The sequence below is a fragment of the Vipera berus genome (assembly GCF_964194415.1).
Source record: "Vipera berus genome assembly, chromosome: 2".
NCBI lineage: Eukaryota > Metazoa > Chordata > Lepidosauria > Squamata > Viperidae > Vipera > Vipera berus.
In genome coordinates, this window is record NC_138203.1 from 222874951 (window position 1) to 223019129 (window position 144179).

A 144179-nucleotide genomic window follows, 5' to 3' on the forward strand; every position below is an offset into this window, starting at 1 on the left:
CCACATGGTTAACACTGCAAGTAGTTTTCATTATCCATTGCATTTAATTTGCTGCAAATGAAAAGCAAGCTAGGAGTGATTGTTTCTTTCTTCATGCTAGTAACTTATCAAATCTTCCATAAGAATCAAGGTTTGGAGTTTGGGAGATGCACATTCCTGACTGAGCTATATGATGATGTAAATTTGGAAATTATGGGGGAGGCAGGGCATACTGTTTTGAATGCTGTATTTTCTAAAAATTAAAGTATTTTTAAAGCAACTCGTTTTGAGTATTTCTTTAATAGACTTGAGATATCTGTTCATACAACTGGCCATTCCCTTTATGGTATGCTTTGGTAAATTTTATGTCTCATGAATTCATAGAAACTATTGCTACAAAGTGGTTGAATTTAACTTGGGAGGCCAGGTGGTTTGTTGTTCATCAGGTAGTTGCAAATGAGATCATGTTGCAGATCTGCAATAAACCGATTTTCCTGTGTCTTGGTTTTCGCAGTTGTTTGTATGTAGATCTTTGGTCATTTGGGTTTTTTCCCACGTAGAATTGGAGGTATCAGGGCAACGTTTCGACGAAATCTCATCCGTCATCGGATGAGATTTCGTCGAAACGTTGCCCTGATACCTCCAATTCTACGTGGGGAAAAACCCGAATGACCAAAGATCTACATACGTACGTATATGTATATGTATATAGGTCTTGGCGTATTCGGGTCTTTTCCTGTGTAGGATTGAGGGTGTCTTGGCGACGTTTCGACGAGGTCCCACTCGTCATCTTCAGGCTGGTGTCTTCGGTTTCGTGCTTGTGCGAGTGAAGCCTGAAGATGACAAGTGGGACCTCGTCGAAACGTCGCCAAGACACCCTCAATCATACACGGGAAAAGACCCGAATACGCCAAGACCTACATACCTATATGTATATATAGTGTGTGTGTGTTCATATCTTTTCAGGGCCCTAACATGGTTTGGTTATTCAACTGCTTGCCGGGATACCAAGATCAATTTTACCACTGAGAGGCATTTCCAGGTGTTGATATGGGAGCCCCTCAAGCATTTTTCCTTTTTTTTTGCCAAAATACTCCTGAAATCAAACCTGCAAACATAATGTTGATTCTTAAATATCCAGCAGGGAGAGTTTATTGCTGGCATTCTTAGTGTATACAGACTAAAGACAAAGTTTATACAAAATAACAGACTTGGAAGGGACCTTGAAGGTTTGCTAGTCCAGCCCCCTGTTCAAGCAAGAGCCCCTATACCACGGGTGTCAAACTCACTGAGTCACAATGTATCGTGACTTTTTTTGCATTGCTGGAGCTGGGGTGGGCGCAGCCTCCACATTTATTTTATTTATTTATTTTTAATAATATTTCTATACCGCCCTTCTCCCGCAGGACTCAGGGCGGTGAACAGGGCAAGAATAAAAATACAAATTACAAAAGTTAAAACTAAATTAAATAAATGCCCACATACTAAAATAGATATTTAAAACCTAATAAATAGCCCCCGATCCCCCCATCAGGCCAGGCCAGCTTGTTCAAAAAAGTATGTTTTTAGCTCGCGGCGAAAGGAGCGAAGGTCGGGCGCCGTCCGGAGCTCAACCGGGAGCTGATTCCATAGCTCCGGGGCGCCCACAGAGAAGGATCTCCCCCTGGGGGCCACCAGTCGACATTCTCTGACCGGTGGCACCCTGAGGAGGCCCTCTCTGTGGGAACGCACAGGGCGGAGGGAAGTCGATGCCGGCAACTGGCCCATGGTAATGCAACTGGCCCATGGTAAGGCAGTTTGACACCTCTGCCCTATACCATTCTAGATAAATGGCTCTCTTCTTAAAAACCTCCAGTGAGGGGAGTACCCACAACTTCTGGAGGCAAACTGTTTCACTGATTAATTGTTCTCATTATCAGGATTTTTCTCAGTTCTTTGTTGGATCCCTCCTTGATAAATTTCTATCCATTGCTTCTTACTGTGTTTCAGATACTTTGGAAAGTAGGTTGATGCCCTCTCCTCTGGGACAGCCCCTCAAATGTTGGAAGACTGCTGTCATGTCCCCCCTAGTCCTTCGTTATCTAGACATAGCCAGTTTCTGCAATTGTTCATCATGTTTTAGCCTCTCCACACTCTTTCTAGGTCTCAGACCTTTCTTTGTATCATGGTGACAAGCTGCACACAATATTCCAAATGTGGTCTTACCAAAGCAATATAAAGCGGTAGTAACACTTCTCTTGACCTCGATACTATCTCTTTGAGGTGTTAATAACATGTTCAGTTACTCAGTTTCATTTGATTATGACTTGCAAATATAATTCAAGTACAGGTTTTAAAAATGTCTTGTGTGCCAAGAAAGATGTCTAATCTGTAGCTGAAACATAGTGAAGGCAGCGTGGTATGAATTCCCAAGTTTTGTAGGCTACCCTTTTAAAGCATGGCATTATCTGGTCCTAAACACTAAACAAACATTCTGATCCATTAATTTCTTCTTTCTGTGAATCAAATGTCATCACAATTCAATTTATGGATTCACTTACATTTTGGTGTAATAAGATGAACTGGAGCCTCAAGCTAGAACTCCCCCAAAGAATCATAAAAATACCTCTGTGAAAGCTATGGTCATGAGCTGTTTTTTGTCACAGATGCTCAATGCATTTGGAGTTATGAGGTGAGAGATATTAGATTAGATATTAGAGGAATTAGATTTGATTTGTATATTGGCATGGACAGGAAGAATATTCCAAATGTACTTGATGGACATAGCCTGAGTTTTTTCACTGTGGAACTGTATATTAAAGCTAGAACTTCTGTGTGGTAGGTAGGCACTATGCATTTCATAATAAGTTGGTCAATTTGTAATTTAAAAGCAAAGGAATGTTATTGTGCCATAGCTAAAGCTGAGTATTATACCTCCAAATTAGTAGGCCACGTGGCATAATTCCCTTGCCCAGGATTGAAGTTAAGTACTTAATACATTGCATAGATCCTCACACAAAGGTGCTACTAAGGAGCTTACTCAGTAGGCATCTCTGCCATCAGATGATGAGCCTAGATAAACATGATCTGCTAATAAACAATCCACCTTTATTTAACATCCAGGCTTAATAGTAAGCCAAGAGCTGCTATTCTCCAAGAGAAGAGGTTGGAATCAATTCTAATACATGTACAAGCTGCTCATTTCAGAATCCCTACAGCCTGCGCACTGTGCAATAAGTAGCATTGTGCTCCCATGGCACAACTGCAACTCTACTTCTTTGCTAATACTGTACTTCGGTTCATGTTCTGTGGACACCAGATTAGCATTAAGCTAATTCCATTTCTGCAGCATTGCACACAAGGGCTCAGTTCAGGCTGTTACAGTCATCCCAGCATGTGAGCATGGGTGCATCTGATAACCAAGAATTTGCAGCCAGTGGTTTGTTTTCTTCTATGGATACACCCCCCCCCCAATCTGTCTCTGATTAAAAACAGTATTACTGTACTCCACCCTATATGAACAAATGTATGCTTTTCTGCACTTTTTTCATTTCCTTGTTAACTTATATTTTGTACTTTAGTAATGTTTGTCATGGCATCTGCCTCCAGGTGGTTGTATACGAAGGAGGAGGGGAGATACAATTCTAACTTGGGTTAGAAATCCATTCCTATCCAATATGCTTTAGAGATGATAGAAAATATTTGTAGCTTGGGTGGCAGAAGGTGGTTGTTTGTTCTCCGAGCTTGCTGTTGAATAAAGATGCTTCAACCCAAGTTCCACTGATGATGTTGCCTATCCTGGTGATGAAACGGGAAGCCAAACAGCAAGTTCAAAGAACAAACCAGCTACAACAAGAATACACTTTATTGTGTTTAGATTGCAAATGCTGGTATGTATGACAGTAGTTATATAGGATATATAAAGTATGAATCAACACCAAAACATCTAGGTGAAGGCCACTGTGCTGCCATAACTAATCCCTTGAGGCTGCCATAACTAGCTTGCTAACACAAATACAACTTTTCCATCAGGAATGTGTGAGAAGGAAGTCAGAGCAAAGAAACAAACACCAACCCCAGAGAAAAAGAAATGTTTGTCAACCAGAGTTAAATGCTGTCTTAATGATTCCCATCTTAGCAGGAATGTGTAAGCATTAATCCCATCACCTTTACAAGAGGCAAAGGGAGGCAGTTACGTTCTACCAGGTTGCAGAAATTGTCTGGTATGCAACGGAGGGCCTTGGTTACCTGCAAAAGCCTCCTTGCATAAAGGCCTTGCACATAAATATTGCCTTGATCACATGGAGCAGTAGCAGAGAGTGAGCAGCCCTCCCCTCTGTTATGTTGGTGAAATCATGCTTTGACTTATTCATTGGTACAGGCCAGGGTAACTGCATTATGGATTGCACATTTCAAGGCTCCGACATGATCCAAACTCTGCAGTCTGAATGTGCATTGAATTTCTCATTGGACACATTCACCCTGCAAAGCCACTCTATCTGCATTTGTCTGTATCATCTGAATGTGGTCCTTAGAGCGACACTGGGTTGCTTTTAAAGCTGCAACCTATTCCTTGAGGACCCACATATGTGTCAAGCTGATTGGAAACAAATCCTGCTTTTCCCTGTGCAAGGATGCTGTTAAAGGTGAAGGCTGCACCTGCTGAATTTCTTCTTGTCAATGAAAGAGTTTTCCAGCCAATTTTTCCTCTAGATGCAGCACGTCAACCTTCTCTCTCCAATTTCAAATTTTAGATTATCGTGTGATGTAGGTTGAGCTGAATGAGAGTGCCTGGTCCAAAGTATTGCAATGCCTTTAGAGCAGACATGTCAAACTCAAGGCCCGAGGGCCAGATCCAGCCCATGATGTGTTTAGATCTGGCCCGCAAACAGACTAGTAGGAGAAGTGTGGCCATGCAGAGATGCCTGGGGGAGATTCAGCTGGAGCTGCGGTGTTGCTCAGGCTCTGTTGAGGCCCCAGGATCGGCGTGCACAGCTCCAGCTGATTGGGGCTTTCAGCGGCCTTGGGGATGGCTGGCAGCTGCATGCAATCTTTGGGGGAAGAGCCAGCTGGAGCTGCTGGGGCTTGGTGGGGACCCCAGAATCACCGCATGCAGCTCCAGTTGATGAGCACTGCATGAAAAGGCCAGCCAGGCAGTGAGTGAATGCATGGGAGAGGAGAGGAGAGGATATAAAAAAGAGAGAGTTTGCTGGGGTGAGGAGGAGGAATGAGGGGGGAGAAAAGACGATGGGGAGGAGAGGAGAGATGTCGGTGGGGGAAGCCTGTGGGAGAGAAGGGGATAGGATAGGAGAGGCTTCTGGGGGGCAAAGCCTGAGGGAGAGAAGGGGACAGCAATTGACCCTTTGAGGGCAACCATAATGCTGATGTGGCTGTCAATGAAATTGAGTTTGACAACTCTGCTTTAGACCAATGGCAGGGATGTAGCAACACCCTCAGTATACAGGACAAAGACAGGAGGAAGAAATTAAACATTTGAGGGTTTTCAGGTGACAAGACAAATGGTCATGAGAGTCAACTCATATAAATCAAAAATCTTCATGGCTGATCAAGATGAAAGATATTTCTGGCTTCCAGTATATAGCATTATAAAAGAATGAAGCATTAAGGCACTGAGGGTCACATGAAAAATATTTAATTTAAAAAATTAAGTTTTCTCTCCCCCATCCCTTGATAAGAGAGGTAGCCTGACAAGTACACATATTTACCTACATACATATTTCAATTAAACAGCACCAATCACGTTTTGGAGGACACCTAGTTGGTTCAAGTAGGAAAGGTTTGCTCTGCATATAAATAATGTGCTTAGATTAGTTTTGATTTAACAAAAGGTAATAGGAAATTACTGTCTTTGTCACAGTTTAGAAAAACGTGCACCTCAAATATTAAGGATGCCTGTATGCTGGTGAGAAGTTTAGAAAATAAAAAGAAACTTATTTGTGTATTGCTGGGGTAGAACAAAGTGTCTGCTGGAGAAGTAAAAAAAAAATATCAAAATGGTTCTTGTGATCATGCAGTTGTAACCACCATCTTGACTTTTTTTGAAATCACCCCAAGACACTCCCAGGTAGAAAATCTGTGCTCTTCCCCAAGTGCTAAGCTTTGGCTTCAGCAATCTTTCATTGCTGGCTGAGAGAGATATGTGAGCAACCTCTGGAGAGCCCAAGCAGCCCATCCCTGGTGTATTGGAAGTCCTGCATAGATAGTGAACGGTACTAGGACAAATCCATACATGCCAACTTTCTTAGTGAAACACCACAAGAGAAGGACATCCTGGGAAGTCAGGGAGAGTTACAGCAACTCGATAATGCCTCTATCACCCAACACCATGCCTGTACCTTTCTTCTCTGTCACACGGAAAGATACAGGATTCACTTTACAGCATTGGCTTCACAATATTCATATTTATAACAACTAGTCCAAGTGGCTCATAAATACCTTATCCAAAGTACAGACAAAACTGTGCCGTAAATGCACCAGCTGTCTGCCCACAGTCGCACACTGTGCCCCTTGAAAAGGCACCTTTTGCCACTCCACCCCTTGTAGCAATGACAGGCGAACTCCTGTTCCATCTTGACCTTTTGCTGTTGGCTTAAAGTCCTGTTTGCCAACTCAGGAGTGGAGATGCCATCCGCAGGATTAGGACCGAGGTGTAAATAAGCATCAGAGTCCATTCTCCGACGAATGCAGCGGCCATGATTATTGCAGATATGACGGCTGCAGAGCTCAGTGGCCCGAGTCACGTTGACAATATATGGGCCTAAAGTGCTTGTCAGATACTTGTGAACCTTTAAGCAATTGCTCTGTAAGAGAGGGGAAGGTATACATTAAGAAGCACAGCAATTAATTGATATAAATGCTGAGAAAAATCTGCTTGGCTGAGGCTGAATCCCTTTTAGACGTACAGCATTCTGCCAAGGGCCTAAGGAGAAAGTCTTTTCAGTGTCTGATTTTCTTCTCTCTGAGGTAGGACTAGTTCTCTAATCTTGGGGTAAATCATCTAAAAAAGTCAGGGGATTCCTGGAATGCCTTTCTTGGGCTACAGATCAAGGAAATCCATAGGATTACAATTTTAGAAAGTCCCAGCTAAGATCAGGATCCACTTACAGACTACATGGAAACAAGATTTTTATTTTTATTGATTACGTTTCTGCGCTGCCCATCTCACTTAAGTGATTCTGAGCAGTTTAGGGAAATTGCCAGTCTTCCCTCGTTATTCAACTAAAATGCCTCAGAGAGAATATTGTTTCTGTTGTGTTGTTGTTTTATTCATGCATTAATGTACTAAAAACTGCACTAATACAATATGTAACCTGTTACAAGAGATAGTCAGCCTAACATGTCAATCTTCTTTTAAAGGCCAAATTCAAGGCAAGCCTGCCCCCCCCCCCCCCGACGGCATTCTCATCAAGGCGAACAATGGGTCTTGGCTTTACCTTTTCAAACAGTTGGCAGAGCTCATATAATGGAATACCTCTCTAGATAAAACAGATCTTCCATACTTCTTTGTCAAGAAACAGAAGAACAGACCATAATTATTCCCTACAGTACCCTTCTATCTATGATGAATGTTCAATTTGTTGCAGAATAGCTACTAATGATGCAAGACTTGCCACTTGAACTCTTGAAATAGTATAGCCCAGATGCAGGATGTCACTTCAAAGCGAAGGATTACTCCAAAATGTTGCTGAACTACAATTACCAGATACTTGCAACATTGGCCAGGCTGTTAGGGGCTGCTGGAAGACGTAATTCAGCCACATCTGAAATGTGATACCTTGCCTATCTCTAGATACAGGTCAAAAATATTGATTTTTCTTTCTATTTCTCATTAACACTGGATTTTAAATCTCCGATGATCCCTTTATTTATTGCAGAAATAAACTGCATTGTATGCAAACTGATCTAAAAACTAATCTATTAGATAACAAGAGATACAGCCTCAGGTCTATCCTTTGTGCCCCAACACTGTGGCAAGTACTAAGCAAAAATGAATACAAAAAGAAAGAATAAGAAAAGAAGATGGAGGATTATGGAACTACGTTACCCGGTTCCGAGAATATTCTGCATCTCCCCAGAGCACAAGACCATGAGCACCCATGGCTGCAGCCTGCCCTATGGTGTACACCAGGTCTGTCTAGAACAGCAAGAGAAACCATCGCAAAGACATTAGCAGGGTTTAAGCATCCTTGCCCCCTTCTAAATTTTAAATTTTTACATGCTGTTTCTACATTTTAACATTTCATTGTATGCTGTCAAGAGCTCCTCTCTGAGGAAAATGGGTGGTTCAGAAATGTGAAAAAAGAAATAATAAACAAGGGAGAGGTTGAGACATTTCTGTGATCAGATTTTTTCCCCAAGTGTAACCATTTACAAATTATGATACTTGATACTGATGATTCCATGATACACTGTACATTTTAAAAACTGTTTTTCTGTCTGTTTTTTTTAGTTGATCTTATTCGGTAACCTCTTCCATGAGGAATAACATCTCTGTGTTAAAATTCTTGTTCCAGTGTACAGGACACAAAAAATGGATGCAAGTTGTAAGAAAGCATGTTCTGCTTCAATAAATGCTTGGTGGGGGGATATCCTAACACTACAAGCAATGAAGTCATTATCACTTCATGGGATTATATTAAATCAGAGACTGGGCAGGGATCAGTCAAAGATGCTTTAATTTTGACTCCTGCACTGAACTTGGCCTAAATAGAATGCAATAGAATATATATTTATATTTATATATTTATTAAATTTTTATACCGCCCTTCTCCCGAAGGACTCAGGGCGGTGTACAGGGCAATAAATATTAAAAACGAAGTACAAAAGTTAAAAAACAATTAAATATTATGCCCGATATAAACAGTAATTAAAACCATGTTAAAAAGAGCTGGAAGGGACCTTGGAGGTCTTCTAGTCCAGCCCCCTGTTCAAGCAGGAGAACCCATGCCATCTCAGACAAGTGACTGTCTAGCCCAGGGGTCAGCAACCTGAAACAGTGAAAGAGCCACTCGGAACCGGTTCCCTCACAAAAGGAAAAACTGGGAGCCGCAAAAAATGTGTGCGCATGCGCATACATGCGCACATGCGCAGAACAGGGTTTGACTGAAGAGTGGAGCTAAGGCGAGATATGCACCTACCCTGCATATTTGAATTGATTGATTGAACTTTTTTAGTTCCACTTTTTTTTTTTGGACTGCACATGGCAGAGTACTGGGAGCCGCAGGAGACAGCTGAAAGAGCTGCATGCGGCTCCGGAGCCGCGGGTTGCAGACCTGTGGTCTAGCCTCTTCTTAAAAGTCGCCAGTGATGGAGCACCCACGATTTCTGGAGGCAAGCAGTTCCACTTTGTTGATTGTCCTCACTGTCAGGAAGTTTCTCCTTAATTCCAGGATTCTTCTATCTTTGGTCAGTTTCCAGCCATTGTTTCTTGTCCTGCCCTCTGGTGCTTTTGGAGAATAACGTGACCCCCTCCTCCTTGTGGCAGCCCCTCAAATACTGGAATACTGCTATCATGTCTCCTCTATTTCTTCTTTTCTTTAGACTAGCCAAACCCTCCCAATTGTATGTTTCTTTACTTGTGATTCTCTCAATGAAGGTATGCATGAAATCAAGGCTTTGCCGTGTTGAAGCAAGAGTTGAAGAAGGGTTATTTCTAGCACGGTGAAATCATCCTACTGTGATTCTTTTTCACATGAATCTATGACAACAATCTTAAGCAAGGCATTTCCTCTTCTGTCAATCCATCTAGATGGGGGGGGGGTGGGGGAACCACAAAGGTCCCTTTCTTTTACTCCATTCCTCCCCAATAACTGGAGCTTCGTCTCCTCTGCCGGCTCTTCCTGGTCTACTTTCAACAAGAGGCCCCCATGGATCACTTCCAGCATGCCAATCTCCCAGTTTACAGAAGGTTTCTGCTACAATCCTTGGCACACGTGGGGCTGTGACATTCTTTAAGTGCTTCCCCTCTATCTAACCACCCATCTACTTACCATTTGAGCATCCACAATCGGACTGCCATCCCACTTGAGTTAAAAGGTACATCCAGTTTTTTAAAATGTTCCTCTTCTGATATTTCTTTCTCTTTTTTTTAAGGAGAGCCAGGCAACAAAGCCCTTCTTGGCTTCGCAGAGCTCCCTTAAGTTAGATCAAAGGAGCAATTTGATACAATGCGGTGCCTTGACTCAAAAACTATCAAGGAGACGGAGAGGCATCAAAGAAGCCAGACGAGAAGAGCGAAGCTGCTTTCACTTAGAAAGAGCACCTTGCCCCAGTTCAGCTTGAAGGGAAGGAAAAGCTCCACCAGCCAGGAAGGGGTGTTGCTGCTCTTTGGGAAGGGGACTGCAATACCACCGCCTGGGAGTAAAGGCCTCATTTACTAGAGCTACCAACAATCTTCCTTCAGCCCTGCACAAATGCAACCCCCTTCCAAAGGCTGAACTGCACATTGCTACGAAAGGCAATGTGATACATAACACCACACAATGAACAAATACAGAACTGTTCCCAAGATAACTGAAAATTTTTCTGTATCAGCAGAAGAATGTTTTTAAAATAGTGAGCATGGCCAATAGCACGATGTAAAACGTGAGTGCAGGTATTACAGGCTCTGCATTAGCTCCAGGTTGCTCAGGTTTTACGGCCGAGGTTAAGTTGTGATCTTACGACTAGAGGAAAAATATATATATATATATATATATATATATATATTTTAAAGGAGGGCTGGAAGCAATTATGTGCATCCTGCCCATTCAAGAGGAAGAGGGTTACACGATCATTTTAAAATACATCCATTTTAAGTACAGAGTACGTTTTAATCCAAGTGAAATGGCTCACTCACACCATCCTTTTCATCTCTCAGGTGATTCCCATTTGGAGACACTTTGGCATCTCTAGCTGAGAAACCTAGTGGGACAGCTCTTCTCCCATTCACAAATGAAGTCTGGAACTTGGGAATCAAATTAGTTTCTTTTTGCCCTACAAGATGACATTCACAGTCCAGTTTAATTATCAGACACTTCCAAAACCGGCACAGAATTCTTGATGCCCAAGAATTGCGCTGGGCTCAGAACTCAAGTCCATGGGGAAGCAGAGGTAAAGCAGTGAAAGAATCTCACCTGGCTCAGCTCCTTCAGGGTATAGGTATAGAATGGCCTGGCATACACAAAAACAGGGAGGGAGTGTTGAGTGGAGGGCAACTCAGCCACTCTCAAGGCTTCACCCACTTTGGCCCGCACAAACTTCTTCCCTTGCAGGGAACTTCTCAGCATCTCTTCCATGTAGATGGACGGGTAGAGGGCCCTGCTGTTCTCCCAGAGCCAAGATAGCTCATTATTGCGTTGCACTTCCACTGGGGGACAGTGCCCTGTGAAGCCCTCAAAATCATCCAAGTAATCATAGTTATAACAGTCGGGAAAGAGGTAGTAGCCCCACCAGCCGTTGGGTCGCAGAGATTGAGCTAAGCGGAGAGTATCTGTCATAAAATTCTGGGCAGCTGCCTCAAATTCCCATTTGGCCTCCAGCTCAGCTTCATAATCAGATAAATGGGGGTTTCTTTGCTTGACCAGGAGGAGGGACATGTCCCGGTAGATATTTTTTTTATCCCAGTTCCGAATCCACTGAGGCCTCCAGTTCTCCCAGTCAATCACAGCGAGACCTGCAAAAGAGTGTGAGGGCATGGCCATAGCAACGTCCTTTCTCATCTTCTCCAGGTGGTCTTTCAAGCTGACGTTTTGAGGGCAGCCACCATGAACAGCAGTGGGTGGCACTGTTGTGTTCACATAATATGGATATAAGCCTAGTTGATCATAGTAGAAGATGGTAATGTTCCCACCCACAAAGGCTTCCTGGGAATTCACCAGGATGCCGTAGGAGTCCAAACGGAGAGGGACATCGTAGACAGCTGCACAGCGAGCCGTTGGTGCATTCCAAGTCACTAGGAAAGGTTTGTCTTTTACAATTGGAGGCAGGGCTGGTTTCAAGTTATGAGCAGGAAGAGGAAGAGCAGCCAGCCTATCTGGGAAGAAGAGCAGCAGCAACAAGAACGTTTGATGACACAGAGACTGACAGAACCTCAGTCGTGTTGAAGTCCATTCTAGCACTCCGGCCAAGCATGATGTTCTTGAGTGGTGTGCAGTCCTGCAAGGATGACAGAAGACACTATCAATTTGGCACAAGCATTGCACTGCTCAATTATCAATTATCGGACATCACTCCTTTTAAAATAAATCCCCGGCTCTTGAATTGTAATCGCCCATTACAAACTGGTTTTCCCTGACAGACACCAAAGACTCCTGGATCATCAGAAGCACTCAACATTTTGAATATAGACCTTTCCAGCAAGCCATCCTTTTATTGGACTTGAGAGCAGCCCAGAGGCCCTCAGTCCTCCAGCAGAGTGCTATAAAAAGTACCATCAACCTCTGTCCCTGGGTCGGGGGTCAAGGGTCAGGAACACCCTTGGGGTTGAGTAAGGGGTTTGGAAATGAGGGCATGACAGTGAGAGTGCACTGAAAGCCTTCTTTTTCTTTTCATGTAAAGCAGCACTAGAAGGAGTCTGCATGTTTGCTAATTGCTGCTGCTGCCAGAGATTTTCCCCGGGCTAATTTAATTTGCTCTGTAATATCGGTGAACGGAGAAAACTAATGTTCTTTAATGTTCAAAACTGCTTCCTATGCTATTTATGAAGGGTGGGGGGGGCAGGGTGTTTCACTTTGCTGCTGCAATTGTGTTGTTTTCTCATTAGTATTTCTCTGTTGAGATTCCAATCCATTTGGAATTTTTGTTTTTTATAATGTCCACATGTTTATATTTAGTATTCATGGCCTCTGAAAGAGTATGGAGACAAAGTTCTGAATCCCAAACCCCAGAGGCTATGGTCCCTGGTACAAAACTGTGAAGAAATCTGGATGCTGCTTTCCATTCCTACCCTGATATCACAAGCTCCTCTTTCCCTATTTGTTTGGGCCAATTCCATCTGGAATTGAGCAATCACATTAACCTCACTCTACATAGGTCACAGAGCAGACATTCAGTGATTACAGTCCTCGATCATTGGTGACTTCTGTTGAACGCACTGTTCCCCTGTAGATAAAAGATTTCTCAGCCAAATGCATTATCCATTAATGTCTAGACCTCTCTTTTTTTTTAAAAGTAATCGTAATGCATGATGTAGTTTTTAACAGTAGCAAAGTCTTTGGCTCAGTTTCCACCAACTACTAAATCCACATAAATTTTAGTAACAGCTCACATCCCTAATAAATTAGACAACAGATGCTAATCACCTGTTTGTTTGCATTTCCTCTCACCTTAGCAGTACTGTGTTTCCCCGAAAATAAGACTGGGTCTTATTATTTTTGCCTCCAAAAGAGGCACCAGGTCTTATTTTTGGGGGATGTCTTACTCACCTCCAGCACCAACAGCCTCGCTCAGCTGGTCCACTTCTTGTGGGACCAAAGGAGCAGCTTCATTCTTCAGCTGCATTCCAGACTGCATTTTGCAGTCAGGCCTTTCCGGAAGGCCTATGCAGCCTATGCAGTACCGAGCTATAGATTCAATCCGTAGCTCAATCCATAGCTCGGTCCTCGGCTGCAGAGGTCTTGCAGAACCGAGCTATGGATTGAATCCATAGCTTGGTTCTCGGCTGCAGTGGCCTTCCGGAAAAGCCTGTGACTGAGAAATGCAGGCCTGGCTGCAGAAGACACCACAGAAGAAGTGGGCCAGCGAGGAAAGGCCTTGATGCAAGGTAAGTAGTTGCGGGACACGTGGGGCAACTCCACCCCCCCACCCCCACCCTAGCTTCATTTTTAGGTGTATGCCTCGTCCCAAAACTAAGGCTTATTTTTGGGTTAGGGCTTATATTAGGCCCAAACCCAAAAATCAAGCTAGGGCTTATTTTTTGGGTAGGCCTTACTTTCGGGGAAACGTGATAAGAGTAAGCCTTAATTTGGGGGTGAGTGTGGTGGGGGGGGGTGAAGCTGCCCCACATGCCACACACTCGCTTACCTTACTGGCAGGACTGCCGCAGCCAGGTCTCCCATTGCCCCAACACTTGTCAAGCCATGTGGCTTGTCATGCCAGTGCCACCACTCGCAGCAGGAGGTTGCACAGCGCTTCGGGCCATTGCTGTTGCTCATGGCAAGAAGCCGAGTAGCTCTTTGGGCCATTGCCATCGTTTGTGGCAGGATGCCACATGGTGCTTCAGGCCATTCCTGCTGCTTGCAAGCAGCAGAAATGGCTCAAAGCACCATGTGGTGTCCTGCCGCAAGCAACGGGAATGGCCCGAAGAACCATTGACAAGTGTCGGGGTGTGGGAGGCCTGGCTGTGGTGATCCTACTGGTAAGGTAAGTGGGTGTGGAGCATGTGGGGCAGCTTCACCCCCCACTCCTTAGACCGGCAATGGCACAGTGCACCACATTGCGTCCAACGGCAAGTGGCAGCAAATGGCTGCTGAAGAAGTAAGGCAGCGGCGCGATAGGTGTCGGGGTGTGGGAGACCTGGCTGTGGTGTCCTAAGGCAAGAGACCCCCTCCCCCCAAAAGACCCAGTGCCTCTTTTGAAGGCAAAACAAATATAAGACTGGGTCGTATTTTGGGGGAAACACAGTGTGTGTGTGTGTGTGTGTGTGTGTGTGTGTGTGTATATATATATATATATATATATATATATATATATATATATATATATATATATATATATATATATATATATATATATATATATACACACACACACGCATGCACACGTACATTCTTTTGAGAGTGGGCATCAAAATTTTGTTTTTAATGTGTGCCAGTGTGTTCACACGCACATAAAAATGACAATAAAGGTATCTTATCTTATTTTACAGTAGCAAGTCATCCGTGTACCTATTCAGCCATCCATGTTCAGTTTTTCCTCCACACGTTTCTCTATTCTAGCTCTTTATTATATAAACTGCCAGAGTCACCTAGAGTTGGGCATTGTTTAAATCGATGTGAATGAACACACAGATACATTTTGAGTGGATTACTTGTGGCCAAGGTTCTTGCAAAGAACAACAGATAGTATGGACTTAGGTTTCTTTCAGCAAGATATTTCTAAGCCAGAATTCATACTAAAGACAAAAGCACAAAAACAAGTAGCATCTCAATTGTAAAGTGATTTTAAGCTGGATTTCATATTTTGTAAATGAAGTAAAACCTGGTGGATCTCAGGAGCTTTGGTCATGACCTATGGTCTTCTCTCTTTATGTTCTTCCAGACCTGGTTCTGTTGCCGGGCCTGGGATTAGGGTATTTGTGGAAGCCCTGTCAAAATCTCTGAATGTTATTTCTCTCATTTATCCATAGTCTTTTGGGAGTCAGGTAGCCTCAAAATCCAATAAATCAAACAAGCAAACAAACAAGCCAAATTATATAAACTGATACTATATCAGGGGCCGGATGTGTCATCCAGAAGCCACGCCCACCCCATTGCCAGCAATGGCAAAACAGTTCCAATACGTCTTGCGACGTTTGCTGTAGATAACTATTGTGTAAGCTACTCCATCTTTTTTCTCTTACGTTTTTCTCTTACAAGCCTCATGTAATGCCATTAAAGCCTGAGAGAAAAGGAAAACACAGTCTGTTCTTGCAAAATACCCTAGTTTCTACCAGGTCCATTGGCTGATTCAAATATCACTTTTTGTGCTTTGCTCTTATTTCTTTCTGAGATAAATTCCACCCAACACAACATTCTCAACCTTCTCTTTCCCCTCAAGTTATTCATTTTGCTTTCATGTTGTTGGCTTTGCAATTTGATTTGCATTTATCCTCTCTATGTGACCAAATTATCTTTGGATATTTCTTTCATGCAGGTCAATCACCCTTATCCTTCACTAGCTACCTCAATTTTTCCTCATAAACTATCAAATCAGTTAAAAAAAAAGCATTCCTATTTCTCTATGTGGTTGCTAAGATTCAACAATAAGTTGTTGGCACATAGTCAATCAACACGTAAATATGTATGAATAGACTTAAGCTTAAAATATGTACCTGAAATACTGTAAACATAGTTATCAAAGGAAATATTTACCAATCACCATTCTGATTCATTCTTGGGTCTCCAACACTTATTTCTCATCTTATTCCCTCCTATCCATTCATGTCACCAAACAGGATAATTCCTCTCCACCATTAGAATCCATTCATCCAAAATAATAATATATTTCTTCTCCCCATTAATAGTTCTGCTGTTATTATCATTCATTGGATGTAACGTGCAATGATAAATTCATTACAGATTCCTAAATTTGTACACACTCAAATTAATTAGATACCATTAATACTTCCTGATATATGTTAAGAACATTCATTTATAATCATACTACTGTACACCCTCATTTCATTGCATGTACAGTACTAATTCCATTCCAAGGGATCACTTTATTTTCATTTCAAATTATGGGCCACCCCTTTCTTAGTTTCACATACACTCAACATATTTATTTTTTCTCCATTTCATTTGTTAATTCAAGTTCTTTTATATTTACTTCTCTTACACTTCAAGTTATATTCTTTTATGAACTAGGTGGATCTCTAATTTAGAGTACACCATGGAAGCCAACATACAGCATCCTGCCAACTAGACACTACAGCACATGAAATTGACAGGAACACATTAAAATGCAAAATGCCAGTCATAACTATGCTTCTGAGAAGATGCTCAAAATATATGTCCAAATAATATTCCATTCACTGTGAAGCCATTCTTTTATTTGAAGTGCCAGAAGCTGGTCCATGAACTTTTCCCCCTGCATGTGTTTGCTCTTTTAACCTGATATAAATCCTTTATAAATCCTCTATCTACTCAGTCTGGATATACTGTACAAGTAAAAACACAGTAGTAGGACATAGCTGATATGCTGATTTTGTTTAAAGCACTACTTAAATCAATCAGCCCAAAGTGGAACAATTACATACATCCACTAAGAGAATAGTAAAAGAAAAAAAAATAGTAGATTTTATCAGAACCTGATCTTCAAAAGTACATTAGGGAGCTGGAAAATTGTAGCACTCTTTGAAGGCAACATTAGTCTCACAACTTACAAGTGATCCTGGTTATTGCAAAACAAAAAGGAACGCAAAGCTTAGATTTAAATTTTACAAAATTTTCCAGCCTCCTTCTTGGGTGGCAAACTCAGAGGATAAGTTGTACCTTCACCAGAGAGGGCCTTCTACTGGACTCATTCTTTGCTTACATCCCAGGTTTATACAGGGGAAGTAGTTTGAAGCTGGGAATCCAGATGTCTCCTTAATATCTTATAATTAAACAGATGTATTGAGGTTGAGAGGGACGCGGTGGCTCAGTGGGTTAGGACGCTGAGCTTGTTGATCAGAAGGTCAGCAGTTTGGCGGGTCGAATCCCGAGTGCCGCGTAACAGAGTGAGCGCCTGTTACTCGTCCCAGCTTCTGCCAACCTAGCAGTTCGAAAGCACGTAAAAATGCAAGTAGAAAAATAGGGACCACTACGGTGGGAAGGTAACAGCGTTCCATGCGCCTTTGGCGCCTAGTCATGCCGGCCACATGACCACAGAGACGTCCTTGGACAAATGCTGGCTCTTCGGCTTTGAAACGGAGATGAGCACCGGCCCTTAGAGTCGGAAACGACTAGCACGCATGTGCGGGGGAACCTTTACCTTTACCTTTACCTATTGAGGTTGAGACAAGAGCCCAGAGCTCTGGACACTTTTTGTCATCCCATCTGGACAGTCTTCTTAGGTCAACTTTATATTGGTCTCACTGTTGGATATACTCATTCATGCAGCCCTCAACCAGTGAATAACAATAGCACCAACTGCATTCTCTTCCAAGGGTTGTGAGTGCTGTTGGGTAAAATGGGATAAGCAATGAAAGGAGAAAAGAAAAAAAATATTGCTCCAGAAGAAAAAGAGCAATTAGGAGAGATGGAAATGGGAAGATGACTAAGGGGAGACTTAACAGGAAGATCAGAAAAAAACAGCAGAATGAACAGGAAAGGAAATGAAGACATAATATAAAGAACCAATTTCTCATGTTTTATAGAGAGGACAAGTAGGAAGACCTATTCCTCTTGCTTTTACAATATCTAGAATCTAAACTACTAATAATGGATCTAATACTAACCAATCTCTTTAAAGAGACTGAAAAGTTAAACAAGGTAAGACAGAAAAAACTGGAATTCTCTAAGCTCTACATCCATCATTTCCATGGGGTAACAATGGAGATGCACACCTGGTGGTTGATGGAAAAAAGTACTTAGACTTACTCAGGACATTTCTTTCAGAGCCTACTAGACAATTTAGCATGAGATATTTTTTTTAATGAAACCTCATTACATCTGATAGGTTTAGATCGGGGGTGTCAAACTGCCAGCCCATGGGCCGGTTGCATCATATGGAGGCCGCACCCACCCCAGCTCCGGCAATTCAAAAAAAGTTGCAACACGTTGTGACACATTACATGACATGGCGAGTTTAGATGATGAGATAAACAGTGGCTGATTATAGAAATGATATTATGTCCTTCCTGTCACTCAACTGGGAAAGATGCCCAACAGCTTTTCAGTAGCTCACTATGTAAATTCAATACCTTAGGAAGCTATACAAACAAGTCCAGGCATTACATGTAGCTCAAATGTAACTTTAACTTTACTTCAGGTTCTCCTGCTCGAGCAAGGGGCTGGGCTAGAAGACCTCTAAGGTCCCTTCCAGCTCTATTCTATTCTATTTTTAGGGAAATGATACTAAGTGGAGGGCAAGTATGGCCAATGTATGAAAAAAGTCAGATGGAGAGATTTGTACTGCTGAAAGGTATCCATTATCCTCTTCTCCATTAAACTATTTAGAAAGAAAATGGTAATTAAAAAACATTGGTTTCTATCAACTTCAAAATTATAGTAACTCTTTAATTAGCCTTTGATAATGCAGCTGTACCTCTAGAGTACTTCTAGATATAGACACAGCAATGCATTCTAGAGATGCTATGAAAAAAATAATTTAAGATTTGCTTTCTGGTTTTATTAATTTCTTATTAATTTATGAAATTTTTGTACCAGCCAAAATCAACCAGGCTTCAGGTGGCCTATAACATCAATTATTGTACAGTAATCTAATTGAGCTATATTATTATTATTATTATTATTATTATTATTATTATTATTATTATTATTATTATTATTATTATTATTATTATTATTTGGATTTATATAGTGGATTTATTATTATTATTATTATTTGGATTTATATATTAAGGATATGAGTGAACATCTTCAGTACATCCTGTTCCAGGCCAGGAAACGGCAGACACACCAACCAAAAAGGCCCTACAAGACATTATCTCTCCTGTTCTTCAGGTTGGGAACCATACATTTAGGAAGAACTCAGACTGTGAAGCTGTTCTTTCCAGAAGAGAAAAACCGCCATCAAGACATAGATGGTAGTCAGTTATTCTGAATCAACAGCCGCTCCACTTTGCTTGGTCTATGTCTTAGTCTTTTTCCCCATTCATATCCTGATAACTACCAGATTTGAATATTGATTTCTAATCCATCTCCCAATAGGCACGGAATTCAGATTATTACTAGGTATCAGTGCTTTTTTTGTAAAAGAAAAAGGTGCCGGAACTCACACATGTCATACAACCCACTTTGTCTACCCTACAAGGTTCCATCCAAAAAAGATGCTGGAATTCTGTTCTGGGCGTTCTATGAGAAAAAAAGCCCTGCTAGGTATCATCTTCATAATGATAACTTCACACCATACGGGCAGACATCCTCTCCTAGCAGTTTTACATAGAATAGGGAAGAAAAAAAAATTCTGCAGTGAAATTTCCATGTGTCCAACCTCACCTCTTCTCACTGGATCTATCTGTTTAGATAGAAGTAAAACCACCATAAGATTACACCTCCAACTCACACAAGTAGTCCAGAAGGATGTTGTGGTTGACATTATTGAAATCTGCTGAAATTGTTGTTGTTGTTAGCTGCGAAGTCATGTCTGACCCATCGCGACCCTATGGACAACGTTCCCCCAGGCCTTCCTGTCCTCTACCATCTTCTGGAGTCCATTTAAGCTCACTGCTACTGCTTCAGTGACTCCATCCAGCCACCTCATTCTCTGTCGTCCCCTTCTTCTATTGCCCTCGATCTTTCCCAGCATTAGGCTCTTCTCCAGTGAGTCCTTCCTTCTCATTAGGTGGCCAAAGTATTTGAGTTTTAGCTTCAGGATCTGGCCTTCTAAAGAGCAGTCAGGGTTGATCTCCTCTAGGACTGACCAGTTTGATCGCCTTGCAGTCCAAGGGACTCGCAGGAGTCTTCTCCAGCACAACAGTTCAAAGGCCTCAATTCTTTGGCGCTCAGCCTTTTTTATGGTCCAACTTTCACTGCCATACATTGCAACTGGGAAGACCATAGCCTTGACTATACGCACTTTTGTTGACAGGGTGATGTCTCTGCTTTTTAGTGTGCTGTCTAGATTTGCCATGGCTTTCCTCCCTAGGAGCAAGCATCTTTTAATTTCTTGACTACAGTCCCCATCTGCAGTGATCTTGGAGCCCAGGAAAATAAAATCTATCACTACCTCCATTTCTTCCCCATCTATTTACCAGGAATTGAGAGGGCCGGATGCCATGATCTTGGTTTTCTTAATGTTAAGTTTCAACCCAAATTTTGCACTCTCCTTCTTCGCCCGCAACAAGAGGCTCTTTAGTTCTTCTTCACTTTCTGCCATTAGAATGGTATCATCTGCATATCTTAGGTTGTTGATATTTCTTCCGGCAATCTTAATTCCAACTTTTGATTCATCTAGCCCTGCCTTTCTCATGATGTGCTTTGCATATAAGTTAAATAGGCAGGGCGACAATATACAGCCTTGCCGGACTCCTTTCCCAATTTTGAACCAATCAGTGGTTCCATGTCCAGTTCTCACTGTTGCTTCTTGGCCCGCATATAGGTTTCTCAAGAGACAAATAAGATGGTCTGGTACGCCCATATCTTTAAGAACTTGCCACAGTTTGTTATGATCCACACAATCAAAGCCTTTAGCATAGTCAATGAAGCAGAAGTAGATGTTTTTCTGGAACTCTCTAGCTTTCTCCATGATCCAGAGTATGTTGGCAATTTGATCTCTAGTTCCTCTGCCTCTTCGAAATCCTGCCTGTACTTCTGGTAGTTCTCGGTCCACATACTGCTGGAGTCTAGCTTGTAGGATTTTAAGCATGACTTTACTAGCATGAGAAATGAGTGCAATGGTGCGATAGTTTGAACATTCTTTGGCACTGCCTTTCTTTGGAATTGGAATGTAAACTGATCTTTTCCAATCCTGTGGCCACTGTTGAATTTTCCAAATTTTCTGGCAAATTGAGTGTAGCACTTTTACTGCATCGTCTTTTAAGATTTTGAATAGCTCAGCTGGAATACTGTCACCTCCACTAGCTTTGTTGTTGCTCAGCTTTTCTAAGGCCCACTTCACTTCACATTCTAGGATGTCTGGCTCAAGGTCAGTGACCACCTCATTGTGATTATCAGGGACGTTAAGCTCATTCTTGTATAGTTCTTCTGTGTAATTTTGCCACCTCTTCTTAATCTCTTCTGCCTCTGTTAGGTCCCTGCCATTTTGGTCCTTTATCATGGCCATTTTTGCATTAAACATTCCCTTCATCTGTCCAATTTTCTTGAAAAGATCTCTGGTCCTCCCTATTCTATTGTTTTATTCTATTTCTTTGCACTGTTCATTTAAGAAGGCATTCTTATCTCTTCTAGCTATTCTCTGGAATTCTGCATTCAATTGGGCGTATATTTCTTTTTCTCCTTTGCCTTTTGCTTCCCTCCTTTCCTCAGCTATTTGCAAAGCTTCCTCAGACAGCCATTTTGCTTTCTTGCATTTCTTTTTCTTTGGGATGGTTTTGGTTGCTACCTGTTCTACAATGTTGCGAACCTCTGTCCATAGTTCTTCAGGCACTCTGTCTATCAGATCTAATTCCTTAAATCTATTTGTCACCTCTACTGTATATTCAACAGGGATATGATTTAATTCATACCTGAGTGGCCTAGTGCTTTTCCCTACTTTCTTCAGTTTAAGCCTAAACTTTGCAATGAGAAGTTCATGGTCTGAGCCACAGTCAGCTCCTGGTCTTGTTTTTACTGACTGTATAGAGCTTCTCCATATTTGGCTGCAGAGCATATAGTCAATCTGATTTCTGTGTTGACCATCTGGTGATGTCCATGTGTATTGCCGTCTCTTGGGTTGTTGGAAAAGAGTGTTTGCTATGACCATCGTATTCTCTTGACAAAATTCTATCAGCCTGTGCCCTGCTTCATTTTGTACTCCAAGGCCAAACTTGCCTGTTATTCTGGTTATCTTTTGGCTTCCTACTTTAGCATTCCAATCCCCCATGATACTAGCCCTCTGCTCTTCCCCAGTAGCATATTGGATGCCTTCCAACTTGAGGGGCTCATCTTCCAGCGTCATATCGTTTTGCCTTTGGTACTGTCCATGGGGTTTTCATGGCAAAGATACTGGAGTGGGTTTCCATTTCCTTCTCCAGTGGATCACGTTTTGTCAGAACTCTCTGCTATGACCTGTCCATCTTGGGTGGCCCTGCACGGCATAGCTCATAGCTTCATTGAATTTACACAAGCCCCTTCGCCACGACAAGGCAGTAATCCATGAAGGGGTCTGCTGAAATATGTTTATTTAATTCAATTTAAATGGCTATTTTGCCAAGGTGACACTGGGTAATGAACAGAATATAACTAACAAAATAAACACATAAAGCAAAAAAGGACAACTGAACCTTCAGATACATAGATCATCCATGAGAGCAAATAATGTGGTTGGTATCACATGCCCCAGTCTGAATGCAAAGGTCCAGATAATTTATATCCTCCAGAGCCCTGTACAAATGCAGCTCCGCTTTCTTAATAGCCTTCATTAAAAAAACATTAGAGATAGGTTGATAACTGTGCAGTTTTGTTGCATCCAAGGAATTGGTACACCAATGCCTTTTTTAAGGACCTCTGGCATCTCTCCTGCCTCAAACTGTTGTTGACTACAGCTCAAATCCAACTCTCAGTCCTCTCCTGGTCATTTTAATCAGCAATGTAAGGTGGCACTCCAAATTTCTAAGGGGCAGAGATAAGATCAAAGAGGCTGGTTCCTATACGTAGATTCAAAAGCTTCCAAGATAGCACCATAAGACTTTATCTATTGTCTGTACAGTAGATATGTTGATCTGGTTTCCAACTAAAAGTCAGAACTCCAACTCAGCTAGGGAAACACAAATTACATTTATCTACTGGCTCACCTCTCCCTAAAGGACAGTGGCCAGTACTCTTTAGATACAGTAAAGATGGAGAAGCAATTGAATTTTGTCACCTTTATTGCCTTTATTGTTCATCCCTTGGCTTTTACTCATTCTGGTTGCATTTACATTCTATAAATTTCCACCATAATCTGTTCACTTTTTATTTCCTCAAGTTCCTTGGTACACAAAAGACCTTCACAGGATTTGGAGGGCAAGGAAAAGCTGTTCAGGGGTGATCCTGTTAAGTGTTTCTCTGTTCCAGTGGTCAACAAGGAAGGTGCTGAACAGAATCGCCCTCCAGTCTGCTTAGAAATTTCCCAAACTCAATCAGTTTAGAAACTTGCTGGATCCACTAGGTATCCAGGTGACATTTTTCAGAATTTAGTGTTTAGTGTCTTCATTGTCAGGAGGAAGTATTCAGTCCATTACGATGGACTGAAGGAACCAGATCATCACAAATATGCTCTAAGGTGAATACCAGATTTAAAATATGACCAGCTATATGAGTCAGGTCAGTGATTACCTGGGACAAATGCATGGTTGTCATGGTAGACAGGAACTCTTGGGTTCCCTGATCCCAGGGAAAGGTGGTTGAACACCCAGTACTAAGAATCTGGACAAATCTACAAACCTCTTTATAACAAGATCAAGAGGAATACTGCTGTGCAGCTGGGATAACAGCAATACTTACATGTGCATAACCAGACAAGATTCCACATACGGATATCTGTGAATCAGTGATCCTTGCAACTGCTAAGGTCTCTTGATATGTAATTGCTACACCATCTCTCCTATCCCACCAATGGAGAGCAAAACATGAAACCCAACTGGGAAGATCTCTAGGAGAGGGATCACCTCTTCTTCCTCCAACCTGAGATCAGTAATACATGTAAGATCTGTCTTCTCATCCATGGTTAGACAAGTCTAGCTCTGTCACAGGCAGACCTGACATTCACTAGCAACATCTCGAGCTTAACATGTCTAGCAGTTACCTAGTTCCTAGTTGACTTTTTTCCCCTGCCTCACTGGTATTGTATGCACTTCATATCCAAATTGCTGTGCTCTACTGTATTTTTCCTATCAATATAATTAGCCAATCTTTCAGTTTTTCTTAAGTTGCACCTTTGTAAGCAGTTGGCTTGATGACTGTTTTCATTCTCCAAATAGGAGGATAAAGCGGAAAGAACAGCTTAGCATCAGATCAGACCATTCAGTGAACACGGAGCTTAGCAAAGTCCTCAGGAGATTTCCTGCTCTGGACTTGTGCTCTTAATATTGCATGTGCCAGCTCACTTAAGTTGTAGAAGTTTGCTGGAAGAATCTGGCATTAGGCCCAGAATCCTCTGGCAGAGACATTAACCGGCCAGATGAGAAACAAGAAGGGGCAGAGATATATCTTCTTTTCACGGAGGGAATTTGTGACATGACATTCAAAAATGAGTTATTGTTTAAAGCAGAAGTCCCCAGACTTGTTTGATCTGGAATTAGGAGAATGTGCCTCTTGGGGAAGGGGGTTTTCCCATTTAACCCATTGTCAGAAATCAGGTGGGGCACAACTTGTAAATCCTATCTGTAGAATTCTAAGTGCACAGAGGAGAAGCTTTTAAGGTACAGTGAAGAAAACTTTTTCCTTCTTCTGGTCTTGCTGAATTGGCAAGTCATGAAATGTCAGTCATGAAACTGACATTTCTGTCTGATTAATTCATACTTTTATTCCTGTTTCACTCTTTTGTAAAAGCACAAGTATCTAAATCAAACACTAAGCAAACTTAGAGAATATAGTTTCTAAAGACACTGTGCCATCATATATTTCAAAATAGGTTTCTATTTGTTAATCCTAACGTTCTCTGAAAACTGAATCAGCCTGTATCTATTGTGATTTTGCAAATAGAAGTGGTTTACAGTGCTAGCTGTGGCTAACATGAAAGACAAAGTGATCATGCTTTAAAAAAATCTAAGAAGAAAAAGATAGGAATTACAGCAGTTCAAGTCCGTCTCTCATTCTTTCTCACACATGCATTTGTTCACGCACCCCTAACCAAAACAAATATTGCTACAGGGGAGAAGGACGATCATCTGCACAGTTAATTTGAAATAAAGTTTGTGTTTTATTAATAAAAGGAGACAAATGAAGTTGGGGAAATCCATTTTTAAGTACAACATTATTTAATAGAGTCAGAATCAAATGGTAGCACAAATTTCCAGCACAAATTCTGTATTTGTGTACTTGGAAGCACCTCAGCATTTTATAACGGATAAGCCAAGCCATCTAACAATTCCTCCTTTCAAGGAGACCAAGAATGGCTCTTTCTGTTCTAGCTACAAGTAGACCTAGAGAACCAATGGGAACTTTCATCTAGAACAGACATGTCAAACACAAGGCCCAGGGGCCAGATCCGGCCCGCGAAGTGGTTTCATGTGGCCCGCGAAGCCATCCTGGAAACAATGAGGGAATGGCCCCCGCTGCCTTGGCCCTGGCCCAGAGACCCTCCTTCTGCCAGAGACCCTCAGATCTGTCCCACTCCTGCCCAGGCCCCCATAGGCATCCTTGATGCGAATGATGTAGAGCTGGCCACACCCACCCAGTAGGCCACGCCCACCCAGGCCACACCCACCTGGCCCTCCTGAGGGCAACCGCAATGCTGATGTGGCCCTCAATGAAATTGAGTTTGACACCCCTGATCTAGAAGCTGGGGGCCAGGTGCCACGGGGGGGGGGAGGGGGGCAGGTAGTTGTTGGGACTTATGGAGGATAGAAACTTTGCTGTACTACAGTTTTGACTATACTTTTCCCTACTGCCCTCCACCCCCACCCTCCTTGCTACTCACACTTTAATAACAAACCAACCAACAAAAACCAAATGCACCTGCAAGACACTGATTTGGTGCCAACAGGTAGTCTGGCTTTAAAGAAGCATCTCGGATATTAAATGACCAAGTAACCATCCTACATAGGAAAGATTGTGGCCAATAAACAAAGGATGAGGTAGAGAAATGTAACTTACAGTTAGCCTGCAATAGAATTTGACTCTGCTTTCGTCATTTCCAGAAACAATACATTTCCAAAAACAAATAAGGGGATGGGAGTTCTGTTTCAGGAAGTCTAGCCAGCAACCCAGCCTCTTGTGCTAATGTAAGTTCTTGAGCTGATTTGTAGTTCTCGAGTAGAGATAGAGTGACTAAAGCTGATTTATCATCATGACTATTGCATTTTCTGAGAGAGAAGAGTTATCCCATGGGGCTGAAGGTTCATGCAATTAGCACTAATGGTTTGAAAGTGCCCTTCTGATACATATGGTCTATTTCTTTTGAGGGAATTGTGACTTCAGCATTATGGACAACTGTGGATTTTTCCAACTGAAAAGGCAGGTAGAAGTTCAGGCTAGGCCTTTCTAGAACTAACCTATTTTCACTTGCGTGTTCCCATTTTTCATGCAGGACTTACTGGACATTTGACTGAGCACCTCCTTTTTGATCAAAACTCCCTTAGTATCTGAAAACTAACAGTGATATATTGGAAGAAAGTGATATTGGATATCTAGGGCAGCCCAGACAAAAATGAAATTAAAGAACAAGGTGCACTAAAATCTTTACTAACAAAATGACAAACCTGCCCTGTGACACTCTGGACTACATACTGGCTTCTAAAAGAATGGGGGGGAGGGGGGGAGAGATGCAGCCAAAGTGAAGCAATGAAACCTGTGCAGCCTTCCCCAATTCTGCCACTTTGTTCTGTGGTTGGTACAACTGCATAAATTAAAACAAAGTAACTAGTACACAGGGTGTGCGTTAACAGACATTTCACCTGTGTTATTCTATTTATTCCTTCCCCCACAACAATGCATCATACACTCATCGTCTACTGCTATTTTCTGCACATGGCAGGCACTGTGCAATTTTGGGTTGGGTTTTATCCAATTTTCACCTGAGTTCCTTTTGAAATAAATGCTAGAAACTTCAGGGAAAAAGTGAGTTTCCCTTTTTAAATGTGAATATCTGGTGGTTGTTGTTGCTGTTGTTGTTTTAAAAAAAGCTTGTATGAAAACTATGATATGAAAACAAAATCATGAAAATAACAAGCCACCAGTGTGTTTGTATATATGTGTGTGTGTGTGCGCGCTCTTAAGCAAGTTGTAGGCAGTTTAACAAGACAGTCTTTTTTTTAAGGCGGTGATTTAAACATGAAATTCCGGCAGGAAATCACATAAGAATCCACAGGCAGTACAGACTATCAATATGTACTAACATGGAGTAGCACTAGTACAAGTAATGGCAAAAAAACACACACACACACACACACACACACAAACCCCACCCTGTTCCTCTGGGCAGAAAGGCAGAATAAAAGCCCACTTGAAATAAACAACAACAGAGGAAAACTGAAGTGTATTCTTCTGCCTGGCATTCCTGTAGAAAGAGAAAAATACAGACGGGCTCCAGTCAAGCAGAGCGGTTCCAGCTTCTCTGCAGCATCCCATCCCCGGGGCTCTTTTTCCAGCCCTGGGCCAGGGCAGACTCCCTCAGCCACCCCTCCCCGCCACCGCCGGTTGCCCCTCTCGCAAGAAGCCAGGGCGGTCAAGAGTCAGGGAAGCGTGCCGATGGAGTTGAACCGATGGGCATTCAAGCAGCCCCAAGGCCGGAGCGAGCCTACTCCAGGGAATCCCAGCGGGCAGCCTCCTCCGGCGCCTTCCCCTTCCAGCCTCTCTCTCTAGCTGCCAGATTGAAGTCAGGTGAATCCTGGCTCTTTCCCACGCAGCCCAGCCCGGACGGCTTCCTCCTCCTTCCCAGAGGAGGACAATGCAAGGAAGGAGGAAGATCGAAGAGACCCACCTGAGGACTTTTGCAGCCATGGGACTGAGCGTCTGCTCCCCGGGCTTCCTCGAAACGCTCTGCCCACTCGGAGATTCAGCCTCTCTTTCCATTCAGGCTGGAGCCTGGAGTATCAGGGCACCTGCTAAGCCGGCTTTCTCCGTGGGTCCCTCCGGCTTGGACCAATCCCCCTTCCCGGCCAGGCTGCTCCAGGAGCTTTCTTGCCTGGCACCTAGATTCCCATCAGGTAACGTTTGCCCCTCGGCTGTAGCCTCGGAGCCACCGAGGAGGTCTTCCTTAACCGGGGAGAAGCAAAGAGGAGGGAAACTACCTGTGGCTGCTCTCCCCTGCCTCCAGAGTGGTACGATCCATGTCTCTGCTCTCGTGAACAGCTGTGTTTATGTGCACCTCCTCCAGGCTAACCTCGTGCGCGCCTGGTGTTCATTCAGTCGGACAGAAACTCTTACTACGCCCGGCCCAATTCAGGGACTCTTTGCCATTTGCAGTGACAGGCAGGAGCCACAACCCTCCCTCCCGCCTTTTATTGACTCTCCCCTCAGACCCACAACTTACTCTGTGTACAGTGGGCTCTCGTCGTTTGCTTTGCTCTTACGCCTTTTCACCGAGCGGCAGCTGGAATGTGATCCCCGCGGCTGCTTCCACCGAGAGGTCTCCATGTACACTTAATCAAAACTTCAAACGGAGTAAACTCAGCTCAGCCACATCGGGCTGGAGAGTTCTCACTTGAAAACTTGAAAGAGCAGGGACGGACAAGCCTGCCCCCACCCCAAACCCCTTGGGAAAGAAGCAAGCGGCAGTCAGAAGAAAAGATTAAGATACGAATTAAGAAAATAAGGTATTTTCTGACAAGAGAAATCGCATCCTGGATTTCTGAGCGGAACAGATCTGGCAGGACTCCTCTACTGAATACATGGCAGTGGCATTGCCATGGGAAGGCTTCTGCCTTCCAAGGCACCAAGGCTGGTTGATCTGCCTCTACTACAGCCCTGGATCTACGCAGGATGCCCCCACATACGGGGGTTTTCAAGATACAACATTGCATTGTATTGTATTGGTTTGCCAGCTACTCAGTCTGGCCAATTTGGAATTCCTAGCAAGACTCTAGGTTGCCCGTTTGTTACATTAAACACAGCTTAAACCAAGTATTATTTTCCCCCCAAATGCAATTATGAAAGGGTTTTACATCAGCTTCAGCAGCTACAGGTCTGGGCTTTGTATGGGCTCTCCAGAAATTGTCATGTGCAACAGTAGCCCATTTTAGTGCAAAGAAAGAAAGCCAATAACACTCTTTCTGAAAATACAGAGAAAAAAATGGCTTTTCAGAAGAGCCTTATTCCTAGGGCTGAGAGAAAGAGACCACCCCAAGATCATCCAGCTCAACTGGCTTTGTGTCTAAGGTGGGACTCACAACCTCCTGATTTCTAGCCCGATGCCTTAACCACCACACTAAACTGGCGCTCAGTGAAGAAATGTACTGGATACTAAATCTAAATGCACGTTTTAATGACCATTAATGCCTGTTCCCTGTGTTTTAGTCACTTACCTAGGCATAAGACGACCTATAGCACCCTCTTAATCTGCTTATGGTAAAATTTACTCAAGAATCATCAGGAGAGACTTTGCCTCCCCTCCCCAAATTTCCAAGTCCAAATATCCAAAGTCAGCTGGATCACCCCTCTCTACCCACTAGTGGGCGTCTCGGATTATGCTTGCTCTTCCTTATCACGTACTGTACCGTATGTTAGATAAACAAATAATTCCTTGTCATTCTCTCCTGCTTTATAGTCAATACGCCCCTTTCGCCCCTTTCGTATTCCTTGGAGACTGCCACTGAGCAGAGCAATGGGCTTGTCTCTCCATCTGCGCCACAGCTACCATCCTTGTCATGTCTGGCTTGCTTGCTCACTCACTCGCGTCCCCTCCCCTGCCTTGCTCCCGTCTCTCCCCCTGGTCCCTGCTTGGCCCCCTGCGTTCAGGAAAGGAGCCAGGGCATGCAGGGGCTAGCCCAGCCAGGAATGGAGCAGGTGTGAGCACGACACTGGTAAAGTGGCAGTAGGGAGAGGACTGTGCCAATGAAGGGCAGCATGAAGGGAGGGAAGGAGACAGGTATGTGGAGAAGCCCTATTACACACACACACACACACACACACACATTTTCTAGGACATTTGCTATGAGCCCATTTACCCAGCCCTGTTGTTCTGCTCCCCTTCCTCTCTGCTTTTGGGAGAACACATTTAGCTCAAATGAAATCACTTTGCTTTCTTGAAGATGAGCCTGTTGAGGACAATATCGCACAACTGATTGTATGGACTCCAGAAGAATCTTTGGGATGCAATGCTTTTTAAGCCATTGCCGGTCTCTGGAGGAATCAAAGACCATCTGGTCAGACAGAAAGAAAGAATAGTAATGCACCTCTATAAAAATAAGGGAGGCCAAAAGGCCCTGAAGCCTTGCTAGAACTTCCTGGCATATTGGTGACATCATTCCATTAATGACAGGCCCAAATCATCCATTCCCCTGGAAGGGGGGGGAGAGTGATGGACATCCTTCCAACCTTTATCTCACAAAAAGTGTAAATCCAATTCTTCATAAAATGGCCCAGAGGGTTTCTGGTTTATCACAACAGCGTTATTTACTTTGCTTCACTGGCAGCAAACATCACCAAGCTGACAAGGAGAAAATTAGCCAAAGGGCAATGAGCATAAAGGAGAGATGGTCCTAAACACCTAAATGCAGAGTGGATGTTGTAGTAGTGGTGTTGGTGGAAGTTTCTACCACAATTGTAGTTTGCAACTGTTAGCAAGAGCTTGCTTTGCCTTTACTGCATCCATGGTTTCTTAGAAAGTACATTTATGGTCCTATTCTGCTCACAGTGAATTTGTGTCGCTGGATCTTTGAACCTGCTCCTACACTGAGCAGTGATTTCCCCACCTTGATGCTTACTAGGTATATTAGACTACATTTCCCCTTTCTCCTAAGTTGGTTAGAGACTAACACCACTGGATGGCCCTATTGTGAGCAACTTAGATATGAGGAATTAATGTTTGCATGTTCAGAGGGCATCTGCTTTGCAGTTAGCTACAATTCAAATCACATTTTCAGGAAGCAAAGGTACACAGAAGACCTACAGTAAGTTGTTATCAAATAAGAAGGAACCAAACAAGTACAGCAGGACACACGTGGGCCCAGCACGTTTGCCTGGTATGTCCTGCTTGAACTGGGAGTCTAGCACAAGCAAGTGGAACAGATTTCAATCCAAATATTGGCTGAGCAATCAAACAATTGCAAGTAATGCTCCACAAAGAAAAATCACAACGTTTTCAAAGAGTGGAGAAATCAAAGGGAGTATGTTAAAAAAAAAGAAGAGGAAGAAACTCAAAGATGCCTACCTAAACTTCAGCGGAATTTTTTCCTCCTAAAACATTAAAGAAAAAAAACCTGTTGGGAGTATTACTCCCCCCAAATTAGAAGTGTTAGAAAAGTAGATGCAGCTCTGTGTATATATGCAAACGCACCCTTTTAAAACGGGCAGGGTTTTTTTAATGATACACTTGCTGTATTTTTAAGAGGTGTGTGCATAGTAAATTTGTCATTGGTGCCAACAGTAATATTTCCTTCTGTGCAATCATGAAATTGGCTTGGAAGCCCTGTATCCTATGACATCTGGTTAGCACTGTATGCATACACGCTTTCCGGTCCGATTATCCTTTCAGTTCCCAGTGCAGATGGCTTGTCTGTCACAGCCACAGCAAGTGGCAGGCCGACATCTGGAGGCTGGCAAATATCGCCGCCAACCGGAAAGCCCTTCATTTCACCAGACAGCTTTCCCTGCTTCTCAGCTGTTCGGAGTCGTGAAAGATAATTCAGCTCGGCTGGGATTTTGGCTGATTACAAAGGCTTAAAATCTAAAGGCATCTCTTTGACTTCTGTTGCGCTAAAGGAGAATCTCCCTGAGCTGTTGGGATTTGCGGTTTCCTGAAGCCTATACAACCCGGGTCCCACCGGCTGTGACTCATTTCACAACCCAGCAACGCTGGAACAGTAGCTATTTGTCCCCACACTCCTGTCCCTGAGTACCCAACTGCCCTCCTTTCTCAGCAACAGAAAAGAGGCTCCAGGGAAAGACTTGTGGGGCTGGGGGGTGGCGGGTGGGAGGGAAGGAATGCAGACACAAGCACAACTGGAGCAATCCTGGGCAGCCAGAGGGCCTTGAAGGGCTGAGGATGAGTTTCTTCAAATGACTTGGTTGGGGGGGGGGGGAGGAGAGAGAGAGAGAACAGCTGCAATTTCTTTCCAGAAAGCAGCAGAAAATTGGACCTGCCATTTAAACCTACAGAGCAGACTTGACCAACTTGGTCCCTCTCTTCTCTCTTCAAAGTCAGCATCCAGATTTCCAAACCAGTTGGGCTGTTCAAACATTTACTTTTACACAGAGATGGTCCTGAAAAACAGCCTAGCCTAGGCTTGAAAAGGAGAACAAATAAACTGAAGAGTGTCCCCCCACTTCTCTTTTAAGAGAGAAGGGAGCATGTAGACGAGAGAGATGAATATTTCAGTTTCAGGATCCTGTATTATAACATATAAGTGCCAGTAGCCCTTCTGGTGTCCTGTTTCCTACCTGACCTACTCTGAAGGTTTAAGGTAAAGGTAAAGGTTCCCACACACATGCGTGCTAGTCGTTTCCGACTCTAGGGGCCAGTGCTCATCTCCATTTCAAAGCCTAAGAGCCAGCGCTTGTCTGAGGAGGTCTCCGTGATCATGTGGCCGGCATGACTAGATGCCAGAGACGCACAGAACGCTGTTACCTTCCCACCATAGTGGTCCCTATTTTTCTACTTCTACTGAAGGGTTAACACAAGTTAATTTCAGAGCCCTGAGCACCTATTACCTATTAGGATGAGCAGATTACACCTAGAAGCAGGGCATGCAAGGTGTTAAATGTTTCTCGTGAATCTTCCTGAGTATGTAGCCAAGAGATACGAATATTTCACCTTTAGGGTAGAGCTCTTCCAGAGCTGTTTCCTACAGAACACACACACACACATCCTTGGGGCATGGAGCATGTTTTCAGATTCTCTCTCTATTTTTCCAGCAGCAGATTCCCCAAACTTCAGTTAAGCCAACCTTCCTGAACCCATCAGACAATATCAACTTATATGACTCACTTTATTAGAAAACCAGCCACCCCAACAAATATTCCTCAGACAAAAGGAGGAAAGAAATGTCCATTTCTGAACCTTATTCATTTTGTTTTGACATTCTCATAGGAATGATCAGGGCTTTTTTTCTCATAGAACGCTCAGAACGGAGTTCTGGCACCTTTTTTGGATGGAACCTTGTAGGGTAGGCAAGGCCGGTTGTATGACATGTGTGAGTTGCGGCACCTTTTTCTTTTACAAAAAAAGCACTTGGAATGATAATTTCTGTAAAACAGTTAAGATTCTGTTTCTGCTGTCTGGCATTCAGATACCGGTATTACTGTGCAGGTATATGCTTGCTTAATATGGACAAAACTATTTAACACTCCTTAATTGCATAATGGAAGACTTCGAAAGCATTCAATTTCTCAACCTTTCAAAGAAAGATTATGCAGAGGTGGGAGGACAATCTCCTGACTAAATCCATAAGCTCAAGCAATTGCAGCAGTCTTTTTTCCCCCCGCTGAATTGCAATGTTTTTTTTTATTCTCTTTTTAATATATCGGAGTGACTTTGCTTTATTGGGATGCTTTATTTTACTATAATCACCAGCTTTTACCAATCTAGCTCTTCAACTGATTTGTTTTTTTTTGCCCCGGGAGCCTGTTCAAAGGGAACATAACATATTTTAAGTAAATGCAAATCAAATAAGAGTAAAATAAACCTCAATTATTTTCCCACTATCAGCAGGAGACAATCTGATGCCCTCCAGATGTTTTAGAGCAACTTTCATTAGACTCTGCTAGCCTGGTTAATGATAAGGAATTGTGAGAATTCCAGCATAACTAGACGTGACCTTCACTTCATTTTCAAAGATACTAAGGAAAAGACTCAGCCTGGTAAAATAACAGCAAACAGCTGGTTCCAAGTCCATAAAGCCAACATAAAAACTAAACTCCTCCAGTATTTGCATGCTGTGGACAATCAGAGTCGTTAGATCACTGTTTTTCAACTTTGGGAACTTTAACAGGGGTGGATTTCAACTCCCAGATGCTGACTGGGGAATTATGGGAGTTGAAGTCCACCTGTCTTAAAATTTGCCAGGGAATATGCAGAAGATATTTAAGCAAAGGATAAAGTTTTGTCCGCAATTGTTTTTATTGGGCATAATTACGGATACTACTGTTGTGGACACTAAGTTGATGTTGAACTTAATTACGGCAGCAAGGCTTTTAGTAGGGCAATACTGGAAGAAGGAAGAACTGCCGACTATAGAAGAATGGACTTTAAAAGTTTCTGACCTGGCGGAAATGGCAAAGATATCGGCTTATTTGAAAGACCATTCGCAACAACGTTATATTATGGAGTGGAAAAAGTGGATTGATTACATCCAGAACAAATATGGGACCAAAAGGTTTCATTTAGCATTTGTATAAGTTTTGATGTGATATTAGTATTGCTTGTAGTCATTTTATACGAGCTAGAGTGCGATAGACTTAATAGCTTATTTTTGTTAGCATATGGTTGTTTATGATTGTTTTTACTTTTATACCTTGTATTTAGCTCTGGGAAGTCGGGGAGGGGGAGGGGGAAGGGGAGGGGGGAGGGTTAGGGAGGGCTAGGAAGGGTTGGGTAGGGGGTGGGGGGAGGGATTGTTAAAGATAAAATGTATTGAAAAACTTTTCAATAAAAATTTTTTTTGCCAGGTTGAGAAACACCACTTTAGATGCTGGGAAATGGCAAGGCCATGGGTTTCCAGTGTCTTCAGTCCCCATCCTAACAGTAAGAGTCATAATCAACAAGTTTCACCCTCCACCATAAACCAAGCCAAGCTCACCCACTTCACCCCCCCCTCTTTTTCTTTTTCTTCTTCTTCTTCTTATTCAGTAAAGTCAGCCAATAATTCTAACAACAATTACCAGGGAGTCAGATTGACTAAATTCAGAATAATTTATTTTTAGGAAAACAGGTTTAGAACTTGCCTTTCCAGCTCTAGCAAGCAGTTACAGATTGATGGGGTGATGGCCTGGGAGTGGGGACATCAGCCAGATTTGCCACAAGTTTTCATAAAGACAAAATCAGATTTTGCAAATATAAATGTTGCCTTCGCATCCCTGTCTCTCTCTTACACACACTCTCCCTTTGTCCCTAATTCTTGACATTGCTATTAGGAATAGGTTATTTTAAGAAACCATTTTATTCAAGAAGGCAGGTTCTGTATAACAAATTTTGTATTTAGTCCTAAATTTTAGCAAACGTGCCTGCATCATAGTCTGGGGATTAAAAGATTGTGTTTATAGGATACAACTATGTTCTTTTTTCTTTTAAAATCATTTTTAAAAATCATTTCTTTTAAAATCTTTTTTAAAACTGGACATTTCCCATGGGGCACATCAGTCTCTTCTGAACTGCTTTGGCATCTTGAATTGTCCTGTGTGATACTTTGATATACATGGAAGTAATTCACAAAAGGTTGTCAGTGAATTCCTGACAACATGTGAAATACTCCTCAAAGAAATGGAGAGATAGCACACAGCAGCTAGATTTCAGATCAAATTAATTTATGTCTGGTTATCCTTGCATTCATTCAGTGTTGATTTCCACCTAGGTAACAGAAATACTATACTTATAGTAAACTAGTTTAATTTCAACTGCAATCTTTGTTAATGCAGATGTGTAGAGATTCTTCACCATACCAACAGCTACAGATGTGTAGAGATTCTTCACCATACCAACAGCTATGGCGGTATAAGATGGGCAGCATAAGGAGAGAGAGAGGGAAGGAAAAGTAATAGGTAAATTTTTCATTCTTTCACATTTATTTTCCACTCATCTGGTGATTCAAAGTGACTCTGAGCAGCCTGTCTGTTAATTTACCTAGTTGGCTTCAACATCAGATGTTTAACTAATTTCATAGAATTGCATAGAGATTTTTTCCCCAGCAAAAATCCATAAAGTTGTTTATGTGAATCTCAACATCTGTCATTCAGGTTGAAAATTCTTTGTGGCTTGAGGAAAGTCAGCTTTGGGGAAAAAATGTTGCTTCATTACTCATTAAAAGAACAGTTACAGCAATCTGAGGTTTTTCTCCTTAAGCCACTATACAAATTGTAATATCCAGAATTTAAGCCTGTTCTTATTCAGATTAAAATTGCTTACATTGACTTGACTTAGGAAAACCATTAAAGTATGATGTTATTTTTAAAAATGCCTGTGAATTTTTGAACTGTGATACTGAAGATTACTTTAAAGACTCAACCTGAAAATCTGTATTTAAAAAACAACAGATTTGCCCTAGGCATGAAGAAAATGTGTAAGTACTTTTGTGCAACAGGGATGGAAGTGGGGGTAGTGGAAGATGAAAAGGAACATGTCTTCTTTCCAGACTGGCATTTAACCATGGGACACACGTTTTCTCCTTTAAACCAACAGCACTCAGTCAAATCTAAAATGATATAAATCTATGACATTTTGCACCAGTTACCAGAGAGGTAAATTACAGGAGGTATAATCAACCCAGTACCTATTGGTCACTGCCGGTTGGAGCCAAGTATGCCCTCTCTTCCTGCTCTTAGGCAAGCCTCTCCAAACATTGTGTCTTGGAAAGTAGAAGAGCCAAGTTCTTGCAAAGTGGGTGTATCCTTCAGTGTGCTACTTCCTGAAGCCCATTACCCAGTGGCCTCTGCACTGAGGAGGTAAATTAGGAAAGTCAGTTCTCCTGCTTTATGTGAGACTGCCCCAGCCTTCTATTCTGTAGGTTAGGAAGAATAGCCTTGGGACAGGTGTTTCAATCTACATGGGGGCACTGACAATGTTACATAATTAGGAAATGAAACATCTACAGGCAAACAACTACACTTGGAGAGCACCAAGGACTTAACAATTCAATCCTGAACCCTCCTGCCAAACTCCATTCCTGTGTGGAAGTACATTGAATAGGTTTACCTATCTGACAAAATCATCCACCAGTCACAGTTCTGCTGTGATTGGTGAATAGTTTCCCCTCTGATTATGATATTCAGAAAGGGGAAGGCAGCAAGACTTGAGTTTAGCCAGTGGCTTTGTTAGCACACCCTGTATCTGAAAATCAGAACCAACACCAGAAGGGGTGCAATAGAGCAATGGGAGAAAAAAGTCATGGTACATGGAGACACTTGCAAGTTTGTGACGTTGCAAGTTTGACACCCCTGCAATAGAGGGACCAGTCAATGATATGCCTATATAGCTTTCTGCCACTTCAGAGATGGATGGATATTACTTTAATGAGTGATTGCGGGGGTGTCAAGCTCTCTGCCATTCTTCAAGGGGAAAGTAGATAAAGTTGGAAATAGGTGTGAATTTCCCCTAAAACAGAAGTATTTCTCCCAGACTATATCTAGAATTTATTTCTTTTAAAAAAAAATCTGGACAAGTTACTTAAGAGCTTGGTGAACTGTCAAGAACAACAGGGCTCTTAGTTAGGCTGGAAAGTTGAAAAACATCTTGGAAGAAGCCTATGGTAAAACATTTCTGAACTCTCGTCAGGAAACATGTTGGTATCCATATAGATCCCAGAAACAGATTCCCCTTAGGGTGCTTCACCTTTACCTTACTAACAGGTACAAAAACAGAAGTAAGGCAATCCAGCTGCACTTCTGAACTAGCTTTACCTTTTGACATCTTCATGATCTCATGCATTTCAAAAATGGATGAGCAGCTGCGGTGATATAAACTTGAGGCAATCATTCTGCAGCTGCTCTTAGCTCTGGAAGAGGCTGGAAGAGAAAGGTCAACCTTTTCAAATCTCAAGGACCTGGAAAATTGTGATTCAGTTGATCTTGCAGAAAAAAAAATATGGTCAAGGTGCTCCCTGTTAATTCCAGGCTGATTCAAGCTTTACTTGAAACAATATACTGGGTTTTATCATAACACAGCTTAGCATGCTATATGAACACAATCAATGTCACCATCAAAAAAAAAATGGACCAATTCCTGGAAGTTTGAGCTTAAGCTAGCGATCTTTGTAGCAGGCCTCTTTAGAAGTCTCACCTTTTAATCCAGAATCCCTTTCAACCCTTTATACATAGCCTAGCTGTAGTAAACAGTGATTCTAGGGAAGATAATTCTGTCTAAAGCAGGGGTGTCAAACTCACAACGTCACGTGATGTGTCGTGATGTATCGTGACTTTTTTTGCCATTGCCGGCAATGGGATGGGCACGGTTTTGCTATGATGCATCCGGCCCACAGGCCGGCAGTTTGACACCCTAGTCTAGAGCTACCATCAGTTTTAGTAGACAGTGCTGAACCAAACGGATCTATTCAGTCCAAGATACACTCACAACTACTGCCACCCTTCACAAAGTATAACAAAGTAATAGTGAAGAGGACACAGAGTTGCAAAAGAACAGTCCACAGACCCCCAGAATAGAATTTAAACAACCAGTAAAACTAAGTGGCCACTTTCCAAAGTGACAGTCTGTTGTCTGCTTATGCTGACAACAAAAGTTGGATCCCCACAGGCAGAATTCAGAAGACATATCTATCTACAATAGGAGCTCCCACCCCTGTCGTCACATCTTGCTTTAGGAATCAAGATGTGATTACAAAGGGAAGGAGCTCCTGTTGTCTGAACAAGTCAAGCACATGCTGGAATCCACAACAAACATTCCCAGTCGATCACTTTCAGACCAAACCCCTTGCACTCATAGCAATAGCACTCTGAAGTTAGCTGAAACAAACTGCTAGTCATATTTGATGAGACTTTGTTACCTAATGTTGCATGCAGATAAGTTTGAGTAACATATTATTAAAGCAAAATGACAAAGTTAATCAATGACCTGTCAATCATTTCCATTCCAAATCCAATAACAAAGCCAACACATATTTCAGAGTGGTGCTAAGGTGGCAGCTGCTTCTGGCAATAAATGCTGGATTAGGGCAACAGCAGTGAAGTGGGTGGACAGAGTTGTGTGGGGTACACAGTTCCCTTCAGTCTCCAAGCTAAACGACTGTTTATTAAACATCTGCCCAATCTTTCTGCTAACTGTGAGGATGCAATCCCATCACTTGTGTGGAAATAACACTGAGCCACCAGTGGAGGAAACCACAGCTGCTACCTTGTCTCCCACTACAAGGAGTAAACTGCCTTGACACATCTGGAGAAAGAACTGTTCAGCTGATGACTCTCAGAGCACATCAAAAATCAAGTTGCACTCAATTCCTTCAGCTTTACAAACCATTTTGAGGTTTGTACCACAATAAACATTCTGTGACTAGATCAACATACCCAATGCCTGAGCTTTACCAAAAGGTAAGTAATATTGAACTAGTTTCCCTTCTCTGTCTGACTATTCACTTATTGCACGATACTTTTCCCACAGACATTTGCAGTGTTTTAACAATGGACTCCTGAACAAGAACAGGGTTTAAACACAGGACAAAAAAATTCTCTAAGGACATTATACTTCACAACACCATTGTGACCAATTGTTTTAGCAAACAAGGACATATTATAAATATCTGGTAATTACCAGTGTATTTCAGTGGGGATATGTGTCATCCACACAGAATCATCATTTAATTTAAAAACAAATAAACCTATGATCCAATAGACCAGGTACGTATTGCAGAACAGTTTCAGGACAGCTTTCTCAAACCAGATGTCCTCCACATGCTGTTGCAGTAATTGTCACCATTCCCAACCAAAACATTCCTTTTCAAGTTGGGTGTGAATCATGCATGTTGTAAGCCAAGAGACCTGATTGGGATGGCTTAAGCAAGAGGAAAACCACCACCAAGAACTGCAGGAAAGGGAACCCTTGACCTTCAGGAGACATGAGGCGAAACACTGTCCACAGAATGTGAGATGATTAGCTAAAGATAACTATGTGGAAGGCTGTCTCTTAGTTTTTCACGCCACAAATCTACCAGCTCCTTTTGGAAATGTGCACCAAGAGCCTTGGTGGAGCAGTGGGCTAATGCCTCCTTAAGTAACACCAGCTGCCTGCAATTAGTGCAGGTTCGAGTCCCACCAGGCTCAAGGTTGACTCAGCCTTCCATCCTTCCGAGGTAGGTAAAATGAGGACCCAGATTGTTGGGGGCAATAAGCTGACTTTGTAATAATGCCACTTGGGGGGGGGGCGAAAGCCCTAATAAGCAGGCATATACATAGAATGAAGGCTATTGCTAAGCACATTGATTTGTCCTTCTTAGATTGTAAGCCGCCCTGAGTCTTCGGAGAAGGGCGGGATATAAATGGGATTAAAACAAAAAATGGCATTCCCTTTTTACTTCTTGGCCTTTGCAGTGGTGCCTCAACTCTGGTCCCACTGGGCAAACTTTCATCTTTCCCTCTGACTCTTCTGCACTTAAATGTCTTTCACAAGAACTTCAGGGAAGATGAAGAAGCTGGAGTATTACACACCCTGGACTTGGAGAAGTTCAAGACTGGAGAGCCCTCAAAAGGCGAGGAGGAGGCTTAGTAACAGCAGCTGATTAAACTCAAGGAGGCTGGGGCTAGTCACTGCAGCACCCACTCTTTTCTTTTCTTTCAAATATCACCAGGGATTGTCCAAGCCCACATCCAAATGTTCACCTTACACCTATTTTTAATCTTGCAGGATCCAATCTTGGTGGGTCACCAGTTTTAATCTTGCCCTACCTGGATAAGATGCTTATTCTGCTAAGCCTCAGAAGCAACAGAAACAACCCCACCATCATGTCACTGAGGCGGTCAAAGTTGGTGCCACAACTACACAGGCTCAGGGATGGCATTGGAAAAGCTGGCAGAGGGTTTGGGTGGATGGGATCAGGAACCACAGCAGCAGACCAAAGCTCTGGGGAAGGGTGGGAAGGGAGAAACAAGAGTTGGGTAAAACAAAGACCTGACGCCAACCCAATAATACAACCCACACGCTCAAACCTAGAAAGAAACGGAAGGGGAGGATGTGCATTAGAGCAAAAAAGAGAGTGGGGGGTGGGGATGGGGAGACCTTCAGAAGAAACCAACTGGGAAGCCGGCTCCATGTTCTTTAGGAGGATGCGGTGGCACGGCTTCCTCTACTTGGTGCCCACTAGATGAATTGGCCAAGGGCAACGATGGGAACTGTAGTCCGACATAGGCGTGGATAGCCTTCCTGGGCAAAAAAAAAAAAAAAACCCAAAACCTAGCATCACAAAAGCGAGCCTGTGTAAAACAGTCGGCTGCGCGCCGAAGCCCACTGCAAACAGATCCAGGATAAACGAGGGCACGGTGGAGAAATTCCCGCTAACAAAGAAGTCATTGACCAGTTCGGAGGAGTAAAAAAGGGGCTGGGGGGCTGATCAGCCGGAACGAGAGATTTCCCGACCCAACCAAAAGGAGGAGGAGGAGGAGGAGGAGGAGGAGGAAGAGGAGAAGACGACGTCCCGCGCGCCCGCCGGGAAGCCGCGTTACCTTTGCCGCCCCTTCATCCCTCCTAATTCCGTCCTGCCGCTCGCACCACGCGCTGCTTGCCAAAGAGCAGCCCCGGGCCACTTACCTTCGGCCACCCCTTCACCTGGTGGCCACGCCCTGCCCTTGCAGGCCACGCCCCCGTCGCCCCGAGCCACCTGGCTCCGACGCCTCCCTAAACCAGCGTTTCCCAACCTTAGGAACTTGAAGATGCGTGGACTTCAACTCCCAGAATTCCCCAGCCAGCTATGCTGGCTGGGGAATTCTGGGAGTTGAAGTCCACGCATCTTCAAGTTCCTAAGGTTGGGAAACGCTGGCTGGGGAATTCTGGGAGTTGAAGTCCACGCATCTTCAAGTTCCTAAGGTTGGGAAACGCTGGCTGGGGAATTCTGGGAGTTGAAGTCCACGCATCTTCAAGTTCCTAAGGTTGGGAAACGCTGCCCTAAACGTCGCCCTCGCTGATTCAGACGCCCTCTGACTTAGCCGGGAAAAGAGGCATCGGGGTGCAGATAACGCTTCGGCCGGCCTCGCCAGGTTGGGGCAGCCCGGCCACGTCCCGGGACTCGCGCATCGAAGCCGGAGTGGGGCGGGAGCAAGAGAGGGAGACGAGAAGCCCACCGCACACCGCCTTCAGCCAGGGCTTCGTCTTTGGGGATGGGGGGGGGGAGCGGTTTCCCAAACTCCCAAAGCTCCGGTGTAGCTCCGGAGAGCTTTCAGAGCTCACCAAGCAGACGTGTGGGACCCCGTTACTTGCCAAGGGTTGTCCGGTTTACCGTTTCCTGCATCCCTCAGTGTCAGAAGTCAGGTTGGAGGGAAGTGTTACGAAGTTCAGCAATCTAGACGTTGGGTAAATATACGATTAAGAAGTCCTTTACATGTATGTATCGTCACACTTTACATGTATGTATCGTCACACAAATGAGTGGCGGACACAGGACATTCTTGGTGGTGGCTGTTCACCAAAGAATGCACAAGGTCTCTTCCTGAAACTTTCAAGAGATGTTGGCCCCCTTGGCACAACTGGCTTAGATCCCAATTAAAAACATAGTAGGAAAATAGTACAATACACCAACTTTTGGTTAATTTGAAACTTGAGTTCTATCTCCTCTGCCCCTGTCTTTCCCCCACCCCCACCCCCATTGATGTATTGGGCCAACTCGGATTGTTTGTTGAGTTTATGATTCATTTTCTCATGTAGATTCAGAAAATAAGCATTTTAAGCTTGATGGGCAAACCAAGGCATTTTATCTTTATGTGTGTGTCTTACATTTTGAAATCTGCATATATTAGAAATGGCATGTTTTCAAACACAGAAACTAAAATCACATGACATTTCAAGAGCAAAGCTTGATAACATTGTAGCTCAGTCTTGCCTAATCTATAGGAATAATCCAATTTTTCCAGTACTGCAGTCTCACGCTGGATGACAAATGACAGGAACTGACCATCACCCAGATGGAAAAGATTGCTGTACTTCTTCTAAATCCCTTGCTGTGCATAAGAAGCTGATCATCGGAATGCAGGATGCTTTAAAGGGAATGAGGATGGGGATTAGCAATTCGTATAACAGCCAGTTTCTATTCATTTGCTTTAAAAAGAAAAGAAATCAAACTCTCAGCAAGCTTAATGGCTGTTTTGCTTTTGTTTCAATCTGTCGTTTGAAGCCTATCTGATCTTAATATTGACTATAAAGCTCAACTACCAAGATTAGATTTCAGAATGAAAAATAGTAAAACAAGACAAGCTGTTGCTAAGTCTGCATTTGTAACTGGCATATATTTGTGTGCTGCTGATTTGGTTAAGTTGTACTGTTTTGTTCTTATTTCCTTTTATTGAATTTCATTGTTGTTTTGATGTGCTTGAGGGGGCTTAAACCAGTCACTACTACCATACTGGGAATTGCCACTCCCATTGGAATACACTGAGGAATTCTTTTCTCTATAGCCCCAGGCCAGCTTCACCCCCTTTCCCATTTCCTGCCCTCAGGTAAATTTAGTTGTCCCTCCCTCCCTCCCTATTAGGCCGCTACTTCATTCTACATCAGTCATCATCATCATTTTAGCCATGGTCTATCCATTGCAGGTTGAAGGCCTCTTCTGCCTGTTTCCAACCAATACAGTCCTGAGTTTTCTTTTGCCAAGTGGGGCCACAGTACCTGCTGATGCTGTCAATCCGTCTTGTTTCAGGTCTCTTTCGTGGATGCTTTTTACCAAGCGGGATCCATTCTATGACTGCCTTGGTCCACCTGCCCTCGGCTCTTCTTGCCATGTGACCAGCCCATTTCCATTTCAATTCTTAGTCTCTTGATGATATCGTATTGCTTTCGTTTGTTCTCTAATCCATGTGCAGCTCTTTCCATCTTGTCTTGTGATACTGAGCATTACATGTATCTTTCCATGGCTCTTTGTGCCACTCGCAGCTTTTGTATCGATTGTGAGGTTAGTGTCCAAAGTGTCTATTCTTTCTAACAACTCTCCCATACTGATAGGAGCGCTGGGAAGAACTATTGCTGAGATCATGAAGTTTTCCCACTTAAGCATTAGGGATGGAGAGTTTAGATTCTGCAGGATCCAATCCAATCCATTTCAGACTCCAAAAGCTCAGAAGACTAAACTTCTGAGGTCCCGGTGACCGACCCAGATTGGATCCTGCAACAAAGTTGTCCTGGGACACCTATATTTGCCTTCATTTGTGAGTTTTGAGTCTCTCAACTACTCTGAACTGACTGCTATTTTCAGTGATAACCCTTCACTGCCATCTGCTGACTAAAATATTGGTGTACCTTGAAAAAAACCAAATTGAACATTCCAATTAAGCAACTGTTCTGCTAATGTTTTATTTTTTTAAAAAAAAATCACTACTCTAAATAAACATTTGATGAGACTAGTAAATGAAGTTAATTTCCTTAAACTTTCTTTTGTTTATTTTCCATAACGTTTCTCATAACTAGCCCAGAAGGCGCCCTTAGATGAGCAAGGGTAATTTGGCAAATTTACCCAGACAATGAGTCTGATTGCCTTGGGGATGAATACAGCGTCCCCAATCACTTCCTGAATTGCTACTCAGTATCTTCAGTACTCCAGAAGTCCTTGCTGACAAAGGATAAGGCTTGATAAGGCTTTCTTGCATCAATAGCCCTTCCTCCTCTTACGTAGATTAGCAGCCTTGACTGGCTGAGGAGTCCAGGCATTCATACACTGCTTGGGTACACCTACTGCTAATGAACGGCAACAGAGGCCAGACATAGTTTGTGGGCTGTTGCCAGACAGTACTTGAATGGTAAAATTGATGACTGCCAGTGGATTTTGTAATGTAATAACTTGTATTTTCAGCTGCTCTTCCCCCCAATCTCATTTCCTTGGTAAAATTGATTAGGCAGCGCAGCCCATTACTGTACTGCAGAAATGACTGGATGTTCACATAATACAGTCTGGACCAGAGGAAGATTGGCCCAATGCATATTGAGGCTAAAATGGCCTCTCTTCTGACTCTGAATGATCCGATTTCTGGGTTTGTACAATGCACTGGATCTAAAATAATTCTAGGCACCACTCTGTATGAATGCAGCCAGTGATTTCTTATGCATCCAACACAGTATTGGCAGTCCTCAGTTTACAACCACAGTTGGTGGTTGTAAAATGAATCATACTGACATTAAGTGGAATTCGGCTTCCCCCTTTGGCTCTGCTTGTCAGAAACCAGCTGGAAAGGTCACAAATGGCACTCGCATGACCCCTGGGATGCTGCCACTGTTGTAAATACAGGCTGGCTGCCAAGCACCTGATTTCGGATCAAGTGACTGTGGGGAGGCTGCATGGTCATAACTGTGAGGACTGGTCATAAATAACTTTTGTCAGTGTCATTGGAACTTCAAACAGTTGCTAAACAAATGGCTGCAATTTAAGGACTACCTGAACTGGGTTTGTACGCTGTATTAGCCCTTATTTTAGCATTCTTAGTTTCAGCTTAGCAGTCTTTAAATCCAGCATTGGGTCTTCAGGAGAACACAGTTAAAACAAGCCATAGTTTAGTGCAGTGGGTAAACTCAAGCAGTACATGTAATTCATAGGCAATCAAAGTTACTAATCTTTATAAACTTTATAAACTCACCAAGGTGCCTGGTTGTTCTTATATTTCATGTTACATGAGCCAAACAATATTGGGGTTACAGAAATGCTTTACAGTCCTCAACTTACAACCTCAACTGACCCCAAAATTTCTGTTGTTAAGCAAGATGTTTGTTAACTGAATTTTGCTCCATTTTATGACCTTTCTTGCCACAGTTGTTAGGTGAATCCCTGTAGTTGTTCAGTTAGTAATACAGTGGTTAAGTGAATCTGGTTTTCCCATTAACTTTGCTTGTCAGATGGTCGCAAAAGATGATCACATGACCCCAGGGACACTGCAACCGTCAGTTGCCAAGTGTCTGAATTTTGATCAAGTGGCCGTGGGGATGCTGCAGTGGTTGTAAGTAGGAAAAACAGTCATAAGTCACTTTTTTCAGTGCCACTGTAACTTTGAATGGTCACTAAATGAAATGTAAGTCGAGGACTAGCTGTATAACCTGTTTTAACATTTTATTGATTAGGAATAAATAAAATTACTCCTAAATAGATATATAAATTTACTGTTTTCCAGGTCTGGAATAAGGCATTACATTTTGTTGCAAGAAAGCTAAGCAAGTAAGGCAGCACCTCCGCCTCTTGCAATGAAAGGATGGGATTTCTCTGACCAATTCAGTCCTCTTGGCAAAGAGAAGCTGCCAAGCATCTTTTCCCACTTCCAGAGAGCTCAAGAGAGCAGTTAGACAAATAAATGATACCTGGCTGATTTTCCTTGCACACACATCCCCCAGACCAAATTCATCTCCCTTTAAAAAAGGGCTTTGACGGGCCTCAAAGGCAGGAGGCGTATTTTGCAAACAAATGTTTCTTTTCAAGAAAACAAGCAATAGCAATAAGAGGATAAGCATGCAGAGAACGGAGGGGGATTCCCCTGCTACCATTTGTCAGGATGTGCTTATCACAGAAGCTTATGGACCTTTGCTGCAGGGCACATCTACTTATCGCTCAGGGAAAGGTTGATGTCTGACTGGACAAGAGTGCCTGTAAATGCAGCCAGCAAACAGGTCCTCAAACCTGTTTTTAGAAAGCCATTAAAGGCTTTCAAGAGACGTGGTGGTGCAATTGGCTAGAATGCAGCATTGCAGGCTAACTCTGCTGACTGCCAGGAGTTCAAGGTTGACTCATCCTTCCAGCCTTCTGAGGTCAGTAAAATGAGGACCCAGAATGTTGGGGGCAATAGGCTGACTCTGTAAATTGCTCAGAGAGTGCTGTAAAGCAGTATGAAGCGGTATGTAAGTCTAAGTGCTATAAGAATTTGCAAATATGCCTATATACAGTCATGGCCGAAACTGTTGGCACCCCAGACATTTTTCCAGAAAATCAAGTATTTCTCACAGAAAAGTATTGCAGGAACACATGTTTTGCTATACACAGGTTTATTCCCTTTGTGTGTATTGGAACACAACAAAAAAAGGGAGGAAAAAAAGCAAATTGGACATAATGTCAAACAAAACTCCAAAAATGGGCCGGACAAAATTATTGGCACCCTTAACTTAATATTTGGTTGCACACCCTTTGGAAAAAATAACTGAAATCAGTCGCTTCCTATAACCATCAATAAGCTTCTTACACCTCTCACCCGGAATTTTGGACCACTCTTCCTTTGCAAACTGCTCCAGGTCTCTCTTATTGGAAGGGCGCCTTTTCCCAACAGCAATTTTAAGATCCCTCCACAGGTGTTCAATGGGATTCAGATCTGGACTCATTGCTGGCCACTTCAGAACTCTCCAGCGCTTTCTTGCCATCCATTTCTGGGTGCTTTTTGACGTATGCTTGGGGTCATTGTCCTGCTGGAAGACCCAAGATCTCGGACGCAAACCCAGCTTTCTGACACTGGGCTCCACAGTGCGACTCAAAATCCTTTGGTAATCCTCAGATTTCATGATGCCTTGCACACATTCAAGGCACCCAGTGCCAGAGGCAGCAAAACAACCCCAAAACATCATTGAACCTCCACCACATTTCACTGTAGGTACTGTGTTCTTTTCTTTGTAGGCCTCATTTTGTTTTTGGTAAACAGTAGAATGATGTGCTTTACCAAAAAGCTCTATCTTGGTCTCATCTGTCCACAAGACGTTTTCCCAGAAGGATTTTGGCTTACTCAAGTACATTTTGGCAAACTGTAATCTTGCTTTTTTATGTCTCTGTGTCAGCAGTGGGGTCCTCCTGGGTCTCCTGCCATAGCGTTTCATGTCATTTAAATGTCGACGGATAGTTCGCGCTGACACTGATGCTCCCTGAGCCTGCAGGACAGCTTGCATTTCTTTGGAACTTGTTTGGGGCTGCTTATCCACCATCCGGACTATCCTGCATTGCAACCTTTCATCAATTTTTCTCTTCTGTCCACGACCAGGGAGATTCGCTACAGTGCCATGGGTTGCAAACTTCTTGATAATGTTGCGCACTGTGGACAAAGGCAAATCTAGATCTCTGGAGATGGACTTGTAACCTTGAGATTGTTGATATTTGTCCACAATTTTGGTTCTCAAGTCCTCAGACAGTTCTTTTCTCCTCTTTCTGTTGTCCATGCTTAGCGTGGCACACACAGACACACAATGCAAAGACTAAGTGAACTTCTCTCCTTTTTATCTGCTTTCAGGTGTGATTTTTACATTGCCCACACCTGTTACTTGCCCCAGGTGAGTTTAAAGGAGCATCACATGCTTGACATGATCTTGTTTACCCACAATTTTGAAAGGGTGCCAATAATATTGTCCGGCCCATTTTTGGAGTTTTGTTTGACATTATGTCCAATTTGCTTTTTTTCCTCCCTTTTTTGTTGTGTTCCAATACACACAAAGGGAATAAACCTGTGTATAGCAAAACATGTGTTCCTGCAATACTTTTCTGTGAGAAATACTTGATTTTCTGGAAAAATGTCTGGGGTGCCAACAATTTCGGCCATGACTGTATATTTGTGCACTACTATGCGTGCCAATTGTTCTAATGGTTAAAGCGATGCATTTAAATCAGGGTTAGGACGCTGAGCTTGTCAATCAGAAGGTCGGCAGTTTGGCGGGTCGAATCCCGAGTGCCGTGTAACAGAGTGAGCGCCTGTTACTCGTCCCAGCTTCTGCCAACCTAGCAGTTCGAAAGCACGTAAAAATGCAAGTAGAAAAATAGGGACCACTGCGGTGGGAAGGTAACAGCGTTCCGTGCGCCTTTGGCGTCTAGTCATGCCGGCCACATGACCACGGAGACGTCCTCAGACAAGCGCTGGCTCTTTGGCTTTGAAACAGAGATGAGCACCGGCCCCTAGAGTCGGAAACGACTAGCACGCATGTGCGGGGGAACCTTTACCTTTTATGCGTGCCAATTGTTCTAATGGTTAAAGTGCATTTAAATAAAGGAAGAACAGATTCAAGACTATTATTCAGGCACAGACTTCACTGATAATTTTGAACCACTCAGTCTCAGCCTCACTGGATTGCTGTTCTGGAGAAAAGATGAAGGGAAATTCTTGCCTCTCCCCCACATACACTCCCCTCATACACCACTTGAGTGAGAAATGGAAGGCTAAATATGCAAGAAGTAATTTGCAGAATCCCATTCCTCACCAATTTGATCTGTATACATGCTTGGATGTGGAGTGAATTTAATCTCTTGAACTGAAGGGCTGGATCCAGAGTTCTGCAAATGATCCAGTCTGTTCCAGTTTGCTCTGGAGACTGGCTAAGCCAGCTCTATCTTTGACTCTAGAAAATGGATTTTAAAAATTAGACCTCTGTTCACCAATTATTCAGGGTGAGAAAGATGGCTATAAAGTTTCCACTTCATTTCATTAATTCAACTAATTGAAATTTGTCATGATTTTCAGGTTGTTAATAACTAGATAGAATTTTGTTTGCCTAGTTAGTACACAATAGTGTCAATATAATTCACTTAAATGTGTGGTGATTTCTCAGTATGGACCAGATGTTTAACGATCTGAAGACGTCTGAGATACTATTATTTCTGATCAAATCTCTTTCTGAAATTAAACTGATTTCAATGTATCAGAATTTTTTTTTTAAATTTAATATTTATGAATTACAGAATAAAGAATTTCAATGCCTGTTAATGGAACATCAGTAAATTCAAATTTTAAAAAATGTTACTTCTTTGAAGCTAATCCATGAAAAGATTTTTATTTTTAATATATTGGATTCGTCAAAGAATTTATCAGTGATGTAAGAAATTTAAAGGTATATTCATATGATTGGTTATGTCTGGTTTTGGTTTATTTTTAGAAGAATGTCGTAACATATAAAAATAGAAGTCTGTTATATTGAATTATATTCCAAAACAGTGGAACCTGTTTTTGAGAAGCTTTGGTTATACTGTATATGGAATAATTATATTGAGGGAAAATACTGTTACTATATCAAAAATTGGATTCAAGAAATGTATAATTTATCATTTTTTAAAAAGGTTACTATTTCCGCTAATAAAAAATGACAATTTTTTTTCTCTTTGGCATAGACTTCATATTAGAAAAAAGTAGTCACAATTTCCACTAGGGGAAACTTTTATATGACATAAAGCTACAGATAATTATAGAGTTCTGAAAAATTCTTAAGTTCTTAACTACAGGGCATTCCTATTGTCCAGCACGCTCGCTGGAGAGTGCTGAATTTCAAGTCTTCATATCTTAAAGTTGCTAAGTTTGAAAAAAATGGTTTGTTACAAACTATCAGTAAGGGAACATGTTGTTTGGATTCCCTTACTTTTACCATCAGCACCTCTGCATCATTGCTGCATCTAACAACTTATACCTTCCAACAATAGTGGAGAAGGTAGAAATATACCAAAATCAAATATATTCCAGCTTTTTCAAAATCTTCCTCCCACTTTTGCACAATGTCATGGATATCAACAGGTCTGTTACTGATTTAGAATAGAGTGGAAGGAGAAATAGAACTTTTAAGCAAGGGAGGGAACTGAGCATGTCTGAAAGGCAGAGAATCCATGACCCCCTACCGAAGACCTGTACAGGGATCGAAGATATACACCTGTGGCCAGTCATGCTTTAGAAGACGGGAAGTCCCTGAAGAATATAGCAACTGTACTAATTCAAGGTTTCTTTTTCAGAATTGAGTTATGGTGCTGTAGATGGGAAAGGGAAGCAAGAATGAAGTAACTTTGGACCCCCTCTCTTGTTTGAAAAATTTGAATCCAAAAATTGAGTAACACTGAAGTTCTTCTATAAGAATGCCAAATTGCTAATTAGACATCAACAGGTGAGGCAGTTGTGACATTTGCATTCCAGGGCTGCTGTGGAAGCAGACAATAATGAAAGAATACAAAAGGGATGTTTCAAACCACAAGGTTAGTCCCATTTACTAAAAAATGCTAGCAAGAAAAGATGTCCTCTGTGTATTGTAAAAAGATGCAGCACCATGCCAAAAATGCCTTCTTTTTCTACCTAATTCTGCCAAGGGCAGCAGCCAAACTATTTCAGCTGCAGGTGAAAGCTGCATGTACCAGTTGTTTTTCCTTGTTTAGCAGAAGCGTGTTCAAAAAAGGCTGAAGAAAGAATTCAAAAAAGGATTGCGTAAGCATACAAAACATCTGTTAATATGTACTCTAGTAGTTTAAAATAAAGTTCAAGGTCCTAAGAGTTGCCCGATTAGATTCATAATTCTTATGGATGTATCCCAACATGCTTCAGCTCACATACATTCACACACCTTATTTATATGGATGCAATTCCACTGAACTCACTGAAGCTTACGTCTAAATAGATAAGGAAGTCCATCTTTCCTTGGGAGACTGGTAGTCTATTTTGTCTAACAGCCAACCTACAGGATATCAGATAATATGCTTATCCTTCCTTGTTCAGTATGCGAAGTTTGGGCATTTACCAGATTTTAATAAATATCTAACTGATGAGAAAACCAACTAGGTATTTCCGAAAGGGGCAACAGCCTACCTTGTTTTAACACTCTAGCTCAGGGGTGTCAAACTCGCAACATCATGTGACGTGTCACAACGTATTGTGACTTTTTTCCATTGCTGGCAATGGGGTGGGTGCGGTTTCAGCATGATGCATCTGGCCCGTGGGCTGGCAGTTTGACACCCCTGTTCTAGTTTAAGATGTAATAAAACTTAAGTTTGTTCCTTTACAATTTTTACTAAAATACCTTTCAACCTTTCACCTATTTCCTTTTTCTTCAAACATTTTTTTCCTAGAAATACCAAGTTTGCTCACAATTTTGTACACTTTTGATGGCTTATAATAAAAGCATTGTCCAAATATCTATTTTGGAATCGCAATAAATATGCAGAGATAAACAAGGTGTGAATGTTTTTGCCAAACAGAAGCAAGCACATCATGCCAAGCCATAAGTCTGGCCTAGCAACCAAGACAGAGCACCCTTGGAATCTAACTATGGCATCATTATGTTATTTCATCTGGGTAAAATCAGAATCTTATGTAGAGACATACTATCTGTATCTTGATTAGGGGACTAATTAGCTACATCTAATTAGGGACAAAACAAGACCTTGAAGAACCTCTGGAAAGTTAAGACGGATGGAGCTAACCTGATGTCCAGGAGGAGAAAATTCCACAAATGAAAGATCGAATGTGTTCATTAGCATGGATCTGTATATATTTCAAAATTAGTAGAAATGTATTTATATGCATTTAGACATGACAATGGGAAATGTCATTATAGAACAAAGAACTGGCAAGCATCATCTTAAAGTTTATTTTCCAGAAAACTACTCGGACTATAAGCTAAAACATATATCTGAATATCTGACTTCTAAACATAGATGAAGCTGCAATTTGTTTCAAGCAGTAGCTGACACAAGTTTACTCATTCCGCTGAAGTAGGATCTTTCCCTTTCACTCATAACTTCAAAGTGCAAGGGTCGCCTACAGAAGTTACACTCCGCTGAGGAGTGGGGCTTTAACTCCAGCCTCACTTCCTTCCAGGTACTTAGCAGGTTCTCTACAAGACAAAAGAAAACATAATTGATAATTTAAAAAAGTTTACTTTCTTCCTCAACTGTAAGCTTTAATTTGTAAGAACATATTAATGACAAAAATCCAGCAAAACCTAAAACACTCATTTTGTTCTTTCAATGATAAATTCAGTATTGTCTTAATTCTGAGTTAAGTGCACATAAAGATTACTTTTAAAGAGTTAAGGGCTATTACCATTTAAGCGTGTTTGTTTTGTGTTGTGTGTGTCTTATGCATCTCCTAGTAAATCTTAGGATAATTCCAAAATCTATTGTCTCTCTACCAAACTCTTTCTCTAGAAAGGTAAAACATGCTAACACGTTTTGCCCCCTTTCAAATGTTTTATACAGCCCTAAAGTGGCTTATTATAGAGAGGCGGGAGATCCATAGTCTACCATCTGAAGGTTGAATTCAAAAGCAAGTTGCCAACAAGGAGGAATATTTGACTGAAGGCCCTTCTAAAATGAAACCAAGCAATACTGATGATAATTTGTCTTAAACACAGAAAGATGAAATTATTTAAACAAGTGCAGCTAAGCTAGATCCTTACTACTTGTCATAAAAAAGCACTTGGCTAACAAATCTTATATTGTTACCATTGGTTTTCTTAGCTGCTATGTTATTTGTAATTTTCTTACGTGTTTCTTGTTTTTAAGTACTTTTAGCTTGCTAGAGTTATGACGTTTGAGATGGGCAACCATATAAATTGAATGAAACTGAATGGTTGATACTGTTCTCTTTTTACAGATGACAAATTGCATACAGTGTACAGGCTGGCAACACAGCACTTCCTATTTCTATATGCAGATGAGTCAGCGATGCATATTCTTGTCAAGAAAAACACCTTAAACTGTTCTTTTCACTCACCAATAAAATAATTCATCATTTGTGGAGTATGATGTGGTGTGGGAGCAATACGCAGTAGCTCTTCTCCACGTGGCACAGTGGGATAATTTATTGCCTGAACATAGATGCTATGCTTGTTCATCATTTTATCACAGATCGCAGTATTTTTAGCAGCATCTGAAACCTGAAGTTAATAAAAGATTAGATGAGTTTCTAGGCTAAAGGCACAATTTCTTTTGATCGAACGTAACTGTCCCTGTAAGAAAGTCATCATTACACGGAGCAACGCTTACTTCACATAATGAGATATAAACTATATAGAGACAATAGAAAAGTAATTATGGAAAAAGCAGGGAAGGCAAGAGCCGGAGGAAGTTGGGAGAAGAGAATGCCATCATCAGAGAGGGGGTTCCTTCTGTTATGTAGCCCCAATATATAATTCACTGCAGGGAGATTTGCAGCCTTGATGTATTCCCTGTATTCTTTTTTGTGGTATGAACACTTGGGAACAAATATTTTGTGACCAACTGCTAAACATCTGATGCATGATTCTTGGTGGGGAAAAAGGTATGTCCCAAAGTAACAGGAGGAAAAAAATGGCCCCATTCTATTTGGTATCATATTGGCATGCTATTGGGCCACAGTTGACAAAGTGATTTTTTACAAAGTACAGCTCTCAGCTCTCCGTGTCCAAGTGGATGAAGAGATGCAACTACCAACAAGCAGCCTTCTATTCTCTCAAAATGTCAGTTGATCTTCACTATGCTAGGCATTTCCCCCAAGCTCTTGTTAATGGAGCAATTCATTTGCTCTGGAAACAAAACAATTCATTATCAGAAACAGTCTGGAAATCGAATAACCATCAAAAACTGTTATTACCTAATGATTCTTGAAAAGGTTAATTAGGTTTATTTCTGCAGTCACCACAGCTATTTAATGAATCCTCCCCATTCCTCTATCAATTTCTTCCACTATATACATGTCTCTATCCCATTCTATGTGTCAATAGTCACCCTCTTATATACCGTATTTTTCCATGTGTAAGACACTATTTTTTCCTGCAAACACCCTGTTCAAAAATCAGGTGCGTCTTATACAAGTGCAGCATCTTATACACGAAAAAATAATGGTAATCTCCGCAGCCCAGGGCATGCCTGCGTGGGTTCTTTACATGCCACTGCCATGCCGCCTGGTGCAGGTGTCAAGCCCCTGTGGGCTTGCCATTAATGGGAAGGGGGTGGGGGCAAGATCATTGGATGGTGGCGTCCGGAGGCAGCGGATGGGACCAGCAGCATAGATAGCAGCGACAGCCCTTTCCCTCCCTCGTACCTGTATGCTGGCCGGGGACCCTGTGGAGTGCAGCTGCAAGGCCGTCCTGTTCAATAATAGCAGCCAGCCAAACTTCTGGATTTGCTGGCTCAGCTGTTCAGCATTCCAACAAACAGCTGATTGGTGCAGAGAAATGGTGGGGAGTTTAAAACCTCCCTTCACTTCCCTTGCCTTGCCGTCATGCTGGTGCTCACGCCAGTTTGTTTACCAGGGTCATAAGGCTGCTGCTATGAACTGACTATGCATGCTCATCATGCTGGATGCTGGTTAGGTGAGTGGGGCCGGCTGGGAGGCATCTATTTAGAGCGCTGGGACGCGCATGCCAGAGCATCTTATACAAGGGTGCATCTTATACACGGAAAAATACGGTATGTCTGTGCATCTCTCACACCTCTCACCATCTATCTACTCCGATTCATTTATGCTAAGGAACTAGCTATACATATATAAGGTTTAATACACAAAGTTTAACAAAAGCAAAATGTTATAATCTTTAAGACATATCTTTCCTCTATGCTACAAATTGCTGATGTTTCCAAACTTTATTGTAGAATCACAGTGTGCTAAATATTTACCCTGATAGGAATGATATGACTGGGGCAATGCACTACAGGAAACCCAGCATCCATCAGCATTTGTCTCATGAGTTTAACATTACGTTGGTGTTGTCGACGAAGCATTTGCCCCTCTGTACTTTTGAGCGTTCTCACAGACTCTAATGCACCAGCTAAAAGCATGGGTGGTAAGGAAGTGGTAAAAATGAAGCCAGCAGCATAGGAACGGACTGTATCTATTAAAGAACTCGTACTGGCAATATAGCCTCCCACACAACCAAAGGCTTTACCTGGAAAAAAAAAAGTAAAAGCCTTAGTTCTTGGCATCTCCCAATTAATAAAAACAATACAAAAACTGGTATCTTAAGCAGTATTCTTTTACTATCAAACCTTCTTGCAGGAGGTACCTTTATTATAATACTACCACCAAGTATTTCTGAATTCATTGTCTGTATCAGGGGTCCTAAACCTTGGCAACTTTAAGACTTGTGGACTTCAACTCCCCAAGTTGAAGTCCACAAGCCTTACGTTGAGGACCCTTGGTCTATACTATAAAGTAACACCTTAAATAAACCCTACTACATTCAAAATAAAGTAATGTGAAGCTTTCACTCGAAGTTTTGGTACATGATGTACTCTCCATACAAAGGCAGCAATTGTTCACTAAGTGAATTGCATGGAAGCTTAGACTTTGTCATATATAATCAACATTAGGAAATTGTTGTATAATGTTTTGTCATCTCTAATACATGTTCTCATTTGCTTACCGCCTTTTATGCAAGATCCTAAGAATGCAAACATACCAAACTCTATTTGTAAAGCAATCTACTGGGAAAGCATACTTTGAAGTAACCCAATATCTCTAAATAGCAAAATAAGAGCAAATGGAGTTGATTACAATCCTCTCTCTATTGCATAATACTGTCAGTTCAGTTTCTTTTAATTTAAAGGGATTAAATTAGTTTTCCTTAGTTCAAACCATGTTTTGTTTGCATTAAAGATTTTCAATCTGATATTTTATCTATAGAAAATACTGATTTCTACTATATGCATTTACTAGTTCTGTTCCTACCAAGTGTCCTTACACAATTCCCTCATCAAATTTAAAGATCAAATTTGTCTTTAAACATCTAAAAAGAAAAGCAGATTTTTGTAAGAGTAATTATATTTTCAGAAACATTAATCTGAAGATAGGGTGGTAAGACTTAACCCAAAATCAATTATCCCTGAAGATGTAATGATTATCAATCACTGTTTTGATTCAGTCATCCTTCAATCTAGACTTCTGCACGTGAATATACTTACCAAGCGTTCCAGAAATAATATCCATTTTATGCATTACTCCATCTCTGTCTCCAATGCCACCACCATGTGTTCCATAGAGTCCAACAGCATGTACTTCATCTACAAATGTAATTGCTCCATACTCATGAGCCACATCACAAAGCTCTTCCAATGGACAAACTGCACCTAAAACAAAGTTATATTTATATTTTGGTTTTTCTAATTATCATTTCCAAAGTTTCATAGCAACGTGTGCCTCAGACATCAAACATACCATCCATTGAATGAACAGTTTCAAATGCAACAATTTTTGGAATAGATGGATTAGATTTTTTCAAGAGTTCTCTGAGGTGACCAACATCGTTATGTCGAAATATATGTTTTGGCACTCTACTGTTTCGAATCCCCTGAATCATAGAAGCATGGTTTCCTGAATCAGAGTAAATTTCACAATCTGAGGAAGGAAAAGAAAGAAAGAATAAATGCCATCCAGCAATTTAAAACATTACAGCCTGATCTTAACTGGGGTATTGATTTACAAAACAGAACTGGGGCAACTAACTAAGCCAGTTAGAAATCAGGTGATTCCAAATGGCAACTAATACCTCATCCTGGGTAACAACAGCAACTTCATGGATCCCTTTAGCTAGGTATCAAATAAAAGTCATGAGTCAAGAAAACCCTTCCCTCAAATATTGGAGCTGCAACCCATATATTACTAAATTGCTCTTATCTAACGTAGATTTTAATTTTTGTTTTGGGGCAACAGTTTACACAAATCCAAATTGTCATTTAAAAAAAGGGGAAAAATGTGATAACTGGGGTAGGTACATCATTGTAAAAGATAAATTGTATTCTAGAGACACAGTTCTTATAAGGTGATAACAATGCTCTGGAGTTACTTTGATGCTGCTATCTAAATATCACTAGATACCCAGGTCATATTTTAGAAATCTAGCTTAGCATGATGGATTCTATCAAAATTAAGTTTTTCTTGACTGTATGGGTTTTAGCACAATCCTGCAAGAAAAATACTGTTTTTTTATTAAAGGTAGTCATAAGCATGTAATCATGTAAGCATATCTTATACACCTATTTTTAAAAAGTAGCTCCCGATGAAGAGTTAGCAAAAAGTACAGATATAGACCTACCATCTACTCTTGATGAACTGCTAAAATTACCAGCTATGGTTTAAATGGTTATGGTTTTGAACCAGCAATTCTTCTTATTTGCAATAACTACATTTAAAAGGAACCTATGCTATATATAATACAGGTATTCCTTGACTTACAACCATTCATTTAGTGACTATTTGAACTTACAATGGCACTGAAAAAAGCGACTTATGATCATTTTTCACACTTATGACCATTGCAGCATCCCTGTAGTCATATGATCAATATTCAGATGGCATGTACTTATGTTGGGTGCAGTGTCCTGGGGTCATGTGATCACCCTCTGCAACCGTTTGACAAGCAAAGCAATGGGGAAACCATATTCACTTAACACTGCTAACTTAACAGCTATAGTGATTCACTTAACAACGGTGGCAAAAGTTTGTTTTAAATGGGGGAAAATTCACCTAACAACTGTCTCCCTGGGTTCGGTTGTAGTAAGGTGAGGACTGCTTGCAAAACAAAACAAAACAAAGGCTAAGGAATGGTTAAACTATTTACTTTGTAAAATAAATAGGCAAAAACTGGATCTTACCTGGTAGCATTCTAGCTAAGGTGAAGAGTGTTGAATCATTTGCTACAAAGCAAGAAGAGAAGAGCAGAGCAGCATCTTTTCCGTGAAGATCAGCCAATTCTTTTTCAAGATCAACATGGAATTTGCTGGTTCCCGAAATATTCCTCGTGCCTCCTGCTCCTGCACCATGTTGTTTCAGTGTTTCCCTGTGAGAAAGGTTCCAACAGTGGCATCAGAACTCCTTGGGATTACCTCATGTATGCGAATTGGGTTTATGCTACTTCATACAACTATTTGCAGAATGCTTAATTACCTCAGACATTTTATCCCAAGATTCCAAAATCTTAATGAACTATTAACCAATTTGATGAATTTAATGAATAAGCCTCACAAATAGGTTCTGTCTCAATTTTTTTTTAAAAAAAAAGGACTGCCAAAAAAGACACACACCCTCGACACACCATTTTAAACAAGCAATCCAGTGTGGATCATGGGGCTGAATCCACACTGGTCATGCTTCAGAGGTGACCCAATGAAATCAACGAGATGCAGAGCAATAATGACTGAAGCTAATTTCACTGATTTTACAGTTTTACTGTGACCAAGTCAGCACAGGAAAAGAAATCTGGGCATCTTTTGCAGTATTCTTAAAATAACAGCCATACAAGAGCTTGACCTTTGAATGACTAGTTGGATGGTAATATATTTGTCTGACAATCTCCCTGAAGTTATCTACCCACCCAACCACAGTGGAGAGGGTTAGCATGCTTTGGGTCCCTTCTGTGAAAATTTGCCACCTAGTGGGACCATGGGAACCATGCCTTTTCTATGGCAGTCCCACCTTATGGAAAGAATGAAGTTATCTGGAACTGGTTGTGCGGCATCCCAGGGGATGATTCAGTACTGGATTTTTGTTTTGATTTTATTGTTTATGATTTTACAGTTACAGGGTTTTACTGCTTTTGTGAGCCACACAGACTAGTGTTTAAGATGAGTGGCCATACAAAACTTTTAAATAAATAAATACAGCTATTCTATTTTCCCCTGGACCTTTGAAGGACAAAGGAGGAAAAAGGGCTGCCTTGTGGCAAGATGGGTGACAAATAAATTTAATAATAATAAATGAGTATTCGGTACAAGAGGGATCATCAGGATTTATCTGACACAGTACTTCATAATCAAAGAGGATCTAGGAATTAAGTCCTCTAGTCACCTTCTTAAAAATGATTGTGCAGAATTCTACACACTAATCGAAAACATTTCATTTTTAGTTAAAAATACTTACATAACAGCTCCACAAACTCTAGGATGGCGACTCATCCCAAGATAATCATTGCTGCACCAGACAGACACTTCTTTCTTGTTGACTAAGGATTCTGAATAGTCATCTGCCAGGGGAAAAATCTGGGCTCTTCGATTCACAGTTTTAAACACACGATACGTATGATCTTTTTTCTTCTCATCAATCTTCTTCTCAAAAAACTGATCATATTGAAAAGTTGAAACAGCTAAAAGTGAAAATATTAAGATGAAATATTACTTCTATTTGGATTTAGCAAAATGTTGAAAGCTGCAAGTTTTGATTTCTATCAGTCAGTGCAACAAAGCTAATCCTTACATTTTGGCAAGTTTTCCTGAAGCAGATGAGATATCCTTTCTGGCCTCTGCTTCAACATTATGTCCTGGAATTTCTTCAACAAGCCATTTTTCTTTTCACCGTCCATCTCAGCATTAACTTCAACTGTACTTTCTGGTGTTTTGGTAAATTATATATAATAAAATATAGTAATACTAACAATTTAAGAAGCCATTCTAGAGTATCTCAATTGTTCAAAAATATTTCATATACAATATTACTGAACAGTTCTATATGTGTTTTCCATATATAAGGCCTTCTAAGTATAAGGTATTACAGAGACTCTCACAAGCAATAATTACTCTATATGCCTTTCATTTAGGATACGGTTGCTGATAACATCCTATCCCATGTGATATATAATTCATTCTGATTATGTCCCTAGTTCCATTCAATGTGTCATAAAGAAGCTTTATTAATGAGTCCAGCTGAGTATTAAATATCAGCTAGCAAATGATCTAAGCCAAACAGAAAAAAGAGCTCAATGATATTTTAAAATTTGGGCAAAGCCCTTCCTTCTTCAAATCAAAGCTTGCTTTGCCAGGGGAAGGTATGTAGAATCCACAGATGAACATGGGACTTTAATCAGAATTACTATTTGAAAAATCTTGCAAATCTGTATCTGATTTTAAAAGTTTAACAATTTCTCCTCTTTAAACCTGCTTAGTACAATTAGTATTTTGTACTTAGTATAAACAAATTTAGGGACGCGGTGGCTCAGTGGGTTAGGACGCTGAGCTTGTCGATCGGAAGGTCGGCAGTTTGGCGGGTCGAATCCCGAGTGCCGCGTAGCAGAGTGAGCGCCTGTTACTCGTCCCAGCTTCTGCCCACCTAGCAGTTCGAAAGCATGTAAAAATGCAAGTAGAAAAATAGGGACCACTACGGTGGGAAGGTAACAGCGTTCCGTGCGCCTTTGGCGTCTAGTCATGCCGGCCACATGACCACGGAGACATCCTCGGACAAGCGCTGGCTCTTCGGCTATGAAACGGAGATGAGCACCGGCCCCTAGAGTCGGAAACGACTAGCACACATGTGCGGGGGAACCTTTACCTTTACCTTTATAAACAAATAAAAATCAGACTTTCACAAGACAACACACCTTTTCTTACAGCTTGCATTTCTTCCACATCCTCCTGGAGTTCCCGGCTGGCTTCACAGAAAACGCTGTTTCCTTCATTCACCTGAGCTGCCAAGAATGGGCATTTACTCACAGGAACTTGGTTAGCACTTGGGCTACCAGCAGATGGTTCACTTACAAGATGCTGGGGTCTGCTTATGTTTTCCTGAGCCACATCTGTGGAGTTTTTGTTCTCTGAATGAAAAAAAAGTTTTCAATACAGAACAATGTGAAGCTCTCATTGAACAGGTATTTCTTATGCCTCTGTACTTTGTGTAATATTGCTTACATTCAAGAAGAACATTCTAATAGGAACATTATGTATGCTTTGAGTGTCGTAAATACAGTTTGTGTGCACTGCATTATTCAAGGTCCCTTAAGTATCAAAAACTAAAGATGGATTTCCTTCAAAAACTATTAGCATTGAACACATTTTCTACTCAAAGTCTTCCAAGGAGCAGACTTAAGTTATCCAGCAAAACTCTATACCAGGGGTCTTCAAACTTGGTCCTTTTATGACTTGTGGACTTCAACTCCCAGAATTCCTTAGCCAGCGTGCCATTATAAAGTACTATGCTGTCCATTACGCTGCTTCCTATAAATGCTTCCCTATAAATGATTAACAGCACGTTTATTGAAAACAATTTTATTTCACTATTTGCATTTTTAATAACTTGAAAAATTCAGATGAGCTATATTTTCCACCAGCTGTTTTGATTGAATGCATGCATACAATTATAGCCAACAAATATGCAAAATCCTTTGCATGCTTTATGTTTGCTCTGAAGAAAATTGTTAGATAATTATATCTACTTAATAATTTTGGAGTCAACCCCAGTATATTGTGATTTTTTCAAGAATGAAGATATTAGAAGTTACAGCTTCTAGACGTTTCCTTCCTACCAGCAGGCTTTAGAAGTCTTATTGCTTAAAGCACTAAAAGTATACTTCAGTCCTAAAAATAGTTATTGAATGTATGTTCTACAATAAAAGCAGGAGATTATAAACGGCTTTTTCCATTTGAGGCAGCTACAACATACTGCTCTATACAGCTTAACTTTCTTTACACGCTATTTACCAAGCTTTATGCTTTTCTTCACCTCTGTTCCTAGTTTCTGCTGGATGCACAGTACAATATAAGTTGCCCTTTAACTCATGGAATAATGTTCAAAGTTTAGATAGGCTGTTGGCTTTCCCAAAAATTGTCAGATAGGCTTAACATATGAAATGTTATTTTCAGAATTATTACCAAGTCAGTTTATTGATTGAAAAATAAAGTACAGCATTCTTCAATGCAGTGCTTATGTCCCAAATTATTTTTAAATGGAATGAATTATTGAACAATGTATACAAGCACATTTTCTTCATTTGTGGCAAAAGGTTTTTGCAAGCTCAAATCTGGGTTGGTCACTAAGACCAGAGGTTTACTCTTCTTCAGAAGGGTAAATCTCTGGTCCCACTGACTGACCCAGATTTGATCTTGCAACATTATCCTGGGGACACATATATTTGCCTTCATTCGTCAAGATTTTTGTTCATGGCAGATCAAATTAGTCAATTTAATAAGTGTAGACTTACTCTGACTGGCAGAAGTGGATTCTTCAGTTTGCTGGCAGTGAGTTGCTGAAGTGCTTATAGCTCTTGAAGCAGGCTTGGTCCCAACTTCCATCATCTTGGGGCAATTCTGAGCATAGAACAGAAGGGATTTGCCAGCTTTCTGCAAGAAAGCCTGGGATACTCTTGACAGGAATGGGCAACGACGAACAATGGTTTCCATTTTCAGAAGTCTGGGTGAAAGCATAAAATAAATCTGCACTTCAAAATGTACCCTAAAATGCAAACAAAAATGTACACAATTGTTTATTTTCAAGTTAAAGGGTAGTTTTTTTCATGTAGTTTATTATATTTAGAAAGTACTGTAACAAAATAATTCATAAATGTATAACTCACTGAGCTTTGGATCTATTTGAAGCTTTTATATATACATGAGATACATTACGGCCTAAAGGCTAATTCTTGTGAAAAAGCCTTTCTTTCCCAATAATATCTGTGTGTGAAGCAATCTTTTCACAGCTTCAGCAAGTTAGCAAATTTAGTACCACCACATATAATCAGACCACACTGCACTGAGCTATATGAATATACAAATTCAGAATTATGTACCTCTCCTACTGTTCTAAATACAAATAGTGTACACTGGAAAATATACTGCAAGATAAAATTTTGGCTAAGCAGCTCGTTCCACACTAAGTTATCGGAATACAACTCAACCTTGCCATTAACCTTCCATCTACTGGCAGAGGCAGGCTTTGTGTACCTAAAGTTATGCTACAATCCAAGCTCTTGCCAGTGTTAACATGATGTTGGAAGCAGAGTTTGTGATCATGAAACACCGAAAGGGGTTCTTTCGTAGCATAATATTTGGTAAATAAAACAGCTGAAGGAAGGAAAATTGGGGAGAGGGGAGGGGGAAAGGAGCCAAAACTAAACTCTTGTTACCCCTAAGTTGATTGCTATGGATGCCTTCAAGTCAGTCTTGACTCCTGATGACTGCCTGCATAAGTCCCTACAATTTTCTTGGCAAGGTTTTCAGAAGCGGGTTTGCCATTGTCTCCTTCCCGGGGCTGAGAGAAAGTGACTGGCCCAAGTCCCTCTGCTGCCTTTGTAGCAAAGGCAGGAAACTAGAACTGCTGCCTTTAACCACTACGCCGAACTGGTCCTCAGCTCCGCTGATCCACAGGTGCTTTTCCTATATGTAAAGAGGCTTCAGCCAAGCAGACCCGAGATGCCCCTTCTCTCTCGGACGGAGGGGAAGCCGGGTCCTTTGGGATTCCTGGCCAAGAGGGAGCCATTCTCTGCGGCGCCTCTTTTCTTTCAACCGTGGGACAAGGGCGGGAAGGGCGGGCTTCCCTCCCGGGGACGAAGCCCCTCTACGGCCTTCTTCTGCCACAGCCCGGGCGAGCCAAAGCGGCGACTAAAACGCTGGCCGCCCATTCCCGGTAAGTCTCTCCGGCGGCCTTGCGCAAGGTCAAGGCGAGGAGAAGCCGCCCGAGCCGCCGCCGCTTCTTCTTCCTCCTCCTCCTCCTCCTCCTCTCGCGACTAACGGACCCCGCACTCCAGGCTGTCCTCGCGCGCCCGCCCGCGCGCGCGCGCCTCGTCCCCTCGTCAGCCTCACCTGCTAAAACCTTTTCCGTTCTGAAGAGGCTCGCTCGGAACGCTCGGGGGTATATAGCGGAGCGCCGGGGCCAATTGCGCACGCGCGGACGAAGGTGCGCCCGGCTGGAACTTGGCAGCTGCGCAACTTGGAGCAATCTCGGAAGAGACGGGAAGTAAAGCGTCTCTGAACGTATCGCTCCGCGGCGGTAAAAGAGACCTTCGGGTGCCAGCGCTTTTTTTTCCCCTTTTCTTGAATGGGGAAAAGGAGGGAGAGGAAGAGGGAGAGGGGACGGGTCGCGTTTCGTTAGTAGGCAGAATCGCAGCCTATTCGGAGCTTGCAGATCTCCGAGAATGATCTTGAAGGAAGAAGGGCAGTTACGACTCTATGTCTGATTATCTTTCCCAACCTTTCGGGCTTATGTTTCATTAGGAGTAGGTGTCTTAATGTCACCTACTCCTCACCACCTTTTCGGGAGTGGTTCCTAAAGTGGTGCAAAGGTAGTTACTGCACCGCGACTGCACCGAATCGTAGCAGGGAAGACAAACGAGGACACGGAGCACCCTCGACCGGTTGCGGCGAGTGGTTGCGCAAGTTCCTGGGATGAATATTTCTCAGCGTGGGGAATTTCCCCTCCTGTCGACGTCGGCAGCGGGGAAAAAGGCGGAGATCTTTGGAAAGATGCAGCTTAGGCCCGTGTAGCAAACTTAGGAAATTCACACGAGTAGTATTTCTTTTCTAAACGTAATTTCTCTTAAAGAAGTCCGTTGGATTCCAGTTAACACGTTTAGATTGCAAAGAAGCTTATTTTAACCTCTATTCCTAGGACCGTGAATTTGTATCTCCCAAGTGGGTAAAAAGGAAAGATCCCATCTTTCAAAGGGCAAAGCATTTCCCTAGATCTGCCTCTTTTCTGTTAATGAGGGTGGCCGCCCTGTCTGCTAGCCTCGGAGAAAGAGGCGAAAAGCGCGGGTTGCCGGATCGTCAGGATGATCTGGATCGAGTCTGACCCGTTTGTACTCCTGCTGTGTTGGGAAGGAGGGGCCATCAGAGATGCCGATCTTCTCTGCCTTCTAGAAAACCTGTTTTGCAATCTGAACTCTGCAGTAGTTGCATGGGAAAATGTGCGTTCCTATCTGCCTGCTGGGGAGAAAAGGTTCTAGCTTAAGATACTCAGTGAAACTCGTGATCCTTAAAGTGATCATTAAAATCATTTTGCATGATGTGTGAATGCAGCCAATTGTATATTGAGTAAAGCCTGGCTTCAGATAATATGAAGCCAACCTACACATATTCAGATGTGTGTGCTCTTTCATATTAATTTTTTACATATTTTTAATTTTTAATTTTTTAACTGTGTAGTTAATTTATTTTGGGGCTGTTATGTAATTCTTTTTTAATTTTTGTATTGTTTTTTATTGTTGTTAGCCGCCCTGAGTCCTTCGGGAGATAGGGCGGCATATAAGTCCCAAAAATAAAATAAATAAATAAATTGTTTCAATTTTCCAGAAACAAATTGGTGGTTGTGAATGGCTTCATATCTCAAACTCTGTATCTTAAATGCCTTGAAAAATTACAGGAAAGCTGTTTTCTCAGCTTATCACAGCACAAATAAAGCTGACCTCGGGCTGAAAAGCATGGCTCTATGGTCAGATCTTTAAGCCTGACAGATGACAGGGCAGCAATCCACAAAAAGGATACTATTTGTGAGTGGCAGTGGTGAGAGTATTTATTACAGGTGCTTGTATTGTTTGAATTTTTACATTATACATTATCCTTTTATCACCAAATGGAACTTAATCAATGTTTGCCCCAGGACAGCAGGGGCAGGCTTTATTTTATTCTTGTAGGCCTGATTATCTATAATTTAAGTTTAAAACAAGAAATGACAAAGACATAGTGTGTGTTAGTTTTTAAAAAATCAGGCTTGAGTTTGCATGTGACAAAACTATTGTAACAATGGATGGACAGAGTGCAGGCAAGTGAGGGATGGACTTGATTATAGCAGAAGAAAAACATGCAGGTATCTAAAGACACCTCCTGTACAATAAAATGCTGGCTCGAACCCAAAGGTTTGGCTATACCTCTCTGAAAAATTCCAGTCTACACCAGCCAAGAGAGATTTGACTGTACTATCTATTCACTAAATTTACAAGCAAACTTATATTGTATTGGGAAGTGCTATCTCTTCATTTAAGGAAAGCAGTTAGAATTTGAGCCTGAATGTTCTGGTTTTGGTTTTTCATTAACTGAAGAGTAAAGTAATTTAAAAGTTTAGCTAAAAATTTAGTTCAGCAGCTGTTGAACTGCCTTTCCAAAGCAAGAGGGGGCAAAACAACTTGAAAGCTAGCAAGCTTCAAATATTCCTTATAACAAGGTATTAATGTAAAGCAAAGAGAAACCCCCAAAGGAAACTATAATACTGTATATAATTATTTCTGAATTACAGTGGTAAGCCAGACAATATTGAAAAGTCCAAGCTCTGAAAGGAATTTGCTTCCTAACCAACTCCAAATTTATTTTATCTACCACAACATATGAAAGCTAGTCCCTTTCCCTTTCTCTATTTGGTTCAAAGTTAAAATGTGGCTGTCTTTCTTCTGCCTAGTTATTAAAAGAAAGTGGGCAGGGAGCAAACAGGAATAGGCTTACTTCCTGGTTATTGCATGCGAAAGCTGTGTGACCTCAGTGCTATGATTCAACAACACCCAGGTTTAAAAATTCACAGCAATAAATATATGCAGTGTAACCAATGAAAACAAAATGACTCAGGGAATATTGGAAGAATTCCTGTTTCTTAGACTGTGTGCTTCTACACTGCCTTTTTCTACGTTCTCAGGTTTGCATATTGTATTATTATTGTTTATTTTTATCCTTCCTTTATTACTTTTATAAATAACTCAAGAAGGTGATATATCTAATATTCCTTCCTCCTCCTATTTTCCCCACAACAACAAAACACTGTGAGGGAAGTTGGGGTGAAAATGAGTGACTGGCCCAAGGTCACCCAGCCTGCTTTCATGCCTAAGGCAGGACTAGAACTCACTGTCTCCTGGTTTCTATCCTGGTGCCTTAGTCTGCTACCTCAAGTAAGATTTTAAAAATAGTTTTAAATTGGTTTTTATGTATTAACTAATAATTTGCTCCGGATTCCATTGATTCTGAGTTGAAATATACTTTTTTGTGTTGCAGAGAGGTAGATACGTCTGCGCAAGCATAAAAAAAGCAACAACTCAAATTCATTAGCTTGCATTTACTTTTATTCCCCAAGTGAGGAGAGGAGTTGAGTGGTTTGATAGCCTGCAAAGACATTCCTTGTATATAAAAGGTAGACCTCTGTTAGTTACAGTGCTTTTGGGTAGGGATGTTGAGATTTTGGCTCTATATTATGATCTTTGTTAGGTTTGTAGAAAGATTTAATGAGCTTTGGTGGAGCCAGTGAGGGAAAGGAATAATTTATGGCTTTCTAATACTTTATTTCTCTATTCAAGCTTCTCAACCATTTACAAGACTTTCTTCTACCTGTCTATCGCACATTAAGCAATTTTACCCTGCATTTCATATATGGCCTGGGTATTTAATCACAGAATAAGCATAGAAATTTATAGCCTGCCTTACTTCCTGGAGCTCAAGGCAGTGCACATAGGAAAAACACTTGAAACTTTGGGGTGGGGATGGGGGAGATTGTTTTGGATGTTTCTGATAAAGTTTGCACAACATGTTGCTATTTTATTGTGGATTAAATTCTGCCTCAGTTATAGATTTTATATACTGTTGTTTTTCTGATGTTCATTTTGCATTGTGTTCTATATGGTGTTAATTCTCCAGAATTGCTGTGGCAAGATGTAATAAATAAGGAACATTTTATATAAAATTGTACATGAAATCTAAAACATGAAACTTGGTTATGCTTTTATCAGGAGGAAATACAATATTCTGCTTTAAAACTACTGAATTCTCTTTAGGGATGTATATTCTTAAAAAATGTTTTGTTCTCCCTTCAGACTGTGGCTCTCTCTGAATTATGCTGTTCAGAGGTTAGATAGGCACGCTTGGGAAGAATCTCTTCCAAATAGGAAGCCGTTCAAGATGTTCTGGACATTGCATTCGTGATAAAATAGGCCTCTTTGGAGGCTGGACTCCTTAAACTTCTTTTACTATGAAAGATCTGCTTAGGGAAATTGATGAATTGCCACAGAATGGCAGTTCAGCATGACTGAGACAGACTTCTCCAGCAAATTCCTGTTGTGACTTGGTGAATTTTCCCCATTCCTAGCTCTTGAGAACTCCTCAGCAAGCCAGATGGTACCAAGGGGACTATAGGCGTATTTGTAGAAGATGTGAGTTGTAATATTGTCCCCACTCTTTAGTTTATAATAGTTCTAATCTAAAATACAGTAGAGTTCTCTTAATGAATTTGTTTTATTAGCAATTTATGTGCTGCTCCAATCCCAAGAGAATGGGCAGGTCACATGGCCTGAGTGTTCATTTAGGGTCAGAACTAAGCAAGTCCTAAATTTTGCTGTTGGTCATTTGACACAATTATATTCAGCAGTCCTTAATAAAGTGAATTCGTTTACATTTGCACAGCAACAGTGCTCCATTTTAAAGATTACAAATGGCAGAGTTGGTGGTAGCTTCCTATCCCCAGTTTTTGTCCAACTTGATCTTGCATTCTGGAGGCTTCAGAAGTTTGCATTTACCATTGCGCATTTACTTTTTACAGAGGACAGGGTTGGATTGTTTTTTCTCTTAAAACTTCAACATGCTATTTACAATTCTTGGATGTATTCACGAAGATAAGAAAAATATGCTGTTTCAAATAAATGGCCTGTGCAGTCCAGTTCCCAGAGAGGCCAATTAATTTTCTATAGAATGGTCATGCTCATGTTCCCTCTCATGTTTCCTGTGGTACTGAAAGACATGTAACCTCTTACAATGTTTGTAATATCAATTAGTAATTTTATTCCATTGTTAAAACATGCAAGTGTATTGTAGGTATTGCACATGTGCTGTATGCATTCCCTCCTCTTCCCTATCCTTTCAAATCCATATAAAATACTAAATATCTCATTTCTTAGACTATTAGGTAATAGTTAATAACATCAGCAAGATGGGATATTATTAACTTACTGTAACTGAGTAGTGGTAGCTACAATACTCTGCAGTTAATATTCTCTTTTAATAAATATTCATTTTATCAGATACACAGAGCTCCTTCATGAAGAAACAAACTTTAGGCATAGCCTTTCATTTCTGCTTTATGAGCTCCAGTGATCAAAGGGTGATGCAGTATAACTTAATTGGTTTAATGAGATGTATCTTGTTGAATGAATAGTTTGAAGAATAGGAAAAAAAATATAGGCAGCACTTATGGCAAAGAAGCTAGGTTAATAATGTAAGATCAGTAATGAAAAAAGCAGAGAGAAAGGCTAATTAATTTAAGATACTTTAAGACAGACATTGTTGACTATATGCCCTAGATTCTTACTGTGCATTTAATGGAAGTCTTTTAAAATCTGTTTTAGTTTTACCATTGATATAATCTGAAGGTAGCAGAATTATAAAATCAGACATCATTGTTCTGAACCAGCCCTCTTCTCGCAAACCCCTAATTAAGAGAAGAGTCTGGAAAGCGTCCAAGGCTAAAAGGCTTCTGCCAAGATTTAATTACGCAGTTAACAAAAACACAAGAGCTTGTCTTCTCAAGCGGAAAAGTTGCTTTCAGCAACCAGCCCCTCCCCAAACACTTCTTTTATAGAGAGCTCAGGGCGTGGTCTCCCTGTGCCTCCTCCCGAGGAGTCCCATAGTCTTTCTTTGTTTGTCCCTGCTCGTCTGCCTCCTGCGTCGGGCGTCCTTGAACAGGGCCAGCTGTGGGTCATCATCCTCCGCACTCTCGGGCTCACACAGCTGAGAAGAGATCCCCGGCTGAGGACTCTGCAAAGCCTCCAAATCATCATCAGCCGGTTCGTTTCCCTCCTCCCCCACATCTGAGTCCTCCGATACATCGGACCCGGCTGTCGGACCCACAGGCTGGCCCTGAGTCACAACACTATCCCGCACCGCAGGGCCCTTCCCTCGGGTCTGCCGATCCGGATGCGGTCGGGATGGGAACTGTTCGTGAAAAGCAGTCACCAACGCAGGGGCATGAACGGCGGTCGCGTCTTCCCATGTGAAGTCCTCCGGCCCGTACCCTTTCCACTCGATCAGGTACTGGAAGCGACCTTTCAGCCAGCGGGAATCCCTGATGCTGGCGACCTCGTACTCGGGGGTGCTGCCTCCATCACGAGTTCCTGATGGGGGAGGTTCCGCTTGGCGAAGTGGACAGGCCGGTTGTTCGGGGACCAACAAGGACCGATGGAAGACGGGGTGCACGCGCAGGGAACGTGGCAGAGTTAAACGATAGGCGACCGGGTTGATGACGGCCTCGACTGGGAACGGTCCAAGGTAACGGTGGTCCAGCTTCCTCGCCGGCCGAGTGGATGGTAGGTTCCTGGTGGACAGCCAGACCCGATCCCCCACCGATAGTGGAGGCGTATCCCTTCTCGACCGATCGGCGAACCTCTTGTAGTCGGCCTTGGCCTTCTCCAGCTGCCGTCGCACCAACCGATGGATCGCCTGTAACTCCGCCATGAATTCGTTCGCTGCCGGCTCCGGTGAGTCCACGGGAGAAAGAGGGAAGAACCTGGGGTGATAACCCACGTTGGCCAAGAACGGTGTCATCTGCGTGGAGGTGTGTTGCGAGTTATTAAAGGCAAACTCGGCTATGGCCAAATAGTCCACCCAGTTGTCCTGCTGCAGGTTAACATAGCAGCGCAGATACTGCTCTAAGATGCCGATGACCTTCTCGGTACCCCTGTCGGTCTGAGGATGATGCGCGGACGAGAGGCAAACCTTAATGTCCAACGCCCGCATCAACTCCTGCCAGAAGCGGGCTGTAAACTGGGCCCCCCTATCGGAGACGACCCTGTCGGGAAGGCCGTGCAGCCGGAACACCTGTTGGATGAACATGCGACTAGTGGCGCGAGCTGACGGTAAGCCGCGACAGGGGATGAAGTGCGCCATCTTGGTCAACATGTCCACCACCACAAACACTGTCGTGAAGCCGGAGGATGGGGGTAGATCCGTCAGAAAGTCCATGGACACAGCCCCCCAGGGTCTCTTGGGCGTTGGCAAAGGCTGCAGTAAACCAGGCGGGGCCCCTGTCGCTGACTTGGCCTGCCTGCATGGGACGCAGGAGGTGACATAAGACTGGACATCGTGTCGGACTCGGGGCCACCAGAAAGTACGGGAGACCAGGTTCAGAGTCTTGAACAGGCCAAAATGCCCCGCAGCCGGGTTATCATGACATTGGCTGAGGACGAGTCCCCTGAGTGGCCCTCCTGGAACATAGAGCCGGTCACGATAATACAGGAGTCCATCCGTGACCGACCAAGGCGAATCTGGCCCCACCTCTTCCTTCCGCTGAGCCACCCACGCCTCCTGCTGCTGCGCCTCCCGGATCCGAGCCCGTATATCCACCGGCTCCCGTACCGCAGCAAAAGACTCGACGGGGATCACTGTCCTGGGCGGAAGCTTGTCTTCCACTCGGGTGTACTCGGGCTTCCTGGACAGAGCATCCGCTCTCTGGTTGTGCCCGCTTGGTATGTACCGCACCCGAAAGTCAAACCTCGCAAAGAAGAGGGACCACCGGATCTGGCGTTGGTTCAAATTCCGAGCGGTCTGCAGGCTTTCCAGATTCTTGTGGTCCGTCCGGACCTCGATTTGATGCCGCGCCCCCTCCAGATGATGCCTCCAAGCCTCGAACGCCGCCTTGATGGCCAGCAGCTCCTTCTCCCAGATGGTATAGTTGCGCTCCGAGGGATTCAATTTCCGAGAGTGATACGCGCAAGGGAAAAGGGTACCGTTGGGCGTCGCTGCCTGGAGTAACACGGCCCCAATGGCAATGTCGGAGGCGTCCGCCTCCACGACAAATGGCCGTTGCGGGTCAGGATGCTTCAAGATGGGCTCCTTCATGAAGGCGTCCTTCAAAGCTTGGAACGCCTGTTGTTCGGGGGCGTTCCACTGGAACCGAGTCTTCTTCTGCAGGAGCCGGGTGAGGGGGGCTGTCAAGGCAGCAAAGCCAGGGATGAATGTCCGATAGTAGTTGGCAAATCCAAGAAGTCGCTGAACATCCTTCACGCGACGCGGGGGTTGCCAACTCTGCAACGACTCAACTTTACTTGGATCCATGGCGATGCCCTCGGGAGAAATGCGGTGGCCCAAGAAATCAATGGTCACCTGGTAGAACTGGCACTTCTCCAACTTGGCAAACAGCCGATGTTTCCGGAGGCGCTGCAGGACCTGACGGAGATGCTGATGATGCGCTTCACGCGACGGGGAGTAAATCAGGATGTCGTCCAGGTAAATCACAACAAACTGGTCCAACAGATCCCGAAAGATGTCATTCATAAAATGCTGAAACACAGCGGGGGCGTTGGTCAGGCCAAACGGCATCACCGTGTACTCGAAATGTCCATAGCGAGTACCAAACGCTGTCTTCCACTCATCACCCGGCCGAACCCTGACGAGGTTGTAAGCTCCACGCAGGTCCAGTTTCGTGAAGATCTTAGCCTCCCGGAGTCGGTCCAAGAGCTCGGGGATGAGGGGCAGCGGGTAGCGGTTACGCACCGTGATAGCGTTGAGTTTCCGGTAGTCACAGCAAAGCCGTAACTCGCCCGACTTCTTTTTGACGAAGAGCACGGGCGCAGACACTGGCGAGGACGAGGGCCGGATGAATCCACGAGCCAAGTTCTTTGTCAGGAAGTCCCGCAATGCGGCCAACTCGGGCTCCGACATGGAGTACAAACGCCCCACTGGGAGAGGCGCATCAGGGACTAGGTCAATGGGGCAGTCGTAGGGCCTGTGCGGGGGTAATTGGTCCGCCTCTGACTCGCTGAACACGTCAGCAAAGTCGGACAGTACGGGAGGCAAGGAAACCCCTGAGGAACCCTCCACCTGGCCGGCACAGATATGGCGGGTGTGGTCCACGCACTGCAAACTTGGGAAGGTGACCAAGTTCTGAGACCAATAGATCTGTGGATCATGCGCCCGGAGCCACGCCAGTCCCAAGACCACGGGGAAGTGCAGATCCGAAGTGACGTAAAACTGAATGGCCTCCACATGGGTACTGATGGCCATACACACGGGTTGCGTGGCGGCCGTGATAGGCCCGGACAGGAGCACTCGACCATCGATGGTCTCCACAAGCATGGGCGGATCCACCGGACACTGGGGAACAGCCCATTTGGCCACAAAGGCCGAATCCATAAAGTTAGTGGTAGCCCCAGAGTCAATTAAGGCATGGACCGGAATCCCCTCTGGCTTGCCAGGAAGGATCAGTCGTGCCTCCAAAATCAAATGCCGTGGAGGTTCACAGGCACCGTCGGAACGGCGTCGCTCGGCGTGATCGTTGTGGGTCGCCCGATCTTTCACACCGTCTAGATCGGGCTCGGGCCGTTTCCCGATAGCAAAGCAGGGGACTTTCTCGGAGCAGGCTTGGTCACTGACGCCCGCTGACGCTTCTTTGGGCAAGAAGCAGCCAAATGTCCAGGGTCCCCACAGTAAAAACACAACCCCTCCGATCGTCGTCTGTCCATTTCCATCACCGATAGACGGGACCTGGCGGCACCCAGCTCCATTGGCTCCTCCCTCTGGACTGGGGGCTCACGCACAACAGGGGCGGCAGGGGTCTGTGGGGTGGCACGGCGACTCTTACGCTGCTGCAGCCGGGCATCGATCCGCAGACAAAGATGGATCAGCCCATTCAGATCTGAGGGAATGTCCACGCGGGCCAGCTCATCCAACATCTCCTCTGACAAGCCATCCTGAAAGGCATCCATGAGCGCAGCCTCATTCCAGGCGGAATCCTGGCTAAGCAGCCGGAAATCGCTGATATAGGCCTGTAGGGGGCGCTGACCCTGCCTCAAAGCTTTCAGACGTCGGGTGGCGGTCTGCGCCTTAATCGGGTCCTCGTACATGAGGCGCATATGGTCACAAAACCCCCCAAAGTTATCCAACAAAGGGCTAGGCTGTGCCAACAGAGGCGTGCCCCAACGAGCTGCATCTCCCGACAGAAGGCTCAACACGAATCCCACCTTATCTCGGTCAGTGGGGAAATCAGCTGCTCTCACGCTGATATAAAGCTGGCATTGTCCCAGGAAGGCAGGAAACAGTTCTGGTTTACCAGCAAATTTATCCGGCATAGCTAACTGACATTTCCTCCTGGGTGGGGGGGCAGCATGTACCTGAGCCTGCAGTTGTGCCACCTGAGTGGCCAGCAAGGTGAGTTGCTGGTTGAGCTGGGCATTCTCGGCAAGAAGCTGCTCCATCGTAGTATTAAGGGGTGGGTGGCTGAAAGCAAACTGTTCTGAACCAGCCCTCTTCTCGCAAACCCCTAATTAAGAGAAGAGTCTGGAAAGCGTCCAAGGCTAAAAGGCTTCTGCCAAGATTTAATTACGCAGTTAACAAAAACACAAGAGCTTGTCTTCTCAAGCGGAAAAGTTGCTTTCAGCAACCAGCCCCTCCCCAAACACTTCTTTTATAGAGAGCTCAGGGCGTGGTCTCCCTGTGCCTCCTCCCGAGGAGTCCCATAGTCTTTCTTTGTTTGTCCCTGCTCGTCTGCCTCCTGCGTCGGGCGTCCTTGAACAGGGCCAGCTGTGGGTCATCATCCTCCGCACTCTCGGGCTCACACAGCTGAGAAGAGATCCCCGGCTGAGGACTCTGCAAAGCCTCCAAATCATCATCAGCCGGTTCGTTTCCCTCCTCCCCCACATCTGAGTCCTCCGATACATCGGACCCGGCTGTCGGACCCACAGGCTGGCCCTGAGTCACAACAATCATAATTATAGAAAAACCTTTGCATGTTGCTACTACTTTTATTATTTATTAGATTTAATATAGCATATATTTTATTGAAAGAACATTTAATGTTTTAATAGTTTATTATTCCTATTCCTGTTCCCTTGTTTCCATGTTCTGTGGGTTAGAGGCTGATGTTTAAAATTGCACAGAAACTTAGGATATTATTGAACCAGTGTTAGGAAACTTGCAATCACATTCATTTGAAAATTAAACTCACTGAATATACAAATGTTGTAAGCTGATATAAATGATACAAATGATCACAAGTGATGTAATATCAACATAAAATTAAGTTGAACTGCCTCAGCCAGGCTACATCACATGCAATGGAGTTGTCTAAAATTTAAGGGATGGTCTGGGTGAAAAATTGCTTTGTGGCATCCATAATCTGTTAGTAGAATCTTAAATATATTTCAGTGAATTTAAACTACCTTAGAATTTTATCCAAAGTTACAATACTATTTCTTCAAAATAGTCATATATTTTAAGAGCATCCAGATTAAAAAAGAAAACAAAATATAGAAGTTTCAACTGCTGTAATGTAAACATTCCATGATGAAAAACATTGTTATTGAAGTATTAATGCCATAATGAGTGGCAAAATTGTAATTATAGCAATACTGGTGAGAGTCATCTGTTTTCTACCATCACACGCATCCCTGATAGTTAAATGTGCTTAAAACACCCAACTTTTCTAGGCATTTCTGAAAGGATTCCAGTAGCTTTACTGGTTTTTGTAACATGAAGTAGTTTACTTGTCTCAAAGGCCCACGGTAGTAATCCGCACGTGAATTCTTTAGTGAATTAAAGGAAGTGCTAATTGTTTCATAATATGGTTTACAAAATAAATTCCTTACCTTAGAGATTTCTAATAGCGTTGAAGAGAAAAATGGTTTATACTATTGCAAATGATTGGATTTCATATGTATTGTATGGATACAGCGAAAGAAACAAATACGCAGTCAAGAAAAACAGCGTAATAGCCACACTACCAGATGTTTAAGTAGTTATTCTGTTTCCAGAGATGGACATCTTTTGGGTGGCTGGAATTCCATTAATAGTAATTTTGTGGGGGGCGGGAGAAGGAGGTTTGTAGTCATTGGGAAGTCATGCAGGCTGGCAGGGTTGCATAGCACATACAGATGGGACTTTGAAGAGAAATTAAAAAATACGTTAAGCTATTTGTGCACACGTCTCACTTCTGCTTGCTGGGAGATAGTGCCACTACTGATTTTTGACATTTTTTATTTGCTAGCTCAATTGTTACACAGCAATGACATATAATTAATATAATAAGCTATGGTTTTCTGGATGGAGAACACAAATCTTCATCTGCTTAATTATTACTCTGGATTCATAAAGAGCAGGCTTGAAGGGATGAGTCATCTCCGAGCACAAATGCCTGAGCAGCAAAGTAATCAAATGTTACTACATCCTTAACATCAGATCCCAAATAGAAGCGGTTAGACATGTTTGCTCAGTTTGGATGGTGTTTGCCTGCCAGGATCTATTATATCATATTTTGACTGAAGATGCTGTAAGATGCTGTCAGGTTGGAATCTACTTACTGCATTTTTTTCATCTGCATTAGAAATTAGAGAAGGCAAATGCATTTAGCATTTAATTTAATCAATCATTCCTGTTACTAGTCCTTTTGGGGGCTGGGCAACACTACAGATTAAGCATGTGAGGCATACTATTGTGTAGGGGGTTCTGGACCGCATGGCAAGTAAAAGGCAGATGAGTACAGCATGTCAGCTCTTTATTGGAGGTAGGCTCGTACTGAACAAAGGAGGTTACCTGGACCCCTTATATACCTTGCCAGGTGCACCCCTGGCCAATCCATCTAAATCTCCCGCCAAAAACTCTTTGGCCAATCCGGCCACGGCACAGCACCACCTGGTTGTATTTGCAGAGCTGCTGCTTACACCCCATACATAACACATACAGTGTAGCATTGATCTATGCCTTTTTAAACCAGTTCCTGGAATTGCATGGCTATTATGGAAAAAGATGCATTTGGTTTAAAGGATTACAGATATGTGAGTATGCTCTGAAGCCTCTTTTTGCCTTTGAATCTGAAGCGTGGCACAGCCTGTCAAAGTTATTAAAAGGGAATGCGTCCATCTGAATGCATATATCTTTCTTTTAAAATACTGTAGTGTAAAATCAAATTCAGTATTCACGATACAATACATAATTGTTTTTAAAATGTGCAAATTTCATGCACATTTTGTTTCATCTCCCCAACAATACTAAGAAAAATATATTTTGTGTTTAACAGGTACATTCATATTTTTTGGTTTTGCACAATCCAGTTTACTTTGTACTGTGTACTCCCCAAATTCCGGAGAGCCTTATCTTTAGCTGGATTCAGTGCTCTCCCCTCAGCTGTCTTGGCAGGGAAATACAGGAAAACCCCTTATGAAAGACACTGTGATACGGGTACCATAGAAACCAGGGCTCATTCTGTATTGCCAGTGTTATAGGAACATCTGCCACCAGTTGATTACTCCTCTTTATTTAAATTTCTGGGGCAGTCTATGATTTTTATTTGCACTGTCTTTAAACAATCAAGGGAAATTTATTTGTCTAAAAGTAGCCAACTTTTCCTACATTCTATGTAAGCTTCTCCCACAATAGTTCTTGTGGGGATAGCTTTGTGTTGTTCATTTTGTTGAATGCATTTTTATTGATCAATGACCAAAATACTTTTTCCCCTCTTCTACTGTGTGCTGATATGAATTGTACAGAAAGGAAAATATTTGCTTTGACAAAATAACCTAAGGAGTTGTAATACAAGGAGGAGGAAATACGTATCTGAAACAAATGGAACATAGCAAGAATGAGGAAAACGACAAAACTAGTCTCAATTGAATTATCTGTCTAGCTGAATACTAAACATCCCTGAATTCTAAACATAAGTAAACAACCATAATGTAATAAACAGACAACAATCCATGCCTGTCTCTCAGTACTATAGCATTGGTAATTTGTCCCTAGTCAAAAGTTCTGCTTCACAATTTCAACTCGGCTGGATGGTTTTTAGCCAGTCACTTTGCTGCAGGCCAAATCACTTCGCAGGGTTGTTTTGTACAGAAAATAGGAGAAGGAAGAAGTATTGGGTATTTGTGGCAAAGGGTTAGAAATAATTCTAAAAACCATTCTCTGCATGCTCCCCTTATCCTTTTTTTAAAAATGCGTATAGTATTTAACTAGGTAAGCAGTTAATAAGTAAAGTTCTATGATGAGGAAATTAAATCTGATATTTCATCAGCTTTATTCACTTATCTATTGCCAGGAAAACAAGAAACTTAGCAGATCAAAGGAGAACAAGATAACTAGCAGAGATTAAAATAAGGACATATGATTTAACATTGTTGTATTAAGAAATTGTCCCATTGCAGTTATTGTAATTACATAAGAACACAATCATCCAGCTACTCCTTTTTAGTCCATGCATGATATCCTTAAGATGCAAGTGTAATGGTAGTGTTTGCATGCCAACACCTCTTAAATACCTTTTAAATTCCCAAGAATGCCATTTTCTTAAGAACACTGATATTTTTGTCAAGAGAACCAGGTTAGCTAGTGCCAGTAACCAACTGTTCTGTTATTTCGCATCACAAATGTATACATATGCTTCAGTGCCCTCAGCCTTGACGCATTTCACATAGATCTTAAACTTTAAGTGCCCTGAGAGTGGTTCTTTCAAATTCCCGGTGATGCATGTATCAAAACAAAATAATTTCTTCCCAGTCTATTTATTCTGAATCTAGCGTACCGGTAATTCATTTTTACAAAGTTCCATGAGGGATTGTTTTCTAAGTCCCTGGTTTCAAATAATTAGAAAGTACTGCAATGGCGTCATTGTTTTTCTTACAAATGTTTCTTACTTGTTTTCATACATAGCTTGCTTTTTTAAAATCATAAGGCAATTCTTCAAGGGCTTATGTGTTGATTATAATTACATAATTACAGTTTCTCAGTCTTTGCCATATCTTGCAAGAAATGGCTGAAGTCCGTATTAATGCTTGAAATCCCTGTTGAATGCAAGGGAAAGATCCCTTAGATATCTCTGCTGCTCTGCCTGTGGTTTCCAGCACACCCACATTCCTGGATGGATAGAGCTGGACCAAACCTTTTAATCAAAACTTGACTTTGCAGTTGCTGATTGGGCTTGGGAGCTGTAGATGAGACATTATATTTCTCCATTAAGTTCTTTAGCTTGTGGCTTCTCTTTTAGCTAAAAGACTTCTACGAGAACAGGAAACTCAAGTGTAGGTGTAAGATATTCTGAGCCTTTGATTTATTGATTTCATTTATATTTCTCTTTTCCTCCAAAAGCACAGGGTGATACAGATTAGGAATTCTTCCCTAATTTTATCCCCAGAGCAACAGTTTTGGGAGGAAGGCTGACATACAAACTAACTGATTCCAAATTATCCAGTATACTTGCATGGCGAACTATGGACTTGGATCTTGGTCTCTTAAGTCTAATGCCACCATTTCAATCCCTACACTTCAGGTTACATTCCTGTGTGTGAATGGGAACAATGATTTCATTCTGTCACACAGATAATAGAGAATTAGGTATAGTACTCTTACCAAACTATTTTAAATTTTAAATTTGCAAAACAAACAACAAAAACTTTAAACACTATGATATGTTTGTACCGTGTAACTGTTTTCTTCTGCTTCCTGTGTATGCTATAGCTGTCCTGAGATTTCAGAGCAGAAGCGAGTAGGAACAAGTGCATAGGCTTCCTTGTAACTAAGGGACCAAGGGTTACAGTCCATCTAAATCCTTGGCTTGCCAGAAAAGGGAAGACCAGGCAAACCTCCAGAGAAGAAGCAACTGCAGGGGACTTTCTTCTTCTGTGCTGCCAAAAACAATATCCTTCTCCAATTGCGAGTTGCTTTGAGACTGTGAATTCAAAGCCACCGGCCAGAAAAGAAGACTTCATGTTTTAGTTGTAGTAAGCTGTTTTTTAAGAGGGCTGAACAGTTAAGAAGGTAGTCAAGAATTCTGTTTTGCTCAGCGCTACTTTGTGAATGAGCAATAATGCTGAATCAATTAATCAATGTATTTCGTTTAGATAAATATTAATTAAGTAAAAGAGCATTAGTCAAACATTCAGTAAATTAGTAACACATGTCTAGGTTCTTAAGTTTTATAAATAAAACAACTGGAGCAAGTAATATTCTACATAACATTGTTGCTCTAGATTCTCTAGAAACTACCAGAAAGCAACATTTGGGTGCCTATTGTAGACACTCCAGAGGTTGACATTTTCTACCTCACAAAATATTTGATTTGACAGGCACGCCCAGTCACAAGCCTACTATTTAACAGGAAGTAAAAGTTACTCCTTCTAGTCCACCAGCTTCTCCTTACTACTCCATGGTACCTTTTCCACTTTTTAGAGGCAACTGAGCACCTCTCCAAACAAAAGATTCAATTGTATCTATTTTTTTTTTTAAATAAAAAGACCCAAGCATTTTAAATGCAAAGTGACACATTTCTCACTAGTCTCACTAGTCTTGCTGGTGAGAAATAGGAAGTATGCATTGGGAAGTATGCATTGCTGTACTCTTCCCCGCCGCCTTGAAGGAGGCGGTGGTGAGACCCCTCCTCAAGAAGCCTGCCCTGGACCCGGCTGTTTTAAATAACTATCGTCCGGTCTCCAGCCTTCGCTTTTTGGCGAAGGTTGTTGAGAGTGTGGTGGCGCATCAGCTTCCTCTGTTCCTGGAGGAAACTGATTATCTGGACCCGTACCAATCGGGTTTCAGGCCCAGGCACAGCACGGAGACGGCATTGGTCGTGCTGGTGAATGATCTGTGGCGGGCTCAGGACAGGGGTTGTTCCTCTGTCCTAGTCCTATTAGATCTCTCAGCGGCTTTTGATACCATCGACCATGGTATCCTACTGCGGCGTCTCAGAGGGTTGGGAGTGGGAGGCACCATTCTACGGTGGTTCTCCTATCTCCTGGGCCGCTCGCAGTCGGTGTTGACGGGAGGGCAGAGATCCGCCCCGAGGCCTCTCGTTTGTGGAGTCCCTCAGGGGTCGGTTCTCTCTCCCCTCCTGTTCAACATCTACATGAAGCCGCTGGGCGAGATCATTTGGGGTTTTGGGGTGGGGTGTCATCAGTATGCTGATGATACCCAACTTTTTTTCTCCACCCCGAACCAACCCAGTGATGCCCTCGCCGTGATGTCCCATTGCCTGGAGGCGGTCCAGGTCTGGATGGGGAGAACCAGGCTTCGTCTCAATCCTGCCAAGACTGAGTGGCTGTGCATACCGGCATCTCGGGTTAACCAGACTATTCCATCTTTAACGATGGGGGGGTGAGGTGTTACCCCCCGTTGATAGGGCTCGCAACTTGGGCGTCCTCCTGGATTCACGGCTCAATTTTGAAGACCACATAGGAGCCGTGACCAGGGGGTCTTTTGCCCAGGTTCGCCTGGTGCGACAGTTGCGACCCTACCTGGACCGAGATGTCCTATGCACAGTCACTCATGTGCTCGTGACCTCCCATTTAGACTACTGCAACTGTCTCTACATGGGGCTGCCCTTGAGGACCACTTGGAGGGTTCAGCTGGTGCAGAATGCGGCCGCGCGAGTTGTGATGGGGGCTTCCCGACACTCCCATGTAACACCTCTACTCCGCGAGCTTCATTGGCTTCCGGTTGCCCTCCGGGTGAGATTCAAGGTGCTGGTGATGACCTGTAAAGCCCTAAATGGCTTGGGTCCGGGATATCTGAGGGAACACCTGCTGCCGGCATCAAGTTCCCTTCGTCCTGTGCGCTCCCCCAGGGAGGGCATTTTCAGGGTGCCGCCGGTAAAAGATTGCCAGCGGATAACACCCAGGGGGAGGGCCTTCTCTGTGGGTGCGCCTGCCCTTTGGAACCAGCTGCCCGCAGAGCTTAGGACTGCCCCCAACCTTCGTTCATTTCGCCGGGACCTGAAGACCTGGCTCTTTGAGCTTTCCGGCCCAGGCTGAGAGTTTTAATTTGGGTTTTTTATATTTTTTTCAGGGATTAAATTTAATCTTTTTAATCGTTTTTAATTTTTGTATCAATGTTTTAAGTACCCTGTAAACTGCCCTGAGTCCTTCGGGAAAGGGCGGTATATAAATTCAATAAAATAAATAAAAAATAAATAAATATCAGAAATATACTGGTTAGGCACTATTGAAACAGACTATCAGCCATTTCAGGACCCTGTGTAATGATAAAAATGTGTAAAAATGATTTTAATGTGAAACAAAAGCACAGCAAAGACTTCTTGAAGTAGAATCTGCCCTCTTTTTTGTCAGAAACTCTGCTTAGGGGATCCTGCCTGTCTTCATCACTGAAGAACAGCAATCTTTGTAGTATCTGAGCTGGATCAGCAGTGCTGTTTACAGGCTATCTTGGTTAAGACTTTCAAAGAAAACTGTATTCTTGGAGCAGGAAAGGAAAGTCTGGATTAATTTTCAATTATATTAAATGAGATAAAGTTGGATGCTTTTTACTGAACTGTTACATGGATGAGGAAACATAGCTATGATTAAATCTCCTTTCCTTTTGCACCTTATTTGAATAAGCCACAATAAATCTTGACTACAGTATGGTATAATTCCTTCGTGCTTCCTTATCATGTGTCCTTGCTTTTCTTTCTAGCCCAGCAACAGTTTTTATCCCTGCAAGTGTAAGCAACTGCAGCTGCCCTTGGAAGGGGAAAGGGGAGGGAGGCTCCTGGCCTTGTCTAGACTAACTGCAGCCCATTCCTCCTCCCCCCCATTGGGACCTCAGAGGGTCTTGCAGCTTGGTCTTAGATACAGTGTCTTCTCTGTGGTATACAGGCACATTTTGCCAAACTCTTCCTTCAAGTTTCCTGTCTCCTCACTACAAAACCCTTACACACAAATGCTTTCCACACTGCAACACCAGGTAGGAAATCATTTCTCACAAGATCACCAGAATTCTCTGCAAAATCATCCTCCCCAACAAAGAACTGGGTAATCAGGAAACTAGCCAACACCAGTCCTATGGGTTGGTTATGATATTCATCACCACCATCCCAATCTTGCAGATGATCAGTGTGGTTTTTCTTAATAATGTGAACCTCTTTTTTCAGTTTTACTGTTCATATACTGTACAGGTGACAAGGTAGGCTGGTCCATGACAAATAGTGCAACCTCTGAGCTATGATCAACAGATCTAAGGCACAATGTTTTGTTGCACCGTTTCAGGCAAGGAGGCAACTCATCTTTAAGATCTTAAATAAACATAATGCTGGCCTTAAAGACCATCTGTAATTCAACTGAAATATGACACCTAGGTCAACTGAAAACAAATCTTAGGTATGAAACAGCAAAAAATGCTAATAAAATCTCACATTTGCTCTATATGGATGATCTGAAGCTTTCTGGAAAATCAGAAATCAAAATCTAGTCGTTGACAAACACCAAAAATCTTTTAATTCCAGCAATGGAATTTAGGCCTGGAGAAATGTGCTACAGCTTCACAGAAACGGTTTACTCTGAGTCAAACAAACTGTTGAAGAAAAACATGCGTTGGCTGACTATGTAAAAGAGAGGCAAGAACAAGCATTGATGCCAGTTACAAATTGGAACTTACTAAAGGTATAGGAAACAAAAAGTATTAAAATAATGTAATTATTTTTTGAAAAGCATTACATGGTCAGTTTCTACAAAAGGTCAAGGTGATAGTGGATAAAATAAAAACTTGGCAATGGTTTGCAACTGGAACATTTAAAAAAACTTGAAAGTTTGATTTTGGCTATGTAAGACCAATGAAATCAAGGCCTGAATTGAGAAATTGTCTAATAATTGAAGTACAGACTGTGCAAAGAAGCCAAAAAACCAGTAGGTCATATACTCAGCTTATGCAAGATTGCACAAACTGATTATAAACCACCTAATACAGTTGCCAAAATGCTTCACTGGAACATCTATAAAAATTATCATGTGCCAGTAATGAAAAATTGGTGAGAATTAGAGTTGAAAAGTACAGTTACTCCTTGACGTATGACCCAACATTTCTGTTGTTAAGTGAGACTTTTGTTAAATGAATTTTGCCCCATTTTATGACCTTTCTTGCCACAGTTGTTAAGTGAATCATTGCTATTGTTAAATTAGTAACATGGTTGTTAAGTCCATCTGGTGCTTTTTTTTGTAAAAGAAAAAGGTGCTGGAACCCACACATCATACAGCCCACCTTGCCTACCCTACAAGGTTCCATCCAAAAAAGGTGCCGGAACTCCGTTCTGAGCGTTCTATGACAAAAAAAGCCCTGGGCTTCCCCATTGACTTTGCTTGTGAGAAGGTCACAAAATTGACAATCACGTGACTCTAGGACATGGCAATGGTCTTAAATATAAGTCAGTTGCCACGCATCTGAATTTTGATCACAAGACCATGGGGAAACTGCAATGGTCATAAGTGTGAAAAACAATCATAAGTCACTTTTTCTGTGGCATTGTAACTTCAAATGGTGACTAAACTAACTGTTGTAAGTCAAGGTCTATCTGTAGCAGAAAATGAGCAGGTTAAAATACTGTGTAATTTCTGTATGCAAACTGATAAGTCTTGGCTCATAACACACACCAGGTTTAACTGTCACCATTTGTCAATTGCAAAAGGCAGCTTTATTTGGATTAGCTTACCTTTAACACAGGGATGTCAAACTGCTGGCCTGCGGGCTGGCTGTGTCATGACGCAACCACGCCCACCCCATTGCCGGCAATGGAGAAAAAGCTCCGATACGTCGTGTGACGTCATGTGACATCGTGAGTTTGATATGTCTGCTTTAACACAATCAAACATCAACATCTGCCTATCCTAAGTTCTTGGGAAGGACTCAATAAGACCACAAGAATGCCATTCAATAAGGATTTAGCTGACTCTGTAGTCAACCATAATAATATATAAAATTAGCTTGGGAAAGAGTGCATATAGGCAAAATTATCACAACTATCAGGAGGCATATATGTATATGATAATGTATATACATTTTTTGCCTTTCTTGGTTGAATTTGCAAACAGTAAAAAATAGGAATATCAGCCTATGAATGTGAATGAAACTGAAATGGGCAGATTTGCCTTGCTATTTTGAAATACCTTTAAAGATCCTATTATTAAAACAGTCCATCTGGTTTAACAAATGCACTTCTTGTCTCAACACTGTTACTAATCTTCCATTGTACTATAGAATGCTACCGTGAAATTTCTTTCTGGCCTCCATCTTCAGTAAAATAATTTTATTCACTGAGCATAGGAATTTTATATTTATTGTCTAAATAAAATATATGCTAGAATTACCTGATGCTTGACTTTTCTCAGAAAAAAACACATAATAGGCTTGACCCATTCCTGAACATTTTAAAATTGTACATAGGACAAAGGTCCCATTTATTTGATCTAGTAATTAAATATTTACCTACTGTGCAGGTAATTTTCAAAATAGTCATTAAATGAGCTAAGATTATGGTGATCATATTTTCTTGGAAAAAATAAAGGGCAAATCTGACAGGGACAAATGTCAAGGAAGTTTATAAGAATAAAAAAGTATTCTTTATGTTTATAACTGCTTTACAACAGGAAATTCAAGAGCAAAACCAAGGAAATCTAACATTAATTCAGTTTCCATATTTTTCACATTAATGTGAGACTGTATTGTGGTACTATTTGTATGGTAAAATTTAAATTACCAAAATAAAGGATAATAGTGAGATTTTGAAAAATCAATCTAAAGGATAGCTTTCTAAAATAAAGGAGTGTCCTTTATAATAAAGCATGTGTGGTCACTGTAGCTATAATGCTTTTTCAATATTGGCTGGCTGGAATTCCCATGGCAACTGGTATGCTGAATTAAAGCAGCTAGAAGAAAAATAAACCCAAAGCAATATATAGTATTAAAATATTATAAAATAAATAAAAAATGCAAAATAGTAGCATTGCAGTAATACTGTAAGTCTATATGAGGCTAGCACCCAACGTATAATTTTAAAAAGGGTGGAAGCAGAGAGAGAGAGAGGGGGGGGGAGAGAGAGAGAGAGTCTTAGAAGACAAAAGTACCATAAACACTGTGAACAAACCTATTCCAATACTGGGGATTCAGACATAAACAGTGACTTAGTCTCTATGGTTGAAGATACAAAAGGATTTAAATAATTGGAAAAAAACTACAATTATCTCTATTGGGAAGAATTGCAGCTGTTAAAATGAATGTTCTGCCGAAGTTTCTCTTTTTGTTTCAAATGATACCTATATTGAAAAAGGATGCCAACCTTGATGAATGGTAGAAGGGTATTAATAAATTTATTTGGGCGGGGAAAAAACCAAGAGTCAAATTTAAGATTTTGCAAGATGCTAGGGAAAGAGGGGGACTCAAGGCGCCTAATTTGAAATTGTATTATGATGCGGTGGTTTTGACATGGGTTAGCGATTGGCTTAATTTAACTAATAAAAGAATACTTCACCTTGAGGGTTGGGACTTGGTATGTGGATGGCATGCATATTTGCTTTATGATAAAAAGGTGGACAGGACTTTTAAATCTCATATTCTTAGAAGTGCCTTGCTGCGTGTCTGGGAAAAGTATTATTATAAGTTAAATTATAAACTACCGATTTGGGGAATTCCCGGACACGCGATAGAAGGCATATCTATGGGAGTGAGTTTGGATATGTTTTCCTATAAGGATTGGAAGGGAATAATTGGCAACTTAAATCATTAGATGAGTTAAAACAAGAAAACATAAGTTACTCTTGGTTTCAATATACCCAATTGAAAGCTAGGTGGAAGCTGGATCAGAAGGTTGGCATCACAACTACAGATGAAAACTTAGTAAAACAAATTAGAGATTTAAATCGTGCACATATAAAGAGGATATACTGTATAATGTTTTAATTGAATTGGATTCGGAAACGGAATTAAAGATTGTATGATAAAGTGGGCACAAAATATCCAGGAAACAATTCCGTTGGATACTTGGGAGGTAATCTGGGTTAGAAATGTTAAATTTACTCAGGCTCAAAATTTAAGAGAAAATTTTTATAAAATATTTTATAGATGGCATTTGGATCCCAAAAAGTTGTCTAACATGTATCCTAACCTACTGTCTAAATGCTGGAGATGTGGTAGTTTAGATGCCACCTATTTTCATATGTGGTGGACTTGTAGAAATATAAAAGCTTTTTGGATTAAAATTTGGTGGAACATTCAAAAGATTTTTAAGAAAAAGATAAAGTTCTCTCCACAATTGTTTTTATTGGGTATTGTTGTAGATTGTGATACTAAAGAAACCAATCTGATGTTGAATTTGATAACAGTAGCACGGTTACTGGTGGGACAATACTGGAAGAAGGATAGTTTGCCTACAATAGAAGAATGGGTACTTAAAGTATCGAATCTTGCAGAAATGTCTAAGATTTATGCTTATTTGAAGGATCATTCACAAGAAAGATATATTTCAGTTTGGAGAAGATGGATAGATTATATTCAGAATAAATATGAGACTAAAAAGTTCCACTTAGCTTATGAGTAGATTTTAGAGGGATATTGTTATTAATTTTAGTATTAGTATTGATTATATTTTTGTTTAAGTTATTATTATTATGTTTTTAATAATTTGAATGTATCTATGTTAAAGGGGAGTTAAAGCACATTATGAATTTGGTTAATTTTATAATGGATAATTTTAGTTAGAATATGATTATTATTTCTATAACCCTGTATTCAGCTCTGGGAAGTGGAGGGGGGGAAGGGGGGTAGTTTGGGGTGGGTGGGTTTTGGGGATATGCATTGTAAATTTTTTTTGTAAAACTCTTTAATAATAATAAAAAAACTTCTTGGTATAGATGGGACTGGGTTGGCCATCCAAGTCCCATCAACGAATCAGTCTCATCTCTGTTGCTGTGCCTCCTCTTTTCAATAACACCCCTTATTTCTTCACCCTGATATTTGTAGATGGACTCTGCTGTCCCTTAGGAGGGCCTTGAAGGACTTACTTTTATAGACACTGGGCTGAAATGTTGTGTGTGTGGTTGTCTATCCTGCTCTGGCAAGGTTGCTTTTATTTTATTTTTTTGTTCATTTGTTTCTACCTTGTTATTTTTTTTTTCATTGTTTTGTAAGCTGCCCAGAATTACTTGGCAGGTGGAAATTGAATAAATAAAATGAATGTACTAAGCACTGTAGACGGCATTTGAAAACTTGGGCTAGATTTCTCAATGTCCAAATTGTCACGTTAAAATAAAAAATGATACATTCCAACAGGAAGGTTTTTCTGGCTAGTTCCCAAAGAAGTTTAGCAATGCTTGACTAGGCTCCTAGGCTCTAACTGAGATGAAGGCTAGATTGTAGACCTCTAATTGAGGATTAAGACGAAGCCCCTGAAAGACTTGAGCTGTATTCTGTCAACATGAAAATGTAATCTCTCCTTACAGTTTAATTATAGCAATTATTTCTCCTACCCTTCCACAGTTTGATGGACATTTTATAGCCTTGAAGCTGGTTGACTCCTTGTGGCTGACAGAGCTGTCACCTCTGCTCTGACAAGCAGTTAACTTTTCAGTTATTCCATTTTGTACAGTTATCCCTGCTCAACAGAAGGGGGACATTTCTCCTCCTTGCTCCATCCTTATGCAGATTGGGACTTTCTCTTCCCTCTCCCCCCTTCTGAATCCTATTCTTTGGTCATAGCTGGCTAGGGAGCTTCGATTTCAGATTTCTTTTGTTGTTGTTGTTTTTCAGGAAGCACAGGTTCATCCCATATAAGAGATTGTGAGAAAAATCTGTTTCTACACTTCCCTCCTTGGTCATCAAATTTTCTACACTTCCCTCCTTGGTCATCAATCTGTTTCTACACTTCTCTCCTTGGTCCCCTAGACAGGACCAAGTTGCCTTCTTTCTCTGTGTTAGAATAGCTGATAGCTGCAGTCGGAGAAAAGAAGGAGAATGCAGAACAGGATAGTTGAAAAGTTAACTGCTTTTCAGAGCTGAGATGACAGTTCTGTCAACCACAAGGAATCAACCAGCTTCAAGGCCATAAAAGTTAGAAGCAAAGAACCTGAAACCAGACTGGCCTTTACAATAACAGTTATCATACCATTTTCTCTTCTTAGTTTCTCCATCCAGGCAGAGCTTAATAATCAATAGCTGAAACTAAACTCCCTAGAAACGTATTGTGAATTCTAGACCGCTGTTGAAAATCATATGGTTGGTAAATCACCTGAAAAACCTGTTGGCTTGAACAGGTTGATCTTGATAGCCAAAAGCAAAAACTGCATTCTTGTTGATTGAAGGGATAAAGGTATTGTTACAGAAATTTAAGTAACTGGATTATTTTCATTTTAGAATCCAATTAATCTTTCAGTTTCTTTAGAGCAGAAATGACTTCTTTTTCTTTCAACTGTCACTTCTCTGAAACTTCAGGTTACCTCTCTGTTTCTCAGACAACTGAGGAATATGCTTTCCCAGCCACCTTTTCGAATCCTTGTCAGACCAGGGACAAACTATCACAGATGGACTGTTTCAAGGTGGATGTGAAGCCTTGAGAGGGAATGAAGTTGGGCTATGTTAATGAAAACATTAGCTACTACAGTACTAGGGTGACATTGAGATCCTTGACACACTGGTAGATTGGTGATAAAATTCAGGGCAATGAAAAAATTGAAAAAATGAAAAAAAAATGATAAAATTCAGGCCTCCATGTGCATATGCAAGGACTATATTAGTGTAAATGACATAAGATTGTTGTGCATTTGAGGAAATAGATTGTTTATACGCAATCAAACCTGTTAGTTTTAAGATACCTAAAGACTATGGCTTCCAATTTTCATGAAGCTGCCAGTAAACACGGAAACACGGTTTGTACATGAAGGAGGGATAAAACTGGAATTTTTCAGTAGAAAAATAGAAGGCAAGAGAAAGATTAAGCTTCAAAAAATCCACCTTTACTTGACATACAGGCATGGCAGAGGACTCTTAAGTTTCTATTGCTACCTTCACATCTCCCTAGAAATGGCTATAGCCCATCTTAAAGAGAACAAAGCATTGTACATAATAGTTCATGTAGTTCTACTGCAATTTATTATTTATAAAGTGGTTTGTGTGCCTTTTGTTGGGTATGGTTGCTGCACGACACATCCGGCTCATACTGTGAAAAGATTCACCTATTAAGTTGTAGCTTGTTGTTTTTGACAAGAAAGCTTTGTTATTGCACTCCTTTCATATATACTGCCTATGCCAGCAACCAGGGGTGGTTTTGACATTTCTTCTGTCACACTCCAGGATTTTACTTCAAGTGCCCATCAAACTGAAGCAAAGGTTAAGCAACCATAACTAAAATCTTTGTATGGCAGCAGCAGATGGATAATATAAAGCCTGCTGGGCAAGAATTCTTACTTTGAATCCAGGGTAGCTCATTGACAGTATAAAATACATTTCTTCTTTTCAGGTCAAACTTCTATTTGAGTATGGAGAAGTGAACTGAGGACGTATTTTAATTACTGGCGTTTACTGTGATGTGTTAACTCATAATTAGCAACATGAAAGTAGCTGCTTGGGAATGATGAATTTTGTGACTTGCTTGTATTAGGTAACAGGCATAATGTTTACTTATATAACATAGTGATGACAGTTTACAACAAGAGGCTTGAAAACCAGAATACTTAATCCAGGCTTCTAATGCCATTCAGGTGCCTAATACTTTAATTCCCCCAACACCCAGAAAGTATGACTTTGGGCTGAAAACATGACAGTTAATCCTAAACATCTGGAGGGCACTAAATGTGGGAAGGTGAATTAATCATTTTGCTTTTTCTTTCTTTGTGTTCAGGTGCAAACACAGCTTATCCATCCAAAAGAGCAGCATCTATGCAAAGGGAGGGAAGAATCAACAAGATTACAGGAATCCCAAGGTTATGGAACTACAAAGATCCTTTGTGGGGGAAAAGACACTTTTCATTGAGAAGAACTGTAATCACAGTTTAAAGATGCTGTGTATGCATGGAGGGCATAAATTCTGGCTGACTGTTGGAAAGGGGACAAGTTATTTTGTTCATTGTAGTACTGAGTAGAAAAAAGAAAATTGGTTTAACTCGTTCGTTGCATAATTACTTGGAAGTAGAATGATTTTCAAAGAGCAAATGTACTACTTGCTCTAGTTGCTCTTAAGAAACTCAATAAAAGATGGATAAAGAAACCTGTCTACCATTTATAATTTGAAATAGACTTTTACATTAAAAATGTTGGTTTCCATTATCAACGATGGTAGCCTTTGAAGCTGTTGGCCTCATGTAGAAATTAAAAATTTGAAATATGTTTATTTGCAATCATTATCTTACTATGCTAAAGCTAAACTAATCAACAAAACAGCATGGAAAAGATAGCATGAGCTCAAAATTGATAAGCATAAGTACAAAAAAGGAGGGGAGAGAGGAGGAAAAAGAACTATTGGAAATGCAGGGCTTTTTTTCTCATAGAACGCTCAGAACGGAGTTCCGGCACCTTTTTTGGATGGAACCTTGTAGGGTAGGCAAGGTGGGTTGTATGACATGTGTGAGTTCCGGCACCTTTTTCTTTTACAAAAAAAGCACTGTGGAAATGTATTATCAACAAATCAGTTCCAAAATGTCGATCATCTTCTTTTTTTTGTTACCATATTCTGTTCACCATATCCTCAGCCATCTTTTTCTTTGCTCTCCTTTGTTGAAGAAAGACAGATGTTAGCAAACAACACCTACCAATAGTCCAGACAAGCAGCTTATTGTCTTCCCTTTACCAAAGCTCAAGGTTTCACTTTCGTCTATAGTGCTGTAGTCATTCCTCATGGGATTTAGGCAGAATGATAAGCTTAAATGCCATTGTTGTATTTTAAAGATGCTTATTTTTCTTTTTCTCATCCTAGCTGAGAAATGGCATTGAATTGAAGGCTGGGAGCAAAGGGCACATCTGTGTCCACGAAATTACAGTGAATTTTTTTTTCAGAGAATACCAAAGTGATTTAAAGAGATTTGAAAAAAAGAAGTAAAGGTCTGGAGAAAAGGCTTGGGAAATTCAGTTCTAGGACATTGCATGAAGACAAAGTAGATTTCACTTTGATCATTTGACATAATGGAAAAATAAAACCTTGCATTTCAAAATGGAGTTCTGGAATATACCACATCAATTTTTAATTCCTTATTTTAGATAAGGTGTGTGTGTGTTTCAGGAAGTTTAATCTGGATCTGGACTTTTGCAATGTGTATAAAGGCATGCTTTACTTCTTATAACCATGCAAATCTTACTGCAGAAAGAAAATGAGAACAACAAGATAAAGTGGATTATTTTGTATTTGGAAATATGAAATATTTTATTAAACAAATAATTTATATTAAATCAAATATCTTTCATTTTAAACAATCAAGGTGGCTTATACATTTTAGTGCCATCTCCTAGAGGAAATTGACTACCATCAGCGCTCTTTGCTCTTCTGAAAATATTGTATAAACAAAGACACTGTATTTTTACCAAACCGTGTATTTCACCTTTTCAGTTAGGTTATGTATTATCTGCCAGCAGTGTGTTTCCTTTGTATGTATAAGGAAATTAATGTACAATTAATTGAAGTAATTAATAGTCTAATTCCAAAATACAGAAAATAACTGAAAAAATGTAATCATATAAACCTTTCAAATTCCAAGCATCACCAAGCCCCCAAAGTAAAAAAAAACAGAAGAAAGAAAACACTTTTAACACATTTTAAGATTGAATCAACAATCTCAAGGTAATCTGTGTGAGTATGGCTACCAAAAAGGTCATACTCCTATTACTACCCACTAAGCCTCAAATGGCTAAGAAATCTGGAGCAGTAGTTGATTAGAGAATGCATTGTGTCTTGTAAATAATAAACTTTAGCACCAAACAAGGCACGATGGCAGCAAATCCCCATTATATCATAGTGGATAGCTTTATTTGTAGAACAAATTAGACCACCCATGTCCCATTGGGTTATCATTTCAGAGATACTTCCTTGCCTAAACAGAGACAGAATGACCCAGAATGGGCAAAAAAGCAGTGGGAGCAGGAGCTTCTGCCAGCTTGAATAAGATTCCTTGTGGGAATCTGCCAGGGAGCATTAGAAATTTTCCACCGGCCTGCCCGCCTGTCAGTGGCTGTTGCTGGGTGGGAGGAGTGAGTGAGGGATTGCCGCAATGGCTGGGAAACTGTCACGGGATATTGAATATGAAGAGGCTTCACTTTCTTAGGATCTTGCGGAAGAACAGGGTAGAACAACAGCTAATTACCCTCTTTTACCAGTCTACCATAGAGAGCGTCCTCTCGTATGGTATTGTGGTTTGGTATGCTGGTCTGACAGCCGCGGATACGAAAGTATTGCAGAGGGTAGTGAGCACAGCACAAGACATTGTGGGCTGTTCCCTGACACCACTGGATGACATCGCCAGGGCTCGTTGCCTTGGAAGAGTGAGGAAGATTCTCAGGGATGACTCACACCCTGGACGGTATCTCTTTACTCTCCTACCATCCGGTAGGAGATATAGGAATATAGCCAGCCATACCAACAGGCTGAAAAATAGCTTTTATCCGTGGGCTGTTAGGCTTTTAAATGGGACATAATCTTATGCAGAATTGACTTGGGAGGCCGGTGTGTGGTGTAGTTGGTTCACATAGTGTGGTGGGATGGAGGGTTTGTTGTCACTGTGTGTTGGGGGGAGAGAGCACAGGGGGAGGCTCAGCTAATCTCAATGTACACATGTTGTACTTTGACAATAAAGGTTTATTATTATTATTATTATGTGACCAAAATAGCAGGGCCAGCAGTGTAGCAGCAGCCAGTAGCACTGAAGCAGCCACAATTTTTTTTTTTAAAAAAAAATCATTCCCTTGGGAGTCATGGGTTCCAGATTTTGGACACATTCTGTAACTTAGCTCATTTGAGGCACTTTGCTTCAAAAATGATTGCTCTATGACAGTGATGGCGAACCTTTTAGAGACCGAGTACTCAAAGTGCAACCCAAAACCCACTTATGTATCATCGGGCATGGCCCTTTGGGTGGGCGTGGCTGCAGTGGTAGCTGCAAACTGGGTGGGACTAAAAAGTTCAATCAATCAATTCCAACTTTGTGAGAACTTTTTTTCCCTCAAGAGAAGTTGAAATTGATTAATTAAACCTTTTTTTTTGGTACATGGTGGCGGAGGCCTAAATCGAAAAGGTTTTATAAAACCCAGCTGAAGGCCTAAGACTGGGGGGACGGCATGTGTGCCCACAGAGAGGGCTCTGCGTGCCACCTGTGGCACCCGTGCCATAGGTTCGCCACCACAGCTCTATGACATATTTTATTCAGCTAACAGCCATGATGAGAGTTTTAGTTAAATAGATTTGTCAGATGTGTGTAGGGAATTACTTTCTTGCACCTTTTTATTTCAGCCAACCTCTGAAAAGAATCTGGGGAGGAAATAATTTGTTTAATGTAAATTGGGGCAAGATTTTGTATTTTCACAAATAGGGCTCTTTGATTCCAGTTCCTGGATGTCCTTAGATAGATAGATAGATAGATAGATAGATAGATAGATAGATAGATAGATAGATAGATAGATAGATAGATAGATATCTCTGTCTCTGTCTCTGTCTCTATCTCTCTCTTTATACACATACATACAGTACATGAGGGCATCCAGGAACAGAAACCAAAGATATCTCTCTCTCTCCACACATACAAACACAACGAGGGAGAGTGGGATGGGCAACATGGCATGTTTCCAAATATATCAAGCACCAGTCTTCTATTAATTCTGTTTTCTATGTATGTTCCTGGACTACACAAAAGGGCTAGAAATTAGCTCCATGTTAGCTTTTCATTTAATTTTTATTAAAATATATACGATAAATCCAGTAGAATCTCAATTACGTTTAGGACTGAGGATATATGAGATTGGAGAACATTGCAATTGACATTATTGTTCTTTCAGCTTACCACAAGTTGTTGCTTTGCTTGAGTATAAAAGTTATATGAAGGAAATAAAATAGTGGTTATCATAAACAGGTAAGTGAGAAGGTGTTGTGCAGTATCTGAGGTGTTGCTTGATAAAGAAATATAGGAAACCAGAAGTTGCCTTTAAGCTTTACGTTTTTATTCAGCTGAACAAAGATGGGCCCCTCTAAAAGAGAGAAGCCCCGAATGACAAGAAATCCTTGTGTTTATTCTTTTTGATTACATAAGCAATCCACTCAGCAAAGCTGACACACAAAGATAAAGACGGGAGAAAGCAGAAGTAGCAAAAAATGTTCCTTTTGGGTGTTTCCCTAAAGACATTGTATGTTCCCTTGTAGAGTCATGGATGCAGGGTCATGAAAGGACAGCAAGGAAAACATCCATGACTCTGCAAGGGCCCAAAGACAGCGGAACCATCTGCACATATTCACAGTTGATACTTCCTATGCTGTCCCCTAATTCCGGGTCAACAAGCACATCACTTGGAAGGTAAAGTAAAAACCAGAACATAATAGATCTTGCAGGCTCAACGCAACTAAGCTTTCAAAATGTCTGTAATTTCTGGTTTCTGTGGCATGTTGCAAAACAAAGAAAGAACCTCTAGTGTAAACTTTTATTCCGTCTCAAGGGTCCTACAATTTGGCAGTATATCCACCATCCACCAAGAAAAAAGAAGTAGTAGAAAGTATGCTGGCAAAGAATGGGCTTGAGGGAGTGCCAAGAGGCATTCTGGTTAATCCTTTGCTTTCTAACTGGCATGTTTCCATGACAGCCATTTTGTGAGTGCTGTAATTGGAAATCCAAGGATTGTTTTGTAAGAACAGGATGCAGTATCTTCTCAACAATCCAGATTTTTCCCTCCCCCTATTTAAGATCCTGTGGTCTACATCATGTACCTGATAATTAAATTAATATAGTTATTGGTACTCTAGCCAAAAATTTGATCAGGGATGTTGCTCAAGACCTTTGTTACACCTTGCTTCATAGTTAATTCATTCTGCTTTTTCTAAAGTCCAGCACTGATAGTGATCAGTGACACACAAACTGTCCTGAAGCATTTTATTTAAAAGAATCCATGTGGTTCTTTTGTTTTCCTCTTGCACAAAAATCTTTCTGGAAGTTTGGTATCACTATTTGGTATCTACCTCTAAGGGGTTCTCTTCTGTCTTTTAGTCGAAGTAATATTTTAGAAACAAGCTATTAAGCAAGTTTCTCTCTTGTGAATATATGCTGCATAGCAAAATAATATCTATATTTCACAAAAGTCTATGTGTAGTATCAATCATCATAGTCTGTGTGCATGTATATGGTTTTTTCTTAATTAAATCAGAATCTATATACTTAAATATTAAATGCATGTGATTATCTTTTTTAAAAATGACATCCTTTGCCTAGGATACATGCCCCCCAAATTAAAACATGATTTAATACTTGCTACAACATTACACCATAAACAACTTTTAATACAGACCATAGTGAAACAAAGTACAAGCTCAATACTCAACAGCAGTAAAACTCTAGAAGCATTTTAAAAGTCCTAAAAGTCTTGCACCATTGAAAACTATAGTAAAAACAAAAACAAAATGGTATAGCCAACACATTGCTTCAGGCTGAATGTCAATTAAACAGATGATGAAATGAACTTCATACCTACAGTAAGATGCTATAATTGAAAAAGATTGATTTGTTAGTTCATCACCTGCTCCAGAATCAGGCAATCTAAGTTTTTGTCATCTGGCTTTTTATGGATATATCCATATTTTCAAACATATTAATCCTAGGCTAAACCTGGATACTTTCAGTGTGCCTGCAAACATATTAATTTCTAGGTGTCCTAGTTAATGGCTATGCTGTTCTAAGTCAACTATAGTTCAGAAATTATATTCAAAGACAGTCGGGAGATAAGTTCCTTTATTTATGTAGACATGCTGCACTGACACTATGTTATAACACACCATGTATTTCATAAGCAAGACTAAATAATAAATCTGTAAACTTACAGTATTAATAAACACATACAGTACAACTAATTCAGATTTAATATAATTAATCCAAGATTATTGTTCAATATTCTACTTTAGCTTTGGATAGTTGTTCAATATTTTATTTTAGCTGAATCATTAAACAGTATATGTTTGTGGGTGGAGGAGTCAAATAGATGATTTGGAAACTTTTCTTCTTGACTTGCAGCTAACGGCCTAAGTGTCTGCAAAATAACTGGATTGATATATTGGTAAAACAGACACACATACAGCCATGCCTTTCAAGTGAGTTCCCGCAGCATACAAGATTACATTAAAAAGTTCATAGTTCATTATTCCTATTATATGTTTTGTTTAATTTCCTCCCCATTTCCCTTGACTGGGAAATATACTGTGGTCTTGTCCAGTGTTACTTAAGTCATTCTGGCTGCTATCGTTATACAATTACATTTCTAGGCTCTAGCACAGGGGTGTCAAACTGCCGGCCCACAGGCCAGATGCATCATGCGGAAGCCATGCCCACCCCATTGCCAGCAATGGCAAAATTGTCCCGAGTTTGACATGTCTGCTCTAGCACTTAGAGAACAACTAATTCATTTAACCTAATTATTTTCAAGCAAACAAGGAGAAAAGGTAGAAATGGGGGTTATTTTGGATTTATTTCTGAGAAAATGAAGAAAATTCAATTGTTTTCATAGCTGTGCTGACTGTTCCTCTTCTCTGCTGCCCAATTTAAATGTGTAAAGAGAATATTTCAAAACTTTATTCTGACATAGCTCTAAAATTTACTGGACTGAAACTTGGGAAACCTAACCTCACTGAAACAGTTTACAGTACCAACCTTGCTATTTTACTCTCATTCTGCCAAAACCTGAAGCAGATGCAAGAGTTTTGATGTTTTTTTCATTACAACTGTGGGAGGTCAGCCCCCCAAAGAAGGAAATATTAAAAGGGCAGGAGAATATATTTCCGCAAAAGATCTTAAAGAGGCAGAAAAGCATGTCCAGTTTTTCTTAATAGCCCCAGGTCTCCCTCCCCCAAGCAGAAACCAGCTCTGTACAAATGCAGATGTAAATCCAGGAAGGTTGGAGCTGGAAGATTAAAAAGACAAAGACCTAAAATCTACATACCCCACCCAAACTATTAAGAGTCATCAGCCCTAGCCCCAGGGAAGCAGGATATGACCTCTGGGACATAATAAGATTAACCCACCACCATCAGAATACCAGAAAGGAACACTCAGACTCAGATCAAAGTTCATGCCACAGGAACAACTCCAAACAAAAAGCTCCAGAGGGTATAAAAACCCACTCCCTACATGTGCTCAGCCCTTCTCTTTTTTTTTTCTGCCAGAGCCATCTTTTTGTCTGGCTCTCCGCTTCAATAAACTAAAACCTTCTTCCTAAAGCAGTTGCCATGTTAATTCCCAGCTTGGCTGAACCACAATAAAGACTTTTCTTTCAATGCAGCCTAAGGGCAAACTTATTTTAACTGAATCTCCAAACAGTTTGAATCAAATCATGTTGCCTGTGAATTGAAATTGATCTTGCATTCCCTTCTGATCTCCAATGCCAATCAAAACAGATTGATTCACATAGAATTATTGAAAGATACCATCAGATATAATAAAGTTTTAATTTAAACCTACTCAAACTTTAATATGAGCAGATATATACATTTCTCCCATTTAATACAATGAGTTGGAAATAAGTACTATACAAGGAAACAATGTATCTTTTATTAAATTTTCATCTCAAAAGCACAGAAAAACTACTAGCATAACTTCATTTTGTGCCCTCATTCACACTGATCTTTGATGTATATGCCACAATTATAAGAATTATCTAATCTATACAAACCCAAGAATATCTTTAGATGACTCCACATCATGGAAGAACACAATGTATCTCTTATTTAATGTTAGTAAGAGATTGGTGTGGTTTCCTATAGAGCTGAAGGACGCAACAGATTGCAAAAAAGAGCCATCAAAATTGTGACCATGAATGGTTGTGCAAGAACATATAATGCAATTGGACCACATTAGACAGTTTATAGCTAAAACCAGGGGGAGTGACATGGTATATTGTGAAGAGCTGAACGTGAACTTCTATCACCTCTAATCAGTTCATTTGATATTATCTTGACATCCAAGCAATTTGTGCCTGTTTGTCCCTGAGTACAGTGTAGGCTATGAACTTTTCTGACCTTGTGCAAAGTTCCAGCTTGGTTGAAAGGAGGGAGGAAAGGAAAAAAACTAGAAACCAATAGCACAGACCATGGCCAGACTTTGCAAAATCAATGTTTTCTTAGGAATAGCTTTACAGGTTTCCCTAATTTGGCCTTGTCCCTTTCAATGATTCTGATGCCCCTGGAGTTTCGTAAGAGATATAAACACACAGTGAAATATTGGAGGACGTTGTTTGTTCACATTCTCTGTAATTCCAGCAACTTTTTTTATATAAAAATGTCATTACTAAGCAGAAAGTCCAGAGATTTCTAATGTCCTTTTTCCAATTTCTGGTCTACCTCCAGCAAGCTTCTGAGCTTCAATTTGTGGTGGATTAATTTTCTTGAGTCCTAGAAATTTAAAATAGTAGCAGAAAGCAACAACAAAGTTGCTTATATTTTGAAAGTATTGCTGTAATAGAATCAGATTCCTTTTCAATCAAATAATTTACTTATTAAATTTAGCATGTATCACTTATATAATACGTTTACATAGGACGCTTGCTTGAAATGTAGAAATTGAACGAATGACTATCCTCATCGTATAACTCAATAAAAGTAATCTGCTTTATGAAAGTATACTATAGAAATGAGCTCAGCTTTATGTAAGGCCACCAAATTCTATGAAGAAGAAAGCACCTGTTCCCTACACTTTTAATAGAATTCTTTTTTGGCATTCATCATATTTCTCTCTTCAAAGTTAACAGAATTAATACTCTCTATCCCAGACAGGAGTAATTTGATAATTACATGATAATTTTGCTAATGGAAAATAAAAAAAAATCAAAGTAGAGATACCAGGAATTTAATTTGCAAGTGTATATGTAGAATATTTTCTCTTTTATTTTGTTTATGTGGAAAACCCAGTTTGACCTGACTAGCAATTTTGTTTCCATTGCAACAAGAAAAGAATGTCCTTTATGAACTGTCATACAAGTTGCTTTGGGTATTTCAATATTTCTATTTTGGAGGAAAATATGTAAAACCTGCATATCATATATATATAGGCTAATTCTTGCATACATCTCTATTAGGACCACTGGTTCTAGCAAAAAGTTTTTTATACCTTTTTGCTGCCACCTACTAGTCATCCACACATTTGCAATCCTAGCTTTGATTAAAAAAAAGAGTTGATCATTCCTGAAAATAGTTTCCAAGTTATGCAGATAAGAGATATATCTCAGCTCTGAACCGGTTGTGTGATACTAATAAAAAAGTCCAACTACTGGAGGGAAAAGGGAACATCTGGGGAAAGGAAGAGAATTGCATCAACTCTCTAAACTCTTCCCAACTGAATATGTCAAATAATAAAATCCTAAATTAATTTTACTCTAAGAAGTACGGTAATTATGATGAAGGTTCATTTCTCTTAATTTTCAAAGGCTGCATGTGTGATATCCTGGCTATTAATGCCTCAATATATACCAGGCCTGTGCAATCTCTAAGGCTTGCTTGGGCCCTAGAGAGTGAGGGAGGAGGAATTGTCTTGGACTGTATATAAAATATATATGATACAGTTAATGTCTATACATGCACATAATGTTAAAAGTTTATGATCTTGTGGGGGGCTGCATTACTAGCAGTCCAAGGCTGCATGTGGCCTGAGAGCAAAGGCTTGGACATGCCTGGTTTGTACAAATACGGTTCAGTGGAGAACTATTTAAGTGGCAATATTTCCAAACCCCAAATTTCAGAGTTTTTTTTAAAAGAACAAAAACACGTGAATTAGCAGTGCTATAGACTAGAAGATCACACGTCAGGTTGATTTTATTTGCTTATGATTTTCTTTCTCAAACAGCTCGTGTTTTCTTGGCTTACCTTTCAAAATGTGCTTGTATCTCATTTATTTACATTTCCCACTTTCCCCCATTTTTCTTAGGAGAGATAAACTATACCTTCATGTACTTTGCCATGTTGTAACTATTGAACAATGATCGTAATTTACCCTTTCTATGTAATACTGCTTTTTGCTTAGTACCAGGAAAAACTGTTCCTACAGAATGTTGCTTTGTCAAAGTTCTCATGAAAAATGAGAACTAATTTTGCCTCATTAGGTATCTAGGCATGTAGAGGATAAAATTAAAAAATATAGCGAAAAGTGACACATACCGATATCTCCATTCATTTTGGAGTTAAAAAAGAATATTAGTGTGCAAGGTTCTTATATTAATGACTAAATAAATGGCGATGTACCATCTCCCAACTTGGTTAAAGTCTTTCTTTCAAAAGTCAAAATTGCCTAACCAAGAAAATAAATATTGAGAATTCCTTAATTGCAATGTCCCACTCTGCTATTTGTATTTAATCTGAAGGTACTAGTGATAAATACCTGCTTAATTTCTTACATTTCACGCTCATGACTTCATAGTTATATATCATTTTTGACTGTGCCCTTTAGAATAATCCTAGAAGCATTATTCACAAGAAAAAGGAATTATAAATATATTGGTAAAAGTAAAATCTCCTATCTCAACTCTCAATACCTTCACAGGGGCATCTGTGTTGTTTCTTTGGGCAATCATACAAAAGTGGTTCCCCACTGCCTTCTTCTGGAATGTTTTAAAATTTCTCAGTTTATGAGCCTATTTTTCTCATTCAATTCTAATCTGACCTGTTTTGCTTCTGATTCCAAGCAGTCAGGTGCTGCCACCTGCTGAAGAAATCTATAGATATAACATACTCATTATAAATAATTAGGGCCTATTACCACTGCCATGTTTCAGTTATAGCCACCTAAATCAGCATAATATTTGCTGCTCCTATTGCTTCTGTTTTTCACTGCCCAGATTATGCAGGGTGCATCAACAAAGCAAACTGGCTGGGGAATTCTTGGAGCTGATATTTTAAACCTGCTAAGATTGAGACACGCTGGGTTAAACCCTCTCACTTTCTTACTTTTCTCTTTTCCAAATGTCATAAGCTGATGAAGAATCATGGCCAATCTTGGATTTCCTACAAGATGGTATGTTGAACTGCAGGTACTCTTTTATTTCCTGCCGACAAAAAGCTGATTATGCTGCCAAAGCTGGTTACTTATGCTCTTTAGATTTAAATGGGAGCATTAGGAACCATCCAGGATGACCTTCAGGCAATTGTGTAACTTCAGAGAAGAGGGATCTTATTGAACACAATTCTTGGTAGTAGTGATCAGAGGATCGAGTCTTTTATTACCTTTTCTCTTCACTATTTGTTTTTTTAAAGCACACCTAGGTTTTAACTGCAATTTTAAAGCTTTTCTTACTGTTTGATTTACACTTTAATCAAGGTGTTGAATACTGATCTATCCTAAACCTTTTCCTGAATTTTTATAAACTTTTTTTTCATTTTCTTACACTTTATTTTGGAACTTTAGACCACTTTCAGTTTTGTTGTAAGAAAGTTGGTGGCGAGAGGCCTCACTCTCCTATATAAAGACTATTTGATTGATTCAGATCTATCCTGGATTTTACTATAAGGTTTTGGTTTTATTATTTTTTTTTAAAAAAGCTATGGTCTCTTTTTAAACTTTTTTTTTAAAACAAGTTTTGTTAGTTTTTCAATTTACAACCTATATATTTAGAAAGCATCATGATACCTGGGTAGTCATCAATTGAGTAACACAATTTTCAATACATAGTTCAGGATACCTTATCATAACATCCTTCTCTATTTCCCTCAACATTCAACGTATTTAAACTAACAAATTTCTAGGAATAGCACGGTCAATTAGAGAAGATTTTGTCAATCCAATTTCAATAGGGTATATCTATATCCTGTTATTAAATTTTATCTAATTTTGATGTTAATTATAGTATCCAAGTTTAACCTTTAACATCCCAAGTAGTATTCACAACCCAAAGTTCCCTTATCTTATTACACCAAAGATTGTATCATCTAACATATACCAATAGTTAAATAGCTAGCTTCTACCTAATAAACATTGTTTATTTCATATCCTAATACATCACAGGTTACCAATCAGAGAGTCTATATTTATCAATCTACTTCTTCTTATACATAACCAAAATTTTAACATCAAACATAGGATCCATAATCCAGATTTCCATTATATCAATATATAAATTTATAGTATTTGGAATAAGCTTAATAAATACTTAAACACATTTTAATTCTATCTCAGGAATATTTTCTATTTCAAGTCCTAATAAGTCGCTAATTACTAACAAAATGACCTACAATAATTCTTTAGGAATTCATTTTTTAAATCTAACTCTAGGTTTCTTTTTTTGCCAGTCAGGCTTCCAGACCCAGGGCTTTAAATTGCTAAGTAGGTCTTCATTTACTTGCATGCATATTATTTGCACCAGAGGAGGCCATCCAACCATCAGCAATATACAAAGGTTGAACTATTTATAGTCATTATATTGTCACCAAGTTAATTCCACTCTCTTTATTTGCTCTGACATCTCTGTCTGCAGTTCAATCTGGATTCTTCTACTATCTGGGTTGATCTGTTTTGAGTAGAAAATCTTATCCAGTTTTATAGTTAGTAATTGACTGTCCAAGCTTTCCACAGGTTGTCTTTGTTGGTCTTCAGCGTCTCCTAAGTTGGCATCACTATCTTGCATGTAGTGTATTTCTGAAATTGTAGGCTTCTTAGAGAGGGTCAAAAGTTGAGTATTAAGTTTTTCCCTAGTTTGTTGTGGGTCTTTAAGATTGTCTGTCACAGTAGTAGTTCCTTGTACTTTAAAGATTGTAGGTTCTTTGAGTAAAGTCAGGTTTTGGATATTAGTTGTTTTAGTATTTTGTTGTTGCTTATATTCCTCTGTCTCAATAGTAGTATCTTCCAATTTTATTATATTCTGAAGTGTAAGTTCTTTAGTTGCAGTCTGAGTTTCAATTTGTGACTTAAGGCTGGCATGTAAATTATTAAATCTGGAGATAGACATCTCAGTGACTCTATAGATTGTTTCAAGTATAAGGTTATAGTCAGGCAAGGTTTGTGGCTGATCCTTCTCCATTTTGTAGAAGGATAGTCCTTAGTGGAAGCTATTTTTCAAACAAAAATCAGTAAGTGTCCACCTCCACAAGTCTAAGCCAGATTCATCTCCAGCTGTTTCAGGTTTTTATCTCAAAGCCAAGGTTAGTCCAAAATGTAAACACTTGCTGTAACAGGCTTAGCCACTAGATTTCTCCAGAGTACTTCAAGTCCTTTTTAGACAGAGTCTTTTTGTTTATTTCTTTTTTAAATTTCTTTTCTTTTTTAGACTAATAGGTAGAATAGTCCATTTCTGTGAATATAGGAACTTTGGGCCAAAAGTAAAAAGGCAGTAAGTCCAATTAATCCGTATCATTTAGTACAGGGCTTTTTCTTTTCTCTCCCAATGTAGACAAAGGCTGCTATTAAGGAGGGTGGGGAAAAAAACAGAAATCCCTTCCCTCTCTCCTCGCAAGGGGAAGCAAATTCGGAAAGCTTTTGACAGGCAAAGTAGACGATTAAGAAAAGAAGAAGGCAATTCTCACCCAGTTTTCTAGTGTTTTCAATGCTTTGTTGTGCTTTTGGCTTTGGCAGGAAACGGCTAAACAATGGGTCATGGAAGTGGCTGATCCTTTCTTCTTTGGTTCGGAGAGTAGCTCCAAATGGGAGGGCCACCACCCTTCTACTGCCAACTGGAGAGACCTCTTCCTGGCTCGTCGCCCCTCCTGGGCGACTTTTGACCCCTTTACAGGGGCCCACCAATGAAGAAATCCAGGCGACGCGAGGAGCGATTTCCTTGCGCGTCTGGCTGCACCAAAATCCGGAACCGGAAGCCTCTTTTTAAACTTTTGATGGGAAAATTCCTTTTGTTAAAACTTTTTTTATTTTGGAAAAAAAATATCTTTTCTCTATGGACATTTTGTTATGGTATATCAGCTTCTCTTGTCCTTGAAAGAAACTGTTTGCCTTCACAATGTCTACAATAAGAGATAAAGTTCTCTGAGAAATTTTGGAAAAAATGGTTTTTAACTTACAAGTTTTATTTAAAAACTTTAATAAAAAACTTACATCAATACCACAATGATACTCAGAGACAGAGATTAATAGTTGGATTAAATCTGCAGTCTGATGGATGATGCCACCGGATGTGAAGGAAAAAGAGCCTAGTCTGAGTATTGCAGTTTTGATGAAAAAAGCTGGAAGAGGCATGAATACAAAGAACTCAGAGATAATGAAATTGATGAGTGATGGACTGAACTTTCTTGGCAAGATGGATTGACTTTGAAGAATGGATTTGTTATATTTAACCAGATAACAACTGATAAGAACTGCTCTTTTTGCCTTCAGAGAAACTTTCTGAACAATGGTACTGCAGAGATATTTACAACAGACATTTATGATTAGGTTGCAGGTGTGGTGAATTTTAAAAGATGGCTTAAACTGCATTCTGCTTTTACTCTCAGGTGAGTAGATTTAATGCTTTCAAAACTCCACATACTACAAGCCCAGGGAACAGATAAATATACTGCGCAAAAAAATAAAGGGAACACAAGATAAGACATCCTACTATTAAATACAGTACATTGTGTTGTTTAAGTGTTCCCTTTATTTTTTTGAGCAGTATATATAAGCTTTCTGATTTATTTCATTCTCAGTAGTCTTTCAAAATCCAGCATAAAATATAGTAGTAGCCTCATAGATATGCCAATATTTTTCTATAGGAAGGGAGCAAAGATTAGTAGTGGAGAGTAAGATATGTATGCAGGGTGTATCCGCAGTAACCTGAAGAGGTCAGGAGGCACAGGTCTAATTTGTTGGTATCAATTGGTTGCTTTCAGTTTAAAGGAAGTTTACTGCTCCTTTCAAATGGAGACCAGCAGTAAACAAAATATGTGGAGCATTTCAAACAAAATGTAATACCTATGAAACACCTACTTTATGGGTCAATTAAGCAGGGATTAAGCTGCAAGATTCCACCAGGATTTTACAAAAATTTACTAACAAAGTGCAGTTCTATACCCGAATCAATTATAGAGATGATGGAATTCCTTTTACTAAATGTGTCTGGGCCAAAGTTTCTCAACCCTGTCAACTTTAAAGTGGATGGACCTCAACTCCCAGAATCCCGCAGCCAGCATGCTGACTGAGGGATTCTGGGAGTTGAAGCCCATCCACCTTCAAATGAGAAACATCGACTTAGGCAGAATTTGGATATCGTATGTATAATAAACAGCCCCTCTTCGGATTTACTTTCTGCATAGGCACAGGCCTATCATAAGTTCATTCCAGCGATTAGGCCAGGGGTCTTCAAACTTGGCCCTTTTATGACTTGTGGACTTCAACTCCCAGAATTCCTCAGCCAGCAAAGCTGGCTGAGGAATTCTGGGAGTTGAAGTCCACAAGTCATAAAAGGGCCAAGTTTGAAGACCCCTGGATTAGGCTTTTAGCTGGCATTCTTAAACATTTCAACTTAGTTCCAGGAACTGTCACCGGTTATTTCCCGAGAAATGCCCCCCTTCCTATGCCAGAAACCGAGAGGGAATTAATTTCCCGCTCCCTCCTCAGTTCTGACAATTGAAAGCGCCGCTTCCGAGATGGCCCCTTTTGCGTCGGCGCAGAGTTTTCCACGCTGTCTTCCCCTTTAAGGCAGGAACGCCGTTACTAAGGCGGTCAGAGGAGCGGGTAAACTGAATCCCTCCGGCGGCAACAATCCGGGCGGCCCTTGGTTCCGCTGCGGCTCGTGGGGGTGCGATGGCGTTCCCTTGCCTGGTAAGGGCAAAGCCGAGGGATGCCGAGGCGTTGTGGGAGTTGGCTCCGGGGTGGACGGCTCCACCGCGCAGGCAGCAGCGCAGGGAAAAAGTGGGGCTGGCTTGATATGGGGAGAGCCGGGGGAAAAAAACAAACCGAAGCGAGGCCGGCTCGAGGCAGCAAATCTGCGGGGAGAGCCAGGCCCGCCGATTCTGCGAGAAGCAGAACTCACGCTTGGGCCGGTGACTTGGGCCCCCGCGTTGGGCTGGCTCAGCCCCGCGGCACCGACCCCCAAGCGTGGGTAGCTGCCTCGGCGAGAAAGAGGGGGCGATCCTGAAGCTGCGCCATGTCAATCTAGATCCCAGCAGCGCTGAGTCGCCCTGGAGCAGGGGTAGGCAACCTTGGCTCTTTTATGACTCATGGACTTCAACTCCCAGAATTCCTGAGTCAGCATAGCTGACTCAGGAATTCTGGGAGTTGAAGTCCATGAGTCATAAAAGAGCCGAGGTTGCCTACCCCTGCCCTGGAGTGTTGCGTCTGAAATTCCTCCAAACTAGGGGAGGTTCAGGCTGGGAAGAGGGGAAAAAGTTCTGAGCGGAAAGGTTTTTTTAAAAAAATTCCATTTATATCCCGCCCTTCTCCGAAGACTCAGGGCGGCTTACAAGCTTAGCAGTAGCCTTCATTCTATGTAATATGCCTGCTTATTGGGGCTTTCACACACACCCCCCCCCCCAGCGGCATTATTACAAAGTCAGCTTAATTGCCCCCAACAATCTGGGTCCTCAAAGTTGCCCTTTGCTTTGCCATCTGGAGGACTTAAGTAGTTTAACGGGGCTTGCTGCTAATACCAGAGTAACAAGAGTTGGAAGGCACCATGGAGGTCTTGTATTCCACCCCCTTGTGGAGCCCGACCTGTCCTGTGCCTGGAAGAACGCTCACCCCCTTTTTTATTAGTAACATCTAGATGGATCCAGGGAGCGAAGATTTCATCTTTAACAAATCCCTGTGCTAGATTTGTCTTCCTGTATCCTTATGCGTCTTTTATCAATATTAAAAATGTGGGAAGCCTTCTCCTCTCTCCTCCTACACCCCTGGACGGAGGAATAAGTATCAGGAGGCTACTCAGCTACAATAGTGACCTTTGTCAAAAATGGATGTAGATTATTTGAAACAAATACTTTGGAAAAAATATTTGAATCATAGATTTTCTTTTTTTAATTGAAGTATGATAAACATTATCAAGTAACTAAATTAACATAATTCCAAGATTTATGTAGAAAAAATATACAACAAATGCAAAAAAAATATTAAAATGTAAAAAAGAGGCAGGATGGATACATATACAAATTTACCATATGTGTAAAGTATTACCATATTATAGTCAATTGCTATTGCAATAAACCATAACATCCATCCAAATTTAGTAAAATTGTGATTCCTGCCTGTGATGGCTTGTTATTTTTACTTTGTATTTTTTTTCTAAAGTGGCAATTGAAGGCATCTTGTTAATCCACATCTCAATTGTTATGTTTTCTAGTTTTTTCCAATGTTGGTCAATTAACTCTACCTGAATCATAGATTACCCCTATCAATTTGCTTCATATTTTATTGTAGATTGAATGTCTTGATAATAATTGCTAAGTCTCCTTTGTTTACACAGCTATAAGCTTCAAGAGTCTCTCTTTGATGCTGAACCATTCTCTAAATGTATGATAAATAACAAGGGACTCGGAAACCAAAATATAACTACTTTCTATATGATGACGTTGAAAGAAAAATCTAGAGGGTCCAGTCCAAGCCATGAATAAATAAAATGGAGGTTGCTTAGGAAACCTCAGTTTAGTTGGCAGAAATTTCAGTGACACAGCATGTGTTTCTGGGATGGCTGACAAAATGGAGCTGGGAGTGGTAGGTTTTTATACCTCCTTTGGGCTTTGGGTTTGGAGTTGTTCCTGTTTGAGGTTGTTCCTGTTCCTGGGCTGTGAACTTTGAGCTGAGATTCAATGTGCCCTTTTGGTATTCTAATGTGGGTTAATCCTATTATATCCTAAAGGTCATGTCTTTAGATTTTGGGTGGGGGATGTAGACTTTTAGGGAACTTGTCTTTCTAATCCCATCAGCTCCAAGATTCCTGACCCAGGTCTTTCTGAAAGGGTTATCAAATCTGCATTTCTACAGAGCTGGTTTCTGCTTGGGTCAGGGAGGGAGAAGCTTTTGCCTTTTAAAATTTTATCCCATTATTCCTTTGGGAAATATAATCTGCCTTTTTTAATATTCCTCCAAATATTTTCTTCTGTGTGTTTGTGTGTGTGTGTGTGTGTGCTGACTTCCTATAATGACAAAGTTGTTTTCTGAACAGTTGTACACAGAAGCTATTCATTTTAACTTTGAAGTGCATAATCAGAAATTTATGGGAAGAATTAATCCAGAGGTGTTATTCCTGTTGCTCTCTTAGTAGTATTTGGTCAATGTAAAAGTGCTTCTTGAATTGGCACGTTTAAATATGGTCTCTGACCATACAATTTAGTTTTACAGTAGTAAGAAATGGATTGCTGAATATTATGATTCCAAATATTTTAATTTTAAAAATCCTAAATGTTAAAGAGACTGTTGTCATAGTTGCTAATCACAATGTATCTTTGCCAAAAGTATGGTGTGAAAATGCAATGTCATGATTTCATGTACCTGTATTTCATAAAATATTGCTATTAAAGGTGAGATAAAATTAGCTCAAAACTTGACATAATAAATGTCAAGCCCAGAATTCATTTGACTTGCAGCAACAAAATCTAGCTGGATCTATTATTCTAAGCCAAAAGGTGGTTTCTTTGTTTTTGCTTAATGTAGTATACATTCAGAATTATCATAATGTGCATATTATGCTTTAAGCCAAAGTGAAAAATCTGAACCCAGACATTGTAGTTTGTTCAACAGACTAGTATAATTGGAGAATCGAAATGACCTTCAAAACTAAGAGATATTTGTTATTTTTCCTCTTTTATATTAAAACAATGATTTAAACAGCATTCCTGTCCTGTGTCCTTTCCTAAATAAGTGTTGTCAAGTATTTCATGCTTTGTTCTATAAGCTGTGGGGTAAAATCAAAATTGTCTTCTAAACGTGAATCTGAAGTAGTTAATTTAATTTTCATCACAGTCAGATATACCGGTAGTTAAAACTCAGTGAACATATCAAACTAAGAATACATACCAGTTTAGTTCTTCAGAGTATTTGTTTCTTGGCATTTGTTTCCCCCCCTGCATTTCCTATCACAAGATACATGAATATTCAAGAATATATTTGCATTGTTGTAAGAAAACATTTGTTTCAATATGACATTTCTTATATAGGAAGACCCAACATTGGAGAGGAATTTCAAAGGCCACCGAGATGCAATAACTAGTGTGGATTTCAGTCTAAATAAAAAACAGCTAGGTAAGTTACCCCCTGAGCATCATTTATTTCTTAAAATAAGCATTATTAACATTGTCTCCAGATGTCTAAAATACATATTGTTAAAACATTTATTTCATTTAACTTTAAGGGAGGAGAGCAGTTTGCAGATATTTTAGTCTCAGGCACAAAGTCATGTATTTCAGAGAACTGAAAGGATACTACAGATTATTCTGGTTTCAATAAAGGATAAATTGAGTGTGCTTCCTAGTTGTAAAAATAGCTTTATGTGGAATGACATAGTTGCTTTTCATTCTTCATTTTGTTCTTTGTCTACTTTTAAGAAGAGCCTCCAGAAATATATTAGGAAAATCTGTTGAACGGGTAATTTAATGTAATTGGCCACTCATTTTTTCCACTGATTGTAATATATATATATATATTATTTCATTTAGTAAGTGGCTCTATGGATTCTTGTTTGATGATCTGGAGTATGAAACCTCAGATGAGAGCCTATCGCTTTGTGGGTCATAAAGATGCAGTAATGTGTGTTAATTTTTCACCATCTGGCCACCTGATTGCTTCTGGTTCTAGAGATAAAACAGTTCGTTTGTGGGTTCCAAGTGTGTAAGTATAATGTTAAATTATACTGCGTAGCCTTTTTTCTAGATTCCCATCCTTACTTTAATATAGAAGTATTCATTCATCTCTAATCCATGAAGCATCCTGGGAAGATAGGATGATTTAAAAAAAAGATTTATAGCAGTCATTTTTTCAAATGTATGCTGAACTAAGAATTTTTGTGCATTATTTGCTGTTTGTAACTCTTTGGTAAGAAGATAAATACATTACTTATTGCATGAAAATCCACTGCAGTTTACACTGAGTTGGCAACTTGGTGCCTGTGTTTGGAATAAATAAATAAAATTTACCTAGATGACAAACAATAAATACAGAAAATATTTATTTTTCTGAGATGAAATTATATATGTTCCTGATTGTGATTTTCCTCATTTGATTATAAAGCTTTTCAGTTCTCAGTTTGTTCCTGTTCATATGCCCTTTTTCTTTTTATATTAAAACCCTTAACATGATGTTCTACTTTTCCTTGTCGCTTCACAGTTTTAGTAGGTCACTGTTTTATTACTCCAAGCATTACTTTATTATTTTGCCCAACTATTAAAATAGTCACCTATTCCCGCCTATAAATTGAAATATTTCTTTCTTCTTTCTTTCTTTCTTTCTTTCTTTCTTTCTTTCTTTCTTTCTTTCTTTCTTTCTTTCTTTCTTTCTTTCTTTCTTTCTTTCTTTCTTTCTTTCTCTTTCTTTCTTTCTTTCTTTCTTTCTTTCTTTCTTTCTTTCTTTCTTTCTTGGTTTGCTGTACTGAAATTCAACAAATTTCTGTTAATGTAAATGTGTATATTAAAACAAGTAAAGAAATGTGTACAAGTATTGAATGATTTAGAATTTAATATATTTTTTGTGTGTTCGTTTCCCTAAACTAAGCAAGGGAGAATCGACTGCATTCAAGGCTCATACAGCAACAGTCAGAAGTGTCAACTTTTCTAATGATGGCCAGTTATTGGTTACAGCCTCTGATGACAAAACAATCAAAGTATGGGCTGTCCACAGACAAAAATTCTTATTTTCCCTGAATCAGCACATAAACTGGGTTCGTTGTGCTAAGTAAGTCTTTTTTTAAAAAAATGATTTTGTGATCATGTATAGGGCATCTAACTGTCATGTGACATAAGCTGTGTTCAAGTCTCTCTTGGTAATATTGCATGAGAAGCTATGTGCAGTAGCCTTGCCTTGTTCTTAATTCTCTGCAGCCTCACTCTTGTCTATCCATTGGAGGAAACCCTGGAAGGAGAAAAACTGTGGCTAACTGTCTGTCATTTGGATTTTCCTACTTAGACAAAAAAGATGTGAGGGCAGGACAGGTCAACAGGACACACTCTCATTTTCTCTCTCCAATGCTATTTGTAGAAACAGAAAAAGATTTTGACTAGGGCTTTCACGAACATTATCTGTGAAGTTTGGCAACGTATCTTCATAGTTACCTATGTACTTTAGGAACTGGCCACATTTCATATTTCCAGATCTCCTTTCTGCTCACTTCTGCCTTATTGGAAGGAATAATTACTACTTTAGACTAAATGAGAATAATGTAGAATAAAATCAGTTGTTTTACATGATATAAATGGAAGAGGAGAGAAGGTTTACCTACTCTCTTTTTGAACTGAGGAAAAAAAACTTATATTTTTAGAAGCAATAGCATTTATTCAGTTGTGTGTAATGTAATATGCTTTTTCTGAAGGCCTTTCATAAAGGTTTAACTGAAGCCAAATGCTATACAGACTTTATTTTTGATATGATTTGAACTTCACTGTTAATTTATTTTCTTATGCTTTTTAATACTTAGAATTTTAGATCACACAGGAAAGGAAAAATGGAAGCAGGTTTATAAAAATAAATCTCTGATTGAGAATGCGCATTATTATTTGCTGATATGTTAAGAGCTGTCAAAATATGTAGAAGACCATTGTTCTGGCTATAGAACAGATAAAATAATAGCTTGCCAGAGAGGGAACAGAAAAAAAATGGTTCTCTGATTTAAAAGAAGTGTCTTATTAACTATTAGAGCTGTGCAAACACTACTTTGGGGGGAGACATTGTTTTGGTGACAGTGCTGCTGGACATGCTTTTGGTGCATGCATATGAGTCCTACAATGTGGGAAGGACCTCAAAGTGGCCACAGTGAACTTGGGAGAGGGTCCAGTACCTCATCGTTTTAAGCACTGGGTTTGGATGGGTGCTTTTGTTGCTTGTGAAACATCGCTCTGAATGGTTCAAGAGCCCCTTATAGCCAGGTAACATTTGTACCGTTCTAGTAATTTTCCTCTGAGAATAACTCAGATAGAATTTATATTGGCTATTACTAAATGAGCTTCAACAAATGTCTTTGTTGCAGATTTTCTCCTGATGGAAGATTGATTGTATCATCCAGTGATGACAAAACAGTCAAACTTTGGGATAAAGCAAGCCGAGAATGTATACATTCTTTTTGTGAGCATGGTGGGCAAGTATCAATTATAGTTTGTTGGGGCTTGTCTTATATATTTTTTAAAGCATATAAAGAAATATCTCCTTGAAAAATAGTAGTGCTGTAACATTTAAGTCAGGCAGCATACTAATTCAACAATTAATTAAAATGTTTTAAAAGTGGTGCAGTTTTTATAATGAAATTTATGTACTTTGATAGCTTAACAATCAAAACAATGGTCCAGAAGCATTATTAGTTAGTCTTAAGTTAAATTCTAACTATTTCTGCAATCAGTGGAACTGCTGAGCTTTTCCTTCCACTCATACCTGATGAAAACTCTGGTTTTGCCTACTTCTTTCCTACTACTCAGTGGTATAAAAGGCACTTGGGAAAAAGATAATAAAAGTGACTTGGAAGATGTACATGAAGTACAATTAGTCCAAAAGACCAGTGGGCTAAAATAAGAAAATGACTAGAAAAGCGTCTCAAAGAGTATGGGATAATTTACTGTGATTTATAGAACGTTGAATATAAATCTTTTAACTGGAGTTAGTATTTTTTGAGGAGAAAATTTCACTTAAAATTGATGACAGAAATATTGCTTTATTCCAAGCTGTTCTCAAAGGGCTACATCTAAATTTCAGGTAGTTCAGGCTAGAAACGTTACGCAAATACCGTCGTAGGACCCAATCTGGGTAAGTCACCAGGACGAGAGGTTTAGTCTTCTGAGCTTTTGGACTCATGCTGGAGCCCATCCTCAGGGAACTTGTCTCTAGCAGGATTCTGCTAACACATTTGCTAGAGAGAAGGTCCCTTGAAGTTGAGCTTCAGCACGAGTCCAAAAGCTCGGAAGACAAATCCTCTGAGGTCCTGGTGACTGACCCAGATTGGATCCTGCAACATTATCCTGGGACATGTATATTTGCCTTCATCTGTGAAATGCTATAGTCTTGCACAACCATAGCCATGCAAAAATGCTTACTTATTCTTTATACTTAACTTATTTATAACCTTGCATCATTACACAAGATTCTGTCAAACCCAGCTATGCCCATAATTAAGCATGATCCTTACTTCTGTCCTCAGTCTAAGTTACTAGACTTTATGTATATCATTGATTCGGGGATTCAGTTTGTCCTATTACTCCCGCAGAATGGGAGCTACTTCTAGTTGTTAGAACATTGTGGTTATATAAGACTCAACATTAAAGCTATTGGGGTGACCTGATCATGCGCTTGACTTAATAGTTAACTCTTGCTTTGGATTCTAATGAAAATAAGTAGGATAGGTAGAGAGCATCATGTAACCATGAGACTCTTGCAGTTCTAAATGGGAAGCTGAGCTAAAAATCCCCTTGCATTGGGCTTTATGACGTAAGGAAGCTGCATACCTATGATGCTGATGTAGCTTTACACTGCTACAAGAAGACAACGTCTCCCTGGAATGAGAACTGCTTATACTTCCGTTCAAGAAGATCAGATCAACCAGCGGAGGTTTTTCAAATCTGAAAATGGACAAAGAAAAATTTTATGACCCTTTCTGTAGATTCTCTGCTTCTAAAGACTTAAGAAGTGTGTTCTCTCTCTCTGTGTGTGTCTCTCTGTCTCTGTCTGTCTGTCTGTCTCTCTCTCTCTCTCTCTCTCACACACACACATGAGATAATTCCCTGATTGTTTTACTTAATCAGGAAAATTTAAGAAATATTTAATACTCAACCAGCACTTTTCAAAAATTCTATAGGACGTAGGACAATCATGTAACCTTAAAAACAACATTTGAGCAACTTTTTTCATTTTTGGTTTAGCTCTTTTTCCTCATTTTTAATCGTTACAGGTTTGTCCCTCATGTGGACTTTCATCCCAGCGGTACATCCATTGCTTCAGCTGGCACTGACAACACAGTGAAAGTATGGGATGTTAGGATGAATAGGCTGCTGCAACATTATCAAGGTAAGCAACCTGTGCGCTATTAGATTGGCTGTGCTCACTGCTGTACACCATAATGTGATTTGCTTGAGTTCAGCTTAGTGTTTTCTGTAAACTCGGCCCATTCTAATTCATTCATTAAATTGCAGTTACGGCAGCAACATAACCTGGTGTGTGAACCAGTAACAGAATATTTCTTTGCTAAGCTTATCGTTAGAGTTTCAGAGAACAGTAAGCTCCCAATAATGAAAAAAAGCATGTTTCTTTGATATTTTTCCTAATGAACACTTGAAAGGACTTTATATTTGACTTTGTGAAGAATTTTGTTTTGAAGTTTAAGCAGTAAGCAGACATCATTTTTATATATAAAAGTGTACTTCTTTAAAATAAGACTCCAAATCCTTTCTAATTATGTATGGATAGTACTGTTAATTTTAGGGAGTTAAATATTTGAAAAGTAATAATATTATATCTTTACTGTATATATTTATTTCACAATGAAACATGACTACAGGTAGTTCTCGACTTACAGTTGAGGACTGGAATTTCCCTTGTAAGTCAGTGTGGCCATAAAATGAGGCATCACCTGATCTCACGGACTTAAGATAGCAATCCCAGTTTTCTCTGTTGCAGTCATTAATTGAGAATCATGGGTCATTAAGAGAGTGCCCGCACCAATCCAAGTGATTCCAGGTTTGGCCCCTCGTGGCCCCGAGCCTCAATGAGGTAAGGGACTGCTTCCAACTCCCTCCACCCGTCTATCTCCCTTCTCATCTCCGTCTTTGGGCCACCCTGCAGCCTGCTTTGTGGGGTGGCAAATGGGGCCACCAGTAGCCCCAGAATTGCACAGGTCTGCTGCTGGTTGGCACACTCTGGGAAACCTTAAAAAGCACCAGGAAGTATTTGTTTGCCCAGCTGCCTTCCTCTCCCAGTTCCCTGCACCAACTCTTTGCCTTTTGCGCCCAGTGCCACATTGCCTTTTTGTCTCCTTTTCAGACCCAGCTTCTCTAGCAAACTTTTGCTGCAGTGTTTAAAGCTGTCTCTCTTGGGTCTGCTTATTACACCCTACAGCAAGGCAGCGGGCAGAGTGGCCCAAAGGGCAGATATGGGGGGGAGGGAGCTAAGCCGGTAAGGTGGGTTGGTCTGAGAGTGAGTGACTAGCTAGCCCAAAGTCCCTCAGGTGGCTTTCATGCCTAAAGGAGGCCTAGAGCTCACAGTTTCGTGATGGACTTGGAACATTTGTGAGGTGCAGTGCCATCAGTCTGCCTAAAATTTGCATGGGTTAACTTGTCGCATAAAACTACATGAGCGTTTTCTCTACGTGAGGATGCTGAGAGCTAAGCAAAACGTATGAAAAGTTTATATCACAATAAATCGAGAGCTATTTCCCCCCCCCCCGGGTATTTTCGGTTAGAATGATTCTTTCACTTTTTTCTTGCTTTATTTTATACTTTTAATTTAAGTGAATGCGTGTAATATGAGGTGGTGCAGTGATTCAGCAGTTAAGACCCTGAGCTTTTTGGCTGGAAAAGCTGGCAGTCCAGGCTTGAGACCCATCCTTGCCTCGGCTCCTGCCAACCTAGAAGTTCAAAAGCCTGCAAATGGGAGTATATAAATAGGTATTGCTTTGGTGGGAAGGTAACACTGCTCTATGGCAGGGGTCTGCAACCTTGACAACTTTAAGACTGGTGGACTTCAGCTTCCAGAATTCCTCAGCCAGCATAGCTATGCTGGCTGAGGAATTCTGGAAGCTGAAGTCCACCAATCTTAAAGTTGTCAAGGTTGCAGACCCCTGCTCTGTGGCATCAATGCTAGCCACATGACCACAGAAATATCTTTGGACAGTGCTCATTCAGTGACCTTGAAACGGAAATGAACACCACCCCTATAATCGGCAATGATTAGTGGAGTAAAATCTGCAGAGATTTCTTTATCTTTTTTTTTTAAATGTAACACGCAAGTATTTCTTTTTCTTTTTTTTTTGTAGTTCATAGTGCTTCAGTGAATTGCCTGTCCTTTCACTCCTCTGGAAACTACCTCATTACTGCTTCTAATGATTCAACATTAAAAATATTGGATTTGTTAGAAGGCAGGCTATTATATACCTTACATGGTCACCAGGTAAGGAGAGTTGGTTCAGGAGTAATTGCATTTGTGCATGCAATAAATATGTAAACAATTCTATAGCAGAAGTTGTTATAATAGAAACTTACATATGAATTCATTTACACCTTTTACATATCTGTAGAGGTTCAGTTACATAGATATCATTACAAAAAGGCACAATTTTCAGATGGGACATTTCTGAAACACATGGAGATCACATATTGAACAATCTCAAGGCTCCAATTCTAAAAAAAACTAGGAAATCAGCTGATTTTTAAGGCGTATTTTGGTGTGATTATGTTTGAACTGAAAATTAATTGATTTTAAGCGTTGATTTTTTTAAAAGAAAATATTGTTCCAATATTGTCTTAGAATTTCAGATTTTCCCAAGAACCAAATTTTTTTTAATGACATGTAGCAGTTTGATTAATAGCATACAATTTTCTAAGATCACTCTTTTTTTTACCTCAAGACTCACAGAATATTATATGTTAAAATTCTAATAAAAGCCAGTAGAATAAAATAATAATGCAATTGAAACCCAATAACTATAAATTCAGTTTTGAAAAGAGCAAACCCCATTAAAACTTAGCTAAAACAGGTTAAGTATGTTGGGAAACATGAATATGTAAAAGAATTAATTGCTGGGCATCAAAAAATATAAAAATTGATACCAGGCAAACTTGGGTGAGGGTGGCAGCATTTCATGAAGGGATCATTATGTCATAGAGTGATTTGAGGATTTAAGTCTTTGGTAAAGGAAAAAAAAAGCTTCAGAAAGGCTGAGGTGATGTGTTGTAATATTTTTTCTAGAGTCTACTTCCAAGCTCTTTAGGATTTCATTGGTACAATAATCAGTACTTAGAATTGTGCCCAGAAATGTAATCAGTTTTATAAGTGCTATGCCCACTCCAGTTGATTCTAGTCAATAACTTTGTAGATACGCTTTGTATTAGGTGACGTTGCAGAAGAGTTTTCAAAAGGAGCTGCACGTACAACACATTACAATACGTAGTCACACTGCTGCAGTCAGGAAGCAATCTTTATGAAAGGAAACTTAGAAGTTTAAATAGCAACCAAGTAAAAGGATTTATTGCTTTTTCCAGTAGCACTATTGCACAAAAACAGTTAACTAGGCACAGATGTAGCTAAGTATCTGTGATATTTACATGACACATCACAGATGTTCACGAAGATAAGGCATGACCTTATTTGGTCATATATGTAAGGATCTGTGCCACAGATCTTATTGTGCAGTGGAGGCTCTGATAATGATAGAATGTAATTTTTGAATTTGTAAACTCTGGTATAACCATTGATTTAATGTTGATTAAAGATGTAAGTTTTTATCTATGTACTTGAGTCTAACATTTTTGAGACTGCCTGTTCTCCCAGTTTTCTTACCTGTGTACTTGAAAATATGTCATCTGCTTTATAGTTGACTTGTAAGTTCTCCATGTTGTTAATAGGAATGTGCCAGAAAGACTTGGGGATATATTTTTATATTGTTTATTTTGTGCAGTATAATTTACTAAATGTCATCTTTCTAAATAATGAGCTGTAGCTGGATCTGTTATACTAACAGTAGATAAAAGTAGGATTAAAGATACAAGGATTAATAACTTAAGTATTAATTCTGCAAGTAATATTAGTTGGATTAAGAGCTTGTTAAATTTTTACACTTTGCATGTTTGTACTAAAGACATTGCTTGGCTCAAATATGGTTTATACTATTAACAGTTGATTACTTTCCTGGGACATTTACTCATAGGAAAAGCCCAAGATGTCTTAAATGTACTTTGACGTAATATGTTTCTGTACCGGAATAATTTGCCAGTTTGATTACATAGAGAATATGGCTAAGTTTACATTTCTGTCTTTAATTATAACGGTGCTTACTTTTCCAACCAGAAAGCCTGTTAGGGAGATGGGAGTTTAATTGCTGACATTTACAGCTACACAATTTGATACATTCTGATGGCATCTCAAGTATCTTCATTTATGGAGTACTTTTCCCTTAAAATATAAACAAGGCTTGGAATGAATGCGTAGACCCATTGTCGATACTTGATTGGTACAGAAACTATGCCTCATGACTCATGGATCAGTCATCTATCCTCTACTAGGGAAATTACTGCTGTTCATTGGGATAGTGGATACTGCTGTGTATGACTTAGAAATAAGAGTGATCTAGGAACAATAAGGACTTCTTGGGAAAATCAAGTGCAGTTGAATTGATCAATTTTCATTAAACTGAGTTCATGCCAGATTTTCAAAATGAAGTGATCTCGAGGCAATTTAGAAGAGACAAAACTAAAAAGAATACAATGTAATAGAGAAAATATGCCATCTGCACAAGGCTTTCACGCTGATATTTAGTACTCCCAATCCATACTAAATCGTTGTTCTTTTAACTTTATAGGGACCAGCTACCTGTGTTTGTTTTTCAAGAACAGGAGATTTTTTTGCATCTGGAGGTTTTGATGAGCAGGTACTGTTTTTGTAAATAGCAAGTATACCTTTATGACAGAAATAGCATGTGCTCACAATTACTGTGCAACCTGCTTGATTCCAGGGCAAAAAGGTGCTTTGGAACTCACAAGTGTGTTTATGTAGTGCCCTAATTGCAATTCCTTGACGCAGTTGTGCTGTTTCCTGTGATGGTTGAACCCCAGGAAAAGATGCCTTTGGCTTTGGGAGTTGCAAACAGATGCTGCATGAACACTCCCATACACACCAGTCTAATTGCCCCTTCAGCAAATGTCTTAGACAGTGCATCAGGAAGTAACTAAGCATTTGCTGTTTTGTAACAGATTATACCCGCGGTGACAATTATTTTGTGAATTGGCAAGAAATCCCTCCACTCATCAACCAATGCTTCTGAACGTTTGTGTCCTGCTCTGAAATTAGAAAATGGGCCCATTGATTCAAAAGAGTTGGGAATGCTATGAAGTAGACACATGGAAAGGGCTACCTTGTCTTTAACCATTGATGGTTTAGAAGTGTCAGTGTTAAAAGCTCCTCATTTTATTAATAGTTCTGGGCTTTCTTGGGAAGAAGGTTCACATACGATGAAATGAATGTTTTATTAGCTTAAAAAATAACATCATCATCAACAACAACGTTTAGTATTTTCTCTCCGCTCTTTTGTGGATCAGTGATGTGAAGTTATTGTGAATATGAATAACCTGTAAACTCCAGGTTCTATTCTGAAAGAATTTGGAATGGGACAAAGAAATGGAAATGAAATAAAATAATTTATTGTGTTTTCTTACATTTTGTATATTAAGTATAGTATATTTGCTTTGTGTGTCTTTAAAATATTTACATGCTTCATGTGGCAGATATAAAAATGAGTTAAATCTGCATGTTTTGTTCCATTATTTTTGAAACCTCATAAATAAAACTTATTTAATCATATTAGGAGAGAGAAAACTGAAGTTGCTGACAGTGGTGGCTCCTTGAAGTAGTACGTCAGGCCTGTAGGATCCATCATTTTGGTGCCGTGCCTGGCCTTCTACTCTGAATCTCATGTCTATCAGTTTATTCTTAAGTCCTTAACTCTCAGAAATAATTTCTTACCGTAGCACAGAAAATGTAAAGTGAACTATTTCTGTCTTTATGATGGAAGCATTCGATTCCCATTATTTCTTATGAATGTTCATTATTTTAGGGCATCGCCCAAAACAAAATTAATCTCTGAATACTTCTGTGAGTTATTTTTACATAGAAAAAACAGAAATCCCAAACAGCCAGTATTTGGAGGTATTCGCTTTCTAATTCTAGTGGCTTGGGGCTTTGCAAACCCTGCAGTTTTTCCTGTGAGAAGAGTTGCCGGATGAGCAGTAGTCTGCGTTTACAGATATTCTCAAAGAAATCACTTGTCTTGTATGGGGAAAGCACAGATAATTCTAGGAGCACTTGGAACATAATGTTATGTTTGTTAAAAAGTAAGCACTCTTAACAAGTGGGGAGTAGCTGGGACTAAGAATGAGACAGGAAAGTACTCTGAGATAAAAACAACAACAATTACACGTATATAGTGGTTTTTAATATAATATGGATCCGAGATCTTGATCTTGCTGTTAAATTCATGTAGGATTTCAGACTGAATTCATTGTGATAATCTTTTAAATCCATTTCTGTAAAAACCTGAATTACATAATATTTAAAATGAGCAAGAAGTCTACAAATTAGTTCACTTGCTTCACCGGGGGAGCTGTTCCTATAATCCTGAGTCTGATTACAGTATTTAAACATTTTTACAGATTTCTGTAATTTTTACTTTTCTAGGTAATGGTTTGGAAGACCAACTTTGCTGCTGCTGATTATGGTGATGCAACACAAGCCCAGAAATATACTATGAATGCAAATGGTGGTGATTATGGTAATAATCTGAAAACACAGGACTCTATTATGCATATGAATGGCTGTAAAAGTATGGTAAGTTGATGGAATTGTTGTTCTAGGTTTTTTTTTTGTTCTGGTTTGAAACAACAGTATGTCCTGCGTTCTTAGATTTTTTCTTCTTCTTCTGTTCAGTGGTGTGCAACTCTTAGAAACCTCCTGAACAAGTCCCTACAGATCTCTTGGCAAGGTATTTCAGAAGTGGTTTGCCATTGGCTCCTTCCTAGGGCTGAGACAAAGTGACTGGCCCAAGATCACCCAGCTGGCCTCCTGCTCTTTTCGTTTCTAGCCTGATGTTTTCACCACTACGCCGAACTTAGATAATAAGACGACGCTACTTATTTAATACGGTGCAGGCAGCGCTCGACGTATGGCCATAACTGAGCCCAACATTTCTGTGGCTAAGTGAGACGCTTGTTAAATGAGTCATGCCCCATTTTATGACCTTTCTTGCCACAGTGGTGAAGTGAATCACCGTAGTTGTGAAGTTGGTCACATGGTTGCTAAGTGAATCTGCCTTCCCCATTGACTTTGCTTGTCAGAAGGTGGCAAAAGGGGATCGCGTGATTCTGCAACAGTCATCAGTATGAACTCGTTGCCAAGAATCCAGATTTTGATCACGTGTCCGTGGGGGATGCCGCAAGGGTTGTAAGTGTGGAAAACAGTCAGAAGTCACTTTTTCCAGTGCCTTTGTAACCGTTCACTAAATGAATGGTTGTAAGTCGACTACCTGTAATACAACCCGAAGGTGGGCTGGCCTGAGAAAATGAGATTGCCTTTTTTTTGTTGTTGTTCCTTAGCAGGCTCTTTGGTTGAAGAGCAATTGAAGTCACAGTCTCCCAATCTTGAATTAACATCAAAACCAGGACTTTACATTGGCTCTCATCTTGTTTGCTTTTCCCCCTATATTTGCTGATAACTGTCAGTTGTGATGATAATTAATCCTCAGAAAGATCAAGAGATTTTGGAATGGAAGAGGATTGATTTTGATAACTGAAAGTTTTTAACTGCTGTAGAGCTTTAGAAATTTTACCTGAGTTAAAATAGATGGCTGCTGTTATTACAAGGAAAAGACTAAAAGTAGCAGAAAGAAACTCAAGTGTTAATGGATAGAACTGAAAAAACATGTTTAATAATTGGGCTTTCTAATTGCTGTGCATGCTGATTTTTCTTAGTCTGATGCACTCTGCCCTTTTGAACCATGAAACCATATTACAGTGATCTAATTCTTACTTCTGTCCGAAAGAAATGCCAACATAAAATAGTTATAGTGCTCTGTATTTTCAGCTTTTTTTGTTGTTGTTAAACTTATCCCTTACTTAGCATTACTCACATGCTTATTTGTCACTGATAATTATCATTAGTTTACAGATAGATTTAAAAGAACAACAGTGCAGTGGATAAAAAATAAAAATAATTGATAGCTCAGGTTAATAATTTTAAGATGTGAAATTATATGAAACATTCAAAGGGAAAGAGTAACGTGCAGCATTTGGATCTGAATTAACCAAAGATGCTTTGGCTCCATTCTTTATTTACCTATCAGCTTTCTACAAGAGAGAAAAGTTGCACCTACTAGGTCTTAATTATCAGATTGTATAGACCTTGTAAATTATAGTGAAGATAATATGTGAAATATTTTGGTATTGGATAAAAAGAGTCACCTTTTGGTGAGATAGGTGGCAAAAAAATGTAATAAATAACTAAATAAAACCATTAGAAATTGTTTTTCAAGATTATTGTTGAATTTATGCTTCTGTAAAGAACACTTAGGGACGCGGTGGCTCAGTGGGTTAGGACGCTGAGCTTGTCGATCGGAAGGTCGGCAGTTTGGCGGGTCGAATCCCGAGTGCCGCGTAGCAGAGTGAGCGCCTGTTACTCGTCCCAGCTTCTGCCCACCTAGCAGTTCGAAAGCATGTAAAAATGCAAGTAGAAAAATAGGGACCACTACGGTGGGAAGGTAACAGCGTTCCGTGTGCCTTTGGCGTCTAGTCATGCCGGCCACATGACCACGGAGATGTCCTCGGACAAGCGCTGGCTCTTCGGCTATGAAACGGAGATGAGCACCGGCCCCTAGAGTCGGAAACGACTAGCACACATGTGCGGGGGAACCTTTACCTTTACCTTTAAAGAACACTTCTTCTCCAATCCTCAATGCATGGATGTTTTTAACATTATTTGTAGATAGATTGTTTTGTCTAGTTTGGCTAACTTAATAAGAATAATCGGTGATGGACATATAATAAAATTTTCAAATAAAGACTGCTTTTTTTTCTCCTTTCTATCCCACAACTGTTTCAATTCCAATATTTTCGTAGAGATTATAAACAATTAGATAATAAAGATTCTTAGTGGCTGATGACTGAATTAACTCATTTCTCTATCTTTCCATTTAATAATTTTCTGGCTTTGATTCCATCTCCTATTAGTATTAAACATTCCATTGTGCTGAATAAATTTTGAACTGGAACAATGAACTAAAATAAGTGTCAGCTCTTCACCAGTATAATTACAGTTTCCCTTCAAAATAGTTGCTATGTAGATTTTTTTATATTGACTGTGAAGCTCAAAAACTGCATCTGGAAAATAATTTATTGCCAAATGGCCACTTCGTTGTGCAAGTATGAACATTTTCTTGATTGCGGATCCAAAGGCATCAGTTTCTTTCACACTGAAATGATAAAATTTGAAGTATATAAAGTTGGAGAGGCTTTGGTCTGAAGAAAACCAGAGGAGATAACGGGAGTCCAGCATGGGTTATTTAAAATCAGGACTCTTGCTAAAACAAACAAATAATAGCTTATCAAGATGGCTGCACTGTAAACAGAGGAAAAGGCCAGTCAGGACTTAAATGGCTGTCCATCTCATCAAAGTGACTCTGGGTGGCTAATAACAAAGCCAACAAGAAGACAAAATAAATAGCAGACTCCCAGACACCCACAGTATAGCCATTTAATTTTGACACTTTGACCCCCATGCTTGGGAACACAGTGATGTCTTCAGGGTCTTGGAAAAGCCCATTAGGGTCAAAGCCAGTCTGACCTGGGGGATGGGAGATGATGTTCTACCAGGCAGGTCTGACAGATGATATTCTTTAATTGATGGGACATTGTTAAAGAAAAGGATGGTACAGGACTTGAGATTTGGGGAAAGCAGACTGAATATCTGGAAGCTTACAGTGAAATTGCAAGCATGTAGAATAACACAGATTCTTCTCAAATGTTTGATTGTAGAAACCAATGGACACTGGCTACAGCGAGCAACAAAAAGCTGAAATTTACAGACAGGAAAAGGTAAGCAAATTGAATGTATAGTTATCAGGAGGCCATTGTTTGTTTATAATAAGTTTTTAAAATATTTCATAAAATTAAAAATATTTACAGTACAATATTGTAATAGGGAAAGGATCTTCTTTTATTATATGAGAGCCACATACACTCTTTGGACTCCCAAACATGGTCAGGGCCAGGACAAAACTAAATTTAATTTAGCTTAATATTGCACACGCACACACTGTCTTTTTTCATTATTTTCCCTCGGGATATGCCCAAAATGAAAAATAAACCCATTTATCTACTGGATGTCCTGTCCCACCAAGGATGGAGATACATAGCTGGGTATCATGAGAATATGGATGAAAGCTCACCCCCCCCAACTGATAGACATATTTCTCATATTTGTATATCCTCAGTTAATGACTACTCATTCAGTGAAACTTAGAATGGTGCTGAATGAGTGGTACTTAAGACTGGTCCTTGAAATTCAAGCTAAGCCAGCATCCCACATCATGTGCTTGGCAATTAGCTTGCACTTATTACAGTTGCAGCATCCCACAGTCATGTGATTGCAATTTGCAACCTTCCCTGCTAGTTTTCCATAAGCAAATCAGTGAGGAAGCTAGAGGGAAGGTTTCAAGTTACCCCAGTAAGTTGCTCCTGCTCCCCCATCTGATTGCACTTGTGCCTGGTTGCAGCAGCCACTTGCATGGTCTTCCCACCTTTGGGGCACCCACAACATACTCATACCACAGCAGTCACTTACCTGCCTGCCAGCTTGCAAGTTTTATGGGACTTGCAATTTTCTGCCATTGACTTTGCTCCAGGTTTTTCTTTTGCTGTTTCAATTCCTGGAGGTCCCAAACATGAATTGCAGATAATAGCTGCCACCATGTTCCTCCAGCAACAAGAAGCAGCAACATAGCTGCTTACTGAAAGAGAAGATCTGTAGCAAAAACAGCTTCTTCCTTCAAATCATTGTTTCCCAACCATGGGGGGTTGAAGGCAACATTGGCAAAACATTGGTTTAGGTGACTGTTCTTCTGTGCTCTAAGCTTCTCTGCACAAGTTTGTGCCAATTTAAATGCATATGACACGAGAGTGACTAGTGTTTGGTTTCATTACCTTCATTGTGTCTCTCGTCCTCCAGCAACTAGGGATGGATTGTGGAGATTTTCCAGTTAGACAAAAAACTCAAGAAGCTGGAACAGCAGAATTAATCCAAAGACAGCAAGTACAAACTGATGAGATTGGCCTGACCAGTACTCTCCAGCACATCGTGGGACAGTTGGATGTTCTCACTCAGGTAGAGAAGACTTTGGCATTTTGATGAAATGTCATAATATTATAAATAGTTTTATAACAATGGAATCTTTTATAACAATGGAACCGTGCTGTGATGGAAGAATCAGTGTGAGAAATAATGATGAAGAAACTTCTGGGTAACTCCATATGAAAATTAAGTCATAAACAGAAAATGTTTTTATACTTGCCTTGCAATGTGGAATGGATTAGTGATGGAAGAAGGCAAAGCAGAATTTGCTGATTCACAGCATAATTCATTTCATAGTCTGTAAATTGCTAATGTTTGGAATTAGCTTGTGCACATAATCTATAGCTGGCAACTTCCTGCCCTGTATGCTATTTGCCACTAGATGAGACAGGTGGCACACATATCTAATAAATAAGTGCTCATAGCAAAATGCTTGACATTTTAACTTTCATTTGTATTTCATTCTTTTTCAAGGAGGCATATAGGTCATTCTTTTATCCAGTTTTTCCCCAAAACAGGTGAAATAGGTTTGCTTTAGAGATAGTGACTGGTCAGTGGGTTTGAACTTGATTCTCTCTTATTCAAACACCTTAGCCAATATGCCACAGAGGCTCCTGCCCTTCAGTATTTTCCCTATACAGACATTATGGGTGTTGGTAGTGGTTGTGGATTTATATACAGTGTGACCCTATTTGGAAAGTTGTGAGGTGATTTTTCTTTAAAGTTGGACTATATGATTGCAAAAGTTTTTGTACATTTATATAAGAAGAGATGATCAGGTTTCCCATTTCTTTGCCATTTTTTTTTACTGGCATAGTGCTAATTCAGATTGGAAATTCTTCTCAGAGTATGTCCTTGTATATTTACATATGATGGTGTCCAGCCTTTGGCAGCCTGGTTTCCTTTTACCGCTAACTCTTCCAAACATAATTGCTTTGTCCAGTGAATTCCCCTGCATGACATGGCCAAAATAAGTGAGATGCAGTTTTGTGATTTTGCCTTCTAGTGACATGTCTGGTGTTATGCACACCAGGACTTGTTTTTTAGTCACCATTGCTGTCCAAGGAATATGCAGGAGCCTTCTCTAGCGCCACAGCTCAAATGAGTCGGATTTTCTTCCTGTCGTGCTTTTTTAAGGTCCAGCTTTCACAACCATAGGTAGCTAGGACAACACAGTGGAGCAGACTAACCTGTATTTGGTTGCCAGGCTAATGTCCTTGCTTTTATTCAGCTCATGTTCATTGTTGCTATGTGACCCAATGCAATCCGATGTTTTATTTCTGGGCTGCATTCACTGCTTTGAGCTCTCCCTGCTCTCCCCAGTGTGGTCATTAAGTGACCGAGAAGGTCATTAAGTAAAGTATGAGGTGCCTCACGGATGTGGGAGGCAATGGTAGGCCTAGCGCAGGCCTAGGCCTGCCTGTCCCAGGCCTTCCTCACCCCTGAAGCACCCTGTGCTCTACTTGCTGCCCCTGAGGGTCCCTGCAAGATTGGACCTATTTCCCACTCCACTGGGTCCCATGCCCTCCTTACCCACCTCTTGTCACTAAATGAACATTTATCTTTAGAATTAGAGTCCAAGAGCCCTGGACCTCGTGTGAGGGAAGGAGGGTAGGCCTCTATGTGCCTTGGCATCGCTGGCTGCATGGCTGCGTCCCAGAAGTGGGTGCTATTTTCAGAGTGGCTGCAATGAATGGTGCCCACTTTTGGGCCAGAGCCACATGGCCTAGGGATGGAGCAACTTTTGATTCAGCCAGGACAGTGACATTAGGAATGGCTATCTGCTTGCTCTGGATGTGGTTGGGTATTATAATCCATGAGACTTTGGAGTATTCCTGAACATACGTAATGCCCTCCATGAAAAGCAATACTGAGAATAATTAATTTAGAATACTGATATTCTAATCGTTTTATATTGTTTTTTTATTCATGTACGCAAAACCACTTTACTTTGTGTTTATTCTATGCAATGTTTATTATCTGTAATATTTAAAAATACAGACTGTGGTAGGCCATGCTTAGTAGCTATAAAAATGTGTTTTTTACTTGAAAACCTGGCTTCATTACTGCATGATGGCTCCAGTCTTCAAGATATTTTGGGCCGGGTATGGGTTTTTCCTATATTGTTCCTCCATGGTGACAAGTTCCAGAAGAATAGCTTTGTTGTAGTGAACTTGAAGAAGTTTCAAGCAAGAACTATATCGTACCATTAGCACTTCTTTGATTAGTACCCGAGAATGAACAGCAGAGGGATCTAAACACATACCATGTTACACTGAAGGAGCATCACTCTATTTTCTAAACTGTCTGAACTATATAGCCACAATCATTTTAAATATGTGTTTTTTAAACAGTCATAAGGCTTAAAAGAGATTAAGGAAACTAATAGAACCATTACCAGATTGCTTAATCCCATTGTGTAAGAACTCTGTATCATTAAGCAAGCTTTGCTGCCTAGTATTTTCCCAAGCTGTACCTGGCCCATTTTCCCACCACAGCTAGTCCTCAACTTAACAACTGTTCATTTAACAATGGTTCGCAGTTACGATGGACTCAGAATAAGTGACTTACAACTCTTTCTCAAATTTATGACCATTGCATCATCCCACAGTCATATGAATGCAATTTGGGGCCTTGTCCGAAACAGCTCACATTTACAACGATTGCAGCATTTTGCAGTCACATGATTGCTATTTGTGACCTCCTCAGCCAGCTTCCGACAAGCAAAGTTAATTTGTTGCAGTGGGCTTGAAGATTTGCTTAATAACTATGTGATTCACTTAACAACCGTGTGATTTGTTTAACAATTGTAGTAAGAATATTGTAAAATTGGGTCTTTTCAAGTGATGACTTGCTTAATAACTGCATTGCCTAGTTACCAAAATTCTGGTGCCAGACTTACAGAGACCAAAAAAAAACCCCAACAACCCCTCTTGCAAAAGTTAGTCCCCTTATCTTGTCACAATATTCTAGGATCAGAAAAACAAAATCTTGGCTATAGCTACAAAATGGAATTGTTTATGATACCAATTTTTCTTTGAAAGAAACAAATTTTCTCTTGTCAGATACTACATTACAGGGATGTAAGTTATTGCTCCACCATGGTGACCTTGAATGTATGTTACTACTTTCTTTGATGTATGTCAGCTGTGGGAATGACTAAAGTTTAACTTAGAATAATATTTTTTACCAGTCCCTATTCTGCTCCTGCCTCAAGGAAGCTCTTGAATTGCAAGAGAAGTGACTAAATTTCTGAAAGGGTCTCTCACCATACTTGGCAGAGCATTACCTTTCTTTTTGATGATCAGAGAGTTCTTTTAGGTTGGGTCCAATATTGTTTAATGTTTTGGAGACAATACCTATGCTGGAGAAGTGAAACAAATATATAAAAGAGCAAGCTTGTTCTTCCTGAGGCTGTAAGACCAATTAATAGGAGAAGCAAAATTGGAAAAAGGGCAATTTCCCATCCTTTCTGCTTGCTGGGCCTTAGTGTGGTAATAAGACTATATTTTCTTTTTACGTTAGCTTTTCACAAAGGATAAAATTAGTAGTAATGAATTATTTAGCAAATTATATACTTTTCTACTTTGGATAATAATTTTTCATTAACTGATGTGGAATGGCCAGCAAATCGGATATGTAATGTGGTAAAATGTTTTCTTCTGCAATATTATGTTTTGCCAGTGCATGATTTTTGTGTGAGTTTATTGCTTTTAGTCGTTTATTCTGTTGCGCTCCTTTCTTAGAAAAACAGCCCATGTATCCTTAAGTAAGATGTGCAGCATAGCCTAACTGCCTTGGTGGAGCAGTGGGCTAATGCCTCCTTAAGTAACACCAGCTGCCTGCAATTAGTGCAGATTCGCATCCCACCAGGCTCAAGGTTGACTCAGCCTTCCATCCTTCCGAGGTAGGTAAAATGAGGACCCAGATTGTTGGGGGCAATTAAGCTGACTTTGTAATAATGCCGCTTGGGGGGTGTATGAAAGCCCTAATAAGCAGGCATATACATAGAATGAAGGCTACTGCTAAGCTTGTAAGCCGCCCTGAGTCTTCAGAGAAGGGCGGGATATAAATGGAATTAAAATAAAATAAATAAATAAAATAATCTTACAGATATTTACTCAGATGTAATTCTCACATGAATCTGACTTGTTCTAATCTAAGTAGTTACTTACATAGAATTGTTGCCTTATGCTAATCCTATAGCACATTCTGTCATTATCTTTCTCATTTTGCAGACTGTGTCCATTCTAGAACAGAGATTAACATTAACAGAAGACAAGCTGAAGGAGTGTCTTGAGAATCAACAAAAAATTGCTCAAAGTAAATCTGTCTGATTCTCCCCCAAAGCTGATGAAGGCATTTTGTGTGAATGGTTTTAAAGTGAGACATATTTTATTAGAATAAACTGTATAGCTAATAATGTTTGTAAATACATTTTGGTTAAGATTAAACTTTCATTTCTTATTAAAAATGTGTTGCTTGGCTTTCCTGATGTCCAAAGGAGGAAATAGTGTTTATCTAGCAAAAACATTTCAAATTTTACAAAAACGAAATGAAAGTAGAAATGAATAGTTTTATTTTGAAACTGATCTTTTAGAGCTTGAAGTAGACCTGTTGAAATATTGTGTGTGGGTGAATTAATGCATATGGCACAGTGTGGGAGTTTTTCATTAGAAAATAGAAGAGGTCTCAGTTATAAATGTTCTGTGAACACTCCAAATTATTTTTTTAAAAAACATGCTTGGTGCTTTTCTTTTTGGAATCTCAAGTGCCAGAAGAACATCTGAAATATTATTTACACAGAGAGATCTATGCTTTCTTTCTCTCTCCCTCTCTCCAAGAAGAATCTCCCCAAAGCACCACGCATATCCTATTCACCACTTCCTTTTACTCCCAATATAAGAAAATTGTGGGGTAGGTTGGGCTGAGAGATGAGATAATCTGCTTAAAGTCATCCATTGAGCTTCTGTGGCTGAGGATGATTTTGAACTTGGATCTTTCTCATCCTGTCTAACTTCTAAATGAATACACCATGCTGGTTCACATACTTCTGAATATGTTGAGACTGAAAATATTAAGCTTCTCTGTTTAAAAAAAAGTACATTGCTGTTGTATTTTAATCTTAATTTCAACATTATTTGTCTGGTTATCAAACATTAGAACCTTTAATATATTTTCTCTATTTGTCTGTTTTAGCTCTGTATGCTTGTTCCTAGTCATAGATTTATTTGCTATTAACTGCCTTGTCATACCTCTATTACTGATAAGCGGTACCTGTAATTATTTTCCCTTGGAAAGTTCATTAATTTGATGTATTTTTATATGAGTGTAGAAACCCCTAATAGAAGCTGAAAAAGAAAAGGCACAGAAAAAGGAAAAACATAGAGAAATAGAAAAGAATAAGAATATAGTAAAAAGAAGACAAATATTTAAAGTAATGACTTCCTGCCTTCATCACAAATATAAACAATTTTAATAATATCACCTTCTCTTAAAATACAAAGAAGTATCTTCTTCCCATATCCATCGTTGATTTTTAAATAAATCCATAAAACCTCATCATTTCAGTCCTGATATCAGCAAAAATCCCTAAAGGGTTACCAGAGATAATGTATCTGTATTTGAGCCTTGATCAAATAAACCAACTTTATATTCCTTCCTTTTATTTTTAACAATCTTTATCTTTACTCCTTTCAAATAAGCTCCTAAAATTTGGGTTGTTTTTTTAATTTTGCCTTTGTCCCTTCTCACAAAATTCTTCAAAGCTTTAACAAGCTTTTGTAGATCCAATATGGGAAAACTATCCAGATCGCTCTCTTGATTTATAATTTTCACATCCCTTTAAATGATTAAGACATCAGTTGGTTTCTTTTCTGTGTCCAATATAACATTTTTTCCATGTCATTCTTGTAGTCTGTCATTTTAAAATCCGCTTTCATTTGCAGGTAAGTACATTTAAAATTATATTTCTGTACTAGATATATATTAATTTTTGTTACCCTTCTGCCTGTGGGGGTATTTTCACGTAGTTCTGAATATCCATACAGAGGTTCATTGAAAGGCCTCATCCAAATCATTTGTTGCCGTACCTTGGTTGTTCTAAATGGCTGGGGCAGTACTGTGTTTCCCTGAAAATAAGATCGGGTTTTATCTCTCTCTCTCTCTCTCTCTCTCTCTCTCTCTCTCTCTCTCTCCAAAAGAGGCATCACATCTTATTTTCAGGGGTTGTCTTTTATACTCACCTCCGGCACTGACAGCCCCACCCAGCTGGTCCACTTCTTCTGCGGCTGAAGGAGCAGCTTCATTCTGCAGCTGCATTCTGGCCTGCATTTTGCAGTCAGGCCTTTCCGGAAGGCCTTTGCAGCTGAGTTTCGAGCTATGGATTGAATCACAGCTATGGATTGAATCCATAGCTCGGTTCTTGGCTGCAGAGGCCTTCTGGAAAGACTGAGAAATGCAGGCCTGGCTGCAGAAGACATCAAGGAAGAAATGGCCTGGTAAGGAGAGGCCTGGCTGCAAGGTAAGTGGGTGTGGGGTGTGTAGGGCAGTTCCACCCCCCCACCCCCATCCTAGCTTGATATTTAGGTGTGTGCCTTGCCCCAAACCTAGAGCTTATTTTTGGGCTTATATTAGGTCCACCCCCAAAAATCAAGCTAGGGCTTATTTTCAGGGTAGTTCTTACTTTCAGGGAAACACGGTATTTCAAACTTGCATTGAGAATAAGCCACAGGCACTGAAAAGTCCATGTAATTTATACCACTGTGAGAAGCCCAACCACTATATCTGTAACCTAAGGAATTGAAGCGCTCACCAAGAAGTTGCTCAGTTTATTGAGGTGTGCTTTGATCTCTTAAGTTTCCCATTAGGTAACAAAGTTGTAGATGAAGTAGCAATAAACCTGCTAGTAAGAGTGCATATAAAGCTGGTGGTCTGCTATCATTATTTTGACAATCTATTGATAGTGCTTTTTTCCCTAGGTTTCCCTTTTAAGATGAGTTCTCTTTCATTTGTAATCAGTCTGATCAATATAACTTTTATGCATTATGATCACAATTTTAATTAATACTCATAGTTAGTTTACACATCTTGCCAAACTTTAGTTTAATTATAGTTTGTTGAATCAGTCATACGGTTCATACAGTACTCTAAACCCAGAGTCAAATTGCATTTTGACTTAGTGCGATGTGTCAATTCAAGGACATCAGTAGCTTCAAATAATATTCCTAATCAGGGAGGATCATAAATACACTTATTCCTTGCATGTAACTTCATGAAATAGCTGCATTCCTTATCTTGCAAACTGCTTTTTCAGGAAACAACTCAATAGTTGTCTGATGCAAATTCCTGACTTGTGGCTGGTTATGGAGCAGTTTGCAAAGAGTTAAGGGACTTTCTTGGCATCTTGGAGGCCAATGCTAAGCCAAGTTCTTAAAACAGCAGTTTAATTTGTTGCCATTAACTTTGCCAAACATATGACCTCACTAAAGTTTTTAGTAACAGCTCTTTTCATTTGGAATACTCCCTTAGGGCCTGAAGCAAAGGAATATTTTTGGCTCTTGTGGGCATGGAACATGTTAAAATGTACTCAAATTCTGTGAAAAAAGCAGTGTTTAAGCAATGCCCACTTTCCTTCCTGTCTAGGAGTTTAAACTAAAGCAATGTGGTTAATTTGTAATTATATAGTGCTGTATATTTCTTTCCATATGAAGGATGAAAAAACCTACATGTCAATGATCCAGGATGAGATATATGGTAGTTTGTCTACTCCCATTCTCACAATGACAGTGTAATCTGGTAGTAAAATGACCCCCGTTTTGTATTAGGTCTAGTGTTTTCATTCTTTTATCTAATTTAGCTTTTTTCTTACTTTAGCATGAACAGGTATTTAAAAATTATAGCTATAGTTGATGTGTTGGATGACTGGTTATGGGGAAAAGGGTATTCTGGCTTATCAGAAAAACATTTTGATGTTCAATGACTAGGCCATCCTTCCCCAACTTGAAGTGTAGTTGAAATTCCGGAAGTTGTTATTCCAACACTATTTGGAGGCCATCAAATTGTGGAAAAGTGGAATAGGCAATACAATCATCACAGTTATAATTACCATAATTTGACTCTTGGCTACAGAACATTGCCTTATAATTAAAGAGAAAGCACTGGAGAGACATGTTTGGATTCTTGTTCTATATCCACATAGTCATTGTGAGCACAACTATCTTTAATTTCCATATGCCTCAGTTGCTCATTCTGATAGGGATAACCAGTAATTTTGTACATATGTAATATGCATGAACTGGTCTCAATATATATTTCCAAGAACAGATAAGAATAGCTGTTTAAATACAGAGTTCTTGTTAATTTCAGTTCCTCATTTTCTAAGCCAGCCTTAAATTCTGGGTTTAACATAGCCTTTTAAGTTGCAAAAAATCATTCCTACCATTGTTACTTTAACACTGATAAAATTCTTACTCAAATAAGCATTCAGGGTAAATGAAGAATCATACGTGTTTTAAAAATGGGGGCTTGCCTAGAAGGAGCAAAAAAGTTGACCCAGGCAGCTATATTTCTGATATGGAAACTCCCTCTGAATGTAAACCTTCAATATGGGATTAGATTTATAACAAATATGCTTTATGGTGGCTTGCCCGGAATACTTATAGAGGCAAACGTTACCAAACATGGAGGCAGAATTAAGCTTCATTTTGAGCAAATCCTAGACAGAGTGCTAAGCAACACTGGAAGTAGCTGGACCTGATTGCCGTTTTATTCTCTTACGGCAGGGGTGTCAAACTGCTGCCCTGCGGGCCGGTTTCATCATGCAAAGGCTGCACCCACCCCAGCTCCGGCAAGGCAAAACAGTTGTGATACATCACAACACGTGACGTGATGTGGCGAGTTTGACACCCGTGTCTTACGGCATTGCCGTAATGTGCCAGGGAAAATTAACATAGGCATAATTAGCTTCTTAGAGCAGGAAGGCTGGATTTGGTATTTACTACTGGGACTCCTCTGGGTCGTTCACTCTCAACAAAGATCTACCTAATATTGAACATGTTATTCTGCAAATTTAAGTTAGAAGGGTTAAATTGCTCCACCAGACTCTTTGTTTCCTCTCCTAGCATCTGCTTAAAATCTTCTTTCTGGGCCGTTACAGCAGAGAAAATTAAATCTGCATCAGTTCAAGAGATTGGGTCCACACATAACTGCATGTGCAGTTGATTAGTTTTCATGGCTAACAATAAACTTGGAATGCTTGCTTCATTCTCACAAAAAGTAGATTTAAGTCCCTTTTTCTTGATTGTGCCATTCTGCCCTTGCACCATTTCTTCTTTAGTTTCTCCACTGTGGCAAAGAGCCACCGTAATAATTTCCCCACATAAATGGTTTATATGTGTAGTTCGACCACTGAAAGAGTTAACCGAGTAAGTGCAGTGCGGGTTGCTTGAATGAAGTTCAGCATTGCTTCACTTCCCTTTTGCACTCCCTCGGTGAGTATTTTTTTAACAGCTGTCTGGGATCTATTCCATTCAGACTTCCCCTAGTATGGGCCTATGAAAACATTCAGTCTCGTACTCTCAGTAAAGTTTCCATTGTCACACCCTTTACGGGAAAGAAAAGGAAAAGAATCTAGAATGCTTCCATTTAATATGTAGAATATCTTCTGCTTATCCTAGTTGAATGAAGGTAGGGCAAACCTATCAGTACCGGGCTGTGACCTCTTCAGAACCCGCCTGTGCGACACGTGGGTCAATTCTTGCACGTGCAGCTCAACTTGCACGAGTGGCGGGCCAGTATGCATATGCATGCAATCGCAACTCAACTTGCATGCGTGGCCTGATTCCCCTCTCTCTTCCCCCCCCAGCCAGGCTGTTGCTCCACAATACTTGAACGCCTTTGCTATTGAGCTGCTTAGTTGCAAATGGCTCTTGAAATACAAGTGAAAGAAAGATGAAAAACTTATAGCATTAAAGCAGAATTTTTCTTTTGTAATAGTTGTTAAATAAATGTAGCCAGCAATATTTTTAAGAGAATATGAGGACAACCAGCAGCAAGGTGGATGGACTCATTGACAGTGGTGATGGGTGCATTTTTGGAATACCTGAAGGACCTGGATAGGGATTGTCTTAGAGACAGATTGCCATGGAGAATAGCTATGTGGTTGCTAAAAGATGACACTGATTTAATGGTAAATAATCAGCAACAGTCTACTGATTGCTACTAGTCTGCCAGCAGCCTGGAGTTTTCCCATCCTGGCTGCTGATACACTAGTGATGTCAAAGCCTCCATTTGCCTTCATTTGTGATTCTCAGTAATTTAGTGTCAGGATCATATTCTGAACTATAACATGAAAAGCACTGGCCCCTTGTGGCTGAAAAAAATGAATTATTAACGTGATCATATAATAAATGTATTACAGAAACCTTCAGCAACAATTTAGCATGGATCCCAGTTAAATTACCAGCTGGAAGAGCAGAAGTTTTTGAAGCATGTGTGGGAGAAACACCGTCAAATTCAGATTTTATGCAGTCTGAGGAAAAGACAACCTTTTCTTGTTATTGCCTCAATAAAAAGAATGTTCCCCTTCCATTCAATAGATAAGGTAAAGGTAAAGGTTCCCCCGCACATGCGTGCTAGTCGTTTCCAATTCTAGGGGCCGGTGCTCATCTCCGTTTCAAAGCCAAAGAGCCAGCGCTTGTCCGAGGACGTCTTCGTGGTCATGTGGCCGGTATGACTAGATGCCAAAGGCACACGGAACACTGTTACCTTCCCACCGTAGTGGTCCCTACCATGAAAATGGCCCAAGCTCTGCTAGATTTGTGACGGGCCTCTTTCTGAAGTAGCACATTCAGAAGTTCTATGTCTGTACATGCACCTAGGAATACACAATCAGAGGATTTCTGGCAGATTTCTCTGCCAAAGTGTCAACCCTATCGGGGATGGTCAAGGTCAAGAAACAGACATGAGGAGGATTCCAGGAATGGTAATTAATCATTGTGTATACCTTAACAAAATCTAGAAAGCCCATCCCAAACTTTCACTGCCCCCATTCAATGACAACAAGGTCACGCCTTCTGCTTTCCCAGAGTTGTCTTCTCTCTCTCCTCCTTCTCAAGACCAGAATTAAATTTCTATGCACCAAATGATCTAGGCCAGCGGTGGGCAACCTTGGCTCTTTTATGACTCGTGGACTTCAGCTCCCAGAATTCCTGAGACAGCTGGCTCAGGAATTCTGGGAGTTGAAGTCCACGAGTCATAAAAGAGCCAAGGTTGCCTACCCCGATCTAGGAAAACAATGATCTGGCCTTGGTTTATTAATCTTCAGAAGACAAAGACCCGTGAGTCAGTGTGTGTATCTAGGCATGTACATTTTCATTATTTATATGTATGAGCACAGATAGATCTGTTAGCCCTTGATTTCGGTTTGGGGGCATTTATCAACGTGAGGCAATCTGTGGCCCATGAGAATATACCTCTGAAATTCAGTGGCAAACAGGTATTTTTGGACAATGCAACGTTTCCCTATTTCTGGACCAGAATAAAAGGACTTGGGCCTAGAGGTTTGGCGGTGATGTCTGTGAAATTCTTACTCTGCAAGTAAATGGCTGAGCAGAAAATTAAAGATCAGATGAGACCTTTGTCCAACCTTCTATTGTTGTGCTGAAAGAAAAATCTTCATCAGGGTCCAGTCCAAGCTGGGAATAATCAAAATGGAGACTGCTTTAGAAAGAAGGTTGTAGTTTATTGAAGAGGAGAGCCAGACAGAAAGATGGCTCTGGGAAAGTTGACCACATGTAGTAGGGATTGGTGGGTTTTTATACCTTCTTGAGCTTTTGTTTGGAGTTGTTCCTGTGGCATGAACTTTGACCTGAGTCTGAGTGTGCCTTTCTGGTATTCTGATGGTGTTGGGTTAATCCTATTATGTCCCAAAGGTTCATATCCTGCTTCCCTAGGGCTTTGGCTGATGACTGTTGGATTTTTTTGGTGTGAGGGATTGTTGATTCTAGGGATCTTTGTCTTTCTAATCCAAGCTTCCTGACTCCAATCTTTCTGACAAGATTATCACATCTGCATTTCTGCAGACCAGGTTTCTGTTTGGGACAGAGAGACTTCGGGTGGGGTTGGTTTCTGCCTTTAAGATCCTTTGGGGAAATATATTCTGCCTTTTTAATATTTCCAAAATACGGTATTTCTTTCTCTGGATTCTTCCCACCGTTGCTTTCCTATTTGCCAGACCATCACAACCTCATCCTCTATGCTATGCTACAGAGAGTTGGTTTTGGAAAAAGACCATCTTTTTCCATGCTGTCTGTTTGGCTTAGCAATTGGCAGCACCACCCCGCCAAACAGCTTCCCTGGCTTTTCTAACCCTTTCCTGCTTCACAAGACAGATTAGAATCACAGGTACAGCTGGATTCCTTTTCTCCAGAAAACCAAACATGCTAATAGTGCTTTGACCAGAATGTTGCAGAACAATAGCAACTACAGAATATGATCTCTGAAGACAAAAACATTCATATTACAATGGAAGAATGGTGAAGATAATAGAACTTGCTGAGATGGTTACATTGACTTCTTTGATCAGAGAAAAGGCAATATCTACATTTACTTCTAACTGGAAATCCATTTTAGATTTTTTGCATGGAACAAGAAGAAATGAACAAATGATTTATGGTTTTGATGATTAGATAGGATAGATTATAGAAAGAGGAGAAGTGTGACTCGGTCATAGGGTAAGAGGCAAATTTATGATTGTATTTATAACTTCTGTAAATACCTCTTTGTATCTTTTTTCTTTCTTTTCTATTGTTCCTTTTTGTACTTTTAGCTTTCTCTTTAATTCTTTTTCCTGCTTTTTATTAGTTTTTTTAATCTTCCTTTAAAAAAATATTTAATAAAAATTACAATTTAGAAAATAGCAACTGCAGAAAATAATCTGGGAAGAGAGAGACAGAACACAGAGCAGTGTGTGTGTGTTTCATGTAAATAACTCTCAGTAATTAGCAGCCAACCTGAACTCCCCCAGCAACTGCTCATACCAATTTCTAAAGCCTGCAGGAGGCTTAGCAACCTCCGGTCTTGTGTCTATTTGAAAACTCTGGCTGGACAATCAGATCAACCGACATTTTCTGTAACTGCAGTCCATACACTTAGAAGTGAAAAGAAAACCCTGAAGCCAGCGATCTAAAGGTTTAGATATTGATTCATTTTACTTCCAGAATTACTTTAATACTGCACAGACTTTCCTTACCCAACTATTTCACAGTTGGCATTTAAAAGACTGATCTGTTGTTTCCAATGGGAGAGATCATTTGAGTGTACCTTGATGTGGAGATTTTGTTCCCAATAGTAAGATTAAGACAGTAAGCCATCCACAACTGTCTACCACACTACTGTAAGTCCTGAGATACATTAGATGGAACCCTAAATGTTTGGTATTCAAGAAACATTAACGGAATATCTGGTCCAGTGTGAAGACAGGAATCCCCCAAATACTGTAAAATGCCAGGTCTTCTAGGCTTTCTGAGAGATTTATTTATTTTTATTTATTTAATTTAATTTGTATACCGCCCTTCTCCCGAAGGACTCAGGGTGGTGAACAGGGCCAAAAATACCAAAATAACCAAAATACAAAATTAAAAACAAATTAAACCTTAGTGCCCAAATGTAAAAATAAATTATATTAAAACAATATGAGATGAGCAGAATTGGGACAGTTCAGATCTTGGGCTATTTTATGTTCCAAAGGAAGAAAAAAAAATGCTTCCCAGGTCTCATTAGATTAAAAAAACACCAAAACAATTGATGGTATGTGGAGCAATGTCACGTTGCCCAATCTAATCAGTCAACTAGGAACAATAGTAGTAAGGCAAGAAAGGCAATAGCAGGTAAGAAAGTCTGGCTCCAGGCCATGTAGGGCTTTATAGGTAATAACCAGCCCCTTGAATTGCACTCAGAAGCAAATTGGGAGCCAGTGCTAGTTGCAGAACAAAACTGTAACATTACAACAATGTATACTTACAATACTACTCTGCTATAAAAGACAACATTTTATTTTACATACGAAACAAGCTTTTTGTATAAAAATAGTACAGTAGTGGTGAGAAGAAGGAGGGGAGGAAGGAAGGAAGGAGATGGGAATGAGAAGGAGGGAAAGAAGGAAGGGAGGGAGGGTCAACTAAACTTACCTGAGGGCAGGAAACAGGAAAGGAGGTGAATCTGGCCTGGGCCTATAGAGAAAAGAACCCCTCAATGCATTCCTATTGGAGTGGCAATTCCCAATAGTAGGGACTGGTTTAAGCCCCCTCCCTCCATGTCATGGGACCTGATACAGCTGGCCCTTGGTTAACAATATTTGTTCAGCAACTAAGCCTACCATGGTGCTGAATGAATGATACCTATGAATAGACTTTGAAATTTCAGCACCCCTATTGATCACAATCTGGGTGCTCTATAACTTGTTCAGATCTCCAAACATTTTAGCATCACATAATTTTCTAGCTACAGCATTTACCCACACTTTTCAAATGTCAGAGATCTGGCAAAATTCATGTTTTGGTTTTCTGTTGTTTATTTAATAACAGATCTGACAGCTATAACACCAACAAAATAACCATTCTCAAATATTTTAATTTATAGTAGGAAATAGTAAGCTAATCTGAAGATTCCTAATAAAGTCTGCTCAATGATTTCTCTAATTTTTTCTATACTTTCAAAAAAAGGTATTGATTGATTGATTGGTCAATTGATTTATCCCATTTTAATGCTGCCTGACTCCTTGATAACTCTGGATGGTTTGCCAATTAAAAAAGGCATATAAGTAGAAATGAAAATAAATCCTGGGAGATCAATACAACTCAATTATCCTAAACCCAGGCCTAGGAGAGAAATCAGGCTTCTAATAGATTCCAAAAACCATAAAAGTGGGATCTGAATGAATTGGGGGGAGGGGGAGGGGAGGGTGTTCTTGTTGAGCAGGCCCTCCCTCCTCTCCCCATCTCACTCCCATTCTGTGCTCTCCTCTCCCACTCATTCACTGGTCCCATCAAATCATACATTCACCCCAAATGCCAGAAACATATAACCAAACATAACCCATTTACCCCTGGCTCTTGCAGCAGCCTTTTCACTTCACCTCAAGTTGCATCTACTGCACTCGGCAGGGGGCCCACTGAGTGGGGGCCCACAGATATCCTGTCAACCCCAGTCCTCTCTTCCTGTCCCGAACAAAATGTAACAAGTCTGAGGTGACAGACCATAAGTACCAAGAGGAGGCCAAGGGCCAGCATTCAGCCCTACTCCAGATGTTGAGACCCACCAGGATCTGGGACAATAGCATAGATCTTCTGGTGCCAAAAGCCAGCACTGCCAGAAACTTAAATCCGAGTTTCTCCAACCTTGCAACCAAGAAATGCTGCAATTTATGGAGTAGAGACTTAGTAAAAGGTAATACTATCTAATTTCTAGAGAGTTCTCTTTTTTAAATTAAAACTTTAATTTTGAACAATCTGTTTTCATGAAGTATCTGTATCACATCAGGCTATAATAATTTTGGGTAAAAGGCAACTGGAAAGCCAAGGTTCCATAGAACAGTTTTAATGGGCCTCTATCCAGGCATCTCCAGGCAAGGTTTTTGATCAAAAAGATGAAATAAATCCACCTGCTTATTTTAAGCATATTAGAAAGAAAACTACTGTAATTGGATTATTTTTATTTGGACCCGACTTGTTGATTCAATATTTAAAAGGAATTCTATATTGAATGGAATGATCAAGGAATGGGAAAAGGGGAGATGGATTAGAAATTTTAAAAGTTGTGTCTTCTGAACTCAAATTTTTAACAAAAGTTTTATGTATGAATTTGAAGTATAAACTATTTCAGGAAGGTAAATTTTTTTGCTTAGAAATTTCTTTTTAAGAAGAATATGAAAAGTCTAACACTAGCTTAATTTGTACCTAATGAACACTGAGTCTGTAATAATATGAATTATTAGATTTGAAAAACATTAAAATGATGTTTCCAATTCAGTATACTGACCTCCATGTGCTTTTGTTTATAATACATAGTTTGTTTTCTTACATGGCTTTTTAAAATAATTTTGTATTCATTAAAAAATAATTTTTTGCCATAGAAGAAACCACGTACAGGCAGTACAATTAGAAGTGTTTGAAATAAAACTATGCTGCTTGATAGAATATCATTTTAAAAATCTAAACTGGTTACAGTTTTCAACTGTGAATGTAAGTTTTCAAGTTTTGACATGTTAAAGTCCTGGGTTTCACTAACAACCATGATAATTAGTGCAAAATTACTGCTCTTTCAACCATAGAGCAAGGCTTTTCAACCAGTGGTTATGGGTACCAACTGTGGAATATTGGAACCTGGCAGGTGGTACGCGACCATCCTAGAAAAGTGGCAGTGGGGGAGGGGAATGAGCAGCACCACACAAGCCTGAGCGAGAGATGGTTGGAGCTGCAGGGCTGTCAGGGCTCAGTGGAAGAGCCAGTATCAGTGCTGCTTTCCAGCTGATCAGCGCTTCTTTGGGGCTGTCAGGGCTCAGTGGAAGCGCCAGGATCAGCGCCAGGCTCCAGCTGGAGCTCGGCACTGATCCTGGTGCTTCTGCTGAGCCCAGAAGAAGCGCTGATCACCTGGAATGTTGCAGCATCTCCAGGGTCTTATGATTTACATTCAGATGCTTGGCAACTGATTCATATTTATGATGATCACAGTGTCCCAGGGTCATGTGAAGTGACCAAAACCTGCTTCAACCACCCCGCAGACGGGGGGACTAAAAACCAAACACCCCACTCCATCCCTGCTGCCAATCCTCAACAGAAATGCTCACAACAATGAAAACCTCGGACAGGAGGAAGAGTGTGGCCGGGCACGCAGGCAGGTGACTTGCTCGGCTGTGGCTTGGGGGGCACTTTTTCAGTGCCATTGTAACTTCGAACAGTCACTAAGCGAACTGTTGTAAGTTGAGGACTACCTGTACTTCAACACTTTTTTCCTTTTTTGGGGGGTGGGGTGTCATCAAGTTTTTGACACCTTGCTAGGTGACTGGTGGTACTCAGATATTGCCATATCCTAAAAGTGGTACAATGGATGAAAAGGTTGAAAAGCCCTGCCATAGAGCATCAAGCAACACAAAACTTTGGATCAAATGGTTCTAAAACTGAAGATTCTATACTGCTCACAAAAATAAAGGGAACACTTAAACAACACAATGAATAGTTTTGTGTTCCCTTTATTTTTTTGAGCAGTATATTTAAGACACATGTTCCTCCTAAGTTGGTATCTCCAGAGATGTTAGGATTGTCACCATACTGGGAACTGCAGCTTCAACACATATGTAAAACAATGTCCAGGTAGGTTATTTTATTTTATTTTATTTTATTTTATTTTATTATTATTTTATTTTATTTTATTTTATTTTATTTTATTTTATTTTATTTTATTTTATTTTATTTTATTATTTTATTTTATTTTATTATTTTATTTTATTTTATTTTATTTTATTTTATTTTATTTTATTTTATTTTATTTTATTTTATTTTTTTATTTTATTATTTTATTTTATTATTTTATTTTATTTTATTTTATTTTATTTTATTTTATTTTTTTATTTTATTTTA

At 40.4% G+C, this 144179-nt stretch overlaps 3 protein-coding genes across 7 annotated transcripts; 1 reads left to right on the plus strand and 2 right to left on the minus strand.

Moving 5' to 3' along the window:
• Window positions 1-6248: 6248 nt before the first annotated feature.
• Window positions 6249-42225, minus strand: LOC308662907 (hyaluronidase-4-like; the record flags this gene model as incomplete). Its single annotated transcript, XM_081319051.1, has 5 exons — window positions 6249-6779; window positions 8024-8113; window positions 11094-12114; window positions 41658-41690; window positions 42134-42225. 5 exons carry the CDS (start codon window positions 42223-42225, stop codon window positions 6405-6407), a joined length of 1611 nt encoding a protein of 536 aa, XP_081175177.1. The 3' UTR covers window positions 6249-6404.
• Window positions 42226-52463: 10238 nt separating this feature from the next.
• On the minus strand, window positions 52464-64421 carry ALAS1 (5'-aminolevulinate synthase 1). The gene is made up of 11 exons (XM_081321269.1): window positions 64361-64421; window positions 62764-63014; window positions 61168-61380; window positions 60051-60182; window positions 59718-59940; window positions 58454-58638; window positions 57018-57197; window positions 56765-56929; window positions 55481-55749; window positions 53598-53760; window positions 52464-52716 (listed from the first exon to the last, which is right to left on the minus strand). Exons 2-11 carry the CDS (start codon window positions 62984-62986, stop codon window positions 52556-52558), a joined length of 1914 nt encoding a protein of 637 aa, XP_081177395.1. The 5' UTR covers window positions 62987-63014; window positions 64361-64421; the 3' UTR covers window positions 52464-52555.
• Window positions 64422-107033: 42612 nt separating this feature from the next.
• Window positions 107034-137127, plus strand: POC1A (POC1 centriolar protein A). Of its 5 annotated transcripts, none has more exons than XR_014025676.1 (14): window positions 108944-109026; window positions 110469-110553; window positions 110967-111138; window positions 112018-112197; window positions 113486-113593; window positions 115391-115506; window positions 117470-117603; window positions 120011-120079; window positions 121882-122031; window positions 125229-125288; window positions 126421-126576; window positions 130782-130926; window positions 132460-132491; window positions 136964-137127. XR_014025676.1 is itself a non-coding variant. In XM_081321709.1 (12 exons), exons 1-12 carry the CDS (start codon window positions 107122-107124, stop codon window positions 130878-130880), a joined length of 1347 nt encoding a protein of 448 aa, XP_081177835.1. In that variant the 5' UTR covers window positions 107034-107121; the 3' UTR covers window positions 130881-132149. The 5 variants fall into 5 exon arrangements, 2 of the variants coding, with proteins under 2 accessions (XP_081177835.1, XP_081177834.1); XR_014025677.1 differs by lacking the exon at window positions 136964-137127 and adding an exon at window positions 132747-132832; XR_014025678.1 differs by lacking the exons at window positions 132460-132491; window positions 136964-137127 and adding an exon at window positions 122131-122185 and having other exon boundaries at window positions 130782-130845.
• Window positions 137128-144179: the final 7052 nt, after the last annotated feature.

Bases quoted from the DNA above. Each gene is read 5' to 3' on its own strand.
- ALAS1 (XM_081321269.1), bottom strand. From the start codon at position 62,986: ATGCTTTCACCCAGACTTCTGAAAATGGAAACCATTGTTCGTCGTTGC. The intron at 60,183-61,167 runs GTGTGTTGTCTT...CCAAAACACCAG, and splicing joins AATGCAAGCTGTAAGAAAAG to AAAGTACAGTTGAAGTTAAT. The intron at 53,761-55,480 runs GTAAATATTTAG...TATTAACTTCAG, and splicing joins GTCATATCATTCCTATCAGG to GTTTCAGATGCTGCTAAAAA.
- POC1A (XM_081321708.1), top strand. From the start codon at position 109,000: ATGGCTGACAAAATGGAGCTGGGAGTG. The intron at 117,604-120,010 runs GTAAGGAGAGTT...TTAACTTTATAG, and splicing joins ATACCTTACATGGTCACCAG to GGACCAGCTACCTGTGTTTG. The intron at 126,577-130,781 runs GTAGAGAAGACT...CTCATTTTGCAG, and splicing joins AGTTGGATGTTCTCACTCAG to ACTGTGTCCATTCTAGAACA.